This window comes from Brienomyrus brachyistius, unplaced genomic scaffold (genome assembly GCF_023856365.1).
Source record: "Brienomyrus brachyistius isolate T26 unplaced genomic scaffold, BBRACH_0.4 scaffold78, whole genome shotgun sequence".
Lineage (NCBI taxonomy): Eukaryota > Metazoa > Chordata > Actinopteri > Osteoglossiformes > Mormyridae > Brienomyrus > Brienomyrus brachyistius.
Window position 1 is genome coordinate 301,248 of NW_026042353.1, and position 144,179 is coordinate 445,426.

The 144,179-nt window shown below is 43.7% G+C and overlaps 1 long non-coding RNA gene across 2 annotated transcripts; it reads left to right on the forward strand.

Moving 5' to 3' along the window:
- The first annotated feature begins 80,864 nt into the window (after positions 1–80,864).
- Positions 80,865–82,164, forward strand: LOC125726844 (uncharacterized). 2 transcript variants are annotated; one of them, XR_007388445.1, is made up of 4 exons: positions 80,865–80,938; positions 81,381–81,480; positions 81,625–81,963; positions 82,055–82,164. It is a non-coding gene; the product is annotated as an uncharacterized LOC125726844 (long non-coding RNA). The 2 variants fall into 2 exon arrangements; XR_007388444.1 differs by having other exon boundaries at positions 80,879–81,480.
- Positions 82,165–144,179: the final 62,015 nt, after the last annotated feature.

A 144,179-nucleotide genomic window follows, 5' to 3' on the forward strand; every position in this document is an offset into this window, starting at 1 on the left:
CAAATAGGGTGAAGATGGTTTTAGTTTACAATTACTCTGGAAGGTGACCAGATTAAAAAAAACTAAATACCATGCCTACGTGTATGTAATCTCCATCACAGTCCCCATTTTCCCCATAATCCTCGTTTTGATAGTGCCAATTTGTGTAATGTGAGTTTTTTTTTTTTTTTAAAAACTGTTATAGAAGAACATACTGGATGCCACATGTGTACAATTACCCCTTTCTAATTAGTGGGGTCCGTTGTGTCAGCTACAGCCTTTACTAACATACACATAAGTATACAGTCTTACAGCACTTTTGTTTTCCTTTTGTATTTAATGGTTTTCCACTACGGGCATGTAAATGGAGAACGAAATTATAGTTATACCGAATCTCCTACACACAATACCAAGGTTACCAACTTTGGTCAGCTGACCGGAGTGAGACGTTCAATTCCCGTAAGATTTCTTTGCGCCAGCCTGAGAGTCTGAAAACACGTCACACCAGATGCATGAGAGATGGAAACCTGGGATATTCAGTCGAATCAGATCAAATATGATGCTAAGTTAGTACTAAGTTAAAATATGTTCCGGACTTGTAACATGCACCCATGATTTGGAACAGTCAGCAGGCTGTCTCTGGCCACGCCCCCTACACTCGGTCCGGCCCCTGGCTTTTCCTGAATTCTGATTCCTTTAGATAAACATTGACTTCATTGATATTGTTATTGATTTATCGACAGACCATCATACGTTTTAGACGTTATAATAACAACACTCTATTGATCCCCAAAGAGAGAAATTCTCTCCTTGCCTGCCCCCTCTTACTGTCCATGACACACAAGCACATATGTAGAAAAACGTCAGCTTGGAAGCCAAGGCTGGACTTAACCTACTCCTTAGGGTTCAACTGGAAACTGCCCCATGGCCGAGCGGTCTAAAGCCTCCTGCGCAGCGAAAATGGCCTTTCAAAGTAAGGGGTATTCTGTTCTCCGAAGTAAGGCGTGGGTTCGAATCCAACTTCCGACAAAAGTTCTTCAATCGCTACAGCAGAATTTGAGCCACTGATCGGCTTTAATTGCTTATGTTTTATTTTTGCGTTTCAGGCAAAACTACATAACACTTAAAGACACTACGGGCATGTAAATGGAGAACGAAATTATAGTTATACCGAATCTCCTACACACAATACCAAGGTTACCAACTTTGGTCAGCTGACCGGAGTGAGACGTTCAATTCCCGTAAGATTTCTTTGCGCCAGCCTGAGAGTCTGAAAACACGTCACACCAGATGCATGTGAGATGGAAACCTGGGATATTCAGTCGAATCAGATCAAATATGATGCTAAGTTAGTACTAAGTTAAAATATGTTCCGGACTTGTAACATGCACCCATGATTTGGAACAGTCAGCAGGCTGTCTCTGGCCACGCCCCCTACACTCGGTCCGGCCCCTGGCTTTTCCTGAATTCTGATTCCTTTAGATAAACATTGACTTCATTGATATTGTTATTGATTTATCGACAGACCATCATACGTTTTAGACGTTATAATAACAACACTCTATTGATCCCCAAAGAGAGAAATTCTCTCCTTGCCTGCCCCCTCTTACTGTCCATGATACACAAGCACATATGTAGAAAAACGTCAGCTTGGAAGCCAAGGCTGGACTTAACCTACTCCTTAGGGTTCACCTGGAAACTGCCCCATGGCCGAGCGGTCTAAAGCCTCCTGCGCAGCGAAAATGGCCTTTCAAAGTAAGGGGTATTCTGTTCTCCGAAGTAAGGCGTGGGTTCGAATCCAACTTCCGACAAAAGTTCTTCAATCGCTACAGCAGAATTTGAGCCACTGATCGGCTTTAATTGCTTTGTTTTATTTTTGCGTTTCAGGCAAAACTACATAACACTTAAAGACACTACGGGCATGTAAATGGAGAACGAAATTATAGTTATACCGAATCTCCTACACACAATACCAAGGTTACCAACTTTGGTCAGCTGACCGGAGTGAGACGTTCAATTCCCGTAAGATTTCTTTGCGCCAGCCTGAGAGTCTGAAAACACGTCACACCAGATGCATGAGAGATGGAAACCTGGGATATTCAGTCGAATCAGATCAAATATGATGCTAAGTTAGTACTAAGTTAAAATATGTTCCGGACTTGTAACATGCACCCATGATTTGGAACAGTCAGCAGGCTGTCTCTGGCCACGCCCCCTACACTCGGTCCGGCCCCTGGCTTTTCCTGAATTCTGATTCCTTTAGATAAACATTGACTTCATTGATATTGTTATTGATTTATCGACAGACCATCATACGTTTTAGACGTTATAATAACAACACTCTATTGATCCCCAAAGAGAGAAATTCTCTCCTTGCCTGCCCCCTCTTACTGTCCATGACACACAAGCACATATGTAGAAAAACGTCAGCTTGGAAGCCAAGGCTGGACTTAACCTACTCCTTAGGGTTCAACTGGAAACTGCCCCATGGCCGAGCGGTCTAAAGCCTCCTGCGCAGCGAAAATGGCCTTTCAAAGTAAGGGGTATTCTGTTCTCCGAAGTAAGGCGTGGGTTCGAATCCAACTTCCGACAAAAGTTCTTCAATCGCTACAGCAGAATTTGAGCCACTGATCGGCTTTAATTGCTTTGTTTTATTTTTGCGTTTCAGGCAAAACTACATAACACTTAAGAGGTGCAGGATGATCTGTCTTGCTCTCGCGAGGTTTTTGTACGACGTGACATGGTGACATAATGCAGCGGACGATAAAAATCTAACCACAATGCATTGCGTCAGGACCAGAATGTATTGCTTTAAGCCAGCGCTGTATGTGGGTACATGAAGTGGAAAGCACCCAATAACAAACATAACATTTAAAAAAAATCTACAAACTAGTGGGAATATAAAATAAAATAAATGTGTCTGGGCAAATTGGTAAGTTAAATTAAATCGTTTTAAGCAGTGTTAAGCAGTGTGTGGTTTTAAACACGAGTAGCATGTACCGTGTTGACGGCGCATGAACGTATCTTGGCAGCACATGTAAAACTTAGATTTGCAAGCGGGATGTGAAACAGCATTTAGGTGTTTAAAACAGCAATAGAGTGCGTGTTTGTTCACGCAGTTACAATGTTTAGTTGTTATTTCTGTGGAACATCAGTGCAAACCCTTAGGGAACATGTTTTACATGTCAAACTTCACCGTCATGAACCACGATGCGTGTTCAAGTGTGGCGCTACAGATTGCCACAATACGTTTCGTTCATATGGGGAATTTAAGGCTCATTTTTACCGTAAACATAACACAGATTCATATATTGATACTACAAATGCCCTTACGGTGTTTACGTGTAATATGTCTATGTGCCAGCGCCAATGTCGCGATGTCAGATCACTAACAGCTCACTTAAAGGAACATATAGCCGAAGGACGTGTTGTGACATGTCCGGTGACAGGATGCGACCATACGTTCACTGTGAGATCGTCGTTTACAGCCTACATGTCCAGGAAACACAGACAATGTTCTGTGGACAGTATAAGAGATCTTTATAAGGAGACAGTTTCTCAGTTTCTTGAAACTGAACCGTTAGTTACAGGCCCTACAGAGAGATTTAGTGAGACTGATGAAGGTGAAGTCCATCTTACAGAAAATTTCAGTGACCTTTTTCTTAGAAATATTTCTCTTTTCTACTTGAAATTACATGGGCAGTTTCTTCTGCCAGCATCAACTATACAAAATATTATTGAAGAGATGCTAAGCATACATGAACTAGGACAGACATATACTTTGAATAAATTAAGTGCATTCCTGAAAAGTGACTTAACTGAATTAACAGATGAGGTTATTGGTAGTATATGTGATGTTGTGAAGGAATCTGACCTTTTCACCATTAGTCATGAAGGACCAATGAGGACCAATTTTTCAAGAACTAGGGCTTTTAAACAGATGTTTAGATACACAGAACCTGTAAAGTTGTACTTAGGAAGGGATGAAACAAGGTCACAGAGGTTTGCCTACTATGTTCCATTGAAAGACACTTTGAGACATTTACTGGAGTCAGACTTATGGCAGAATTGTGCTGCACAGGGTACATACGTACCATACACTGATGTGCTTTGTGATGTCAGTGATGGTCAGGTATATAAAAACAATGAGTTCTTTTCTCAAAACCCATCATGTCTAAAACTAATTCTATATCAAGATTCTTTTGAGGCGGTGAACCCATTAGGTTCAGCAAAAAGCAGCACAAAGTAGTAGCTGTATATTTGTCTCTGGCTAATTTACCACCTCATCAAGTACAGACCACATGTCACTTGTAATGCTGTGTCAGGAAAAAGACTTCAAACACTTTGGCCATGACAAAGTTTTCTCAAGGCTCATTGCAGACTTAAAAGACCTGGAAGACAATGGAATAACGGTGGCAGAGGAAAAAGTTAAAGGGACTGTTTTGTGCATTGCAGGGGACAATTTGGGGTCTCATAATATCGGTGGATTTACAGAAAATTTTAGTTTTTCTGAATATTTCTGCAGGTATTGCCGGACAACCCGAACAGATTTTCAAACAGATCCAAATGCATTTTACAGTCTGAGGAACAACAAAACGTTGAAGGTATAATATCTGAGTTTTAATTCATTGAATTACTTCGATGTTTGTATGCCTGGCCTGCCACCTTGTTTAGGCCATGACATTTTTGAGGGTATCCTTTCCTATGATTTAGCCCTTTACCTGAAGTACTTCATCAAGCAGAAAAAGTGGTTCACTTATTCAATTCTGAATAGACGCATTAAGAAATTTAAGTACAGTGGCTCTGATGTGTTGAGTAAGCCATGTGCAGTAAACTCCAATGGAGTAAAGCTTTATGGTCAGGCTGTTCAGAACTGGAATTTTCTAAGACTTCTTCCTGTGATCATGTGTGACAAGGTGAAAGAGCCCACAGATGATGATTGGCAGTTGACCCTTCAGCTAAAAGACATTGTGGAGCTGATTTGTGCACAGAAAATTTTATTGCCAGAGGTTGCATACCTTGACGTTCTTATCCAAGAATATCTTGCTTGTAGATTTTCTTTCTTTCCAGGACATAGGTTAAAGCCTAAGCATCACTACTTGCGACACTACCCTGCACTGATTTTAAAGTTTGGTCCTTTGATCAGGTTGTGGACAATGCGATTTGAAAGTAAATAAGGCACCATGGCAACAACAGTCAGAACAGCATCCAGTTCACAGCTAGTTTTAAAAATTGCTTTAACACAGAGTGATTACAGGAAATAGGTGTACTGCTTAATATTAATGAAATTATTAAAATGTGCTAATAATAGACATATTTGTCAGTCAGACATTGTGCTTTTTAAAGAGCAGAAGGGATACATTAAATTACGATTATATTGTCCTTACTGTATATATTTTTACATTTTTCCCCTCAATGATATAAATATTTTCCCCCCTGACATATAATCAGTGTAAGCACACAAACACATTGGCCGGTTATCCTATTCATTCAGTTCCACGGACAGTGACCTGTGTTACTGTGCTGTGACATCTGGTTCCTTCATTGGCTCTGTATATTTCTATAAATGACTAAATGGCTCTGTTGTAGAAATTTCCAGCCAGAGACTTGGTTCCTATATAACGAGAAGATTTTATTTTTACTCGGACTGAGAAGCTACAGAAAATCATCTCTGCATGTGATCTCCCCTTTACTGCTCAAGCAGAGCACACGCACATCAGCAAGTGTCAAGGCAGCAAGTGCATACAAACAACTTCTCAGGACAGTTATAGGGCCTTCAGGAGGAACCAAACTGCTGCCTCATTCAGAGATACCATTGTCTAAGACTTGCACTAAAACATTCTGAGCACTTGGGCATATTTAAACAAAGTAGTATGGCACCTGTGTCAGAATCCATCCCTGCCTTGTCCTGTTCACATGTCACTGGCCATCCTATTCTCTCCTCTGTCTTGTACCCCTTAGCCCATAGTGTGTTTGCCTGCTCATAAGGCCACCATGTGGCTTAACGGGTCAAGTGGTTCCTGACTCCCCTTTTAGTTGTGGGTTTTGAGGATATCACAGGGTCTGTGTTTTCATGATTGTCCCCCAGGCCACCATGCAGCTCAGCCCAGGATTCTCCACCCATTCTACCTTTACTCCTTCAGCCGCATACACGAGTCAGGCCTAGGTTATTCAAATTTCGTCCTGCCAAATTTACTGGACAGGAAGTGTACACTGCAAATGAATATGTGAATACTCCAATACCTACATCTTTACAAGTTACATTAAGGGGTTTGGTACAGTAAATGGTTGTGAGGTGGGATTTCTTCTTGATGTCTGTTTGTAGCCCGTCCACCAGCAGCTGCTGCTGTATTTATCACACCAAGCAGGGAACGTATATTGCTAAGTTTTTCTTAGTTCAATTACACTTGACTAAGCTAATTAAGCTGGCTATGTTGTTTACATTCAGAAGGATGCCGCCATATTGGGTTATACACAGATGCCACAATAGCTCACACTCACATTCCCTCTTCATTATTTTTCTAAATACACTCTATCCTGCCTTGTCACCTGCAACAAGATCTCACTCCCTGTATCGAGTAAAGTCTTTCTAATGGTTGAGCAGATTTCTGCTTCTCTCCTAACCATGGACATCCAAAGTAAGATGAAGCAAAATGTTAGGGAATTTGACAACACATGGTTACTCTTTTGGTAACAGTGACTTTGGTTTTATTTTGATAGATGTAAACCACATAATATGGTCTTAACCTTGTTTTCTGTCCTAAAAGCAAACTTTTGTGTTACAGGAGAAAAGTGCACAGCTGCTCGGATCAACCCCAGCTAATCAGCGCATATGGGAATCTTTTCAAAATACCATGTGAGTCTAAATACCATCTAAAGTAATATAAGCTCTTTAGATGACGCTCAAATAATCAATTCCCATCAACTTGGTGTCAGAACACAAACTCGGTGGCAAAAAAGTGAAGCACAACAGACTAAGTTGTGAAAATGAAATCTGCATGTGATGAAAGGGCATGTGACAGTATCTCGATGATTATAATATCAGATCAAACGGAGTTGGCGGTATGGCCACACTGCTGGTCCCATGTCAGTAGGGTATAGCACACCCCTGGGCCCGGATACCACTAGGATGTCACTGGTGTACCACTGTGCCGTCAGAGTGTGGTGTGTCACTCCACAGTGTTGGCAGGATTGCTCTTCTCCCTGCGGCGCCACCATACGCACACGACGGTCATCTGTGGTACTGCAGAACTGAGATGTATCGCTGAACATGGTAGGACGCCAGTCGTCATCAGTCCATGCCTCCCAGTGACTACACCACTCCAAACGCAACCGTTTCTGTGCTATTGTGAACGGCAGCCTATGCATGGGACGGTGAACCCGTAGTCCAGCTGATGCCAGTCATCGCGACACGATGATATAGGGTGTTGTAGAGAGTCCAGTAGCTGTGTCCATATATCAGGCGCAGGTGTCATGGGGATCTGTGATGCTTGGAGCACAATCCAACGATCCTTCCTTGGCGTGGTCTGTCTTGGATGACCAGAAACTTCACGACGTGTGTGGATGCCTCACGTGCCCATTGGTTTCAATATCAGGCGACTGATATCCGCATGGCCCACATGCAGTTGCACCATATGACCACCTGGCTTCATGCAAACCCGCAATGCATCCCTATCAAACTCCGTCAAGTGCTGTTAACTGGCTAATGTGACTACGAGGCATCCTGTGTCTGGTAATTAAACATGCCAACTCCTTGCAATTCTAATCATTTACATATCCATCACTGGTCTGCACGTGTACCAAATTACATCTAAATTGGATAGTTCTGGGTTTTCAACTTTTTTTTCCCTGAGTGTATATGCCCTTCACTGATGAGAAATTCATCAACATCTAAGTCCTACATTCATGTACAATGCATATTAAATGAATATTTTGTCACTATTAGTCTTGATGTATCATTCTTTGAATGCACTCAATTGAATCATGGACAGTGGTTCCACATGGTAAAAAAATGAATATTCTGAAAAGGAAACATCCTTCTTCGGTTGATACATTCACTTTGTATTCTGAGAAGGTTTTTCCCTTGATTGCCTTGTACAGTATGTCTAGTGTGTTTTTTGGTATGAATGTGGCCTTAATCATACAATGAAAAAAACACTGACTTGTAGTGAACATGTAAAACAAAAACATGCAGTGTCATCTATCCATTTTTCAAACCGCTTATCCTATTGGGTCACGGGGGGTCCGGAGGCAGGGAACAACCCAGGATGGGGGGCCAGCCCATCACAGGGCTCACTCACACATGCACACCTATGGTTAATTTAGCGACTCCAATTAGTCTCAGCATGTTTTTGGACTGTGGGGGGAAACCGGAGTACCTGGAGGAAACCCCACGACGACATGGGGAGAACATGCAAACTCCGCACACATGTGATCCAGGCGGAGACACGAACCCGGGTCACAGAGGTGTGAGGCAACAGTGCTAACCACTACACCACCATGCCGCCCCCATGCAGTGTCATATATAACTGAAATAAGAAATGCTGGATTGCCTGAGTTGCATGCGTGTGTGTTTTTTAATATGGGCAACATGGTTCCCTGAGATGCCTCAGTGTTGCTCACCTCCATCTCTAACACACAGCCTCAGAAATGATTTTAAAACTACTGAAAGAAATAATTGGCTACACTGCAGCTCCACTGTTTTGTTTGGCACCCCTGCATGTCCTGCATTGTGTGGGGAAAAAAGTTGAAGGCTGTGTTACATACTGTAACACAGCTAGAATGCAAAAACACTTTATACTTCACATAAGATGGTGGACCTTATTGACAAAGGCAAATTTGTGTTGACCCCAGCAAGGCAGCTAGCGTACTTTGCATTTCTCACTTACCCGGATGTGACAATAAAGCGCTCCACTACAGTAAACCCTGCAGACAGCATTCCCCTGGAGGATGAGGGGCAGCCACATGAGTGTGTGGCAGAGTCTTTGGTTTACACTAAACTGAGAGCAGACTTGGAGAGCTCTCCCACTGAAAATAGCGAGATGGTTTTGTTTGTGGATGGCTCATGTTGGAGAGATGGGGATGCCTTGAAGGCTGGGTTTGCTGTAGTCCAGGCACAGGGTGATGATTTTCACACTCTCGTTTCAGAGCCAGTGGCACAACCCTGTTCCGCTCAATTAGTGGAGATAAAGGCTTTGACTACAGCGTGCCGGCGAGGACAACATAAGACAGTTACTATCTACACAGACTCTGCATACGCACACGGTGTATGCCATCTCTTTGGAGCAGTCTGGAAGCAAAGGGGCTTTCGCAAAAGTGACGGCTCCCCCATTCAGCATTATAATCAGATTTTGGAGTTGCTACACACAATGATGCGTCCCAAGCGTTTGGCTATTGTTAAGTGTCAGGCCCACCGCAAAGGTCGTGATTTTGTTATTCAAGGAAATGCAGCCTCTGATGCGGCAGCCAGGGCGGCTGCGCAGGTGAGTACTGCTGATCTTTTACCTATGGTGACTACAGAGCAGGTTTCTGATCTGGTGGCCCTGCAGGAGCGGGCGGGCCCCTATGAGGCCTCAGTGTGGCTAAAAAGGGGGGCCTCTAAGGATGCTAATGGTCTGTATCGCAACTATGAGGGACTTTTGGCTGCACCTCTGTCTCTGGTGAATATTTTGATAACGGATGCGCATGGTCTTGACCATTGCGCACGGGGGGAGGAGTTAAGGAAAATTACACAACAAGCTGCAAGCAATGATGGATGCAAGGTTGTCAGAATGTGAATATGAGGTGTGCATTAAGAACAATGTACGCAAAGCAATCACGGCCCCAGTAGGGCACATTCCAGTGCCTGAGGGACCGTTCAGACACTTGTGGTGGACTATGTGGACATGGGAAAAACAGCATATGGAAAGCGATATATGCTTGTGATTGTGGACAGGTTCAGCAGATGGGTGGAGACAATACCGTCCAAGGACATGGGGGCGATGACAGTGGTGAAATTCCTGATCAGAGAGTCCGAGGTTTGGGATCCCAACTGAAATAAGCTCTGATAATGGAGCTGCCTTTGTGGGGAAAGTTAAAAGTTAGTGGTTTAACAGCTGAGAATAAAACAAAAGTTGGCATGTGTGTATCACCCTCAGTTGCAGGGTATGGTGGAGAGAGTGAATGGAACACTTAAGCAGAAGCTGAATAAGATTTGCACCACCATGAAAATGAACTGGGTGGATGCCCTGTCAACAGCCTTGATGGCATATCGGATGGAAACGCACAGGTGATGCATTTGTCTCCGCATGAAATGCTGACTGGGAGACCTATGCCTGGATCGACTTGAGGGGGCGTATAAGGGACCCAGCCTAGATCAGCTGGGGGATGAATTAAAGTTGTACATGAGGACTTTAACCAAAATACACAAAACTATTTCCAAACAGGAAAAGGAGAAAGCACAGAAAGAAGACACAGACCAGGAGGAGCCAGTCATCTTTCCCGGAGATAAAGTCTACCTGCGAGTGTTCCGGTGAAAGTGGCACGAGCCCCGACGAAAGGGACCCTTCAAGGTGACACGAGCCACAGCAACAGCGGTGCAGGTAGAAGGGAGTAATACGTGGTACCATTTGAACCACTGCACTAGAGTACCGCACGAAAGACAGAGTCACTGAAAACTACACAGAGGATGCAGCTGCCCTTGACTCAGATGGCCCTGATGGAGCTCCCAGAGGAGCTTGGGGTGGAGTCAGTTTCAGGATCAGAGCAGAGTGAGGGCCAAGAGGGAGCATCGCAAGCAGACCAGCCACTCCAGACAGGACACGAAGCTGTGGGTTCTGGTACGGCTGACAGCAACGATGTTAGTGATGCTAATGATTTATCAGGCCCTTCAGGTCTGGGTGCACAGCAGGACCACAGGTCAGGTGAGCACAGGACAACTGACTTCACTGACTCAGCCTGGTCCTTTGATGCTGAATAACCTCTCAGATTACAGTGAGCGAAAGCGGAGAGAAATGGGGGGAGATATGGGAGTGAGGAGAGTGAGCAAATTTTAGAAGGATGCCCAGGATGAAGTAGACCTGGATGGGTTAGCAAAACGTACACTTGGAAATTGGTGGTATAAATGGGCTAAGTATACCGCCACTTCATTAGGGCAGGAGGGGTGTGTGTTGTGTGCAAGTCCTGACCCTTCAGTTAGGGTTGTCCCGTTCCCATACACTAATAAACAGTGTGAAGAATGGGAAATGGAGAGGAGTATGAGATTCTGGAAGAGTCTGTGTCAGGAGGGGCAGGCCCCTAAGAAAGTGCAGGCCCACATCTAACCAGACGGAGCGCATACCGTACTGCCCATATCAGCGTCTGATATATCAGGGAAATACTAAATATGCATAGAGGGTGGAAAAGCATTGTGGGCAGTTTAAGCCCTGGGAAGGAGGTCAGCAAGATATTATGGCGAACAAATTGAGTTTTTTTACAGCAAATTTTCCTCTCTTCATGTTGTCCCTACTGCGCAGATTAATCGTCCCATGTGCCTGCCAGCAAATATTGCTCCTTTACCTGCCGAATGCTGCCTAATTTTAATGCTGCAATTGAAAGGCTTCAAACATGATATGGGTGTGTGGGTTCTTACTAAAAAGTTATAATTCAAGTAGCCTCAATAACAGTCCATTTTGATGGCAGGTACCTGAAAGTACAACTCTGGAGGACCTTGAGAAGTGAAAGACACCTCTGCTTGACTTCATGGCCAATGCAGGTTGTCTGAGGCCTATCCGGTCAATAAGAGATGGGAATCTGCTGGAACATGACATTGTCACGTTTCAGGTCATCCACAGGGGTCAGGGTCCATTTCAGAGGTATTCTGTGTTCTGTTTACATGTACGTTAGTTAGGATCAGAATTTTATCCTTTGACCAACATGGATCAAGTTGCTATTATTTCTTTGAATATAAACTAATAAAGTAACCAGTAACACATTGATAATTAATAAGTGAGTTATAAACACTGTCTACATTCTGCGCCACCTGTTCTGCTTTGAGCCAATCACAATTACTGCTGACCAGATGGAAGATCTTTTCAGCATTCATCTGTCTCCAGAAGGTAGCAACAAGAGAGTTGCTGAGGAAATAGACTCTCCAGAAGGTAATGACCATCTCCAGGATGCAGAAGGTATTTTAATTGACCGTATAGTGTAGAAGTAAATGTTGTTTTTGTAAAACAAAATATACCTGTATAACAAAAAACACTGTAGCTAAAGTTAAATCCTCTTACTGGACAATCACCTATTTTAAATCGCTCTTCAGTTTTATCCGTTTTCCAAACCTCTTATCCTTCTGGGTCACGGGGGTCGGGAGCCCATCCCAGAAGCAATGGGCACGAGGCAGGACACAACCCTGAATGGGGTCAAGCCCATTGCAGGGCACACTCACACACCATTCACTCACACATGCACACTTATGGGCAATTTAGCAACTCCAATTAGTCTCAGCATGTTTTTAGACTGTGGGGGAGAACCGGAAAACCCAGAGGAAACCGCACGATAACATGGGGAGAACATGCAAACTCCACACACATCTGACCCCGGCGGAGACTTGAACCCGGGTCGCAGAGGTGTGAGGCAACAGTGCTAACCACTGCACCAGCATGTCGCCCCATCCTATTAAGCTTATTGTTCAGAATTAAAAATGGGGTTATTAAGAAAGAGTAGCCTCCTATAAAATAGCCCAGCACTCCTCCCTCCAGGCCAAGAATATTTTCTTTATGGTCCAGTTCAAAATAATATCAACTGCAGAAATACGGAGCACATGTAATTTATCTGTATTTTAGATGGTAGACGAGTGGCTGGGTGACGTCGTGGCTGGATGACTTGCAGTGTAGCTTGTTATCTGTGCGTTCTGGACAGGCTGCTGACTTCTGATTACTTTTGCCATTTGGTTCGATGTTACGTCATTTCCAGGTGTGTCGGTGCCCAGTATGAAGCTAATCGCCGCATTATAGTTATGAAAAGAAGACAGAATAGCAAAGAAATTGAGGCAGAATTAATTCAACAAAGTATTAAAAATATTACTCAAGTAGATGAATCGCTTCTTGAGACTGAAGGCGACTGTATTTGCACGAACGAGCGTCGAAAAGAAATGCATTATTGTCGCGTTTAAATGAAATAGTAGTAAGTGTCACATTTGCGACGTATTACAGGAGGATGTTAATCTTAACTTTGACTGTAAAATATCATAATAAACAAGAAATGTGAGTTTTTAGTCTGCTTAAACAAGACTACCGATGTTACAGCGAGCGGACGCTGCTGCCGCGCAGGAGAAGCGAAGCGACATTGCCTTTAAAATGAGAGATTACATTCCGTGGCAGGGGGACAGTTTACAGCACGACACCGGCATTAGGCAGCAGGATGGGTGGGTTAGGTGATCTCCCAGACTGAAAGGGATTCTGGGGACTCAGGGGACAGTGTCGCCCTGAGGGACTGAGGGCCACGTCAGAGGGGGCCTGATGTAGAGGGGCCCAGACAAGGGATGGCTGATGTAGAGGAGCCAGGTGTGGAGGTGCCACATATTGAGGAACCCTGGTGATCACACTACAGGGGGCCAAATGTTGGTGGGCCAAGAGGAAGTGGCTGGGGAGTAGAAAGCATAGATGTCTTGGAGGTGGGTAGACTACAGAGATTTATGCACCCCGGGATTCCCTCAAGTGCCTCTCAGATCTAGGATGGCCAATACTCGGTCCTCCCCAGGAGTGAGAGGATGCAGACTGGCTCCCCCCAGCCCTCCTCACCGGCTCCCTCCAAAGAGCTGTAGCCCTCCTTTTGGTGATGCCGACATCGTCCCTGCACTTCCCCCTCACACCCTCTGCCATGCGGCAGCAGCCATGGCCCACAGAATGTATCTTTTTCTTTGATCTCTTGCTATTTTCCTGGCATATTTTTGTGTTTTGCTAACATGCATCATGGTACAGGAAACGTACCCCAGAGCAGGACTGTAGACTAAACCATTTTCAGGAAGGGTAGGTGTGCTTGGGGTGAAAAATAACTTTAAATTAATTGATGAGATATATTAATTTTATCTGTATTATTTTGAATAAATACAGCCCCCCCGCATATTTATGACTGACCCACAAACTCACACACTGTCCACGGATGAGAACAGCGCAGACCCTGCACAGTGAAGGTTGGCAACTCCTTCCAATTTTATAGCCCAAACCACAAGTAAAAGATACCCAAAATCAGACCCTTCATAAACTTTTCTATCTCCAAAAATACTCCATAATGCTGCTTAAAATTAAGCAATGCACGCACAAGTTAAAGCTCTTTTCTTTGTAATGAATGAGGAAAGAAATAGTTTTGGATAAAGAAATGAATTAGTCTTTTTTTTCATGTGAGCATCCTCCTGCAGCATTTAAATATGGAAAAGTGGCTGATGGATGGACCTGTATTAAATTTGGGTGGGCCTGAGTGAAGCTCATTACCCTACATTTTCTTATATAGGCTTAGATATTTACAACATGGTGACTGCAACAATAATACACCCACGACTGTGGTGTTCTACCTAAAGAGCACCACTAGAGGGAGCTCACACATTCTGTCGTACTTGCCACAGTAACAGCAGTGATGTGCAGGAACAGAGTTAGAAGCCGGTAATACATATAAAAAATGTAATTTCATTAATCTGAATGGGTGGGCCCAGCAGAGCTCACCCAGGCCTATCTATAGCTCTGCCTCTGCATCAGTCCATCTCTTTGCAGTCCAAATTGTACATCTACCAAACTGGACAGAAAATTTACAACCATTCTGTTTGGTGGTCAGATTTAAGGAATGTCACATTAGTAAATTCACGTTCTACATGAACATCTGAAATTGCCAGAGACAAAATCGGCAGTACAGGCAGACCAATGTCTTTGAAACTCCTTTTTCCTTCAGCACCCTCATACTGCAAAACCTCAGTCCAAAATTCTCCATGTTGGTCTTCTCTTTGAAACTGCAACAGGAGAGCTCTCTCCACTGGTTTTATAATTCACGAAGGGAACAGGAAAGGCCCTCTTTTGGTAGGCTGCCTACTGCAGGCTCTCTTACCCGGGGATGAGGCATCTCCAGCTTACTCAAGTGACTCTGGAAATTGCATATGATACTGTGTCTGGAAGCAGTCCATGCTGCGCTTAGGAATGACGTCTGTTTTGGTGTAGAATTGAATGTGGAATTTACTGTAAATACCTAGCAAAAAAAAAAAGCTGCCAGAAAGGTATTGCAAAATTGCTGTTAATCACTGTAAAACCCCCAGCTCCATGGGTGTCCCTACAGGTGGCTGCCCTTTGCTGCCAGGTTTGCTGTTACCTTTGTCTGTGCCCGTGTGTCAAGTAGAGCAAGATGGGGTAGGTGAAAAGAGAATTTCCCCAAGGGGAGTAACAAAGCATCTTCATTTCATTTAGAAAATAATTACAAAATGTCTTTTACAGGTTTTGTCCTATGTAAATTACAGCAATTGTCTTTTTTAAACAGAAAAATAACAATTAACTGTAATCTAGTTTAAAATATTATCTTGTATTCTATTCAAAATATAGAAGTTACCTAGCAACTGGAATTGGCAATAAATGCTATTAATACTCCACAATACTGAATGTTGTTGTAGAATGCTTTCCAAGTTAATTTTTGTATTTTACATTTGCAGCTATGCAATCTATGCATATTGTTAAGTGGTTTAAATGAGACTAAGACGAAAATGACAGCCTGAGACAGAGACCCACACAGAGCAAACTCACATTAACTGGAATGACATTAACTTGAAAATTTCAGGATAATCTTAAGAACATAAGAACATAAGAACTATACAAACGAGAGGAGGCCATTCGGCCCATCAAGCTCGCTTGGGGAGAACTAAACTAATAGCTCAGAGTTGTTAAAATCTTATCTAGCTCTGATTTAAAGGAACCCAAGGATTCAGCTTGCACTACATTATCAGGAAGGCTATTCCATACTCTGACTACACGCTGTGTAAAGAAGTGCTTCCTTAAATCCAGCTTGAAATGTTCTCCCGCTAATTTCCACCTATGGCCACGAGTTCGTGTATTTAAACTAATGCTGAAGTAACTGTTTGGTTGAACAGCATCCAAACCTGTTAGAATCTTATATACCTGGATCATGTCCCCCCTCAGTCTCCTTTGCTTGAGACTGAACAGATTTAGCTCAAGTAACCGTTCCTCGTATGACATTCCTCTAAGACCAGGAATCATTTTTGTGGCCCTACGCTGCACCTTTTCTAAGGCCACAATGTCCTTTTTAAGATATGGTGACCAAACCTGCACACAATATTCTAGGTGAGGTCTCACCAAGGAATTGTATAATCTTAGCATTACCTCCCTTGACTTAAACTCCACACACCTGGAGATATACCCCAACATCCTATTGGCCTTTTTTATTGCTTCCTCACACTGGCGAGAATGGGACATGGAAGCATCAACATACACACCAAGGTCTTTCTCATGATCAGCTACCTTTATTTCAGTGACACCCATGAAATACCTGTACTTTATATTTCTGCTCCCTAGATGGAGTACCTTACATTTATCTTCACACCCGTTAACCACTTGATGGAATTCAACTTAGTCAGAGTTGCAACAAAGTCAAGTATTTTATGAATAACTATGAATAAAATGACAGCCTGAGACAGAGACCCACACAGAACAAACTCACATTAACAGGAAAGATGACATTAACATGAAAATGAGTTGCAACAAAGTCAAGTGTTTTTAAAACTGACCATATTCTAGGCTTAAAGGCCCAATTTGAAATCAGGACTGGACATAGAAATCTATTCAGAACAACATTACATTAATGTTAGAATAATGTTATATTTTTTGCTGGTCTGTGTTAATGTAATACAACAACTCTGTTCTAATAGCTCCCTGTTACTTTAATGCTGCATGTGTGTGTAATTTATAGCAAGTTAGGCAAGCTACAGATTCAACCATTAAACTGCATTTTCATTCCACATTTTTTGACAGTTCTGTCCAAAAACATATTCCACCAAATCAGCCGTAACAAATTCCAATAACTTCAACCTTCAAATGTATTAAAGTTGATCTTTTTCAGTGTGTTCCTAAATCTTACGGTATAAGCAAAAGGTATAAATAAAAGATTAAGAACAATTTCCATTCGAATAGTGGAGAAGAGTCCTCATCTTTTGTACATGTGTCATGCTCAGAGTCCATCAATCGCCTGAGGAGAGAGGAGATGTGAGGATTGACTGAGTTGTTCTTCTCAGGCATCGTCCCACTTCTTTGGTTTACAGTCTTCATGCTGCTGCTTGGATTGATTCCAATGAAACAGTTGAAACCGCAAAATCACATGAATAAAACTTACGCTGACCCTCACTGAAGCAGCCTGGTATCTGTTTCATACCTCACTTTACAACACACAGGACTTTTTTTTTAACAATTTAAAGGCACAAGTTATTTTACTTCATGGCCAACCCATGTTTGCTAGTTTAATGGCAGAAAAATAGTCAAAGCCAGGCGCCTGGTCCACAAGGGTTGTACTCAGTCACTGGTGTATTTAGGGTGTAAACATGCTATAAACTAATTTTTTCAAACAATTTCTTTAAGAGCTACATGCGCTTGCACCTTGGTGAATTGCTATTATAATGGTGGACTTGCCAGGTAGAAGAAAAGAATAGAGGTCTGCATTCCCGTGGAACCGATGGCAATAAAGTGCTATCAAAAGTTTCATTTTTGAATGTGGGAGCATGGGGGGGGGACAAGTGATATGTTTACAGGAAAAAAGAATTAAAACAAATGTATTTTTTTGTTATCAAACAATTATTTATTTGCATGAGTGAATAGAAAATTACATTAACTCCCTATAACGCCACATGTATCATATTTAAGACCTCTACGTCAGTAATACGATTATCCCTTTCCTCAAAAACCTGGTGTATATAATGATATACCTGTATTCTGCCCTCTGGTGGATGACCTATGTAGTTCAGATGGAAAACGTCTTTTTTTTTTCAAGAATCACTGACGGCTGCAAACACGTTGTAGCCGGCAGGATTTTCATGGGATAAGAAGTCCTATTTTGGGAACAGTTACAGTAAGCGCAATGTAGCGAAAATTAATTATATTTCAAAATGAGTCTTTATTAGTGTGAACTAACTAATAATAACTTAATATATCATGAAATATTTTATAGAAAAACGTGCTGAAAATGTGTGTATCAAATATGATACTACGGGTATGAAAATGTATTATATTTGTCAGTGCATCAGGTGTTGTTTTAGTCAATTTCTTGATTAAATTTTATACCATAATACAAACAACAATTAATATATAACCGGTACGAGTAGCGACCATATAGCTGAAAAGGGGACCTTTATTTTGATACCCCGAGGGGATTTTTATGATGATATGGGGCGCGGTATTCCATCAGATTTATACCCGCATAATCTCGCGATTCGAATCGAAGTACTGTTTGGTCTTGGAGGTTTCTTGGGAAGAGGGAGTGCGGCAAGTAGCCTAGTCTTCCTCTGGATAAGGCGGACCACTCTTCGTGAAGTTTTGGGGCATTGATGGTGAGGGACGAACGCATTTGCCCAAAGGCACAAGGGGGTGAAGTCGTGTATCCAGAACAAGATTGTTTGCAAAGACAAGGTATGGGTTTTATCTTTTTCCTAACATAGTTAATTGCTATTGAGTCGGACATAGTTTTAATTATTGACTGACGCGATGGTAATATATAAAAGAGCGACCGGAGGTGAAAACCTGATCGGCTGGTGTGAGTGCGGGTCCTCTGGAGGTAGATAAACGCTTTTGCTGTGTGGGATACATGTTGGTTTTATGTTTATTATGAGGAATGGAGTGTGGGTTTTGTAATTTCTGTTTTGGCATTTGCAGGAAACCGCAACCTTTGGGGAAAGTTGTACCCACTGTTTCTCTTCCCCTCTTTTAGGGCGCAACGTATATACTGCCTTTGTAAAATTATCTGCGAACGATACACATGTATAACTCCGCTGAGACCGTGGACTTTCTCGGGTGACTCTGTCCGTACCCTCTAGCAGGCTGTCCCTGGGCTTATTAGTTGGAGCCTGGGACCAGTGCTCTGACGACCCCAGTGTGCGTATTGGAGTGGATTTGCTGTGCGCTGTCGGTATTGGTTTTTATTTTGTTCTGCAGTGAGGACTATTTTGTTGTTTTGAGTATATGGTATTTTGATTTGTTTAAACCAGGGGTGCTAATCGAGCAATAGGGTCCCAGCCTGCTGTGAGGATATCTCTGGCTGCCCAGTGGCGCGGGCCGGGGTTTTAAACTACCTACTGGGGGATATACTTCACCAGTGGAAACATCAACCAGGTCACCGGGAGTTATTGAACCCTCCCCTTTTTGTTGCGATTGTTAATAAAACCAATAAATACTTTTATGATCCAGCCCTAATCTCTCCTGTGTGCTCGCTTTGGATACCGCTTGATTAGGGGGGTACTCGCTCAAGGTCACAAATATAATACTCAATTTTAAGCTTGATTATTTCTTCCAGTATTCGTTTTGAGAATTTGACGTTTATGCTGTTTTGTCTTGTTTGTCTGTTTTGTCCATGCGGGGCGACGGAACACCAGCGACGTCCATTGTGTCCGTGTGATTCACTTTTACTCTCGCACCATGTTTTGTCTTGTTTATAAAGAATTACGGCAGGATAGCTGTGCAGAATCTTTATTGAATGACACGGAGTTTATGTTGTACTCCGTACAGGCAGGTAGAACTACTCCGACTGAGTCTCAGCGAGTATGCATAAACAGATCACGTGTGCATTAACCAATCAACATAAAGCTTCTATTTAACACGTACACATCATTTAAATAATCAATTCTGTGTCTAACAAATTATGCAATATTTTCTGCACGAATATTACACACTCTATGCAGGATTTTGTATTGTATTAACTGTAAACTGGAATTTCTAATCAGTTTATAGGTTTTTAAACATATCTTAGACCAGAAATTGTGGTCCCAGCTGACTGATAGATCTTCCACCCATGTTGCAATGAGTCATCCATTTTAGAAAGTGTCCTGTATATTTTAGACAGTAATTTGGGGGGTTTCAGATTAAGGAATTCTGCCACACTTTGCGGTATTTGTAATTTGATTTGATTAGACCTTATTTTTTTTTTTACTATAGATTTAACTTGTTGATATTCTAAAAATCTATTCTTGCTAATCCCATATTGTTTAATATGTCAAAGGGAATAAAGTCTATTCCTTCAAATATATGTTCCAAGTATTTAATACCTTTACAACTCCAATCTGGGAAGTTTATCAATTATTGTTTAGTAGTACATCAGGGTTGTTCCAGATGGGAGTACGCTTGCATGGGATTAATGAAGACTCAGTCATTTTTAGAAACTCCCAGCACGCTGTCAGAAAAGAGCTGATACTGATGCTTTTGAAGCATTCCTGTCGTTTTGATGTTTGAGCTAATGAATGGTAAATCCGAAATCTCTATCTTATTGCATAGTGCCTGTTCTACGTCTGGCCAAGGCTCATCTAAGAGGGTATGTTTTAACCACCCTGAGATGTTTTGGAGCCTGTTGGCAAAGAAATAGTGGTGAAAGTTAGGCCGATCTAGTCCTCCTTTATCCTTAGTCCTTTGCAGTGTTTCTAAGCTAATACGTGGGGGTTCATCTGAATTCCTCTGGAAAGATAGCGGAGTCCAGAGATCTAAACCAGTCAGGTGATGTTTTGCTCGGGATCATTGCAAATAAATAATTAGTTCTTGGCAAAACCATCATTTTTATTGAGGCATCCCTTCCCATAAGTGATATGGGTAGGGACTTCCACCTAACCAGATCATCCGCTACTTTCTTTAAAAGTGGGAAATGGTCTAGTTTAGTTGAATCTGCCAGCCTAGGTGTAACATTAATTCCTAAATATTTAATATCTCCAGACTACAGTGGAGAGGAAGAATTATTCTGGAAGGAGCAATTAATTGGAAGAACTGTAGATTTTAACCAGTTTATCGAATAACCTGAGACTCTTGAGAAAGAGTTTATTAATGTAATTACCTCAGAAAGAGTGGTTTGTGAATGCTGGAGAAAAAGTAACACATCATCCGCATAAAGTCTTACCTTATGTTCTACATTCCTGCATTTAATGCCTTTAATCACTGTAGCCTGTCTAATTGCTGCTGCTGCTAGTGGTTCAATAAAAATCGCAAACAATGAGGGGGATAGAGGACATCCGTGGCTGGTGCCCCTCTTGAGACAGAAACTGGAGGATGTTTAGTCATTCGTCCTGACGCATGCTGTTGGTGAACTATATAATATTTTTAACCAGTTTATGAAAGAGTTTCTGAAACCAAATTTGCATAAAGCTGCAAATAAAAAATTCCAGTTACTGTAACTCTATCGAATGCTTTTTCTGCATTTAGAGACAGTATTGTAATTTGAAGGTTTTTATTGCATGAATAGTCTATGTCTAGATTAAGTAATCTACGTGTATTTGTTGATGAGTGCCTCCCTTATGAAACCAGTTTGGTCAGGATGAATTATGAAAGGGGTTAACTTCTCTATTCTTTTTGAGAGAGCTTTGCAGATTATTTTAAGGTCAACGTTTATAAGGGATATTGGACGATAGCTGGTAGATACTGTAGGATCTTTGCCTGGTTTTAGCAAGAGACTAATGTTTGCAGAATTCATATTTGGTGGTAGCCGACCATTTTCCCTGGTTTCTTGCAACATTCTGCAGAATGTTGATGCCAGAATTGTCCAGAATTCTTTATAGAATTCTGCTGGAAATCCATCTGGACCTGGAGCCGTTTTATTGGGCATACCGTTCAGGGCTTCCTGGAGTTCACCTGGTGTCAGCGGAGAATCCAGTGCCATCGCTTGATTGTCTGATAATTTCGGAAGGGTTATACTATCAAGAAACTGATCAATTTCGTCTTTAGATGGGTTTATCTGTGGTGAATATAAAGATTTGTAAAAGTCCCTGAAAGTGCTGTTTTTTCTGTCAGGGTCATATACTGTATCCCCATTTCAGTCTTTAACAGCACATATAGTTGTTTTTTTCCATATTTATTTTTAACTGATCGTATCTAGCCTCGCTTGTCTCCCGTGTCTCCCTTTCCCGAATAAACCCCGATTACCCCGATCCTGCTCGTCAGCCTGGTTTTCTGAACCACCGCCCGCACGATCGCCTGTCCACCCGAACCTTCCCGTGACACATGGTTTCTTCTAAGTCCTGGATACACTTGTTTTCTCTTCTTTTTATGTGATGAGAATGAGATTATTTTACCTCTCATCACAGCTTTGCCTGCTTCCCAGAGAACAGATGCTGATGTTCCAGGCAGGTCATTATAGTCTAAATATAAAGCCCACTCTTTTTTTAAAATAGTTAATAAAATCTCCATCTTTAAGCAATGATGTATTAAATCTCCAGTTTCTACTTGGTGGAATGGCCTTCTTATTTATTAGGGTTAAAGATACAGGAGCATGATCGCTGACAGCTATAGGGTGTATCTCTGTGTCTGAAATGTCACTCAGCAGAGAGCTACTGACTAGGAAATAATCCAGATGAGAGTAAGAGTGATGGACATGTGAGAAGAAAGTATATTCCCTACGGGTGGGGTGAAGAGAACGCCATGCATCGCAAAGTCCATAGTCGCTCATGTGCTGTTTAACTATGTTTGTGGATTCCCAATTGCGCTGAGCAGCTGTACTGAGCCTGTCCATTTCTTTATTTAGTCCAAAGTTGAGGTCGCCCACAAGAACAAGTGCGCAGTCCTGGTGTTCAGAGAGTGCGGTAAAGAAAACGTGGAAGAATGAGGGGTTATCAACATTTGGACCATATATATTAACAATACATAACTTTTTGTTAAGTATAGATAATTTAATGATTATAAATCTACCCTGTGGATCTATAATTGTGTTGAGTACTGTGAAATTGACATTTTTATGTATTAGAATGGGGAGGCATGGTGATGCAGTGGTTAGCACTGTTGCTCCGGACCCCCTGCGGCCCAGTAGGATTAGCAGTTTGGAAAATGGATGGATGGATGGATATTTTTATTAATTTAATTTTGAGTATTATGGTGTTCCATGGGGGCGGCATGGTGGTGCAGTGGTTAGCACTGTTGCCTCACACCTGGGTGACCCAGGTTCGAGTCTCCGCCTGGGTCACGTGTGTGAAGTTTGAATGTTCTCCCCATGTCATCGTGGGGTTTCCTCCGGGTACTCCGGTTTCCCCCCAGTGTCCAAAAACATGCTGAGGCTAATTGGAGTTGCTAAATTGCCCTTAGGTGTGCGTGTGAGAGTGAATAGTGTGTGAGTGTGCCCTGCGATGGGCTGGCCCCCCATCCTGGGTTGTTCTCTGCCACTTGCCCATTGCTTCTGGGACAGGCTACGGACCCCCCACGACCCAGTAGGATAAGCGCTTTGAAAAATGGATGGGTGGATAGATGTATTAGAATTGCTACCCCTCTTTATTATAATAATAATAATAATAATAATAATAATAATAAATAAATAAATAACTTAATTTCCCTACAGGGGATCAATAATCTTTACGCCTCCTCAACTTGCTCTTTGTGGAGTAAGTTGACCACGAAGGGCTGCCACTCATAGTGGCGCCCAGGGAGCTGGGGGTTAAGGGTCTTGCTCAAGGAGCCGCAGACGTGCTGAGGCTGGGTTCGAACCTGCGACCTTCTGATTACAAGGATACAGGCTTAGCCCACTGAGCCACACGCTGCCCCCTAGTGCCCACTTTGCCTAGAGTTATAGCAGGCTGAGAACACATTGGGAAACTCGGGTGTTTTAAGTTCATCCTTTGGCAGGTCTATGAGTCTCTTGTAATAAAACGTCTGCCTGTAGTTTAAGCTGGCTACCAGGGAGTGGTACTGGGGTCGCCGTACAGCTGCCCATCCACGTAGAGCTGGTCTACGGCGATGAGAGCTCGGGAACCCTTCTAAATAAAGTTGCGTCGGATTGGGAACAGAACTTTGCGTCGCTCCAGGATCTCTTTGGGGAACTGGTCGTTTACGACAAAGTCTGTTCCTTTCAGCTCCCAGCCGCGGCTCTTCACCTGCTCCTTCTGCTTAAAATATCCAAATTTAACCACAATAGGATACGGTCTCAGTGCACCAGGCCTCTTGGCTCCCAGCCGATGGACTCTCTCAAAGCAGATGTTTTTCAGTGTCCTCTGAAAGCTTCAGGTGGTTCTTGATAAAGGTTTTGACGGTAATTCTGGGATGCCTGAAAACACCAGGTTATTTCTCATGCTACAGGCCTGTAGATCGACGACAGTCTCTTTTATTTTTTTATTTTCTTCATTTAGATGGGTCACATTTTCAGTTAGAGACTTAACCGAGTCCCATAGTGAGGTGTTTTCAGCAGCGAGTGTTTCCACCTGCTGCTGGTTGAATTCCAAAGATTCCCTCGGGGATTTGAATTCCTGATGTAGAATCTCGACGAGAGCCAACCTCTCGTCGAAGCTGGACAATCGTTTGTCGATTGAATCCAGGATGTCGGCAAAGTCTTTACCAGTCGGCGATGCTGTGCCAGGGGAGTCTGCCGGGCAACTTCTTTTGGAGGACGGTGTCTCGCTTTTGGCTGGAGAAGATGCATCTGCGTTCTTCTTCATGACTATAATGTTGAAGTACCAGTCGATATATTCCACAAGAGATTCCAAATTCCCCTCGCTGTTCATTCAGATTTTCCGCCAAGTCTCCGGCGTCTGACGTCACCTACAGCATTTCCGCCTCTGACGTGCCCTCCAACGTACTCATACTTGTACTTGCAAGATCTCAATTCTGTATTACAGTAGCGTACATTGTCCTGGAGGATATGGGTGTGAGGCAAGGAACAACCCAGCATGGGCCACCAGCATATCGCAGGGCACAGATACCAGTCACACCTACAGGCAATTTGGTAACTCCAATTAGCCTCAGTATGTTTTTGGACTGGGGGGGGGGGGAAACCAGAGAACCTGGAGGAAACCCCACAACAACACAGGAAGAACATGCAAACTTTACACACATGGTGTTATGGCCGTGACTCAAACCCAGCTCCCAGAAGTGTGAGGCAATAGTGCTAACCATTGCACCACCATGCTGGACCATAAGTGGAAATCCAACAAGTGAAACTGATTTATTAGGGTTAAGCTAACAGACACCCAGAAAAATTAAAATGTAAATCACTGCAGTGCCGTGCAAACCTGTGTGAACAGCCAATCAGATCAGCCTGCTCTGTAGCATGTACCTCCCTGTTTCCGGTCCCTTTGTCAGTTTCTCACTGGCTGATTCAAAACAAGTGGAACCACTATGATGTTCAAACCCTTTGCTCTTCTCATTTTCATTAGTAAGCTCCTGATCACCGTAACCAGTCTGCATTTAAGACATTTTTCCCACACCCCATTCTCACAATAAGCTGATAATAATACTAATAATACTACTGTAATAATAGTATTACAGTAGACTTACTCAGCCAGATGGCAGTGGTCACATACTGATGAATGGTTGGGTAGCCAAGTGCTAGAAAGCTAGAAAGCAAATAAACTGATTCACCATTTACTCTCATGTACATCAATTAAAACTGTTTGCTCCAAGATAAAAGATGAAAAATACAAAAGTCATTTTTTCCGTCTAACCTCTGATTACTGCATGACATTTCTGATAATTGATGAGTAGAAGTCTGTTGTCAAATGTCTGTTGCTTGGTGGTAAGATGTTTCCAAAAGGAGAACCACAAAGAGCACAGTCATTTTCAAGGTTATTTCTCACTGGTCAGTGTGAAAGGCTGCAAAAAAAATATTATGTGGTACCTTGGGCGGAGCTTAATTCTCCGCTTCTGACGTCATAAGAGGAAGTGGCTTATCCTTGATGCTGATTGGTCGAGGGTTTATGCCCATATATGGTATTAATACATGCTTATGCCACGTTTTGCCGATAGGGGGCGATATGGTTTTGGGAGATTGCCGTTATGTCCATATATGGTATCAATACATGCTTATGCCACGTGTTGCCGTTAGGGGGTTTGGGAGATTAAACTTTAATAGAATAAAAATACATTACATGTATTTTATCAATGTGCGTTTTTAAGGAATAATAAAACATAGAGCAGGATAATGGCAAGCTAGCGCATACACGTTCAGCGGGGGCGTCCGTCCGGCCCTGTGTTGTTAGTAAGCACCGCGGCGTATTTTAAAAGAAAGCGCCCAAATGTTTTAAAAGAAGAAAGCACCAAGTGTGTTAAAGAAGAAAACCCTTAGGGTTATTTTAAAAGAAAAAGCAGGGTGAATTTAAACAAACATGCCCGAAAGAAGCAGCAGAACAGCAAATTTAAACAAGCGAAAACAACAAACAAGCCCGTCGTTTTAAAAGAAGCGATCACTCATTACATTTAACCAACACGAAAGACTTTAGTTATATTTACCAGGTTGGAGAAAGCATGCAAGCGGCAAACTTTTAGAAGAAATAGGACGAAACGATCCTGGAGCTCCTACACATGCGACTTGTGTGTTTGAACAACGCGGGGCGGAATGGCCGATCGCTAGTCCGGCGCTTGGCGCATGCGCACCCACGCTGACGCCCCTTTAAAAATGGCTACGCCGGCGGAGCGCCTGTTTTAGCAAATAAAACCCCTATAACCGTAATGTTTTAAGTAATGAATCACATTTCTGTCAATATGAATAATAAAGTAAAGCGCTCTGAGCATTTTCGATAGCAATAATCGGTGAATAACGCGGTTAATTCTTGTTTAAACGGATGCATGCTCTCACTCTCGTGTGGCGCCCGCGCGTAGATCCACACAGCATTTCCTTTATTGAGCCAGCTCGTTGCGTGAAGCAGCGGTCAAATGGCTACCAGCGGAAATTGTTGTCGTGATGCGAACCGTTGGCCTGGATTGTGAGAAGCATGCTGCCATTCTGGCAGAATGCACACTAATTCTATATTTTATATGCTTATTTGTAAATAGTGTAAAATAATCTATTTCTAATTTAAATAAAAGTCGATCTCTAACACAACACCCCCGGATTGCTTAGCTACATTTAGCTAAATTTATCTACGTATGGTTAATAAAAAGGTATAAACAGAACTTGAAAAGATGTATGACAACACATGCTGATCTTTTATTTCAAATAAGCCTCTTTAACCTCATCGTTTTTAAGCAATGAAACTCTTTTCGGCTAATGTGTTATTTAAAATAAAACATCTTAAGCATTTCGACAACAAGAATCAAGGAATAACGCTGGCGATCCTTGTTAAAATAACTCTCCATGTCGCGCTTGTGCGTGCAGCCACGATACCCACACACCACTGTCTTTTATTGAAAACAGTTGAGGCAAGTCGTTTTCGGAACTTTAAAGTGTGTATACAATAAGTAAACGTGTGTAAAATAAGTATAAAATGTGTTATAAAGCACATAGCCAACATTAATTAATAAAGAATTTAAGCATAATAGCCCAGACGTACCACGGCCTATAAGCCGGCAGAAAGAGAGCTATCCTATGGCCTACAAGATAAAAGTATATGGCACCAAATTGGAATCAGTAGTCGTTAAAAGAATAAAATACATTATATGAATTTATCAATGCGACATTTTAAATACGTTTTAAGGGGTCATCGGACGCGTCGAGCTTTTCTAGCTAGAAAAGAAAGAGAGTCGGGCAGTTTTGAATGGTAAAAGCAGTAGTTGTGTATTGTTAACGGTTTATTTTTAACAAAATGTCCTATTTTATAACCGTAAAAACACAGCAATCCTGTTTTTAGGGAGGATTTATGCGTATTGCATGTCTAGACATGTCGATCAGCTAATGTCCGCGGCAGTGGGAAACGGGTCGTAAGCGCGAGAGCTTATGGAGCCGTGAGTGATACGCCTATGAGAAGGAAGCGTCAATTGACAAATTGACAAATTGTTACAGAGTGCGTGTAACTTCTCGTTTAACCGCTGGTCCTGAGTGTGACAAGCAGACAGACAGCATTCACGCCCCGGCAGAATGCACATTACGTCTATTTGTTAATCTGTTTTATTCGTAAATAGTATAAAATAATATATGTCTAATGGAAATAAAAGTCGATGTCTAACACCACAGCTCTGGGACTCTAGCATAGCCCCGGGCGCCCTGCTGCGGGCCTGTGGGGCTGGATGAAGGATCTAACTTCAATTGCTTAATCAGCAGGGTAAAGTGCCGTAACTTAAACGGGGGTATGACAAATTAGTATAAAGTTTTAAGCCAATAAGATTTAATTAATAAAATAATTTAGTTGTATTTTGTTAGTTTTATTTTCAATAAAACACACCCAGCGCATTATTAATTTAATAGATGCAGGAACTAGTGAGCGGTATTTAGCTACGTACTTCAAAAACATTTTAAAAACTTTGTTAGACTAATACCTTAGTTATTTTAATAATTTAAGGGATAAAAACATTTGTTGTGTTTGTCAATGTGTTATTTTAAGTAAATGCGTTATTTTCCAACGCCAAAAGCCCTGTCATGTTTTAAGTGAGAAATGATATGGACTAGCAACTCTCTCTGGGGGGAGCAACCCCGGTTAGGTACTATTAAGCAGCATTTAGTGACATGCATCAAAACACATTTTTAAAAACTTTGAAAGAATAAAGTCTTAGTTATTTTAATAAATACGTTTTTCAGTAAATGTTTATTCACGCGCATGCACACAAGCACACACACACACCCCGGAGGTCGGGGGGCTTTAGAGTTTAACTTTAGGTTGCTGATCGCAATGTGTGACCAAACCCCAAAGCACCCTAACTTAGTCGTTTACTAACTTATCGCGAAAAACAGACAGAAATAGACTTGTAAATTCTAAAGAAAAGACATTAACTGTTTTTTGTTAATGTTTAAAGGTATACAAACTACAGTTGTATCGGACACGCACACAAAAACACTAAAAGAGTTTTGCTCAGTCAAAAAAAAAACACCAAACATATATTGTTCACGCTTTTTATTAAAATGTATAAGGATTGTTTTGTTATAGGGAAATTTTAAATTAATATGAGTGGGATATAAGTCATTTAGGCAACAAGATTTGAGGAAGAACCTAAATAGTGGCTGGAAATGACCAACCAGGCAGGCAGAAGTGTGCTTTCCTTATCTCACAAGTCATGGAAGGGTGGGGTGGGGGACACATAAGTGGGGGGTAGGAACTGTGGAATCAGGCAAGAGTGTAAGAATTTAGGATATAGTCTTGTTATTTTAAAGAAGGTGTACATGATTATTTAATTACTTTTAATAGGAACCAGTAAGATGCATTTAGCACCATGTTGCAAATACACATTAAAAACTTTAAAGAATAAGGTCATAGTTATTTTAATAAAGACATCCTACAAGGTGCCCACGGCCCTAACGTACATAATCTACAAGCTTGATCCGAGATGCTTGCTGGAGTACAATGCTAAGTTGACATCGGTAACGGAGCTGCAGCCTGTTTGATAGTTAATGAAACATAGTTCAAATTCAACAGTGTCAGCAGTCATCCACGATGCAGGGAGACTACAGATTGACTATAACGACCCCGTTTATCAGCTGGCATTATTAATTTTTTTTTGACAGAATAAAGCCTTGGTTATTTTAATAAATATGTTTTTCAGTAAATGTATACTCATGCTCATGTGCACAAACACACACACACACACACACACACACACACACACACACACCGGTGGTCAGGAGCTTTAGAGTTTAACTTTAGGTCTGTGAAAGTTTAGGACTGCAATGTGTATACAGACCCCAAAGCACCCTAACTTAGTCGTTTACTAACTTATCGCGAAAAAACAGACAGAAATAGACTTGTAAATTTTAAAGAAAAGACATGAACTGTTTTTGTTAATGTTTAAAGGTATACAAACTACAGTTGTATTGGACACGCACACAAAAACACTAAAAGAGTTTTGCTCAGTCAAAAAAAACACCAAACATATATTGTTCACGTTTTTTTTTTTATTAAAATCTATAAGGATTGTTTTGTTATAGTGAAATTTTAAATTAATATGAGTGTGATATAAGTCATTTAGGCAACAAGATTTGAGGAAGAACCTAAATAGCGGCTAGAAATGACCGACCAGGCAGGCAGAAGTGTGCTTTCCTTATCTCACAAGTCATGGAAGGCTGGGATGGGGGGCACATAAGTGGGGGGGGGGGGGGGGGGGTAGGAACTGTGGAATCAGGCAAGGGTGTAAGAATTTAGGATATAGTCTTGTTATTTTAAAGAAGGTGTACATGATTATTTTAATTGCATTTAATAGGAACCAGTAAGCTGCATTTAGCACCATGCTGCAAATACACATTAAAAACTTTAAAGAATAAGGTCTTAGTTTTTAAATAAAGACATCCTACAAGGTGCCCACGGCCCCAGCTTATATAATCTACAAGCTTGATCTGAGATGCTTGCTGGAGTACAATGCTAAGTTGACAACGGTAACGGTGCTGCAGCCTACTTAGCCTACTTTCATTGCAGGGGTCATCCCATCGAGTACTTAAACAGCATCAGTCTCCTATAGTGTAAGAACCTGGTCTTTGATAAACCTCAGGACAGGGCCTCCAAGTCTTATGAAAGGTCTTTAAGGACCATCCAATTCTGGTGGCCGTTTGGGCAATGAGGAAACAACTTTTGCACAAAGTGTCTGCTTTGAAATAAATGAAAGAGATATTTCTTTGGCATGTTATGCTTGCCTGCTAGGATTGTGACTGTTGCAAACACCCCCTCCTCATATAAACTAATAGTGTTGAGCCAATTTTTCTGGCCATTTAAGAAAAGCAGCTAAAGTTTTTATACATTTCAACATTAACAAAAGCTGTTAATGTCTTTTCTTTAAAATTTACAAGTCTATTTTGTCGGTTTTTCACAATAAGACTCATGAACGACTAAGTTAATATGTTTTGGGGTCTGAATACACATAACGATCCTATACTTTCACTGACCTAAAGTTAAACTCTAAAGCCCCTGGCCACCGGTGTGTGTGTGTGTTTGTGCACATGAGTATGAACAACCATGTACTGGAAAAAAACGTATTTATTAAAATAACTAAGGCTTTATTCTGTCAAAATTCTTAAAAAATAAGGACCAACGGTTAAATGGGGTACTATAGTCACTCTCTAGTCTCCCTGCATGCAGGCTGCATCTCAGTTACCATTGTCAACTTAACATGGTACTCCATCTAGCCTCTCAAATCATGATAGTAGACGCTATAAGCTTGGGCCGTGGTGTACCTTGTAGGATGTCTTTATTAAAATAACTATAACTGATTCCACAGTTCCTACACCCACCTACACTTCCATGACTTGCGAGATAAGAAAAGCAGACTTCTGTCTGCCTGGTCGATCACTTGTAGCCGCTACTTAGGTTCTTCCTCAAATCTTGTTGCCTAAATGACTTATATCACAATCATACTAATTTAAAATTGCGCTCTAACAGAGCGATCCTTACACATTTTAATAAAAAACGTAAACTATATGGGTCTGATGTTTTTTTGATTGAGCAAACTCTAAAAGCCCACCTATGGTTGTGTGCTTGTGCACATTCTTGGGGCTTTGCTGTGTGTGTGTGTGTGTGTGTCTGTCTGTGTTTGTAGGTTGTTCATCTTGCGTCCAAAGTTAAGGTTATATTTTATACTACTTTAAAATAACACATTTTTGTTTGACTGTTTAACAACTACATCTAAAGTTTTTATACATTTAAACATTAACAAAAGCAGTTAATGTCTTTTCTTTAAAATTTACATGTCCATTTTGCGTGGTTTTTCACAATAAGACTCATGAACGACTAAGTTAATGTGTTTTGGGGCCTGTATACACATCGCGGTCCTATACTTTCACAGACCTAAAGTTAAACTCTAAAGCCCCTGACCACCGATGTGTGTGTGTGTCTGTTTGTGCACATGAGCATGAATATACATTTACTGAAAAAACATATTTATTAAAATAACTAAGGCTTTATTCTGTCAAAAAAAATAAATAAATAATGACAGCAGATAAACGGGTCGTTATAGTCAATCTGTAGTCTCCCTGCATAGTGGATGACTACTGACACTGTTGAATTTGAACTGTGTTTCATTAAGTATCAAACAGGCTGCAGCACCGTTACCGTTGTCAACTTAGCATTGTACTCCAGCAAGCATCTCAGATCAAGCTTGTAGATTATATAAGCTGGGGCCGTGGGCACCTTGTAGGATGTCTTTATTTAAAAACTAAGACCTTATTCTTTAAAGTTTTTAATGTGTATTTGCAGCATGGTGCTAAATGCAGCTTACTGGTTCCTATTAAATGCAATTAAAATAATCATGTACACCTTCTTTAAAATAACAAGACTATATCCTAAATTCTTACACCCTTGCCTGATTCCACAGTTCCTACCCCCCCCCCCCCCCCCCACTTATGTGCCCCCCATCCCAGCCTTCCATGACTTGTGAGATAAGGAAAGCACACTTCTGCCTGCCTGGTCGGTCATTTCTAGCCGCTATTTAGGTTCTTCCTCAAATCTTGTTGCCTAAATGACTTATATCACACTCATATTAATTTAAAATTTCACTATAACAAAACAATCCTTATAGATTTTAATAAAAAAAAAAACGTGAACAATATATGTTTGGTGTTTTTTTTGACTGAGCAAAACTCTTTTAGTGTTTTTGTGTGCGTGTCCAATACAACTGTAGTTTGTATACCTTTAAACATTAACAAAAACAGTTCATGTCTTTTCTTTAAAATTTACAAGTCTATTTCTGTCTGTTTTTTCGCGATAAGTTAGTAAACGACTAAGTTAGGGTGCTTTGGGGTCTGTATACACATTGCAGTCCTAAACTTTCACAGACCTAAAGTTAAACTCTAAAGCTCCTGACCACCGGTGTGTGTGTGTGTGTGTGTGTGTGTGTGTGTGTGTGTGTGTTTGTGCACATGAGCATGAGTATACATTTACTGAAAAACATATTTATTAAAATAACCAAGGCTTTATTCTGTCAAAAAAAAATTAATAATGCCAGCTGATAAACGGGGTCGTTATAGTCAATCTGTAGTCTCCCTGCATCGTGGATGACTGCTGACACTGTTGAATTTGAACTATGTTTCATTAACTATCAAACAGGCTGCAGCTCCGTTACCGATGTCAACTTAGCATTGTACTCCAGCAAGCATCTCGGATCAAGCTTGTAGATTATGTACGTTAGGGCCGTGGGCACCTTGTAGGATGTCTTTATTAAAATAACTATGACCTTATTCTTTAAAGTTTTTAATGTGTATTTGCAACATGGTGCTAAATGCATCTTACTGGTTCCTATTAAAAGTAATTAAATAATCATGTACACCTTCTTTAAAATAACAAGACTATATCCTAAATTCTTACACTCTTGCCTGATTCCACAGTTCCTACCCCCCACTTATGTGTCCCCCCACCCCACCCTTCCATGACTTGTGAGATAAGGAAAGCACACTTCTGCCTGCCTGGTTGGTCATTTCCAGCCACTATTTAGGTTCTTCCTCAAATCTTGTTGCCTAAATGACTTATATCCCACTCATATTAATTTAAAATTTCCCTATAACAAAACAATCCTTATACATTTTAATAAAAAGCGTGAACAATATATGTTTGGTGTTTTTTTTTTTGACTGAGCAAAACTCTTTTAGTGTTTTTGTGTGCGTGTCCGATACAACTGTAGTTTGTATACCTTTAAACATTAACAAAAAACAGTTAATGTCTTTTCTTTAGAATTTACAAGTCTATTTCTGTCTGTTTTTCGCGATAAGTTAGTAAACGACTAAGTTAGGGTGCTTTGGGGTTTGGTCACACATTGCGATCAGCAACCTAAAGTTAAACTCTAAAGCCCCCCGACCTCCGGGGTGTGTGTGTGTGCTTGTGTGCATGCGCGTGAATAAACATTTACTGAAAAACGTATTTATTAAAATAACTAAGACTTTATTCTTTCAAAGTTTTTAAAAATGTGTTTTGATGCATGTCACTAAATGCTGCTTAATAGTACCTAACCGGGGTTGCTCCCCCCAGAGAGAGTTGCTAGTCCATATCATTTCTCACTTAAAACATGACAGGGCTTTTGGCGTTGGAAAATAACGCATTTACTTAAAATAACACATTGACAAACACAACAAATGTTTTTATCCCTTAAATTATTAAAATAACTAAGGTATTAGTCTAACAAAGTTTTTAAAATGTTTTTGAAGTACGTAGCTAAATACCGCTCACTAGTTCCTGCATCTATTAAATTAATAATGCGCTGGGTGTGTTTTATTGAAAATAAAACTAACAAAATACAACTAAATTATTTTATTAATTAAATCTTATTGGCTTAAAACTTTATACTAATTTGTCATACCCCCGTTTAAGTTACGGCACTTTACCCTGCTGATTAAGCAATTGAAGTTAGATCCTTCATCCAGCCCCACAGGCCCGCAGCAGGGCGCCCGGGGCTATGCTAGAGTCCCAGAGCTGTGGTGTTAGACATCGACTTTTATTTCCATTAGACATATATTATTTTATACTATTTACGAATAAAACAGATTAACAAATAGACGTAATGTGCATTCTGCCGGGGCGTGAATGCTGTCTGTCTGCTTGTCACACTCAGGACCAGCGGTTAAACGAGAAGTTACACGCACTCTGTAACAATTTGTCAATTTGTCAATTGACGCTTCCTTCTCATAGGCGTATCACTCACGGCTCCATAAGCTCTCGCGCTTACGACCCGTTTCCCACTGCCGCGGACATTAGCTGATCGACATGTCTAGACATGCAATACGCATAAATCCTCCCTAAAAACAGGATTGCTGTGTTTTTTACGGTTATAAAATAGGACATTTTGTTAAAAATAAACCGTTAACAATACACAACTACTGCTTTTACCATTCAAAACTGCCCGACTCTCTTTCTTTTCTAGCTAGAAAAGCTCGACGCGTCCGATGACCCCTTAAAACGTATTTAAAATGTCGCATTGATAAATTCATATAATGTATTTTATTCTTTTAACGACTACTGATTCCAATTTGGTGCCATATACTTTTATCTTGTAGGCCGTAGGATAGCTCTCTTTCTGCCGGCTTATAGGCCGTGGTACGTCTGGGCTATTATGCTTAAATTCTTTATTAATTAATGTTGGCTATGTGCTTTATAACACATTTTATACTTATTTTACACACGTTTACTTATTGTATACACACTTTAAAGTTCCGAAAACGACTTGCCTCAACTGTTTTCAATAAAAGACAGTGGTGTGTGGGTATCGTGGCTGCACGCACAAGCGCGACATGGAGAGTTATTTTAACAAGGATCGCCAGCGTTATTCCTTGATTCTTGTTGTCGAAATGCTTAAGATGTTTTATTTTAAATAACACATTAGCCGAAAAGAGTTTCATTGCTTAAAAACGATGAGGTTAAAGAGGCTTATTTGAAATAAAAGATCAGCATGTGTTGTCATACATCTTTTCAAGTTCTGTTTATACCTTTTTATTAACCATACGTAGATAAATTTAGCTAAATGTAGCTAAGCAATCCGGGGGTGTTGTGTTAGAGATCGACTTTTATTTAAATTAGAAATAGATTATTTTACACTATTTACAAATAAGCATATAAAATATAGAATTAGTGTGCATTCTGCCAGAATGGCAGCATGCTTCTCACAATCCAGGCCAACGGTTCGCATCACGACAACAATTTCCGCTGGTAGCCATTTGACCGCTGCTTCACGCAACGAGCTGGCTCAATAAAGGAAATGCTGTGTGGATCTACGCGCGGGCGCCACACGAGAGTGAGAGCATGCATCCGTTTAAACAAGAATTAACCGCGTTATTCACCGATTATTGCTATCGAAAATGCTCAGAGCGCTTTACTTTATTATTCATATTGACAGAAATGTGATTCATTACTTAAAACATTACGGTTATAGGGGTTTTATTTGCTAAAACAGGCGCTCCGCCGGCGTAGCCATTTTTAAAGGGGCGTCAGCGTGGGTGCGCATGCGCCAAGCGCCGGACTAGCGATCGGCCATTCCGCCCCGCGTTGTTCAAACACACAAGTCGCATGTGTAGGAGCTCCAGGATCGTTTCGTCCTATTTCTTCTAAAAGTTTGCCGCTTGCATGCTTTCTCCAACCTGGTAAATATAACTAAAGTCTTTCGTGTTGGTTAAATGTAATGAGTGATCGCTTCTTTTAAAACGACGGGCTTGTTTGTTGTTTTCGCTTGTTTAAATTTGCTGTTCTGCTGCTTCTTTCGGGCATGTTTGTTTAAATTCACCCTGCTTTTTCTTTTAAAATAACCCTAAGGGTTTTCTTCTTTAACACACTTGGTGCTTTCTTCTTTTAAAACATTTGGGCGCTTTCTTTTAAAATACGCCGCGGTGCTTACTAACAACACAGGGCCGGACGGACGCCCCCGCTGAACGTGTATGCGCTAGCTTGCCATTATCCTGCTCTATGTTTTATTATTCCTTAAAAACGCACATTGATAAAATACATGTAATGTATTTTTATTCTATTAAAGTTTAATCTCCCAAACCCCCTAACGGCAACACGTGGCATAAGCATGTATTGATACCATATATGGACATAACGGCAATCTCCCAAAACCATATCGCCCCCTATCGGCAAAACGTGGCATAAGCATGTATTAATACCATATATGGGCATAAACCCTCGACCAATCAGCATCAAGGATAAGCCACTTCCTCTTATGACGTCAGAAGCGGAGAATTAAGCTCCGCCCAAGGTACCACATAATATTTTTTGCTGCATCATTACTATAACGCCGGGCTCAGCACAGTGACTGCACCTGCGCTGCACTGTAGACCACAAGCCAGGCTGCAGACCATCAGCCCTGAAAGTTAAAACAGGACTCGTATGTGTGTCATGTGTTGTTTAATAAAAATTTACAGGACAGAACATAGTGGATTCAGTTTCCTTTGCTCTTACACTCCCAGTCCAAAGTGTGGCCACAACTGCTGTCAATGCATCTGTTTCTTTTTTCACTGTGTTATTCACCTTAATATCAAAAGGCTCCAAAGCAGTACAGTAATGCAGAACAAATAATGTAACTAACAAGGAAGTGGGGAGGTAATGGACAGAAGTGTTGGTTTTTGGTAACTCCACTCCTCTGACCTCCACTGTAATTTTAGGTTCCTTGGAACAATATTGTAAACCAGTCATCACACACCTAGGGGTTAAAGTCGACACCAACCTTAAGTTTGACACGCAGATAAGATCAGTTGTCAAGTCAAGCTTTTTACAATTGAGGCAGTTGGCCAAAATAAAGCCAATTCTTTCTAGGCAGCACTTTGAGACAGTAATCCACTCTTTTGTCGGTACTAGTTTGGACCACTGTAACGCCCTCTATGTTGGGGTTAGAGGCTCCACTATTGTTCACCTCCAGAAGGTTCAAAATACTGCCGCACATGGAAATATGAGCATGTCTCCCCCATTTTAGACTCACTCCACTGGCTGCCCGTACATTTTAGGATTCATTTTAAAATTCTGTTATTTGCTTTTAAAGCCCTCAAGGGTCTTGCTCCACCTGACCTCTGTGAGCTGCTTCACCCTTACACCCCCACCTGCTCTCTCAGGTCAGCTGATCAGCTGCTCCTGATGGTTCCTAAGACTCAGCGTGAGCTTAGAGGGGATCGAGCTTTTGCATTCGCAGCTCCTAAAATGTGGAATGATTTGCCTTTTCACATTAGAGAGGCCTCTTCTCTTTAAATCTTTAAATCTCTTTTTAAAACTCATCTCTTCTCCTTGGACACCTTGTGAGATATTAACTTTAATAGTAAATTTTATTTCAATCTTAGCCTTTTCTTTATTAATATAAATTTTTATATATTCATAAATAATTATTAATATAATATATTTATTTTATTAATGGCCATTTACTTACATTTAATGTTTTGGTTTTTATTAAATTTATTTTAATTCGTTTTTAAGTTTGTGAATATTTTTATTTATTCCTTTGTGCAGCACTTTGGTCGATAAGGTTGTTTAAAGTGCTTTTTAAATAAAGCTGGATTGGATTAGATTGGAAGATGGCTCAACAAATCTCTCTCCCAGTATGTAAAATTCGATAGAGGGGCGCAAGGTGACATTCTGTCAGGGGCCCAGAATTTTTAGCTACACCTCTGTGCTACTGTGTTTTTATTTTTACTCTAGCCATCAACAACTCTGGAGCTGCTATATTGCCACCTGGTGGTGAAGAGATCAGACAAAATATGTACACATGTAACCAACAGTGGGGCGGCATGGTGGTGCAGCGGTTAGCACTGTTGCCTCACACTTCTGGGACCCCGGTTTGAGTCTCTGCCTGGGTCACATGTGTGTGGAGTTTGCATGTTCTCTCTTGCTAAATTGGCCGTAGGAGTGCATGTGTGTGTGAATGGTGTGTGAATGGTGTGTGAATGTGCCCTCCGATGGGCTGGCCCCCATCCTGGGTTGTTCCCTGCCTTGTGCCCATTGTTTGCAGGATAGGCTCCGGACCCCCCGCGACCCAGTAGGATAAACGGTTTGGACAATGGATGGATGGATGTATGAGGGTGAGTCACAATGACAACAGCTGCTCTGTTGACTTGGTCCCAGGAGTCGTCAGCGTTGGTCTGCCGGGGCCCCCGTCCTGTCTGTGGAAGCACCCCTCTTGTTGGCTGTTCTCTCTGCCTGGGCCCCCTCTCCTGCTGCCTCACCTTTGGGTTGAAGTGGCTCCCCATTGCCTCTGTAAAGCTCTTTGTGTATCTTAGAAAAGGGCTGTATACATGTAACATTCATTCATTTATTCGAGGTCCCAGCCAGAAGAGTGCAGTCCCACAGGATTAAGGATTATAGGATTAAGACACTTCCTGCATTAGGCCATTTACCCTCAGTGTATTTCCACATACCCTGACAGGATGGATGACAATACTGTGGCCCTAATTTTCAATACACAGTTTTCACAGGAGTCTCACCCTCATCCACATTCTCTGCATTCCTTATCTCATGCTTTTTTGCCACCCGCATCTCCTCTGCCTGCTTTGTCTCATTTTCCCACAATTGAAACACCTTCCAATTTGTCTCCGTTTTAGTTCTACCACATTAATACCTGAGCAACCAGTCTGATCCTGTTCCTCTAATTTCAAACGCATCTGGCTTATCTGATTGGGACTGAAGCTGCTGTTTCTAGGAAAACCACATTCGTCCCACTGGGGCAGGTCTGACGCCGCGTCCTTCCCATATTTCTCCCATAATTGTTGTAGAGAATTTCAGCTGGAGATCTTTCCCAGAAGCAAGTCACTTCACTTTAGCACCTGTTATCAGTAAAAGTCAAGTCAAGTAGGTCTTTAATGTTATTTTTAACTTTACACAGTTGAGTATAGTACAGTTACAAAAGAAACTGTTTCCCTCGGACCAAGGTGCTACTTAAATTAACACAAGACTAACACATACCAACCTAGCAACATACTGTATGGTGCATAATGAGCAAAAACTGTGCAAACATTGCAGGACAGTGCAAAAAGAGAGGACAACTGACACCAACGAGCACAAACAGCACAGTAAACCCAATACTGATAAGGTGCAGTTTGGTTGTGCAATGAGGTAGCAATAAAAATAAATAAAAGTAACTGTAAACATGGCTACAATAAGATAAAAAAATAGTAGTTAAATAATAAAGTGTGTTAATGAGTGTATGTGTGTGTGGTATCAGATTAGTCCCTGAGAGTTCAGTAGTCTGACGGCATGGGGGATAAAGCTGTTTGAGTCTGGCTGTAAAGGCCCGAATGCTCCGGGACCTATTTCCAGAAGGCAGGAGGGTGAAACGATAATGTGAGGGGTGGGTGGGGTCATCCACAATGGTGGTGGCTTTGCGGATGCAGTGTGTGGTGTGAATATCCGTGATGGAGGGGAGAGATATGTTAGGGTTATCTTCTTCTGAAGATGCGCTGGAAACAAACCAGTCTCTGAACACAGAACAACACAGACAGCTGTGATGACGTTTTACTTGCTGCAAGGTGTAGGGAATCCACTTGCAGAGTCTCCGCAGTTTCAGCAAAATGATGGTTTATTGAACAGCAAAAATAATACAATGTAATACAGTGTAGAGACACACCGGGTACTGAAAGGCAGCTCAGACACAAATTGAAGACAGTTCTTCACCCCCCTTTATACCCAAAAAGGCCCTCCCCACCAAGGTGTTGTGTGTAGGTGTTGTGAGTGAATTTACATATAAAGAGTGACCCCCTGGAGTGTGAGGATCCTGAGACGGGGACAGGACAGAACAGGGTAGAGACTTTTATGATCATTGTAATTAAATTCTTATCACCTTATCTTATCCTTATCACCCTAGTGGTGCCAACTGGAACGCCCATTCTCTCCCTGGCTTCCCCCATGATCATAAATTCCTAACATTGTCTGCATTCAAATGATCAACCAAGAACCTTGGGGCATTTTTACCACTTTTCCTTACAAAGGGAAGCCCGGTCCTGACCTCGAGGTGTCAGCCTCTCAGTCGAACTCGGCCAACTTCGAAAAAGGAACTCCCCTCGCAGTGTCTTTTATTGAGGTACACAAACAGGATATGCAACTGACATTGAACATTGTTTGTCACCATATATGGGGTGGAAATATTCAAGCGACAGTTCTTGAGACGTGTTATTGCTCAATTAAGATCAAGCTGCGGCAGGGTGTTGTTTCCAAGCGTCTAGCAAAATGATAATAAAAAAAGTACATATTTCTCTAACAAGATACTCCAATGATTTTCTCACCTGTCATCACTATCTGTTGTAGGGACTTGCGATCTGAGGCGACATAGTTCCCAAAGCAGACTGTGATGCAGCTGCTCAGGGTGCTTTCAACAGTTCCCCAATAGAGTGTGAGGATGGGAGATGGGCTTTTCTGAGCTTCCGTGGAGAGTAGAGGTGCTGCTGTGCTTTCCTTACTATGGAGCTGATGTTGAAGGACCTGGTGAGATTCTCCGCCAGATGGACAACAAGGAATCTGGTACTCTCTACGATCTCCACAGATGAGCCATCGATGTGCAGCAGAGAGTGGTCACTCTGTGCTTTGTGTTCTTCTAAAGTCAACAACCATTTCTTTGGTCAACATTCAGAGACAGGTTGTTGGCTCTGCAGCAGTCCGATAGTCATCACACTTCCTCTTTGTATGCTGAGTCACCGTTTTTATTGACGAGACCCACAGTCTTGTCATCAGCCTGATGTTGATGATGTGATTCGAAATGTGCATTGCTGCTCAGTTGTGAGTCATCGGAGTTAACAGCAGTGGGCTGAGCATAAAGTCCTGGGTTCCTGCTACAGCGTCTGAGCAGCCGCCTTCGTCGCCCGTAGCTCCTGCGCAGCCCGAGCAGCCGCCTCCGCTGCCCCCTGCGGCCCTAGAACCCGAGGCGCTCCCTCTGCCTCAAATGACTGTGCCCCCTGGGGCTCTTGTTCCTGGCCCCACTCCTGTCCCTGACCCAGCTCCAGACTTTCCTGCCCTAGTCCCCGAGGAGGTCCCGGACAGTCCGACCACCGTGTGTGCCACGCCCCCTGATTATCCACGTGTGCTTCCCTGATCGTACCCAGCTGTGTCCGATTATTTTCAATCAGTCCTGTCTATTTGAGTCCATGTCTTACTAGAGTTCAGTGTCCGTCATTGAAGTCCGTCTGCGTGAGATGTTTCCTGCACCCCGTGTTCCTAATAAATCCCCGTATTTCCCCGTATCCTGCCTGCCTTGCCTGTTTCCTGCCCGTCCGCCGCTCCCGTTAAACGGCGATCGTGACACAAGGCACACGCACATCAACAAGTACCAATGCAGCAAATACAGATGAACAATTTAGGAGGAATACTAGTCAAAGGAAGGAAGAAAAGCAGCCCACCCTATCTCATGGTCACGGACACAAACATCAGGGAGTGTTATGAAGAAGACACCACACTTAGCACCATTGGTTTTACGCAGTGAATTACACCAGAGAGAGTTTTTACATTCTAGCTGTGTTACATAACATTCCTCAGCCTTCAGGTTTTTTCCACACAATGCAGGACACGCAGGGGTGCCAAACAAAACAGCGGAACTGCAGTGTAGCCAATTATTTGTTTCAGTAGTTTTAAGAAAACTAGAACATAAAATGTTTGTTTTACTTAGGTAAAAGTCCAGTTGAAACAGACTTTATTTTTAAAAAGTTAGATTGGCTTTAAGTGATGAAACATGTTACTTGTGTTAATATTGCTTAATGAAGTGTAGGTGACATAGAAGCATGCAGTTTGATGTTTGGGGGCTGTAGTTTTTAATGGGACTATTTGAATATGGAGTACTAGTGTTGTACTTTTTAAGGGTACAGCACACGAAAAAAATACAGAGTATTAAAAGTGCCTCTCTTTAAAGGAACTGAGTTATCTTAGTGTATTTTACATCACATACACTCTCGGTCCGCTGGGGGAGTCCATCCCGCTGTAGTTGGAGAATGCTGCCATCAGTCGCTCGGTGTAGCACTCGCAGGATTTACCAGGCTCCTGTTTAAACTGATGCATCATGCCCCAGTCCATGCGCAGGAGGACCAGTCTCTGAAGGGCTGTCGCATGGTGAGGTCTGTTCTGCCTGGGATCCAGCAGGTCACTGGCAATGTCCTTCAACTCCTTCATCTACAGTGTCAGATGAGCAAACCTCATCTCCCCCTTGAGGATTTGGACAAACCAACATAGGGGCAAGAATTTCTGCTACCTCGTCCTGCTGCCTGAGTGTTTCGCCACGGCACTTCATCACCGAGAAGGAGGTAGAGTCGGGTGCTGAATGGTTATGATCCTCGTCTGCAGGGGGGAGAGGGGAAGGGGCAGGGGAACCACTTGCTACTCCTCCCTCGGCGGCATAAGGAGGAAGCTGCTGTTTGGGCAGCAATGCTTGGGCAGGAGCCACACAGTTTATTTCTGGGTATCTAATTAGCGGACACCATTAGGTCCCTTCAGGGGCTCCACAGACAAACTCATTGACATAATAGAATTGTCACAGAAAAATTCTTTGTCACATTCTCAGTCGACATAGACTGTGTGCTGTTTACATATTTTTGGCACAAACGAAATCTCATATGCATATTGACATATCTTTGGCACAAGTGGACCTCCATCACTTTAAAGAGGGTAAACTCTGGTCAGGAAATTTACGACGTCAGAATAAACTGATTTTTAACAGAAGTAACTGACATGCCCTAATAAGGAAATGCATACAATCAGAATACAATATCTGTGGTTTTTAACAGTGGTAACAATCTGATAATGAAAGGAATCAGATCAACATTTCTATAGCATGTAACAGAGCTTGCTCCCCTCCAGAACTCATTGTTCCAGTAGTTATCTGAAATCATCTGCAGGAGCTATTCTTTTATTTGTATATTAAGCGTAATTATTCATGAATATTATTGATGATGTTTATTTGTTCAATGTTTTTATTTATTCGTATTTATTGTTTATAATATAATGTTATATATATATATATATATATATATATATATATATATATATATATAGTATTGTAATAGGGGTGGCATGGTGGTGCAGTGGTTAGCACTGTTGCCTCACACCTCTGGGACCTGGGTTCGAGTCTCCGCCTGGGTCACATGTGTGTGGAGTTTGCATGTTCTCCCCGTGTCGTCGTGGGGTTTCCTCCGGGTACTCCGGTTTCCCCCCACAGTCCAAAAACATGCTGAGGCTAATTGGAATCACTGAATTGCCCATAGGTGTGCATGTGTGAGTGAATGGTGTGTGAGTGTGCCCTGCGATGGGCTGGCCCCCCATCCTGGGTTGTTCCCTGCCTCGTGCCCATTGCTTCCGGGATAGGCTCCGGACCCCCCGCGACCCAGTAGGATAAGCGGTTTGGAAAATGGATGGATGGATGGATGGATAGTATTGTAATACTTGAAACGAGAGGTACTGCCTGCCTTAGTGATCTTTACTATTGTGTAAGTGTATTCCCACCTGTAGGGGGCAGCAATGGTTGTTATTAGAGGTGCTGAGATTACGCGGCTCAGGGCTGAAGGTGCAAAGTGAAACAGTCATTGACCGTATTTGCCGTGTGTGATGGTGTCTGCATATCGACCCTTTCGAGCCAAACAAACCAGTTCAAAGTACTGTGCGTTAATATATCATATGAATAAATCCACTCAAGAACTAAACTCAATATCGTATCCTCATCATTCAACGCGTCCGACTTTTCCACCTCTTACCACAAGGCAGTGGATTACATGGGGAAATTACAAACAAGGAGAATTTAATCTGTTTTTCCTCTACATTGTCGTTATTCAGAATATTACAGACTATGAACAAAAACGGACAATGTAAGAAAATAAAAAAATGTGTATGAAAGCTAGAGTATTTTTGCAGTGGTGAACACTAGCTGGTTTATGTACTAGCTCACACTCAAGAAACAGCATAAATGCTACTCATACACAGTTGGGGGGCAGGGGTCAGTCCTTGTGCCTGTAATGAGAAGGTCACCAGTTGAAACTAACCCAGCCACAGCACGTCTGTGGGTCCTTGAGCAAGGCCCTTAACCCCCAGCTCCCTGGGCGCCCCAACAGGCAGCTGCACTTCGCGGACAATTTACTCCACAAAGAGTAAGTTGAGGGAGACATAAAAAACAATTTCCCCACAGGGATTAATAAAGTCCATCCATCTATGGAATATTATTTAGCACTATCTAACGTAGAATATAAGAATTATGATTTTATAAAAAGTATGCCAAATATCCATGATATAATCATTACAATGTAAACATTGTAATGTAATCAACACAATGGAACCAACTGAGTATGTATTTGCACCTTTTGTTAGTCTAAGTTTCTGTTAGCTACTTTATGTTAGTCATGAATCTATGAATATTCACTTTTATTAGCGTATATTTCATCATTATGTAAAAGGACAAATATATTATCAACCTTTTAGTGAGACAATGTGTTAACGGCTGAAAATACCAAGGTTTACTACTGAAGGAAGGGATTCACCTGAGTTCACCAGAAGTTCATGGCTGAGTATTTTTAAAAAACCAAGTGGAGCTGCTCGCACCACTATTATGTTCAACCGAGAGACCAAACGGTAAAAGAAATGACTATCAAACTTATCACCTAGAGGTGAACATAAATCTATACAAATATCACCTGCATGCACATTACTTCTTTTACAATAACCAACTCCTGATCCATACTGTTAGTCGTGAAAAAAATAACTATTGTGTACATAGAGGCCCTGTGTAAAAAGATAACTGCCAAGGAAAAGATCAAAAACATTTATTTCAAGGATTCAAAGTTTTTATGGTCATGTACAGTGTACAGTGCAGTTCTTATTTGATTAACTTGAATGTCTTCACAGACAAGACGATTAAACAAATAAAGCAGCGCAACATTACAGTAACTAACAACAAACAAACAAAGTTCACGAGTACTATTACAGTATTCATATCATTTATTTAAATTTAATTTTACCAAGTAAATTAATTGAAAAGCAGTTACCACTGCTTTACCTGCTTCTCGGGAGAAATAGCAGATATACAAACGTCATGTATGTAACTAAAATCTTAAGCCAATAAGGGCAAAGTTGTGTCGTAATGCCCACGCTCGCCTCTCCTGCTCCTGTTTCTCTCCCTCTTTTCTCCACTTTCCCCGTTGTAACACCCTCGCTTTCACTAGCTCGCGTCCTGCCTCGTCTTTCAGGCCGCTATGCTCCTTTACCTTACGCCATAAAAGTGCTCCTAATGATTGCCTATCCTCCGGTTTGTATCCTGCACATTTCACTGCAATCCCCATACGCTTCCACGCATCTGCCGTCTCTCTCTCTCGGCCCTTTTCCTGAGCTGTTTTTCCCACTGCTATTTTTAACAGCTGTATCTGTTCACACAGAGGCTTCCACCGCCCGCGCACTGGTGGACCCCAGCCCCCGTCATCCAATTCTCTATCAAATTCGTGATCCATGTTTTAGCTTATCTGACCTACACTTCTCCTGATCCAACAACCCCTGTGCCTCAGGGGATGGATTTATCCACCCACACTTAGTACACCTCTTAGTTGTCTCTGAGTGCCCCACTAACAAACACCACCAAAACCTAAACCCACACTCACACACAATCACCGAACCACGCAAAACAGTAAATAGTAAATGGTAAACCCACTCACACTGGAATAGTAAACACGCACTTACACACGCGAAATAGTAAATAGCGCTGTGTACACTTTTTGGTACCTTGGGACCCCACGTCTCGGGACTTTTTAGCCCGATGCTTTGAGTACTCTAATCTCGGGACTTTAACCCAATACTTTGAGGACTTTCACCTCGGGACTTCAACCCGTTTTAAGGAGGATGAACCTTACTCCTCCGACCAATTTAGCTGTTCGGGGGTCCTGAATTTCCCGGGACGCTCAATCCCAGCTGTCCTACTGCTCATCAGCAGTAGGTGGGTTGCCAAACCAAGGACACGACAGTGGACTTAAATCCTCCGCCAATAGGTTCTACTACGGGGTCCCGTACCCTCTGTTCACAGGCCGTCAGAGCTACGCACAACAGGCCCTCGCCACAATATTGGTCGACAGATCCTGAGACACTTCCAGCCACTTTATTTAGCAATCGCCAATATGCAGAATTCGATAAAACAGGCTCTGCTCACCTAATTGCTGGGCGCCCGTGGCTCTCTGCGTCCCCAAGACCTCGTCTCCGGTTCCAATCCAAACAACCTTCTCCTCATCCCGGACGAGCCCCCAAATTGTTGGAGTTAGACTCCACCGAGTCCGTTGATGAGGAAAAGATGCATTCGTGAGGCAAAGGATGGTTGTAAGTCAGCTCTCTTTATTTGTTGTACAGATCGATCCGGGGGCCACTCTCAGATGCACAAAAGTACACACCAAGGGAAGCTCAGCTCCCTGTTGTCTGTGTCTAACTTTTATACCCCGTTTAGGGCGTCTACTGTTCTTGTTGGTATCTTTCCAGTTGACGTAACATATAACTATTGTTTGGACATTGCTGGCGTTAGTCCCCACACCCGTTCCCTTTGATCTTATCTTGTTATGTTGCAATTTAGCAGCGTCAGCGACCCCCTCCCTTGTTATGTCCCCGCAGGTCAAGCGTAAGCTTAATGTCACCACGAGCCTGTCAATGTACCTTCTGCTTTCCGGAATTTACTTACACAACGAGGAGGGCTGGAGCCCCCCTTCTCTTCCTGCCTGTGTTCCAGTTTGTTCCCCTTTCTCAGTGTGACAAAGTTTAGCACGCAACCTAGCCCCCCTTCATTCGCCATTTATATTTTCCGCCGGGCACCCGAAATGCTGCCACACAAAAGATTTAAAAGTGTCTGGGGTATCTACTATAGTAATTTAGTCAGATGCCAACATATTCACAGCAGCTAATTTGCAGCGCATTCGTGAAACCGCTTTTCGCTCCAACGAGAAACTCATGTTGTAATATCGCGAGATCTCGTGACACGCGTTTCACTCCCACTTCTTAGTAACAGTCATGATTTGATAAAGTGACAACCTGCGTAATAATTGGTAATACATAGAGTTTGCTATTGTTCAGGCTAGCAGACTGTTATGGCTTGAGGTTAATGGTGCCTGTTACTTGTGAATTTTCACATTTGCAGGGATCTTCTGCCTCGTGAACGTGAAACGGATAATTATGCTAAAAGAAGAAAAAAGCAGAACTGCAATGTGTGTAAGGCTGGTGCTGATTTTTCAGTCTGAACACAGTAAAATTTATACAAATTACCTGTATTCAAACTTGTATTCTTTATATAGTTTGGTTAATTACTATTTAAAAGTTTTATCTGCGCTCCATTGTATAACTTGTACTGGAGATTTGTATGTACTTTTTGATTGGAAATGGTTAGTTGTATATACATTGAATATTTTTATGATTAATTTCTTTGTTTATTTAATTTGGCAACAGATTTGCACTTTTAGAAGTATTGCTGTTCATTTTTGTGAAAGTTGTTACTAAAAAAAACAAAAGAAGCAGACTTGTGTAAATCCTATATTGGCCGTGTATTCTTCCTGTAGCGTAGTGACAGCTTTTTGTACGGAAGCCGTGAACGGCTGTGCTTGCAAATATATTTTCTTCTGAATAATTAGAAGGATAAGCATATTTTGTCGCCGCCGCGAGATAGTCATGCCATACACAGCTCTGCTCGTTTTTGTACTGTTACTGTGTTACTTAATTTGCGCATCCATGAATTTAACGTTGACATTAAGTCAACATTGACATTGACAACGTTGACATTAAGTGTTGCACCTATCTAGTGTTTTACTGTGAAGGGCATGTTATATCTCGTCTCTAAGTCGCACTATGGTCCAGGGGAATGCTATGTCATATCAGAACATGTGTCGATTATGTGGCAATATAAATATTTTATATTACTGTCAGTTTTAGTTTCAGAAATCCATCATTTGAGAAAAAAGGCCAGTCACGACAAATATATATGGAATATAACAACAGAGTTTAGGCAGCTGTATTTGTTTAAGTGTAAAGATGCACATAGAAACATGCATGAGCTCATCTGAGAATAAACTGAATGCAATGAAGATTTGTGACTCCTGCTGGAAAATGCGAATAGTGGCAGGGTCTTCAAGTAGTACATTTGTCTGAGAGTCAATTAATATTAGGAAAGGCACAGTTTTTTTTCAATGGCGCTAATTATCAAGAAGGAAATGGAGTACCCCAGCACCTGGTTTACGGGCACTGGAAGCTCCAGTATCAGTCAGACTTTCATGTAAGTATATGTGTGTTTAATGACTTAGCAGTTGGTTAAAAAGTAGACTTGTGCATGTTTCATCTTTACCAGGGGCAGAGGGGAAACTCAATAAATAGCCTTCTCTCACACTTCCAGACCTGCAGAACTGAGCATGTCCCCTGGTTTTGTGCATATGTCTGTAGGCTTTGAGTTTTTCCTATGGGGGCTTCAATTTCCTCCCAGAGTACAAATACGTGCAGATCAGTTGCATTGGGGAGTCCATACTGTGATGCTGAGTGGGTGTAGGAGGAGATTGAGAGATGAAACTCCGGATGATTTACTCCCTCGGCTAACTAACCAGAACAGGATCGTACCAATACCAAAATGATAAGTTTATAAATGTTTTTCACTACCCTGATTCATTCAGTTATTTATGTTTGTTAATTCCACCTCCCAAGCAAATACATAAATAAACAAACAAACAAATATTCAGGGGGAATGTGTCATAGGTGATAGAATCAGTGGATGAATCTAAAGAAAAAAAGTTATGATTTCTTTCTCTCCAAAACACAATGCAAAAAACTCTTAAGTTAGGTAAGACATTGAAATTTTATGACAGTAGCATGATGCAGAGGAACAACAGAAGGAAAAATCTAACTAAACCTGAGTCAACTAGGACTAATTACACTAAATTAAGTGGAACACACAAAATACCTAAAACCACTTAATAAACAAGCAAGAAATATTACATTTGATTAACTATACTGATGCCTGAGGGAAGTTCTTGTGCTTAATGCAGCAAGTATGTACAGCTGCAGAGACACTACACATAGTGCAAATAAATTAAAAAGTATACAGTACACACACTGATTCCTGAAAAATCAAAATACCATGGAATACTAATGAAATACTTATCAGGATGATGATGACGATGATGATGATAATAATAGAAATAATAATGAATTAGTTTAGGGTATTATGCAATTGACATGTACAATTAAAAAAGAAATTGCACCAGACATTTCCTGTGGCAAAGAAGGGTTGCTTTGTGCCACGTTACTCAAGTCAATTCACTTTATTTTGTATAGTGCATTTTCACAGCCTTACATAGTCTCAAAGCACTTTACTTTGTCCCTGCCCAATTGTCCCAGTGAGCAATATCAAGCCTGAAAAATTATAAAGCCACATTGGCAAGGATAAACTCAGTCATAGTAAGAAACCTTTGGAGGAACCAGAGTGAAAGGGGGAGCCCATCCTCCACAGGGCAGAAGTCAGGTTAACAAAGTCCTGATCTATATGGTTCAATTAGTTAAGTCCGGATGTAAATACAGAATAACTGGCAGCAGGGCACACAGGAAAGACGTCACAGGCAGGAGGGCAGGCAGGAGGGTGGCACAGGCAGGACGTAATGGGCAGGAGGGCGGGCAGGCAGGGCAGCACAGGCAGAAGGGCTGGCGGGTAGCCAGAACTGTTTTGCCACTGCAGTCTGTTTTACAGTTTCATCTGCATTTGTTCCCACAAGGAATAACAACAGCTAATTTATGAACATGCTGCTTTTCAGAAAAGAAGTTTAATTTCTAGGAACATGACCAGTGCAAACATTTAGTGTTGACGGTTCTTTGTAAAATGGATGTTCTGTACTTTTATTGATCTGTCCGTCCATCCATCCATCCATCCATCCATCCATCCATCCATCCATTTTCTAACTACTTCTGATGAAGTTCCGGGTTATGAGGTATCCTGAAGCCCAGGCAATATGGGACACACACACACACATAGGGTATACCTATCTTTATGGGGCCCGCTCATTCACTTCTATGGGATAAATGCTAACGCTAACTATGACAAGCTTAACCCCCACCCTGCCCTAACCATAACCATAAGTAACCCAGCAAAATACAAGAGGTTTTGCATTTTTAGTTTTTCCATAGCAGTCACAGATTTTTATAAAATAGAGTTTTCCTGGTTTTCGGTTTCGTGGTCCCCATAAGGGAAAAAAAACAGGTATTTATCACGTTATGGGGTAGGATAGGTATACCCGCTCGCACACACACACACACACACACACACATGCACACAAATGGATAGATCAACACAGTTACTATGGATGTCGATCCTGCAATAATGAGACAGAACTATCATACTTAATAGGATCATATCCCTAGTTCTACATATGCATAATTATATTTTAAAAAGATCCCACGCACCCAGCACATGAGATGTTTGAACTTCTGCCCTCTGGTAAACGTTACCGCAGTATGCATTGCAGAACAACCAGATTTAATAAGACCTTCTACCCCCAAAGCCATCAGAATACTAAATGCTAATGAACATAAGTTTATGTGAAACCCTACTCTCTCTTCCTCTCTGTGCACTTTATTACCACAACTGGTACTTGGTAAGTTTACTTTTTATTTATACAGTATAGTGCAATAATATAATCACGAATGGTGTGTGAGTGTGCCCTGTGATGGGCTGGCCCCCCATCCTGGGTTGTTCCCTGCCTCGTGCCCATTCCACATTCCGGGATAGGCTCCGGACCACCCGCGACCCAGTAGGATAAGCAGTTTGGAAAATGGATGGATGGATATAACTAACATAAGACAGACATTACACCTAACAAACAATAAACACGAAATAAAGGAGTGGACACAAAAAAAAATGTAATGCAATGACCAGATTTAACACCTGGATTATGTCCCCCCTTAGTCTCCTTTGCTCGAGGCTAAACAGATTCAGCTCAGCTAACCTCTCCTCATTAGACATTCCTCTAAGACCAGGAATCATTCTCCCAGCTAAGCAAGCCAGAGTCCGGCTTCCACTCCCCCGATTCCCAGCAATGTTAACTTGGAAGGGCGTGTTCTGTATGCACAACTGAGACAACCCAGGTGGAGCTCAGCTTATCGGCTGGCAAAATTGCCTTCAGGTATCACCCACCCTAGTGAGAGTCCAAGCTAGGGCCGTTCTCAGAACTCACCCTAAACAAGGTCCTGCTCAAAAGTTGTAATGACCGCCTGAGGTACCTGTGAGCCTTGCCCGTAATGAGTCAGTGGGTGTAGCCGAGCTGACACGCTTTTGGGCGTCCAATTGCTGAGAACTCCCCTTCGGTTTTGACAAACTGTACGATCGCAAGCAGTGACAGCAGAGCCACAGACAAGCTCAACCAGCAGAGAGCGAATGGTAAGCACCCAGCACCCGAAGGGCTCAACTGATCACATCCAAACGACTTCCTGATGGGATTGTGTACGTAACTGGTTTACTGTTGTTAATAGTGGTTGAACTTCTATGCAAGTCCCCTTGTTGGGGGAGAGGGAATGAATGAAAGCATAAGGTGAAATAAAACCTAAAATAAATCAAAAAGGTTAAACAGAAATCAAACCAAATGAATTGTGTTTCTTCTTCAATTGTAAACATAAATTAGTTATGCAACAATAACCTAATTGGATGTTAATGTATTGTGATCAAATTGATTTAGTCCATGAAGTTAATTCCTGCTTTCAGGCAAGAACCTGTGTGTCCAATTATGCGTGTTGTATCACCGCAGTTGACCACCAGAGACCCAACTCAGATGTTGTTAACCTACTATGGCGGACCACTAGAGGTGCAATTTCAATGGAGTGGCACTGCTATGGCTTGCCACTAGAAGCGCAATTTCAAAATTGAGTGCTAGTTCTATGCCTGACCACTAGAAGCGCAATTTCGAAATGGAGTGGTAGTTCTATGCCTGACCATCAGGGGAGCAATATCGAAATGGGGTCGTAGTTCTATGCCTGACCACTGGAGGCGCGATTTCGAAATGGAGTGGTAGTTCTATGCCTGACCACTAGAGGCGCAATTTCAAAATTGAGTGGTAGTTCTATGCCTGACCACTAGGGGCGCAATATCGAAATGGAGTGGTAGTTCTATGCCTGACCACCGGGGGCGCAATATCGAAATGGAGTGGTAGTTCTATGCCTGACCACTAGAGGCGCGATTTCGAAATGGAGTGGTAGTTCTATGCCTGACCACCGGGGGCGCAACATCGAAATGGAGTGGTAGTTCTATGCCTGACCACCGGGGGCGCAATATCGAAATGGAGTGGTAGTTCTTATGATATTATAGGAATAACTGAAACGTGGTTGAGTGAAAAGGATGGACAAGAATATAATATGGATGGTTACACGTTGTTCCGTAAGGATCGTATAGGAAAAAAGGGAGGTGGTGTTGCAGTATATGTAAAGGAAAACTTGCAGGCAAGGGAACTTACTGATATAAATAAAACTACGGAAGCAATATGGGTAAAATTAGATGCTAAAAACTCAAATAGCCTAATTGTCGGTGTTTGTTACAGAACACCTAATATAGCTGCTGAGGAAAGCAGATTGTTATACAGTGAGATTAGGACTATGAGCAATAAAAATGATGTGGTAGTTATGGGTGATTTTAATCTACCAGGAATGCAGTGGGACATTGTCACTGGCTCTTCAGAAAATGAACTGGAAATGGTGGAATTAGTACAGGATTGTTTTTTTACTCAGTTTGTTAACACCCCTACCAGGGGAGATGCCATTCTTGATCTTGTTCTCTCTAATAACCAGGACAGGATTGGTAAATTAGACGTTTTAGAACCACTTGACAGTAGCGATCATAACATGGTCAAATTTGAGGTTAAGTTTAGTGTTCGAAGAGCTAAGTCCAAATCAAAAATATATAATGTTAGGAAGGCTGACTGTAAGTGTATGAGACTAAAACTAGAAACTGTGAACTGGATGGAGTTAAATAACAAAACTGTTGAAGAGGCCTGGGAATTTTTTAAAAGCACATTATTGCAAGTGCAAGAGGACTTCATACCTGTTTCCAGCAAGAATAAATCTAGGAAATTGCAACCTAGGTGGTTTACTAGGGAAATAAAGCATAAAGTAAGGAGGAAAAGGGCTTTGTTCCAGCAATGGAAAATAACTGATGATGACAGAATTAAGCAGGAATATCTAAGTCTACAGGCTGAGTTAAAAAATGATATTAGACGAGCTAAAAGAAATGTCGAAAGGATGGTTGCATTGGAAGCTAAGGATGACGTTAAAAGTTTCTTCCAGTATTTTAACTCTAAAAGAGCTCTAAAACCTGAAATTACTAATCTGCAGGATAGTAAGGGTCTTATAATAGTAAACGACATTGATATAGCAAATGAGTTCAATGATAGTTTTGCACGGGTATTCACTGTTGAGGACCTTAGTAATTTACCAGTTATTACCTATCCAGCATTGTCTATAGCTAATATATATATAACTGAAGCAGATGTTTTGCAAAGCCTAGCTAAGCTCAAAATAAATAAATCACAGGGCCCTGATGGCATCTTACCTATAGTGTTAAAAGAGATGAGGGATATTATTTGCCGACCCTTAACTTTACTGTTTCAAAAATCCTTATCTGAAGGTGTGGTACCTTCTGATTGGAAGCACGCCTTCATAACGCCTATTTTCAAAAAAGGGGATAGAAGTAATTTGTCTAACTATAGGCCAATCAGTCTAACTTGTATAACTGGTAAAGTTATGGAGGCTTTAATCAAAGAGAAAATGATAGATTACCTGGACTCCAATAACATTTTGCGGGATAGCCAGCATGGATTTAGGAGAGGTAGATCCTGTTTAACAAATCTGTTGGAGTTTTTTGAGGAAGCTACTCAGGAAGTTGATGATAAGAAGGCCTATGATGTCATCTACTTAGATTTCCAAAAGGCTTTTGATGTTGTCCCCCACAAGAGGCTCCTACTTAAACTCAAAGCGACTGGTATTTTAGGTACCGTAGCGACCTGGATTGATAACTGGTTAACAGATAGGAAACAGCGAGTAGTTATAAGAGGCACAATGTCACAGTGGGCTTGCGTTCATAGTGGGGTACCGCAGGGTTCGATTTTAGGACCACTATTGTTCCTAATTTACATAAATGATATGGATACCAATATATACAGTAAACTGGTGAAATTTGCAGATGACACCAAGGTGGGTGGTGTAGCAGATACTGAATTAGTGGCTCAGCAGCTACAGCGGGATCTTGATTTAATTAGTAACTGGGCCTATACCTGGCAGATGAAATTTAACGTCGATAAATGTAAGGTACTCCATCTAGGGAGCAGAAATATAAAGTACAGGTATTTCATGGGTGTCACTGAAATAAAGGTAGCTGATCATGAGAAAGACCTTGGTGTGTATGTTGATGCTTCCATGTCCCATTCTCGCCAGTGTGGGGAAGCAATAAAAAAGGCCAATAGGATGTTGGGGTATATCTCCAGGTGTGTGGAGTTTAAGTCAAGGGAGGTAATGCTAAGATTATACAATTCCTTGGTGAGACCTCACCTAGAATATTGTGTGCAGGTTTGGTCACCATATCTTAAAAAGGACATTGTGGCCTTAGAAAAGGTGCAGCGTAGGGCCACAAAAATGATTCCTGGTCTTAGAGGAATGTCATACGAGGAACGGTTACTTGAGCTAAATCTGTTCAGTCTCAAGCAAAGGAGATTGAGGGGGGACATGATCCAGGTATATAAGATTCTAACAGGTTTGGATGCTGTTCAACCAAATAGTTACTTCAGCATTAGTTTAAATACACGAACTCGTGGCCATAGGTGGAAATTAGCGGGAGAACATTTCAAGCTGGATTTAAGGAAGCACTTCTTTACGCAGCGTGTAGTCAGAGTATGGAATAGCCTTCCTGATAATGTAGTGCAAGCTGAATCCTTGGGTTCCTTTAAATCAGAGCTAGATAAGATTTTAACGACTCTGAGCTATTAGTTTAGTTCTCCCCAAGCGAGCTTGATGGGCCGAATGGCCTCCTCTCGTTTGTATAGTTCTTATGTTCTTATGTTCTTATGTTCTTATGTTCTATGCCTGGCCACTGGAGGCGCAATTTCGAAATGGAGTGGAAGTTCTATGCCTGACCACTAGAGGTAACCAAACGGTTGCCGACGCAAGATGAGTGACACACACATTTAATGCATGCGCATGCCGCTTGCGGCCTTCTTCTGTGCCTTGCACAGTATAAACCCCCTTAAAACAATTACTGAAGCGAGACGGCGCTCGCGTTACGGCGACGGATTTAAATTGAGTGCACTATAATTTGTCGCAAATGGTGCTTAACCACGGTGGGTCTCAAGCACAGGAGACTCCCAATTTCTAAATGACACACTCACAGCGCAAAGTTGTGTTAAACTTGCTTTGTCTACAGCAGGCACACACATACGAGTATGATCCTGATAGGTAACTAAGCTATCGGTCTTATGTCCAAGCGCAACATAATTTAGGTTAGAACCTCGTAACAAGTATTCCCGTTTGCTAATAGAGAGATCTCTCCCAGGATATATAGAAACGGAGAAACTCCGAATCGAACCTGGAAACAGAGCGCTACATCTGAGAATTTCGTCAGACATATGGTTAAGGTTCACTGCAGTTTAATACGAAAGAACTACAATGAAATAACCGAAAATAAAACAAAATAATATAACTACTAATAATAGAAATAAAAATAACTATAATAAGCCCGTATGATCCCACTTAAATGCCTTCAGATTGCCATGAGTGCGACTTTGGCAACCAGTTCACAGTAGCGCTTCTTCACTGCACGTTCGGTCATAAAAAATTTAAATTGTGTGCTCAGAATAAGTTTAAACCTTCTGCCTTGTGATTATTAACCAATTGTTATGCCGAATGGTCGGCTCCTCCAAACTCAATTGCGAAACACTGTGAGTCTGTTAATGTGTGACTTAAATGGAACTCATTAATAACCAGTATCGCGTAATAACCTGGGTTAGAATAGAAGGCTCATCCAACAAGCTGCGTCACCAGGTAATGTAAACGATCGGTAGCGAAGCTCCCCTCACGGCCAACGAGAGAGAGTCTCGCGATATTTCAGGCGAATTTGAGGTTTCAGAGCGTAGATCGCACAGGCAGGGATTCTTGTGAGCACTCAATGAACAGAGGCTGAAGTTGTGTAAAAGACATGCATTTATTCCTATAACTAACATAAGACAGACATTACACCTAACAAACAATAAACACGAAATAACGGAGTGGACACAAACAATGTAATCATGAAAATGCAATGACCAGATTTAAAATGAGTAACCTTAAAAGGGAAAATACTGTTCTGCAATGCAAGCAATTTTGCAAAAAATCTTATCTAGCTCTGATTTAAAAGAACCCAGGGTTTTAGCTTGTGTTACAATAACAGGAAGACTATTCCATACTCTAACTACACGCTGTGTACAGAAATGCTTCATCAAATTCGTTTTAAAATGTTCTCCAGCTAATTTCCACTTATGGCCACGAGTTCTGGTATTTAAACTAACATTGAAATAGTCATTTGGCTGAACAGCATCCAGACCTGTTAGAATCTTAAACACCTGGATTATGTCCCCCCTTAGTCTCCTTTGCTCGAGGCTAAACAGATTCAGCTCAGCTAACCTCTCCTCATTAGACATTCCTCTAAGACCAGGAATCATTCTCGTTGCCCTACGTTGCACCTTTTCCAAGGCAGCAATGTCCTTCTTAAGGTATGGTAACCAAACCCGCACACAATATTCTAGGTGGGGTCTTACCAAGGAATTATGTTATCGTAGCATCACTTGCCTTGTCTTAAACTCCACACACCTAGAGATGCAATGTGCCTTCTCGCGTGGTGTTTCTGCAGAGGGAGTCTGTGAGTGCTGGAGATTGGGGGAGGGGGCAGTGTGGCTATGTCTGCTCTGTGTTCCTCCAGACGAGCAAAGAAGCTGTTTAGCTCCTTTGCTAAAAGGGCGTTGCTGTTAACAGTGACGGTGTTGTTGCCTTTGAAGTTTGTAATGTGTTGTATTCCCTGCCACACCCACTGTGGGTTGTTGTATGTGAAGTAGACCTCTATTTTCTGTTTCTCTGCCTGCCTGGCAACCTTGATGCCCCTATTCAGGTCAGCTCTGGCTGCACTCTATGTTCTTGACTGCGCTGTCTTGTCCTGTAGTATTGTATTGTTGCTCTTGTGTTTATCTTGCACTTTCTCCCTCTGTTTGTGCTCCTTTCACTCTGTATAGTTCTATCTTGCCCGCACTTGTGTCATCTTGTGTTGTTTCTGTTTTTCTTCTTTGTCTTGCACCGTGGTCCAGGAGGAACAATGTTTCCTTTCACTGTGTACTGTGTATATTGCTGAAATAACAATAAACCCACTTGACCACCTGCCTCGATTCATCCTGAAGAGTTTTCCAATGTTGTTCAAAGGTCTGTTTGTTTCGGGCGAAGGACACGCCCCTGGACGTGCTGGATAAGGGGACCACAGATCAGTGTCCTCAGTCCTGCTTCTCCCTTCAAAGCTGAGAGGAAGATGACCCGCCTGCTGGTTCTGGTTTTGGCTTATGGAGCTCTGCTTATCTCCACAGAGGCCCAGCAAGATTACCACAGTCTCCCTGCACTCACAAGACGGCCATTAAACTCGCAGTCGAAAATGCTCATCAAGGAACCCGTCAGCACATGAATTTCTATAACATCCAGGGCCGTCCGAAGGTAACTGCTGAGAAAGTGTTTACAAAAGTGTGAAACTTTCATCATCTGCAAGCTGAACTAATGAGTATCACATTGATTTTGATGTTTTCATTTCAATGCATATGATGCTTAATGTCTCTTCACAATGAAAGTGATGGTTGTATATCTCAGCCCTGGTCAATTTTACCTTCTCACAGTTTCTCTCTGAATGTGCTGCAGTCAAGTCTGTGACAGTTTGCCATTTTTTGGGTGATTATTGTTTGTTATATTGCCTTTAAAACAGTTGTAGGCAATTTTGTATATAACGTGTTTATGTGATTTAGATCAGCAGTGAATACATTGACATTGAGATTCTCTTGAGAGCAACAAAATGTCCAAAGTCAACTGCAACAGACCATCGGGCTGACTGTATTTTCATGGACAAGAGGGTAAGTAAAGAGTCACTGTGACTGTGAGCATTGGACATATCAGTTAGCAAATTAATTTAGGTTCATGTTAACTTTTTTGATGCCCTGCGGAGGAAAGTTAGCCAACAATAAAGTAACAAATAGATAGGTGGCCTCAAACAGCCAGTTCCATCACCTTATTCTCAAATTTTAGTAGGTTTACAGGCTTAAAGGCTGGATTACCAGGCAGTTGAAATCAGCCTTAAATGGCAGTGTGGTGTTTTGTGGTGAAAGGGCAATTAAATCTGGTCAGAGCAGGGTAGATGCGCAGTGTGAATTACCCTTTAAATTTACCTCTTTAAATAGTGAACTACAGGACCACTTAGCTTGATCGGAGGACAGTATTTTAATACAGAGCAGTGTTCAGTTAAACGGGATTTGTTGTTCATACTTTTAGATGAACTTGCTTTGTATAATATAGCCTTAAGGTGACCCTGCTTTGGAAGCTCTTTCCTCTAAAATTGTTCTGTGTCATTAAACCCTGCAGTCCAGCAGCTCTGCCTTAAATCTTTAGATATATCTTTACTACACCTTCTCTCACTGTATTTATTGCCCACCACTCTTTAAATACTGTTTTTGTGTGTCTGTGTGTTTTTGCAGCCATTCATTAACTGTAGAGTTTGCAGCAGACGGTCTGGTAATAATCTTACACATCCATCAATTGACTGTGTACCAAACAAGAAAGTGGATGAAGTAAGTGTAGAGAGTCTTAGCATTATGGAAATGTAACAGGTGTGTGAATTGTGTCTAAACATGTGGTTAAACTTTGATTGTGTTTGTACATGCAAAAATTTGATCAGAGTACTGTTTATTAATGACAATGTTACTTTTAATCTGAACAACAGTGGCAGCACCAAGGAAAAGCTTGGGGGGGGGGGCTCTAGCTCCTCCTCCAATGACCATAGTACCCCCACAGCACCCCCAAAATATTGGTTTCATTTTTTCTTTAACTATCTGTAAAATCTGTATATTGTGTAAGACATTTTTGCGGTTTTTATAGCATACTTGTAGTGTATTTTTTCTTCAAAGTACACATAGAGGCTCTGTGAGCTAGACGTTAGAATTTCATATTTTATCATATTTTATCCATGCTGTAGCTTATCGTGCTGTGTGCTTCTATACAGCATCTACATAAGCTGAAAAGCTAAAGCACCCGGTCTAAATAATCTCACTCCCCTATAGCACCTGTAGCATTAAGTCACTGGCGCTGCCACTGCTGAATAAACGACTCCAATCTGACTAAACCGCTTAACTTTTCCTCCCCATGTTACATTTCAGGACAAACGACGTAATATGTGTCCTTCTGATAAACCTCCTCTCAGATCTAAAACTGCCTTGGCTTCCAAGGACACTAAAGAAGCTGAAGGAGACTGTCTGGGCTGTTTCTGATGGCTGATGGTCCTGCAATGTGGACCAGAGGAGGAAACTGGAAGGGAAAATGCTTTGCTTTATATCATGCCCACCCAAAGCCCCCAGTGAGTAAGCCATAGGCGCCGATAGCATGGAAAAACTCCCAAGAAGGAAGAAACCTTGGGAGGGACCAAACTCAAAGGGGGAGCCCATCCTCCTGGGGCCGGCAAAGTGTAGGTGCAGGATCACAAAAAACTTAACGAGAGAATTCGACTGTCCCTCACAAAAACTGTAAAGTTTTAGTGGCTAAATTGCTTTTTCTATGCCTTTTCAAACAGGAGGAGATTTGTTTGGCTATATGTAGAAATTTTCTATACAATTTAGACAGCACAGAATCATTAACCTACTTTAATGAATTTATTTATACAACCACATATTTCACACATTTTGACATCAGTCATGCAGTGAAGATACAGTCTCTTTATTTCTTGACGCCAACCCTCCCCATTAATCCGGGCTTGGGACCGACACCTAGTTGAGCTGGCTTGCTCCCTTAAGTGGCTGGGTTAGGCTAAACTATGTACATATTTATAAAGACTACAATAAATTTATAAAGACCTCCCTAAATATGTAGTCTAACAAAACGCAGTTTAAAGAAGGTAGCCTACCTGGTAAACAAAGAAATTAAAAGGCCCACAGCATATAATCGGGCTATATTCCAAGCAGTTTTTAAGAACGTAACCTACATGGCGAAATTGAATTACTTTCTGGACCAACAAACGCAACCAGGCATGAACATTATGCACCTTCCTAGTCTTGATGTAAGTCGTCCTACAGATGAGGACGTTAGGCAGCCTTTAGATCCGACCCATCATGTACTGCAGTTTTTTGCAAATTCCTCAGACGGAAAACCATTAAATACCTGTTCTATTACCTTATATTACCTTATATTCATGTAATAAATATACAAATATCAATTAGTTGGAAATCAGCCAGACAGACGTAATTACTACAAATGGTTTCCACTGTATTTGTGACTCTGAGTGCCGCAGGCTTGGATGCAGTGCCGCACCATTTTGTAAGGCATGCACTGGCCAATCATGTAGCACTTCTCTCAGAAATATTAATGAGACATCACCTACCACCCTGCAAAAAAGAAATTTGCCGCTTGTCCCCCTGCACATGAGCCAACTTGGCTGCGTCAACCAGCGGAGCTCCGGAGCCTCTGGAGAAACACGCGGCAAAAAAGGCTCGCATACGGTCTTCCAAAGTTTGGGAATACTTCAGTCATGACACCTTTTCTGCGCCTCTACTGTAGCTGGCGTTAATGATGCTGTTTCAGCCATTTTATATTTTCTGTTTACTTATTCTGTCATGTAAGACTGAGACAAATTATCGTTTACGACAATTCTTACACACTGTAGCCTGACTTGCTGACTTAAGTAAGTTTAACTATAAGCTACCTTTGCTAGTGTTTGTGAATAACATGTTTCTCTAGTTATGAAATTATTCCATGTTTTAGCATCTGTTTCAACATTAAAGTCAAATTGGTATACTGAAATATATAAAAACTATTGAACTATTAACTTAAGTCTAACATAGAAAATCCTACTGAATCTCTTAAGATTTTCCTTTTTTGTTAATGCACTAATGTTTAAGAAGTGTCTTAATAAATTGAATTTCAGATTTGTGTGTGGGTGGGAGTGGGTGAATTGTATTAAATTCATACATTCATTCTTTTGGCTCAGACATTACTGACCTAAAACAAATTGAGGCATTGGGTAAGTGCTTAAATTAGCTACTAAATGGCAAAAAATATTCTAAATATCACATTTTCCATTCTTCGGTATAATTTTAACGAATCACCTATGCTGCCAAACATTAACGCATAGATTGTCACAACACTCTATGTTTTAGTTCTTCTTTATGTGTATAGGACGGTGTGATGGTTCTGGTGGTGGGTGTGGCCGACGCTGCTCGCGATGTTTGGCTATGCTGCAGTCCCAGGGACCAAGTTGGAACACATTTCCACCTTCAAGCTTAGGTGGAAAAACGGCACCGAGACCCAGCAGCAGGACAACTTCACTTGTCCAGACAACCAGCCCTGCTTCATCATTGAAGTAAGCCCTGTGAACAGGAGCGAGATGTACTTCTGCAGTGGATGTTATAGCGGAAAGAACATCCCCATCCTCACGTCTGAGTGCCCCCTCAAGTGGGTGTGTGACTTAACTCGATGGATGAATTGGACAGAATGTACTGTTACTAGAGGTCGACCGATATGGGTTTTTCAATAGCCGATGCCGATGAGTCAGGGTCAGGCGATGGCCGATATATGCTGCTGATTTTTTTTGGCCGATAATTGGACGTTTTCCCCTCTATTTGCATGGTAAAATATCACACTAATAATAACAAACGATACACAAAATTTCTCAATTTAGCATTTATTGAATACTCAACTTGGAAACAATAACACATTTATAAACAATAAAAATAGCAGCATCAGAATCTCTGTTAGTGCACAATATAGCAGCAAACTCCTCATGTTTGACGGAAGGAAATTTGTAAACAATACAAAAAGGAATAAGCATGTTATCTTCAGTTGTAATCCCACTTCCAGTCCCTGAGTCTTACTCACCACACTCATACTTCACAGCAATCAGACAGCAGTTAATTAACCAGAAGAGAAAAATGCAAAAACACAACAGAACTTGTAAATAATAACAAACTAATAGACAATAAAAATAGCAGCATCAGAATCTCTATTAGTGCCAAATATAGCAGCAAACTCCTCATGTCTGACGGAAGGAAAATTTGTAAATACACAAAGGAATGAGCACATCTTCAGTTTTAATCCCATTTCCAGTCCCTGAGTCTTCCTCATCCCTCATCCCACAAGCAGGCAAGGCATGTCACCCCGGTTGTGTGACACTTATTTTATATAATAAAATAAGTGCCCCCTGCGGCCCCAGAGCCCGAGCAGCCGTCTCCGCTGCCTGCAGCTACCGCGCCCACGTCCGAGGCGCTTTCCCTGCCTGCAGCTCCCGGGCAGGCGCCCCCTCTGCAGCCTGCAGCTCCAGTCCCTGGCCCCACTCCAGTCCCTTCTCCCCCTGTGACTCTGGTACCCTCACCCCGACGAGCCCGACCCCGGCCACGGGTCCTTATGTCTGTGTCCCATAAGGGGAGAGGACACAGACGCACGGCTGGGGTCCCACCCGCCCAGCCCCCTGACTCGCCCTCCCTCGCCGGCGCTAGGGCTTGGTCGGCGCCTGCGGGTCCTGGTCCTCCGGGTCGGCTGTCGTCTGCGGGTCCCCCTCCGCGGCCTCGTCGCCCTGCCTCGGTCCCTCCTCCGGCGTCTTATCGGTTGCCTGCGGGCCCCCCGACGGCGGCTCCTCATTCGCCTGCTGATCCTCCCGCTCTGGCGTGTCGGAGGACGTCGCCGTCTGCTGCGGCTCCCCCTCTCTCCTTGCCCTCGCCAGGGTCCCTTCCAGCTCCTTCGTCCCCTTCCCTGGTCTCCCCTCCGACTCCCTCCTTCGTCCCTGCGTCTGTCCCTCGCCCCGTCTCCTCGGCCCCTCCGGCTCCGGCCTCCCGGCCGCCTGCAGCCCTTCCGGCTGCCTCCCGTCGCCCGCTGGGTCTCCCTCGGGCTCCCCTTGGTTCCCCCTCCTTCTCTCCCTGGCCTCCCGTCTTTGTCCCTCCTGCCTCTGCTCCCCCTTGCTTTGTTCCTCCTGTCTCTGTCCCTCCTCTCTTTGTCCCTCGTCCCTCTGGCTTCTGCTCCTCTTTCTCCGATGTTCCCTTCGTTCACTCCCGGTCCTTTTGTCCTGCCTGTTCCCTCCGTGTCCCCCTTTCTGATCTGTTTCTCTGCCTTTCCTGTCTTATGTCAAGTCTTGTCCTGGCTCCTTCCCCTGTGCCAGTTCTGTCTGTCCGTTCTGTTCCCTGTCCCTCATTAATGAGGTTTTATATAGATATACATATATGCCCGGCTTGTCCGCTCCTCGTGTGTGCCACGCCCCCTGATTACCCACGTGTGCTTCCCTGATCGTCTCCTGCTTTGCCCGATTACTTTGATTAGTCATGACCTATTTTAAGTCCTGGTCTTACCTGTTTGCCCTGTCCGTCATTGTAGTTTGTCAATGCCTGCGTTCCGTCCTGCTCTACCCGCTCCGTTTCCCCGATTAAAGACCCGTTTTCACAAACACAAAAAAAAACTATGTATATATATATATATATATATATATATATATATATATATATATATATATATATACACATATATATATATATGGGTGTATCGAGACTAGATGGTCAGTATGGATAACTAAGGTGCACTAAAATTGGGTGAGCAGGCAAGGCATGTCACCCCAGTTGTGTGACAATTATTTTATATATATGTATATATATATTCCCTCCACCACCCCTCCTCTACGGAGGACTGCTTTATTTTTAATATCCATTGCGAAAAAAAAACACAAAAAAAAGAAAAAATATCTATATATATACATATATATTTATGGGTGTATCGAGACTAGATGGTCATTATGGATAACTAAGGTGCACTAAAATTGGGTGAGCAGGCAAGGCATGTCACCCGGGTTGTGTGACAATTATTTTATATAAATGTATATATATATATTCCATCCACCATCCCTCCTTTATGGAGAACTACGTTATTTTTATTGTCTATTGCAAAAAAAAAAAACACAAAAAAAACTATATATATATAAATACATATATATTTATGGGTGAATCGAGACTAGATGGTCATTATGGATAACTATCCATCTATCCATTTTCCAAACCACTTATCCTACTGGGTCGCGGGAGGTCCGGAGCCTATCCCGGAAGCAATGGGCACGAGGCTGGGAACAACCCAGGATGGGGGGCCAGCCCATCGCAGGGCACACTCACACACCATGCACTCTCATATGGATAACTAAGGTGCACTAAAACTGGGTGAGCAGGCAAGGCATGTCACCCGGGTTGTGTGACAATTATTTTATATATATGTATATATATATTCCATCCACCATCCCTCCTTTACGGAGAACTGCGTTATTTTTATTGTTCACTACGAAAAAAAAAAGACTATATATATATATATATATATATATATATACATATATATTTATGGGTGTATCGAGACTAGATGGTCATTATGGATAACTAAGGTGCACTAAAATTGGGTGAGCAGGCAAGGCATGTCACCCCAGTTGTGTGACAATTATTTTATATATATGTATATATATATTCCATCCACCATCCCTCCTTTACGGAGAACTGCGTTATTTTTATTGTTCACTACGAAAAAAAAAAAGACTATATATATATATATATATATATATACATATATATTTATGGGTGTATAGAGACTAGATGGTCAGTATGGATAACTAAGGTGCACTAAAATTGGGTGAGCAGGCAAGGCATGTCACCCCAGTTGTGTGACAATTATTTTATATATATGTATATATATATTCCCTCCACCACCCCTCCTCTACGGAGGACTGCTTTATTTTTAATATCCATTGCGAAAAAAAAACACAAGAAAAAGAAAAAATATCTATATATATACATATATATTTATGGGTGTATCGAGACTAGATGGTCATTATGGATAACTAAGGTGCACTAAAATTGGGTGAGCAGGCAAGGCATGTCACCCCAGTTGTGTGACAATTATTTTATATATATGTATATATATATTCCCTCCACCACCCCTCCTCTACGGAGGACTGCTTTATTTTTAATATCCATTGCGAAAAAAAAAAACAAGAAAAAATATCTATATATATACATATATATTTATGGGTGTATCGAGACTAGATGGTCATTATGGATAACTAAGGTGCACTAAAATTGGGTGAGCAGCCAAGGCATGTCACCCGGGTTGTGTGACAATTATTTTATATAAATGTATATATATATATTCCATCCACCATCCCTCCTTTACGGAGAACTACGTTATTTTTATTGTCTATTGCAAAAAAAAAAAACACAAAAAAAATATATATATAAATACATATATATTTATGGGTGAATCGAGACTAGATGGTCATTATGGATAACTATCCATCTATCCATTTTCCAAACCGCTTATCCTACTGGGTCGCGGGAGGTCCGGAGCCTATCCCGGAAGCAATGGGCACGAGGCTGGGAACAACCCAGGATGGGGGGCCAGCCCATCGCAGGGCACACTCACACACCATGCACTCTCATATGGATAACTAAGGTGCACTAAAACTGGGTGAGCAGGCAAGGCATGTCACCCGGGTTGTGTGACAATTATTTTATATATATGTATATATATATTCCATCCACCATCCCTCCTTTACGGAGAACTGCGTTATTTTTATTGTTCACTACGAAAAAAAAAAAGACTATATATATATATATATATATATATATATATATATATATATATATATATATATATATACATATATATTTATGGGTGTATCGAGACTAGATGGTCATTATGGATAACTAAGGTGCACTAAAATTGGGTGAGCAGGCAAGGCATGTCACCCCAGTTGTGTGACAATTATTTTATATATATGTATATATATATTCCCTCCACCACCCCTCCTCTACGGAGGACTGCTTTATTTTTAATATCCATTGCGAAAAAAAAAAACAAGAAAAAATATCTATATATATACATATATATTTATGGGTGTATCGAGACTAGATGGTCATTATGGATAACTAAGGTGCACTAAAATTGGGTGAGCAGGCAAGGCATGTCACCCGGGTTGTGTGACAATTATTTTATATAAATGTATATATATATATTCCATCCACCATCCCTCCTTTACGGAGAACTACGTTATTTTTATTGTCTATTGCAAAAAAAAAAAACACAAAAAAACTATATATATATAAATACATATATATTTATGGGTGAATCGAGACTAGATGGTCATTATGGATAACTATCCATCTATCCATTTTCCAAACCGCTTATCCTACTGGGTCGCGGGAGGTCCGGAGCCTATCCCGGAAGCAATGGGCACGAGGCTGGGAACAACCCAGGATGGGGGGCCAGCCCATCGCAGGGCACACTCACACACCATGCACTCTCATATGGATAACTAAGGTGCACTAAAACTGGGTGAGCAGGCAAGGCATGTCACCCGGGTTGTGTGACAATTATTTTATATATATGTATATATATATTCCATCCACCATCCCTCCTTTACGGAGAACCGCGTTATTTTTATTGTCCATTACGAAAAAAAAAAAACTATATATATATATATATATATATATATATATATATATATATATATATATATATATATATATATATATATATGGGTGTATCGAGACTAGATGGTCAGTATGGATAACTAAGGTGCACTAAAATTGGGTGAGCAGGCAAGGCATGTCACCCCACTTGTGTGACAATTATTTTATATATATGTATATATATATTCCCTCCACCACCCCTCCTCTACGGAGGACTGCTTTATTTTTAATATCCATTGCGAAAAAAAAACACAAGAAAAAGAAAAAATATCTATATATATACATATATATTTATGGGTGTATCGAGACTAGATGGTCATTATGGATAACTAAGGTGCACTAAAATTGGGTGAGCAGGCAAGGCATGTCACCCAGGTTGTGTGACAATTATTTTATATATATATGTATATATATATTCCATCCACCATCCCTCCTTTATGGAGAACTACGTTATTTTTATTGTCTATTGCAAAAAAAAAAACACAAAAAAAACTATATATATATATATACATATATATTTATGGGTGTATCGAGACTAGATGGTCATTATGGATAACTAAGGTGCACTAAAATTGGGTGAGCAGGCAAGGCATGTCACCCAGGTTGTGTGACAATTATTTTATATATATGTATATATATATTCCCTCCACCACCCCTCCTCTACGGAGGACTGCTTTATTTTTAATATCCATTGCGAAAAAAAAACACAAGAAAAAGAAAAAATATCTATATATAAACATATATATTTATGGGTGTATCGAGACTAGATGGTCATTATGGATAACTAAGGTGCACTAAAATTGGGTGAGCAGGCAAGGCATGTCACCCCAGTTGTGTGACAATTATTTTATATATATGTATATATATATTCCCTCCACCACCCCTCCTCTACGGAGGACTGCTTTATTTTTATTTCCATTGCAAAAATAAAAAAATGTAAAACACAAAAAAAAACAAAACGAAAATAATAATAATAAAAATAATGTGTTTGAATGTGTGTGAACTATATATAGATGTATATATCTATATATATATATCTATATATACACATACATATACAGATACACACACACACACACACTCACATAAACACATACACACACTGTGTACAGTCTTATGCAAAAGTTTGGCACCCCTTGACAAATAACATCTTTTCAATTACAAAAGCAACAATATCAGTTAATACAGTCTCTTTAGGAACTGGGGGAAAAATACACAATATTTTCAGCAAACATTGATGAATAGTTACTTTTTATGCCATAAATTGAACAAAATTACAAAATAAAAACATTATTATGGCACTCTGCAAAAGTTTGGGCACCCTACGTAATCAGTACTTAGTAACACCTCCTCTGGCAAATATCACAGCTTACAAGCGCTTCTTATAGCCAGCTGAAAGGCTTTCAGTTCTTGTACTTGGGATTTTCTCCCATTCTTCCTTGCTAAAGGCTTCTAGTTCTGTAATATTCTAATATACCAAGGGCTGTATTGTCAAATAGGAGATCGCCAGCATTCTCCCACCTGAGAAAACTGTACTACAATGCCCTTGATAGTGTGTAGAAACACACTCGTCAGTTCTAGTCCTCCTGTAACAACGCAAAAGGACTGGCAACCCTCAGGTATTTATGCGTGCGATTGTATGATAAATTCACCCTGACAGTCTCACACTTCTCTTAGCACCAACAGGTCTCATGGAATATATAAAAGGCAACTGCAACAATTATACTCGGCACTAAACATCGAGGCACGGAAATGCAGCAGAGCTTGTGTATTTCTCAGGATGCATTCTAGTAAAATGCCCGGAAAATGAGCTAAAGACATATTTCAAGGGGCACTATATAAAACCGATGGAAATTTTACTGATTAAATAAAAGGAAAAGCATCGTTTGAAAAATGTTTCTAAGATTCAATGCATCGCTTTTTGACCACATCATAGCGATGAACACATCATTGTTCCTGACAATGCCCTAATACAGAAATAAAACTTTATGTTGGTAAACTCAAAAAGCCTTCACCTGTCACACTGGCTAACGATCTCAAACGATTATAAAGCAGCATTTTGAAAAGCGCTGTTTTAAAATAACAGGTACAACACTTACCTTGTCTTCTGGCCAAATGCTGTTCACGGCTTGGCACTCCAACGGTGCTGAAACGAAATTTGTATTTCCTCCCACTTCGTTGGCCCTTCAGTTCTTCTTTTCTCCCTTTGGATGTTTTTTTTACTTTGCATGTTTTTCCTTCTTCGGATATTATTTTTTTTGCTTATTTTTTTAGACGATGTTTTTTTCGTCTTCTTTAAAAATTGATTTTTTTCGTCTTCTTTAAAAATTGATTTTTTTCGTCTTCTTTAAATATTGTTTTTTTCCATCCTTTTGATGTTGTTTTACGGAACAAGAGCCGTACAGCGTTACTTTATCAGGAGGTAGCGCCAACTGAACGCCTTGAAGCAGTACCCAGCTCTTTTATAGGGAGCGTCAACCCGAAGTCAAGTTCTAGAACGTTGCACTCACTTTTCATTGGTTTCCCAGCTATGCTGTCAGAATAATGTTTGCTGATTGGTCGAAAATGTTAAAACGTACCCGAGTACTGTAAAAAAAACTCAAGATCTTGCTACCCTACGGAGCACCCATAAGGTGATTTTTTTTTTTTTTTATACGTTATATGCAGCTATTTGTAGCAGGCCGTAATTAGACTAATCCACCCTTTGTCAATAAAGCCAACAAGAGAACAGGTTGCCCAAAGTTTGCTCAGGTACACGCCACAGCACAACCTTAAAAACACATCCAGCACAAATCACACTAGTGAATGACACAGCAAATCACAGCAATAAAAAAGACCCCTATGGGCAATCCAGCACCCAGACTACAGGTGCCAAAAGGCCCAGCCTGCCTAATAATGAACCCAAAATATACATACAACAAAGAAAAAGACACAAACAAAAAAGAAAATAAAACTAGCCAGCTGCTCCCACTAAACCCCGCTCCAGAGGCCACTAAGCCGGCTGGCTTGATAATACACGATACAACCTCAGATAAAACATATTAAAGCAACACCAGGGAGGTTTACATCCAGATCCTTAAAATTATCGACCCGTAATTCCACCTTGAAAACCCCTAAAGAACAATAGTTTACCCCATAACTCACTGCCCCATTCAAACAAAAAAAAAAAACAGGTTTTTGGGGTAACCTTTAGGTCAGCTCTTCAAAACCAGGTATGAGGACTCTTCAGCTAATCAGTCCTCTAATTAGAAATCTAATTAGGGAGTTGCAGCGAAAACCTGCATACACACCGGCCCTTTGCGGATAAGATTAGTCACCCCTGAAACAAGCAAACAGAAAGGCTGCTACACTGCAAATTCAATATGCCCGCCGATGCTCCACCAAATCTATCAGGACCCTGCCTGTCTTTCCCGTGCCTGCTCCTTTGCCAATATGCCCTACCATCGGAACATGCACAGCCATCTCGCCCCGGCTATGCCTCCAGTCCTAACTGCAGTTCCTATACCTGCCTATAATTGCCTGGCTACAATCCATCCCCCAAAATGAAATTGATGACCCAACGATCACAGCTAAGAATTCTATCCTCAAACCACTGGTCTTCCTCCCCAACCGAACGATCATTCACTGACCGTGGTAACTTATAAGGGTTGGTATGATGACCAGTGGTGGACCACACCGAACGTTTAACTGGTCTCTACACCTCGGGGGGGACATAACCTCCTCCATTATATGAGGCCTACTTGTGGATGCTCTATTGCGACCCCTCCCACCTGCCCTGTCCCCGTAAAATCACAGAGTCCTCATCCGATTCCATTTCTGTTGCCCCTGTGGGCAACCCAGACTCAGGAGGCATTACCAGAACATCTTCCCCTGACATAACAACCCCCTGTGGTACTGGACGCAACTCTGTTCGGTGAACTTGACGGACAACCCCGTCCCCCTCCATTGGAGTTGCAGAGTAAACTGCACCCTGATCTTGGGGACACCGAACTACCATATACAAACAGGCATCCCAATGATCCTGTATTTTACCTCGAACATGGTTCCGCAAACACACCAGCTGACCTTCATCAAACCCCTAATCATTAACCAACTCATTGTGTTTCCGATTTCGTGGTGTGGCTTGTTCCTCCAACTAAGCCTTCACATACTCTTGAAGCACCTGCAAACTTTCCTGATGGTTTTGTACCCATTCCTCCAAAGGTCCACCATCCTGACTGATCCCGGCAGGAGCCTGAAGATAGTGTACCGGTAATCGAGGTTCACAGCCAGACCTTAAATAAAAAGGCATCATCCAGTCATTTGGTGGGGTGTAGTATTGTAAGCTTCTCTGCTGGAGGAAGTGTGCGAAGCAAATTGTGCAAAAAAAATATTAAAGCAACACCAGGGAGGTTTACATCTAGATCCTTAAAATGATCGACCTGCAATTCCACCTTGAAAATCCAATTACCATATAAAGGATACAAGATGTAAAGATGACAAATGACATGGCACACATTTGTTGTTTAGACTGTTGTGTCAGGTTAATTGAAAGCTGAAGGATCTTAGTGTTTACTAGTCTAAGTAACAGAATGTCTAAACACTGTGCTTGCCTTTATGGGTTTTTAAGCAGAACACATAGGTATAGAAACATATTAACATTACGTTTCACGATTCACTGACTGGAGAATAGGAGAATATACACATCAATATTACTACTTAAGTTAACTAACCCTAATCCCAACCCCTATTGGCACGGAGCCCGCCAGGGTTCAGGTGAGATATAAATCTGTAATCTGTATCAACGGTTTTGCTATCCATACCCACCCTATTAATGTTATCTTCCCAGGGTTTCTTGTTAGACAAGCTCTGTGTCTCTCTATACCCCCATTTACTGCGCGACTGATTGTCCATTTATAAAGAATCAAATAGGGTGAAGATGGTTTTAGTTTACAATTACTCTGGAAGGTGACCAGATTTGAAAAAAACTAAATACCATGCCTACGTGTATGTAATCTCCATCACAGTCCCCATTTTCTCCATAATCCTCGTTTTGATAGTGCCAATTTGTGTAATGTGAGTTGTTTTTTTTGAAAAAACTGTTATAGAAGAACATACTGGATGCCACATGTGTACAATTACCCCTTTCTAATTAGTGGGGTCCGTTGTGTCAGCTACAGCCTTTACAAACATACAGATGAGTATACAGTCTTACAGCACTTTTGTTTTCCTTTTGTATTTAATGGTTTTCCATTTAGGGGGCAGCATGGTGGTGCAGTGGTTAGCACTATTGCCTCACACCTCTAGGGCCTGGGTTCAAGTCTCCACCTGGGTCACATGTGTGTGGAGTTTGTATGTTCTACCCATGCCATCGTGGGGTTTCCTCCGGGTACTCTGGTTTCCCCCAGAGTCCAAAAACATGCTGAGGCTAATTGGAGTTGCTAAATTGCCCATAGGAGTGTATGCGTGAGTGAAGGGTGTGTGAGTGTGCCCTGCGATGGGCTGGCCCCCCATCCTGGGTTGTTCCCTGCCTCGTACTCATTGCTTCTGGGATAGGCTCTGGACCCCCCGCGATCCAGTAGGATAAGCGGTTTGGAAAATGGATGGATGGATGGATAGTTTTCCATTTGAGGAATTTGCAAAAAACTGCAGTGCATGATGGGTAGGATCTAAAGGCTGCCTAACGTCCTTAATTTGTTTGCAATTTCGCCAGGTAGGCTACCTTCTTTAAACTGCGTTTTGTTAGACTACACATTTCGAGATGTTTTATTGTAGCCTTGGTAAATATATATATAGTTTAGCCTAACCCAGCCACTTAAGGGAGCAAGCCAGCTCAGGTAGGTGCCAGTCCCAAGCCCGGATTAATAGAGAGGGTTGGCGTCAAGAAATAAAGAGAAATAAAGACAACTAATACTCCTAGTTTGCGAGATCTGACTGCAATGGCAGCACTGCTACAAGGGCGTGGATAAATCTATACAAATATCACCTGCATGCACATTACTTCTTTTACAATAACCAACTCCCGATCCATACTGTTAGTCGTGAAAAAAAAACTATCGTGTACATAGAGGCCCTGTGTAAAAAGATAACTGCCAAGGAAAAGATCAAAAACATTTATTTCAAGGATTCAAAGTTTTTATGGTCATGTACAGTGTACAATGCAATTCTTATTTGATTAACTTGAATGTCTCCACAGACTAGACGATTAAACAAATAAAGCAGCGCAACATTACAGTAACTAATAACAAATAAACAAAGCTCACGAGTACTATTACAGTATTTATATCATTTATTTAAACTTAATTTTACCAGGTAAATTAACTGCAAAGCAGTTACCACTGCTTTACCTGCTTCTCAGGAGAAATAGCAGATATACAAACGTCATGTATGTGACTAAATTCTTAAGCCAATAAGGGCAAAGTTGTGTCGTCATGAAGACGGATCCAGTTTGTGCAGCCGGTTAAGAGGTGCAGCGTGATCTGTCTTGCTCTCGCGAGGTTTTTGTACGACGTGACATGGTGACATAATGCAGCGGATGATAAAAATCTAACCACAATGCATTGCGTCAGGACCAGAATGTATTGCTTTAAGCCAGCGCTGTATATGGGTACATGAAGTGGAAAGCACCCAATAACAAACATAACATTTAAAAAAAATCTACAAACTAGTGGGAATATAAAATAAAATAAATGTGTCTGGGCAAATTGGTAAGTTAAATTAAATCGTTTTAAGCAGTGTTAAGCAGTGTGTGGTTTTAAACACGAGTAGCATGTACCGTGTTGACGGCGCATGAACGTATCTTGGCAGCACATGTAAAACTTAGATTTGCAAGCGGGATGTGAAACAGCATTTAGGTGTTTAAAACAGCAATAGAGTGCGTGTTTGTTCACGCAGTTACAATGTTTGGTTGTTATTTCTGTGGAACATCAGTGCAAACCCTTAGGGAACATGTTTTACATGTCAAACTTCACCGTAATGAACCACGATGCGTGTTCAAGTGTGGCGCTACAGATTGCCACAATACGTTTCGTTCATATGGGGCATTTAAAAGGAACATATAGCCGAAGGACGTGTTGTGACATGTCCGGTGACAGGATGCGACCATACGTTCACTGTAAGGTCGTCGTTTACAGCCTACATGTCCAGGAAACACAGACAATGTTCTGTGGACAGTATAAGATATCTTTATAAGGAGACAGTTTCTCAGTTTCTTGAAACTGAACCGTTAGTTACAGGCCCTACAGAGAGATTTCGTGAGACTGATGAAGGTGAAGTCCATCTTACAGAAAATTTCAGTGACCTTTTTCTTAGAAATATTTCTCTTTTCTACTTGAAATTACATGGGCAGTTTCTTCTGCCAGCATCAACTATACAAAATATTATTGAAGAGATGCTAAGCATACATGAACTAGGACAGACATATACTTTGAATAAATTAAGTGCATTCCTGAAAAGTGACTTAACTGAATTAACAGATGAGGTTATTGGTAGTATATGTGATGTTGTGAAGGAATCTGACCTTTTCACCATTAGTCATGAAGGACCAATGAGAACCAATTTTTCAAGAACTAGGGCTTTTAAACAGATGTTTAGATACACAGAACCTGTAAAGTTGTACTTAGGAAGGGATGAAACAAGGTCACAGAGGTTTGCCTACTATGTTCCATTGAAAGACACTTTGAGACATTTACTGGAGTCAGACTTATGGCAGAATTGTGCTGCACAGGGTACATACGTACCATACACTGATGTGCTTTGTGATGTCAGTGATGGTCAGGTATATAAAAACAATGAGTTCTTTTCTCAAAACCCATCATGTCTAAAACTAATTCTATATCAAGATTCTTTTGAGGCGGTGAACCCATTAGGTTCAGCAAAAAGCAGCACAAAGTAGTAGCTGTATATTTGTCTCTGGCTAATTTACCACCTCATATTAGATCAAGTACAGACCACATGTCACTTGAAATGCTGTGTCAAGAAAAAGACTTCAAACACTTTGGCCATGACAAAAGTTTGAAGACCTGGAAGACAATGGAATAACGGTGGCAGAGGAAAAAGTTAAAGGGACTGTTTTGTGCATTGCAGGGGACAATTTGGGGTCTCATAATATCGGTGGATTTACAGAAAGTTTGAGTTTTTCTGAATATTTCTGCAGGTATTGCCGGACAACCCGAACAGATTTTCAAACAGATCCAAATGCATGTGGACCTCAGCGCACTCCTGAGCACTACAAATCTGCAGTAGACATTTTACAGTCTGAGGAACAACAAAACATTGAAGGTATAATATCTGAGTCCATTTTTAATTCATTGAATTACTTCGATGTTTGTATGCCTGGCCTGCCACCTTGTTTAGGCCATGACATTTTTGAGGGTATCCTTTCCTATGATTTAGCCCTTTACCTGAAGTACTTCATCAAGCAGAAAAAGTGGTTCACTTATTCAATTCTGAATAGACGCATTAAGAAATTTAAGTACAGTGGCTCTGATGCGTTGAGTAAGCCATGTGCAGTAAACTCCAATGGAGTAAAGCTTTCTGGTCAGGCTGTTCAGAACTGGAATTTTCTAAGACTTCTTCCTGTGATCATGTGTGACAAGGTGAAAGAGCCCACAGATGATGTTTGGCAGTTGACCCTTCAGCTAAAAGACATTGTGGAGCTGATTTGTGCACAGAAAATTTCATTGCCAGAGGTTGCATACCTTGACGTTCTTATCCAAGAATATCTTGCTTGTAGATTTTCTCTCTTTCCAGGACATAGGTTAGAGCCTAAGCATCACTACTTGCGACACTACCCTGCACTGATTTTAAAGTTTGGTCCTTTGATCAGGTTGTGGACAATGCGATTTGAAAGTAAATAAGGCACCAGGGCAACAACAGTCAGAACAGCATCCATTTCACAGCTAGTTTTAAAAATTGCTTTAACGCAGAGTGATTACAGGAAATAGGTGAACTGCTTAATATTAATTAAATTATCAAAATGTGCTAATAATAGACATATTTGTCAGTCAGACATTGTGCTTTTTAAAGAGCAGAAGGGATACATTAAATCACGATTATATTGACCTTACTGTATATATTTAAAAATTTTTCCCCTCAATGATATAAATATTTTCCCCCCTGACACATAATTAGTGTAAGCACACAAACACGTTGGCTGGTTATCCTATTCATTCAGTTCCACGGACAGTGACCTGTGTTACTGTGCTGTGACATCTGGTTCCTTCATTGGCTCTGTATATTTCTATAAATGACTAAATGGCTCTGTTGTAGAAATTTCCAGCCAGAGACTTGGTTCTTATATAACGAGAAGATTTTATTTTTACTCGGACTGAGAAGCTACAGAAAATCAGCTCTGCATGTGATCTCCCCTTTACTGCTCAAGCAGAGCACACGCACATCAGCAAGTCCATACAAACAACTTCTCAGGACAGTTATAGGGCCTTCAGGAAGAGTCAAACTGCAGTGCCATTCAGAGGTACCATTGTCTAAGACTTGCACTAAAACATTCTATGCACTTGGGCATATTTAAACAAAGTAGTATGGCACCTGTGTCAAAATCCATCCCTGCCTTGTCCTGTTCACATGTCACTGGCCATCCTATTCTCTCCTCTGTCTTGTACCCCTTAGCCCATAGTGTGTTTGCCTGCTCATCGGGTCGCCATGTGGCTTAACGGGCCAAGTGGTTGGCCACCGTTCCTGACTCCCCTTTTGGTTGTGGGTTTTGAGGATATCAGAGGGTCTGTGTTTTCATGATTGTCCCCCAGGCCACCATGCAGCTCAGCCCTTGATTCCAACTACAGTAGAAATCAGGTGGTTCTCAGTCTACTAGGACTGTATAACAGGATTCTCCACCCATTCTACCTTTACTCCTTCAGCCGCATACATGAGTCAGACCTATAGGTTATTCAAATGTCGTCCTGCCAAATTTACTGGACAGGAAGTGGACACTGCAAATGAATCTGTGAATACTCCAATACCTACATCTTTACAAGTTACCTGAAGTGGTTTGGTAAATGATTGTTAGGTTGGAAGTCCTTCTTGATGTCTGTTTGCAGCTCATCCACCAGCAGCTGCACGAGTTGTCGCTCCCAGAGGGAATCCCACTCTCGGTCCGCTGGAGGGTCCATCTCACTGTAGCTGGAGTATGTTGCCATCAGTCACTTGGCGTGGGGCTCACAGAATTTACCAGGCTCCTGTTTAATCTGATGCACCTTAGTCCAGTCCATGCATCTGGGGAACTTCTCTGATAATCTCTGGCAGATTCTTTGCAGCTATGCTTGATATTGGGTACTTGCCGCAACTAAGTAATGGGTTGTTGAATCAAAGTCCCCTTCCATGTCAACAATAACCCCATTTTAGGGTTTTGTTATGCAGAGGTTCTGCATGGAAGGCCCAGTCTCTGAAGGTCTGTAGCATAGCGAGGCCTGTTCTGCCTGGAATCCGGCAGGTCACTGGCAACATCCCCCAACTCCTTCATCTATAAGGTCGGGAAACCAGAACGTTTACTCTCCCTTGTGGATAAGGACATACCAACGTTGGGGCGAGAAGTTCTGCTTCCTCCTCCTGCTGCCTGAGTCTTCAACCAAGTCCAAAACAAAAGTATACAATGTTAGGAAGGGTAATTCAATGGTATGAGACTGAAACTAGAAACTGTAAATCGGATGGAGTTAAATAGCAATACTGTGGAAGAGGCATGGAAATTTTTTAAAAGCACATTGTTGCAAGTGCAAAAGGACTTCAAACCCGTTTCCAGAAAAACTAAATCTAGGAAACTGCAACCAAGCTGGTGTCATGACCTGCTTGTACGATCCTCGTGTGTGCCACGCCCCCTCATTAACCATGTGTGCTGCCCCGATTGTAACCAGCTGTTTTCTGTCAGTTTGAGTAGTCCTGTGTATTTAGTCCACGTTCAAGTCTGTTTCCCCAGTCCTGTCATTGAAATCTCTCGCTGTTGGTACCTGTTTTCATCAATAAGGTGGGATTTCTTCTTGATGTCTGTTTGTAGCCCGTCCACTAGCAGTGGCTGCTGTATTTATCATACCAAGTAGGGAACGTATATTGCTAAATTTTCCTTAGTTCAATTACGCTTGACTAAGCTAATTAAGCTGGCTATGTTGTTTACATTCAGAAGGATGCCGCCATATTGGGTTATACACAGATGCCACGATAGCTCACACTCACATTCCCTCTTCATTATTTTTCTAAATACACTCTATCCTGCCTTGTCTCCTGCAACAAGATGTCACTCCCTGTATCAAGTAAAGTCTTTCTTATGATTGAGCAGATTTCTGCTTCTCTCCTAACCATGGACATCCAAAGTAAGATGAAGCAAAATGTTAGGAAATTTGATAACACATGGTTACTCTTTTGGTAACAGTGACTTTGGTTTTATTTTGATAGATGTAAACCACATAATATGGTCTTAACCTTGTTAATCTGTCCTAAAAACAAACTTTTGTGTTACGGGAGAAAAGTGCACAGCTGCTCGGATCAACCCCAGCTAAGCAGCGCATATGGGAATCTTTTCAAAATACCATGTGAGTCTTATGCAATTTACCCAAGTAATATAAGCTCTTTAGATGACGCTCAAATAATCAATTCCCATCAACTTAGTGTCAAAACACAAACTCAGTGGCAAAAAAGTGAAGCATAACAGACTAAGTTGTGAAAATGAAATCTGCATGTGATGAAAGGGCATGTGACAGTATCTCGATGATTATAATATCAGATCAAACGGAGTTGGCGGTATGGCCACACTGCTGGTCCCATGTCAGTAGGGTATAGCACACCCCTGGGCCCGGATACCACTAGGATGTCACTGGTGTACCACTGTGCCGTCAGAGTGTGGTGTGTCACTCCACAGCGTTGGCAGGATTGCTCTTCTCCCTGCGGCGCCACCATACGCACACGACGGTCATCTGTGGTACTGCAGAACTGAGATGTATCGCTGAACATGGTAGGACGCCAGTCATCATCAGTCCATCAGTCCATGCCTCCCAGTGACTACACCACTCCAAATGCAACCGTTTCTGTGCTATTGTGAACGGCAGCCTATGCATGGGACGGTGAACCCGTAGTCCAGCTGATGCCAGTCATCGCGACACGATGATATAGGGTGTTGTAGAGAGTCCAGTAGTTGTTTTCCAGTGAGTTTCCTGTGTGTAAAGCCAGTTTTGGGGTCAATGTGGAGCCTGGTCCAGTCATGAGCTGGGGAGACGTGACCAAGGACTCATTCACAGGCTGCACTGTTACTCTTGTGTCTTTTCATTCAAAACTCTTTCTTTTTTTATTTCCCCACAGTGTCCATCATCTTGAGCAGCACCGGCTGTCATTTAGCACGAAAGATGCCTGTTCAGTTTTCCATCTGAACAAGGGCCCTCTGGACCCAGGTGTGCACTACATGAGCACTTTGTTCCTGACTCCTTATCAGTGTTTCCATTTACACTCTCAGCCAGTCTTTAATCTGCAAAGTTCCGCTTGGTGAGATTTATACAGACACGAGTAAAGAGGATCTTTTCACTTTTCCCAAATTCCCTCTGAGTCTGTATTTTCACCTCTTGAATGCTGGGATTTGTAGGCCCAGCTCTTCACCATGTATAACAACATCACCCTCAACGCTAGAGAAACCAAGGAGCTGATCCTGGACTTTCGCAAAAACGGGTGACTCCCCAAAGTCCTATCTACATCGCAGAGGATGCTGTAGAGGCTTCAACAGCTTCCAGTTCCTCGGGCACACAGCTTCTGGCGGTCAAAGGCATCGTCTTCAGGTGCTGCCTCAGAAAAGCAAGCAGCACCTTGAGAGACTCTAGCCACCCAGCACTGTCACTTTTCACCTTCCATCCATCCATCTGCACAAGCATTTCCAGATTTAGAGACAAGTTTCCTCCCCATTGCTGTTAACCAGCCAGTGACGCTGACATTTCCTCACACTGCCACTGTTACCTCATTCTGTACTGTTACTGTGTCTGTCTATGCTGGTGCCATTACTTTAATTTTATTTATATAGTATTATCACTGATTATACTGTTGAGGTGCAACTACAGACAATTTTTCTTTGAATTAATCTAGCGAATATTTTCCCAAGCTGTTGATTCATCAAAACTGTTATTTTTCCTCCAGAAAATCAGATTGACCGTTTAAGTTAATATTATTTTAAGAACAACACAAACTACGTCATTGCGGGGTTTTAGATAATGGACACTATACAGATATTTTTTTCGCCCACCATTCAATAAGCAGATAAGTAACTTGTCTAAAATATTTAGATTTGTATTGTGATCCCCAAAAGTTAGTAATCTGTATAAAATCAGTGTATCTTTATTTTTTAAATTTGGTTCTGTAAATCAATGTAGAATAAGCCCAGATTTTAACCTAAAAATTTTCCTCAAATGTTTATTCAGTGGAGATAAGTACAACCTCTACAGATAGGCCTACACCCGTTTTGGCAGTGTCTCCGGATCCCATGACAAATAATGCCTTCAGTACATCCTCCTCAACCCACACTGAAAGCAGAAGTGCTATGGGCTTTGCAAAAGGTTTGCGGACATCACGTCATATACGTCCAATGATGACATTCACACCGTCTCCAGGGCGATGTTCCCTGACTCGCAGGGTCACTTGTGCTAGGGATAAAACCGCTTTTCTTGCGCGATTTGGACTCGCTCCATATATTAAAAGGGAGCTTCGTTGTCATGTTTGACGTAAGTATGAACAGGACCATCAAAAGAAAACAACTGGATGTGCATGTCAAGTATTGGGTAAATGACGAGAATGGCTCTCGAGTGCAGTCCTGGTTCTGGGATCACAGTACATGAGCCACTCCACCGCTGAAGACTTACTGGAGAAGTTTAAGGTAAGCCATTCAATAACATTTAAACTCATTAACGAACCCGTGATTTTTAAATATCCATGGTTTATCTTTCCATGTGTTTAAATGGGAGAACCATATTTATTGGTAAGCATATTTTAAAGATTTTATTGCTGCTTCATGGCTTTTCTTGCAAAAAAATAGTTCATTGAGGAAATAGAATGTTTAAGTGTTGTGTAGCAACATGTACAGCTGGTCCTGCATCACTCTGTCGGGGCTTATTCCACGAGAATGACCGCCTCACTGAACAATATCCCTTACATACGATTGTTTCATTAGCAAGTCTTCTGTACTAGTGTATGCTTATGTCCTTGCACTCCTTATGTTGCGTGAACTTAATATATGAAAACTATTTGACTGCAATATCTCAGTATAGTGCTATAAATATCTAACTGTTTTTACAATTTTTTTTCTCCAGTAATTTTAGGAGTGTACAAAGGAGCTCAATGTAAAAAATTTGCTCCCCTTGTCGGTGGATGGACCTGCAGTCATTTGGATGTTCGTAGAGCTCTTGCAAAAAGACCATGGTGAGCAACTTGCTGGGACCCAGTGGGTAATTGTAGGAAGCTGTGGCCTGCATACCCTTCACAACTCATTCAAGACTGGTTTTGAAGTGTGGATGGTGGAGAAAGTTCTCAAAGCCCTACATTTTATTTTCCACTCTGCACCAGCCAGAAGAGAGGACTTCACAGCTGCAACATCATCCTCAAGATTCCTTCTACCTTTCTGTGGGCAACGGTGGCTCGAACATTTGCCAGCTGTCGAACGAGCATTGGAAGTCTGGCCCTCTGTTGTGAAGTATGTGGACCTGGTGAAGTCAGAAAAGGTGAAAAACCCAGGGACATCTTCTTTTGACTGCATTTCTGAAGCCCGAATGGATCCCCTTCTTCTGGCCAAACTACATGTTTTTCATGGCCCTATCACAAGCATTTCAACCATTTCTGGCTAAATACCAGACAGGTGTTCCCATGATGCCCTTCCTTTGGAAGGACTTGGCAGAATTGATCCAGGTAAATATTCACCACCACAGTAACAACAGCAATAAATGAACATGCAAAGACGCACATGTGAACTTAACCCTAATTTTAATTTTATTTTCAGACTCTCCTTCAGCGCTTCATCAAACGAGATCCCCTGCCTCTCACTCCATATAAGCTGGTCAGACTTGATGTCAGTGATCAAAAACTCTGGCTCAGTCCAAAGGAGGTGGATATAGGAATGGCTGCAGCAGCTGTCATCAAGGTGGGACTTATGTGAATTCACTGGTATCTTTACATACAAATGTATCAAACAATTGTGAAGTAAAAAATATGTGAATAACATGGAGTTTGAGCTGGTTTGACATGTACAGCTGAGGTAGTGTTAACCTTGGGCTGAGTGTGCAGAAAGATTCTGGAAATTTGACAAACCATCTTTTTGTCAGAGACAGTCAGGAGCCAAAGGCAGTGGAAGTGACCTTGGTGTCCTTCAGATAAAAAAAAACTGCCAGATTGTGCTCTCGAAAATCTGCAAAAAGGCCTTGGATAAATGCCCTCTGAAGTACTCGATTGTACATGAGATGACGTGCTTGGACCCAAACAAAATGCACACAAGCCAGATAACTGCCAGCAGAAAAGGAGAAATCTCATGCAGAAGTTTGCGCAGGAGAATCGGTTGGCAGGCAGGATATCTGCTGGTAAATCATAGGAATAAGAATAGGATAGTTCAGAATATTATTGTTAAATTATGCTTTTCTTTTTTCACATCTAACTGAATCAGGGACGGATTACAAACTGGACCAGCGGGGCCGCTGCCCAGGGGCCCTTGGGGTGCAGGGGGCCCGTGGGCCCCAAGCCCAAAACAATTTGCAACGCTTATCAACAATGTATTTTCGTTTGTCTATTTTAGAGGGCCTATATTCTTTGATCCTCTGCCTACAAGGGCCCCTGACCCTATAGGGAGGGTGTTTGGCTGCCAAGGGCCCTTGACTTATGGTGGTTGTGGTGGTGGTGCGGTGGTGGTGGTGGGGGGGGGCCCTCGCGAACGTTTTACCCAGGGGCCCACACAACCCATAATCCGTCCCTGAACCGTATAGTGTTAACACATAGATTTTAGCAGTATTTAGAAGACCGACTCTTGGTGTTTGAAAAGAAGCATCAGCCCAGTTAACATATTTTCTTTGATGAGCCTAGAGATATCTCAAGATTAAATTAAAATGATTGCACATTTATGGTATCATAGGAAAATTGGGTTATAAATCACTTTCCTATTCTACATGTGATTCTGTGTATTGACATTGTTGATCTGCATCTAATCTACTGTAATTACAGGTGATGCAATATCCCAGCAGTCTGATATTCACCTGCACAATGAGGCAAAAGGCTTGGATTTTATATCCTTCATTCCTTCAGCACCATCCAAAGTTGATGTCTTTTTCCATCAAAAAGTTAGTGGGCCTTATCCTGACCTCTGGATGTTCTGCAAGAACTTGCTGCTACTGTCCTATGGGCAAGCCGAAGTGGAACGAATAGAGGTGGAGACCTGCAACTTATCAGAGGAAACAGTTGTTGCACAGAGACTTATATGCGACCATGTCAGAGTGTGTGGGGGAGCAACCAAAGCGCCTCTGACCAAAGGTGAAAGATGAGCAAAAAGCAAAAAAGAAAACTTGAGGAACTCAAGAGGAAGAGAGTCTCACTGGAAAGTGTATGTGAGAGTTTACAAAAGGATGCTGAGCACATGGCAGAGGAAGCAGAGAGTGCTGCTGGAACCAAAAGGGCAACATTACTTACCAAGTCCAATACTCTGAGGCGACGAGCGAAGGAGGAGAAAGAGCAGTTTGTGGTCTTAAAGGCAGATACTGAAGAGTGGGCTACTGCACTGCGACTCCTAACACATCAAGAGTGAATCGGTGGAAACAAAAATATTTAGGTTCTTTGCATTTTTGGAGTATTTTACTTTCTGTGCTTGTTTGTACATTGTTCACAGCCACAATATTTTATAATTACAAGGTAGTTTTATGTTAGAGCTCTTGCTCCAATAAATATGTGCCTTGTAATTAACTAAATTCTAGGCTATTCAGTTTTTTTTGCCCTCGTGATGGTCGTGGGCTGTGAAAAAAGCCTTCTTGTTAGGGGTACCGCTGGGGCCAGCCGGGCGTATGTCGTGGCTTCAGTGAGTACTTATGTTTGTCATGCTGCCTGTGTACTTTATAGCGGCACAACATATTTCTGCAAATTGCATGCATCAAATTGTCAGTCTCTCTTAAAAAATATGAAGTGTCACCAAAATTTTAGACAGGGGGAATCGATCTCAATGAAAAATATTCGTCAAGTATTGTTGGTAACGTTTCTAAATAATAAAGACATACTAATAATTATATATTAATAAATCGGATGAACGATGCATCCCAAATTGTATCCGCCGCGCACTTCTTAATCAGGGCAATCGCATCGTGGACGTTTATGCAGACGCCCAAAAAGACTTACTTAAGAAAACTGTTGCATGATAATTTGTACCATTTTCAAGGGTGGGGGGCGTGCAGTAGATGCCCCCTTTTTTGTGCTTCTGCCGTTCAAACCGAGCAGCACTGAGTTTGTCAACTGACGCCAAATCTACTGCTTAGCTGCTACAGACAGAACTATCTTCAAATCACCACTAGGGGGTGTCAATGCTGCAGCTTCGTTCTATGGTTGATCTTTTTCAAAGACAGTTTTTTTTCTCTCTCTCCACATAATCAACTTAACTGATTAGCGTTCTTTCATAGTAATGGTTTTTAATCCGTGTTAATCTTCTGAACAATGACTAGTAAAGGTTCTATGAGGTTGTCCTACTTACTATGGATTTTAAGTTTTTTATCAAGGTGCTAAAACGTACCACAGTTGCCAGTCCTGTGTTTTATGTCTAGCAATTTGTACAGTTTCTTCAGTATAAACACATGCCATCATCTGTGAGAATCTCCTCCAGAACTCTGCATTTCCTCAATATCTTTTTGTAATATTGCATCATGGCACTGCTCAGAACAACACAGATGGTGCATAACAACACAAGGGAGTACAAGACAACATGGTGCAGAAACAGTGCGATACAAAGCAGGACAAAATTGGATGATATGTGGTCAGTGGTGGATAAAGTGCAGAAACAGCTGTACAGTGCAGCTGCCGTGGAAATGACTGTTACAGGGGATGAAAAAGCTGCAGGTTTGAATTGTTTGGCGAATGAAGCTGTTCATGAATCTGCTAGTCAGTGTTTGTGGATGGTGGTCAGAGTCCTGGATTATAGACTGAACCTTGTTACTGTGGCAGTTAAAGTACAGCTGGTCAATGGAGGGCAGTTCAGTGCGAATGATGTTCTTAACAGACTTCGCAATGTACTGCCTTCCTGTCATGTGGCTCCACCATACCATAGTACTACTGTTAGAACCAGGGATGTAACGATACATTCAACTCACCATTTGATACGATTCACGATTCTGAGTTCACGATACGATTTTCTCATTTTTTGCAGAATGAGCTGCAGACAAATATATTCAAAAATATTCTTATATTTATCTTTCTGAACTGTTGACACTGTTGTGAACAGTGCAACTGAATTTGAATAAAATACTGTTGAAAAAATCCCAAATCAAAATAAGTAAATAAAAAAATAAAAAATCAAATAAATAAGCTAACGTTTGCATGGCAGCTTTTTAGCGTGCTTTGCCCTTTTAATAATCTTCACTCAGCTCACGGTGGTGCCAGTGGACCTGTTTGTGTATGTTATCAGTCTTTTACAATGTTTGCATGCAGTTTATGTCTTGTCTGTGCTTTTCTCGCCGTTTCCTCGTTGTTTGTGATTACCGGAAAGCTAATATGCTGCCGGAGCCCCCGGTGAAAATGGGGAGAGCATGCGAACTCCACACAGAAAGGGCCCTGGACCGAAGCCAGGACCGAAGCCAGCACTAACCACTGTGCCGTCCTCCGTTTCAAATTCATTCGCCATCTCGCGCTTGGTCAAAACCAAAAACTGACGTACGATGTTGACGTGATACGCAGTGACATCTGACGTCAAACTCACATTGTGAAATCAAATGTAATATTACACCAGTTTTTCTGTTAAAGTACTGTGAAGTACTCCTACAATAGTGATTCATTTTCCACATCAGCCGGTTTAAATCTTCATGCATTTGCACCGATTTTTAACTGATTTGTGATTCATCGTTACATGCCAGGGCCAGCAGCTCTGCATGGCTCGACCCTCATAAACATTCTCCACACATGCTGTTCAGGCAGTGGCCACAGAAATTCCCCCAGTGAACTTTATGCTTTCTGTCGGAGAGTATTCTGTGTTCTGGCCTTAAACCCTGCATACTACTTTGCAGACTTTGATCCTCTTAACAACAATTGGCATTTCTGGTGGCTGAATATCCATCCATCCGTCATCCAACTGCCTGCTTAAAAGCTGTGAATAATAGTAATAATTCTTAAAATTGCAACTATCTAGAATTTCAGCCTAGTTACTCAGCTAAATCACTATTTAAACCTAAAATAATTTCTATATGTGTGATAGAATCAAAAAATATTTTGTTTTACATATAAATCTTCACAAGGTGTATTACACATGGTATTCCCCAGACACCGCCACCCCAACAGATGCTTTGTTTGTTAAGACAATAGCTCAGAAAGTGGTTGATCGATCTTTTGCAGCTTTTACCAAGGTTTGTACAAGCCAAAATTAAATTTTGAAACGGATCCCTGCCACACCCTGCCCTCCTGAACCTCCCGTTTCCTCCCTAGTGTGGTATAACGTGCCATGCCTGTTCCGCGTTTGTTTTACCTCTCCTTCCTGCCCTTGTGTTACTCATTTCAGGTGCCTCTAGTTTGCTCCCTGCTTAGCCTTGTATAAATGTGCTTCTCAGTCCTGCCATTAATGTTGCTGCTGCTGTTTGCCTGTGTGTTCTTCCCTGCTTATGATTCCCCCGTGATCCAGTTGTCTTCATATAGATAATGTAACTCTACTGCCTCAGTCCAGTATTATCTCTGACCATCATCTTATTGCGTTCAATATTTCCCTTGCTCAAAATATTAGCCCCCCGACTCGCTTCTATATGCCAAACGTACAATCACGTCAAATACAGCGAGTAACTTTATCGATAATCTCCCTGAGCTATCGTTTTCAACCAAACTAATGTCGAATTCTGCTGAACTTGATAGCATTACGGATTATTTAGCATCTATGCTTAATTCTACTAGAGAAAATTGCTCCGTTAAAAATAAAAAAAAAACAGCGTAAATAAAACTGCTCCTTGGTATAATGACCACTTGCGTACTTTAAAACTGGAGACACGGAAATTAGAACTGTAGGGAGCCGCCCACTGGCCCAATGGCGGAATCCAATGGCGCAGCCGAAGGCTGTGAATGCGTGTTGGTCCTTCCAAGCGCTCCTAGGAATTACTTACCCTTTTTAATATGCAAAATATTCTTTTAGACACATATCTGACTCCATTTTACCCCTGACGAAGGAGTCCGCCAGATTCGCCTCGGCCGACAGGGCGACCCGTGGGCTTGTTCCACAGGGTTTGTCTTAAAGGTACGGAAATTGCCACCATTTAAGACAATGTCAGCCTCTGATTATTCGGGTCCCTCGACCTATATAATTTCCCAAAGGCTCAGTGTCTACCAATTACTGAGCATGTGGGTGCCTCAGAGATTAAGCCGATGTTTACCCAAACCTCACGTACGTCCACCTCAGAGGCTCAGCCGGGGGCAGCCCGTATCATAACGTGTGTCAACCTCAGCGGCTGTGAAGGCGCACTTTCTGTTGTGGTAGTTTGTACGAGGTTTACTTTTGGCTCGTCTCCGGGACTCCGCCGATGCCGCCCATTGTCTTACCATGTGAGAGTCTCAGGGACTATGCCCGGTGCCTAGGAACATAGTGTGTACGCCCCTCAGAGGGTAGACCTGTACCTTTCATCAGCATGTGTTGACCTCAGAGGTTACGTCGGCCCGTAACTGAGCGTGTGCGAACTCCAGAGGTGTAGTTTTGGTATCCACCTAACTTAACTTGGGCAGTCGAGTTTGGGACCCGGATAAATAAATGGGATTTAACCCAGAGGCTGCAAGATAGTATTTACCACCATAGTCCTAATAAGGATAGAAGTCCAATCTGGAAAGTTTATGAAGAAGTTAGCAAATCAGACAGTCATAAAGTAATCAAAACAACATTTATTAAACATACTACAATATACAATTATTGACATGTGGACACATACTTGTAAATACATTTGAACAAATACAATATTAAACAATCACATTCCTCAGCTGAGAGTGAACAAAGTTCTGTGGAAAGTATCTGAACTACAGATGGACTTTCGCCCAGTTCTCTGCGGGAGCTCTGTTTACAGAGTGACTCCCCGACTACTTCTGAAGCCCTTCCTTAAGTATCCAGACCAGGTGATGGCATGTCTCTGAAGACTGACCAATTTCGGTCAATGGTTAATTTTAGGGGCTTTGCTGACCTTGGTTCTCAAGTCCCCAGCCAATCAGATCACTTTAGGGGGTGGTCGTAATTCCCTTGTTCTACCATGTGAGAGGCTCTCTCAGTTTGGTGGGTTGAGCCGAAGTTTCTGTATTTCTCTTAGGAAAAGCTATACTGCCTTAAATCTGAGAGTATAATACTCCTCGTCTCATGCCTATTCAAACGAGACCAAACATGCGTGTATTTGTCCCTAACATCTATGTGTGCTGAGTTATCCTGTTTATAGTGGAAAAGGTGTCTGTGTCTGGAGGCTGACAGCTGTTGTTGCTGTGGATTGACTGTGGAACTCTGGTCACTCCGGGGGTGAAAGGTCTTGCTTTTTCTGTGTTGCTCCAGTTATTCCTATCCAGTCTCTCAGGAGCCGGCAGGCCTTTGCCTTCCTTAAAAGGGGTGGTTTGACGAGTTGAGTCCAGTCTTGCCTGGGCCAGCGGAGCTCTGAAATAGACTGATGCAGGCTGATCAGAGTTGGGGCCTGCAGAACCTATAAGCTTTATGTCCTTACAGAATGTAAGTGACATCATACTAAACTAGTGGTGTTCGAACTAGCATGGAAAGAGGCTATGGGTAGCTAGAAAAAGGCTCTTAGTGCCGCCAAATCATCTAGTATCTATCAGAACTAATTGAAATAAACAAAAATAATCCTAGATTCCTATTTACTATGGTGTCCAAGCTGACTAATAACCAGACCACTGGTTATTTTCCAGTGACGACTTTATGAAATTTTTTGACCAAAAATATGCTCAATTAGACAGAACATTTTGAATATTCCAATAACTACATTCTCTGGCCTTGACACGGCATGTGCTAATGCTGCAATCGCCCTATTTGAAGCATTTACCAGGGTTAACCAGTCAGAACTGATGTACTTAATTTTATCTTCAAATTCATCTACTTGTATGCTAGACCCTGTTCCATCAAAATTATTCAGAGATGCTCCCAGCATTGATTGAACCGCTACTAGCAATAGTTAAACTAAAACATATGATCATATTACCCCAATTTTATCTTCACTGCACTGGCTGCCAGTTAGATTTCGTGTTGACTACAAAACACTGCTCTTAACCTATAAAGCTGTAAATGGTCTTGCACCGCAGTATGTGAGTGACCTCATTTGCGTTACGAATCATACACTTAGATGACGAGATGGAGGTATTCTATCCGTACCCAGAATAAAGAACGTTACCTTTGGGGGAAGAGCATTTGCTCATAAAGCACCACAGCTATGGAATAAACTTCCTATTAGTGTTCGGAACTCAGACACAATCTCTGCTTTTAAGTCAAGGCTTAAGAAGTACCTCTTTAGCCAGTCTTTTGGATAGTTAAATCTTCTTTTCTAAGGTGAATGGGAAATCTGGAGGTTCATAGTTATTTGAGATTAAAGGGGAAAGGGGGGATTGGTGCTGTCGTCCTGCCACTCTCGCCGATCACTTAAGCTGTGGATGGGAGGTGGCTTGACGCCAAAACCCCTGTAAACCCTCATGCCTGTGCTTCCTTCCAGGTCTCTCTTTTAGCCAGGCTGTCATAGTTGCTTTAGTCCTGCCGGTTAGGTGTAGGGCAATAACTCTTCTCCATCTTCTCTTTTTCGAGCTGATACCGAGCCGACTACACCGTGTGAACCCGCACCTGGACTCCTGGATATAACTACATGAAACCAACTGGGACTTTATAACTATATGAACTCTAATGAATGTCAATGTAAATGCAGTTTCATGCTCCCTGGTCGCCCAGAGGAGGATGGGGTCCCCTTCTGAGTCTAGGTTCCACTCAAGGTTTCTTCCTGCTAGAGGGAGTTTCCTTGCCACTGTCGCCTCAGGCTTGCTTGGTGGGGTTCTGGCCGGTTAAATGTAAAGTGCTTTGTGACAATGCATGTTGTTAAAAGCGCTATATAAATAAAATTGAATTAAATTGAAGTGCTTCCTCAGATTCATTTTAAAATGTTCTCCAGCTAATTTCCACTACGGCCACGAATTCTAGTATTTTAAATTAATATTGAAATGGTCATTTGGCTGAACAGCATCCCGACCTGTTAGAATCTTATATACCTAGATCATGTCCCCCCTTAGTCTCCTTTTGCTTGAGGCTAAACAGATTCAGCTCAGCTAACCTCTCCTCATAAGACATTCCTCTAAGAGCAGGAATCATTCTCGTCATCCTACGTTGCACCTTTTCCAAGGCAGCAATGTCCTTCTGAAGGTATGGTGACCAAACCTGCACACAGTATTCTAGGTGGGATCTTACCAAGGAATTATATAATCGTATCACTTCCCTTGACTTACATCTCTAGGTGTGTGGAGTTTAATCCAACATCCTATTGGCTTTTTTTAATGCTTCCCCACACTGGCAAGAGTGGGACATGGAAGCATCAACAAACACACCGAGATCTTTCTCGTAATCAGCTACCTTTATTTCAGTGGAACCCATAAAATATCTGTACTTTATATTTCTGCTCCCTGTATGGATTACCTTACATTTATCTATGTTAAATTTCATCTGCCACATATGAGCCCAGTCGCTAATTAAATCCAGATCCTGTTGTAGCCTCTCTGGACATGAGACATGATCTAACATCAATCAGAAGATACCACACCAGCAGATAATGATTTCTGGAATAGTAAAGTTAAAGGTTGGCTAATAATACCCCTCATCTCTTTTAAAACTATAGATAAGATGCCATCAGGGCCTTGCGATTTATTTATTTTGAGCTTAGCTAGGCTTTGTACCACATCAGCCTCAGTTATACATATATTGGTCATAGACATCGTTGTATTTGTACTAAATGGTGGTAAGCTATTCTACTGTGAACAGCCGTTGTAAAATAATCATTAAACTCATTTATATCAATTTCATTTTCAATTATAAGGCCCTTACTATCCTGCAAATGAGTGATTTTCAGCTTTTAGAGCTCTTTCGGTGTTAAAATATTGGAAGAAACTTTTAACGTCATCCTCATAACTGTTATTAACTAAACCTGTAGACTTAGATACTCCTGCTTTATTTTGAAATCATTAGTTAATTTCCATTTGTGGAAGAAAGCCCTTTTGCTCCTGACTTTATTCTTAATTTTCGTAGTAAACCACCTGTGACATCGCGTGCTGGAAGAACAGGCAGGGAGCGAGGAATCAAGGATCCGGGAAACGGAGACTCGGGAATGAGGGTTTATTGATGAAAACAGGTAGAGAGCGAGAACAGCGAGAGATTTCAATGACAGGACTGGGGAAACAGACTTGAACATGGACTAAATACACAGGACTACTCAAACTGACAGAAAACAGCTGGTTACAATCGGGGCAGCACACATGGTTAATGAGGGGGCGTGGCACACACGAGGATCGTACAAGCAGGTCATGACACCAGCTTGGTTGCAGTTTCCTAGATTTAGTTTTTCTGGAAACGGGTATGAAGTCCTTTTGCACTTGCAACAATGTGCTTTTAAAAAATTTCCATGCCTCTTCCACAGTATTGCTATTTAACTCCATCCGATTTACAGTTTCTAGTTTCAGTCTCATACCATTGAATTACCCTTCCTAACATTGTATACTTTTGTTTTGGACTTGGTTGAAGACTCAGGCAGCAGGAGGAGGCAGCAGAACTTCTCGCCCCAACGTTGGTATGTCCTTATCCACAAGGGAGAGTAAACGTTCTGGTTTCCCGACCTTATAGATGAAGGAGTTGGGGGATGCTGCCAGTGACCTGCTGGATTCCAGGCAGAACAGGCCTCGCTATGCCACAGCCCTTCAGAGACTGGGCCTTCCATGCAGAACCTCTGCATCCAAATTAGACCAGTTGTTTAACAAAACCCTAAAATGGGGTTATTGTTGACATGGAAGGGGACTTTGATTCAACAACCCATTACTTAGTTGCGGCAAGTACCCAATATCAAGCATAGCTGCAAAGAATCTGCCAGAGATTATCAGAGAAGTTCCCCAGATGCATGGACTGGACTAAGGTGCATCAGATTAAACAGGAGCCTGGTAAATTCTGTGAGCCCCACGCCAAGTGACTGATGGAAACATGACATGGACCCTCCAGCGGACCGAGAGTGGGATTCCCTCTGGGAGCGACAACTCCTGCAGTTGCTGGTGGATGAGCTGCAAACAGACATCAAGAAGGACTTCCAACCTAACAATCATCTACCAAACCACTTCAGGTAACTTGTAAAGATGTAGATATTGGAGTATTCACACATTCATTTGCAGTGTCCACCTCCTGTCCGGTAAATTTGGCAGGACGAAATTTGAATAACCTATAGGCCTGACTCATGTATGCGGCTGAAGGAGTAAAGGTAGAATGGGTGGAGAATCCTGTTATATAGTCCTAGTAGACTGAGAACCAACAGATTGCAACTGTAGTTGGAATCAAGGGCTGAGCAGCATGGTGGCCTGGGGGACAATTATGAAAACACAGACCCTCTGATATCCTTAAAACCCACAATCAAAAGAGGAGTCAGGATGGCCAGTGACATGTGCTGGCTAAATGGGGACAACAAAGAGAGAACAGGACAAGGCAGGGAGGGATTCTGACACAGGTGCCATGCTACTTTGTTTAAATATACTGGAATGTTTTAGTGCAAGCCTTAGACAATGGAATCTCTGAATGACGCCACAGTCTGGCTCTTTCTGAAGGTCCTATACTGTAACCGTCCTGAGAAGTTGTTTGTATGCACTTGCTGCCTTGACACTTGTTGATGTGCGTGTGCCCTGCTCGAGCAGTAAAGGGGAGATCACATGCAGAGCTGATTTTCTGTAGTTCCTTAGAATAAAAATAGAATATTCTCTTCAAATAGGAACACATGCTGCGTTCGATTATTTCACTCCAACTCGGACAAAAATGTCACGAAAAACATCACTTCCCATTGGAAACGCCTCTTTTATGACGTTAATGTCTGACAGAATCTTCTTGTCCGAGTTGCCCCTGTGACGTAATTTCAACATGGCGGCTTACACACTCAACATTAATTCTATTTTACAAATCCTTAAAAATGTTTATTTTGTTAAATTTATTATTATCCCATCCATCCATTTTCCAAACCGCTTATCCTACTGGGTCACGGGGGGTCCGGAGCCTATCCCGGAAGCAATGGGCACGAGGCTGGGAACAACCCAGGATGGGGGGCCAGCCCATCGCAGGGCACACTCACATACCATGCACTCTCACATGCATTCCTACGGGCAATTTAGCAAGTCCAATTAGCCTCAGCATGTTTTTGGACTGTGGGGGGGAACCGGAGTACCCGGAGGAAACCCCACGACGACATGGGGAGAACATGCAAACTCCACGCACATGTGAACCAGGCGGAGATTCGAACCTGTGTCCCAGAGGTGTGAGGCAACAGTGCTAACCACTGCACCACCATGCCGCCCATTTAATATTATTATTATTTATAATTATTAGTAATTATTAATGTAATTGCACGTGTTCGATTTAGAGAATACCATATTGTGACCGTAAACAGTATCCTAACATGCAATATCAGATTTTTACCAGATTGTTAGTGTTTTTGGTTTGTTTGTAGTTTGTTTGCCTCTCGAAAAAAGAATATCGCTATGAATGTACTAAAATACTTTATAAAGCTTTTAATGTGGTTTGACTTGTTTGTTTGTCTGAAATAATAATCTTACTCCATAACTACTAAAATATAAAGCAACAACACAGCAGCGTATTCATGCAGGCAGCCATGTTTGTTCCGAGTTGTGCTAGCTCGAACGGGAGATTGTCGGATGTGATGTCACCCAACTCGGAATTTCCAAGTTCCGAGAGAAAAACGAATGCACCACAAGACTCTGGCTGGAAATTTCTACAATAGAGCCATTTAGTTATTTCTAGAAAAATATTTAGAGCCAATGACCTGATATCATTGTAACACAGGTCACTGTCCGTGGTGCTGAATTCTCTACTTGATGGGCTGGTGCTGAATGAATATGACAGCTGGCCAACATGTCTGTGTGCTTCCACTGACTGGCACCCAGACATATAATGACTTTTAACAATGAGAAGGGAAACGTCCAGACAGGAAATTAGTCAACAGTAATTAGTAATCACATATAGTTCTCATTTATCATGATGTAAAATTCAAAAACCTATTTTTTATTATTAAGGGATAAATGTAATTGAGTTTTAATGTATCCTTTCCGCTCTTAAAATCGCAAATTATTTCTGACTATTAATCTGCACATTTTAATAATTTCATTAATATTACCTAATTGGTTTGTCTTTTTTATTAAATTTTAAAACTAGCTGTACAATTGTTGATGTTGTTGCTGTTCTGAATGTCATTGGCCTGCTGCCTTACGTCTGTCTAAACATGAGTGAGGGGATGGATGCACTATTCTATGGGGGCCTCTGTAGAGAATAAATGATCCTAATTTTATATTGAGAGAAAGTTAATTCCTTTTTCATCCATACTGCGTTCAGAGCCCCTGTTCTGCCGTTGATCACTGCTGCATATCATCCCCAAACCAATGGCCTGGATGAGAAAACGAATGATGACATAAAACGGTAAGTCTGTTTTTGAGGTTGTTTTAGAACTGTGTGAGACAGGCTCTATTCTTTTAACATTACATCAGGAATTACTGATATTATTGACAATCAATCCCTTAATATACAGTATCTCACAAAAAAAATTTGGTAATTATTTACGGCTTATGTTATGGCTGCCTATTTACAGTCTATACTGAAGTCTGACTTCTTTCGAGTCACCTTTAATATAGATTGGACACTCTCTATGCAATGTGCAATACTTACATAGATGGTAAATGTTTGCCTGCTTGCACAGATGGATGATTAGGTAATTAGTGTAAGTGTGTGTGTGTGTGTGTTCAATCGCAGGTATGTCCAAGGTCCATAGTAAATAATATACACTGATCAAGAGATGCCCGAAAGTGGATAAAATAGGACATTAGTGGGTGTATCACTTAGTGTAACGCGTACAGGAAAATGAGCAGGACTGCAAGCCATATAATGACCCTTGTCTAGCTCTTAATACAGTATGCATACAGTGATGTATATACAATGGACAGCTACTATGAGCAGATAGCACAGTACAGGTGCTTAATCTGTATGCTATTTCCATCCATCCATCCATCCATCTATCCATCCATTGTCCAAACCGCTTATCCTACTGGGTCGCGGGGGGGTCTGGAGCCTATCCCGGAAGCAATGGGCACGAGGCAGGGAACAACCCAGGATGGGGAGCCAGCCCATCACAGGGCACACTCACACACCATTCACCATTCACACTCGGCTCTTTTTCTGGTGTGTGTGTTTAAATAAAAAAAATAATAAATTTCTGCACTTTCTTAACGGAGTTTTCAGACAGATGGTATTCATAGCCTGGGTCCTTATTGAGCTAGCATCGGAAATTCATCGCAGAGTCTCAAAGCACTTATGTAAGTCGCTCTGGCTAAGGGCATCTGCCAAATACTGTAAATGTAAATGTAAATTCACTCACACATGCATACCTACGGGCAATTTAGTAACTCCAATTAGCCTCAGCATATTTTTGGACTGCGGGAGGAAACCCCACGATGACATGGGGAGAACATGCAAACTCCACACCCATGTGGCCCAGGCAGAGACTCGAACCCGGGTCCCAGAGGTGTGAAGCAACAGTGCTAACCACTGCACCACCATGCCGCCCCCTGTATGCTATTTCATTCTATAAAAAGAAACTTACTGTACTGTACAATAAAGTATTTCACCACTGCTTCTTCCTCAGCTCCCACTGTTTGCTAGCACATGCATCTTTTGATTTCTTAGTGCAATCTGTGCTTTATTTTTTTGTGAAATGTAAGTGCAGTATCTGTTTATTAAGTGCTGTGGTTTAAAATGTACATTATTATTTCAGTACTGTGTATACTGTCCTTAATGTCTTGCCTCTCTCGTATAACTTGAGATACGCCCAAATTGACTTGCAACAAGTGGTCCTGGTTCCAAATGCGGAAGGCGATGGATACCTGTATTTTATATGCTGTAGTGTGCTGGGTGTCAGACATTGCAATGCACCTTGCTTTGATCTTGACCCGTTAGATCAGAGGGAGGTAATCTTATCCAGAAGACTGTGTATGATGGTTTTCACTGCAACTCTCTGAACAGCGAACCTAACGGTTATCCCAATACCTTGATCTTGCTAGCATATTTAAATGTGTACCTATTCAGGAATAGAGTGGTGAAGGCATTCAGAGGGGGACTGATGATTATCAGAGGGAACAAAGGGGCTGGGTACTTATCAGTATCCAGTAGAACCACCAGACTCCTACACTGAATGGTTCTGGATGTGGCACAGACGTTAATCCCTCTGTATTAGGGGATCTGTCTCCAGTTTGTACTCTTCTAGTTAATAGGTAGATTATCAGGCAGATTTTCACCCTAGTCCAGTACTCATTGACAGCCTAATACACCGTGTTTCAGTTTGTCTTGATAGTCAATACATGTCACAGGATGTACATTACTCTAATGGGCAGACCCTCTTACATATGATGGAAAAGCAGCTTTTAGATGTTAATTCTCCATTAAAATAATTTGACTTGGTCCAATGTATTTTTAATACAAACAACTACCACACAAAGCTGCTAGTAGACCGTGGGAAAATAATTTTTCTATTTTCTTGCTGCCATCTCGTGGCCAAAAGTAGGTATTGCAATTTCGGCAAGAAATCATTTGTTTTCAAACTGCAGTACCTACTTTTAGCCACGAGATGGCAGCAAGAAAATAGAAAAATTATTTTCCCACTGCAATTGTTTTCAAATTGCAGTGCCTACTTTTGGCCACGAGATGGCAGCAAGAAAATAGAAAAATTATTTTCCCACGGTCTACTAGCAGCTTTTAGATGTTAATTCTCCATTAAAATAATTTGACTTGATCCAATGTATTTTTAATACAAACAACTACCACACAAAGCTGCTAGTAGACCGTGGGAAAATAATTTTTCTATTTTCTTGCTGCCATCTCGTGGCCAAAAGTAGGTATTGCATTTTCGGCAAGAAATCATTTGTTTTCAAACTGTAGTACCTACTTTTGGCCACGAGATGGCAGCAAGAAAATAGAAAAATTATTTTCCCACGGTCTACTAGCAGCTTTTAGATGTTAATTCTCCATTAAAATAATTTGACTTAATCCAATGTATTTTTAATACAAACAATTACCACACAAAGCTGCTAGTAGAGCTGCTCCGGTTTCCCCCCACAGTCCAAAAACATGCTGAGGCTAATTGGAGTTGCTAAATTGACCGTAGGTGTGCATGTGTGAGTGAATGGTGTGTGAGTGTGAGCTGTGATGGGCTGGCCCCCCATCCTGGGTTCTTCCCTGCCTCGTGCCCATTGATTCCGAGATAGGCTCCGGACCCCCTGTGACCCAGTAGCATAAGCGGTTTGGACAATGGATGGATGGAAATAGCATACAGATTAAGCACCTGTACTGTGCTATCTGCTTATAGTAGCTGTCCATTGTAGATACATCACTGTATGCATACTGTATTAAGAGCTAGATAAGGACAGTGGGCCATTATATGGCTTGCAGTCCTGCTCATTTTCCTGCACCCGTTACACTAAGTGATACCCCCACTAATGTCCTCTTTCATCCACTTTCAGGCATCTCTTGATCAGTGTATATTACTTACTATGGACCTTGGACATACATGCGATTGGACACACACACACACACACACACACACACACTTACACTAATTACCTAATCAACCATCTGTGCAAGCAAGTAAACATGTACCATCTATATAAGTATTGCACATTGCATAGAGAGTGTCCAATCTATATTAAAGGTGACTCGAAAGAAGTCAGACTTTAGTAAAGACTGTAAATTTCTCAGCCATAACATAAGCCGTAAATAATTACCAAATGAGTCATCCCCTTTCGGAAACATTTATTGATATTCTTTCATAACACACAGACATGAGTTTTTTTTCAACTGTCAGCATCCGATCCAAATGGGATTCCCATTTCCTTTCTGTGGGATCCAACAGAACACGGGCTGACCATCAGTCAACATGTCTTCAACCGTGGTGCAGGACAGGACCCAGTCCAGGCCAAACCTCACAGTGCTGGTGTTAATAAAAAAATGTAAGGAACATGCAGCTGCAGCTCACACACAAACACAGTCCACAGCATCCAGAAAAAGGTCAGGCCTTTTTCTTCTTTAGCTGACTCCGCCCAGACCTCGCCCCCTTTCTGGGCGCCTCGCACTATGCCTTTGAACTGGCCCTGCAGCTTGGCCCGTTTCCTGTTTCCAAATGCAAGTCATAAGATTCACCCGTAAATGATATTTTGAATCGGAACGATATTTATTACTATTGTTTAGATTAAATATATAACGGTTTAATGATTGAATATAACTTGATATTGTTGTTTGTGTTGTTTAGTTTGAGGTTCTAGTTTCTGTCTTTATCCGCTTTCGTTTCAGTAGGCAGCTGGTTCATCCCAGGCTCAGGGTCTCTCTGCTCTTCATCAAACCCACACCCCCAGTTTGGGAGCACCCTCTCCTTCTCCTCCCCCCATGGCTGTGACCGTTACTCCTCCTTGAGGAGTAACCGCTTTGCACCCTATCCCAGCCCCTATACCCACAGGAGTGCATCACCCAGTGACCAGCCGCCCTGCCTGTCCCCTCACACAAGCACACACTGAAATCATGGTCCTAAGCTCTCTGTGTGGGTCACCATGATAGTACAGCACACCGACGATTACCCTCTGACTGAATCAGAATCAGCTTTATTTGGCCAAGTATGTTCACACATATTGGGAATAGTCAGACATTTAATCAAAATAATTAAGACAAGACATAAACATACAGTTCTGTTGATATGTGACGCATATAACCTCTGCATTCACAGCACTGCTTCAGTTATCGAAGAGCAAATTTCCAAAACTCACTCAGTCCGATAACCTAAAGTAATAAGTCATAATCCTCTTCATACGATGCAGTAATGGGAATGAAATCTCACTCAGTGTTTATGTAATGGAGCGATGGAATTTCGTGAAATTTCCAAAAGTCCACAGAAATATTCAGAAAAACATTCCTGCAGACTGAGTTTTTGATATTTGCTTTTCAATTAACACAATTTTCTTCAGTCTGAGGTTTAACAGAATTCAGCCATATGCTGTTAAAAAAAAAACTACACAGAACAAAAACAGAAAGGACTTTACATCTGTCTGAAAGGAAAGTTGACACAGGCTGCAGCAGTGAACAAATCAATCAATGTATTAAAGTTAGGCATTAAGTAACTGGAGGCAGTATATACATAACATGATAACATGCCTTTTCTGTATTGACCATATTAAGGACGCTGTAACACTGCCCACCACATACCTGCTTCATTTATTGTTTTATACTTGCAGCTGCTTATTCAGACAGCTCGTCTACCTGTCTGTCCATGTTGCCCTCCCATGACAACTGGTCCAGCCTACAGGTGCCGTCCCATTCCGGCATGTTACCCATGAGTCATAGCGGCACCTCCGGGAGCAGCTCCAGGTGAGCCCGTGTCTCCCCTCCCCCACCTGCCCCCATGCTGAGTCTCGGGCCCCCGTCTTCCCTCTTGTTCTCGCCTATACCCACATCCTGGCCTGTGTCTGCATCGTCTCACCTCGTTAACAGGTCTTTCGCCTTCTTCTGTCCTGATCCATTCAGGCCCATCACTGCATTCTGGGACATGCTTTGATTTATTTCGCCATAGTTACTCTTTGTTTTCCTTTGTACTTTGCACTCTACAAGTAAAATGAATAAAAAATAGGCATTATTTTGATATTGTTTTAGTACAGTGACACTGTAGTATATTTGTTGTTGTTTCCAGGCAACACTGCATGCTGATTTAACGTCTTTCCTTAATCTCCACCCCATTGCTCACACACAGCCAGTATCCCAGTTTGTGGTCAATGAGCTCCTCCTCACTCACCCCAGTCTCCCAGTCCAGTGGAATGTCCAACAGCTTGAGCTCTCAGTTCCTGCGCAGCTCTACAACTCATTACCCAGGGCTCTCGCACCCGGCCACAGTGCCCCTCTCAGGTTCCCCGCTGTATGACAGCACTGCCCCATCGGAAGTTCATGAAGCCTCACAGTACTACGCCCCTCCCCACGCGCGCTTAGCCACCACCGGGACTCCCATCACTCCTCCTTCCCTGTAGGGCGGCGCACTTCCATTATTATTGCAGTTTCTACTGTCACTCTGTTGCTTTTCCTGGTGCTGGACTTTTGACAGATAAATACATTATTTGTTGCATTCAGTGACAAAAGATTGGTCTGTTTAACACCCTCAGTCTCCACCCTATGAGCCCCTTGTTGGCGGCAGAATCAGGAAGATGTCGGAGAAAGCAGAGGTAAAGTGAATAGTCACCTAGACAAAAATGTGGAAACCGCTTATGGTGATCATGCCTGTGTGGGTGAAATGGATCACCGCAGTATAAGCGGATGATGATTATAGACGATTTTTCCCTTTTTCTTTATGTCTGTTTACCATCAAATAGGCATTTTTTTTCTTTGGGATGCGTCTAGGTCAGATACGACCAAAATATTTTTCTCATTTCAGAAGTGAAAAAAAAATATTGCTCTCAGATTCTGTTCAGTTGTAGTTTTTTAAAATAATGTACCTTGATTTGTGTTTGTTTAAAATGCCATTACCTGCTGCTTACTGGGCCGCTGAAAATGTCTGGCCCAGCTAAATTTCTTGGTTTAAAAATCTGGCCCAACTACTTTCCAGACCTGGACTAGCCCTACTGAATCATCCACTAATGTTATTCTGTTATGTGGGCTGTTGTGATAGGGAGATTTGCAGGATGCTGCACGACGGGTGGTATCCCTGCTGCAGAATGCCCTGTCTGAAGCAGCACCTAGAGACAGTGAGGGTTGTTGTTATCACCTTAATATTGTATATACGCAATCTGTTATTTCTTAACTAATATAATTGTAATGTATTCTTCTGATATATTGTGCACAGCCAACAAAAAAGAGAAAAATGCAAAACCAAAGGAAGGCTTTCTTTTCTCTTAAAAGTCTTTTTTCTAAACCAACTGAGAGTCAGTTAGAGGGGTGTTCATTATCAGTATTGTTGCTGGCATTTCTGAAAATGTGCCAATTTTAGTCAAGTGGCTACTTTTCAAATGCAGTCCCTGGCCAAGATGAAGAAAGTTCATGAAGACTACATGATAATATTAAGCACTGACATAACAAACAACATTTTTTACATGCAAAATATACAGGAAATATACACTGCAACAGGCTAGGATAGACAAATAACCAAATACACTTGCAAGCCTGACCACTTTAGACCCCAGATTAGAAAATTGGTGAATGAGCATATATTTTTTCCAAGTTTTGTTTTGCTTTCAAGTTCTCACAAATAAAAAAAAAAAAAACATTTTCCCACTATAGCTGTGACGCCCGCTCCGTCCGCTCCTCGTGTGTGCCACGCCCCCTAATTACCCACGTGTGATTTCCTGATCGTGCCCAGTCGTGTCTTGTTTCCTGCTGCCTTGTTTCATGTATTTAAGTTCCTGATTTGTACTAACCGGTGTCTGTCATTGATGTTAGTCGGCGTGCCATGTTCCCGAGTCCTCGTCCCTCTAATAAATCCTCGTTTGCCCTGATTCTGCCTGCTCGCCTGCTTCCTGCCCGCTCGCCCCGTCCGTGCGCCTCACCCGCAGACGCCGAGCGTGACAGAATGACAGACCACAAACAAGCAGCTTCCGTAACTGTGGAGGACTACCGCAGTTACGTCGATCAGCTGCTATTTTGGATCGCCCAGCCCGGCATCCGGGAAGATCCCCCGGCCTGGGATCTCATCAGCCAGAGCTGGGACATCCTGGACCGGCTGTCCCTGGAAAGGGACGCGCACCTCGCGGAGGAGGTGCGCGATAACTTCCAGCGGGTGGCCGAGCTCCGTAAAGAGCGGTGGGTTGCGCCACGCGAACCGGGGACCATCCTCCCGCCGTCCGCTTTCTCGGACAGTGCGCAGCCTACCCCCCTGACGGTGACGCGGAGAAGGAGGAAGAAGCAGACGGTCGCCCGGACGATCGTCCTAGGGGCGTGCGCTCTCGTCCCCGCCTCCTTCCCAGCTGGTGAGCCTGAGGAGCTCCCTCTGCTCTTGCCGCCCACGCAGCCGCCGCCCTCGGACTTTGCTCCCACGCGGCCGCCTACGCCGTTCGCGCGGCTGCCTACGCCGCTCGCGCAGCCGCATGCGCAGCCGCCTGCGCCGCTCGCGCAGCCGCTCCCGTCTTCGCCTGCTGCAGCCGCTCCTGAGGCACCCCCGTTGCAGTCCCCTGCAGTTCCCGGGCGAGCGCCCCCACGACGACGGTCTGCAGTTCCCGGGCGAGCTCCCCCACAGCACTTGCCTGCAGTCCCTGCTCAGGCCGAGCAGGCAACCCCTGTGCCTGCAGTCCCTGCTCAGGCCGAGCAGGCAACCCCTGTGCCTGCAGCCCCTGTTCAGCCCGAGCAGCCGCCTTCGCAGTCGCCGCTGCCTCCCCCATGCGCTGCGTCCCAGTTGGAGGTCCCGAGTGAGCCCCTGGCCATCGCCAATCGGTTCTTTGCCCTCCAGGGGCTGTACTGGAGGATGATGGAGGAACCTGCCACACGGGGCTTCCCGGAGGGGGAACAACTTGCCGTGCACCTGGGGCAGGCTTTCGCCGCGTTCTCCCCTACCTCGCCTCTGAGTGACCTTGAGAGGTTGGCCGGGGATCTCCGGAGGCTGATCTCTCTCCGGAGACCAGTTCCTGCAGAGGCGCCCCCACTGCAGCCGCCTGCTGCAGCTCCCGGGCAGGCGCCCCCACTGCAGCCGCCTGCTGCAGCTCCCGGGCAGGCGCCCCCTTTGCAGCCGCCTGCTGCAGCTCCCGGGCAGGCGCCCCCACTGCAGCCAGCTCCTGTTCCTGACCGCGCTCCAGTTCCTGACCGCGCTCCAGTTCCTGCAGAGGCGCCCCCTCTGCAGCCGCCTGCTGCAGCTCCCGGGCAGGCGCCCCCTCTGCAGCCGCCTGCTGCAGCTCCCGGGCAGGCGCCCCCACTGCAGCCACCTGCTGCAGCTCCCGGGCAGGCGCCCTCACTGCAGCCAGCTCCTGTTCCTGACCGCGCTCTAGTTCCTGCAGAGGCGCCCCCTCTGCAGCCGCCTGCTGCAGCTCCCGGGCAGGCGCCCCCTCTGCAGCCGCCTGCTGCAGCTCCCGGGCAGGCGCCCCCACTGCAGCCGCCTGCTGCAGCTCCCGGGCAGGCGCCCCCACTGCAACCGCCTGCTGCAGCTCCCGGGCAGGCGCCCCCACTGCAGCCAGCCCCTGTTCCTGACCGCGCCCCTGTTCCTGACCGCGCCCCTGTTCCTGACCGCGCCCCTGTTCCTGCACAGGCGCCCCCACTGCAGCCGCCTGCTGCAGCTCCCGGGCAGGCGCCCCCACTGCAGCCGCCTGCAGCTCCTGTCCCTGACTGCGCTCCTGTCCCTGACTGCGCTCCTGTCCCTGACCGCCCTGCTGCAGCAGCTCCAGAGGCGCCCCCTCCGCCTGCAGCAGCTCCAGAGGCGCCCCCTCCGCCTGCAGCAGCTCCAGAGGCGCCCCCTCCGCCTGCAGCCGCTCCTGAGGCACCCCCGTTGCAGTCCCCTGCAGTTCCCGGGCGAGCGCCCCCACGACGACGGTCTGCAGTTCCCGGGCGAGCTCCCCCACAGCACTTGCCTGCAGTCCCTGCTCAGGCCGAGCAGGCAACCCCTGTGCCTGCAGTCCCTGCTCAGGCCGAGCAGGCAACCCCTGTGCCTGCAGCCCCTGTTCAGCCCGAGCAGCCGCCTTCGCAATCGCCGCTGCCTCCCCCATGCGCTGCGTCCCAGTTGGAGGTCCCGAGTGAGCCCCTGGCCATCGCCAATCGGTTCTTTGCCCTCCAGGGGCTGTACTGGAGGATGATGGAGGAACCTGCCACACGGGGCTTCCCGGAGGGGGAACAACTTGCCGTGCACCTGGGGCAGGCTTTCGCCGCGTTCTCCCCTACCTCGCCTCTGAGTGACCTTGAGAGGTTGGCCGGGGATCTCCGGAGGCTGATCTCTCTCCGGAGACCAGTTCCTGCAGAGGCGCCCCCACTGCAGCCGCCTGCTGCAGCTCCCGGGCAGGCGCCCCCACTGCAGCCGCCTGCTGCAGCTCCCGGGCAGGCGCCCCCACTGCAGCCAGCTCCTGTTCCTGACCGCGCTCCAGTTCCTGACCGCGCTCCAGTTCCTGCAGAGGCGCCCCCTCTGCAGCCGCCTGCTGCAGCTCCCGGGCAGGCGCCCCCTCTGCAGCCGCCTGCTGCAGCTCCCGGGCAGGCGCCCCCACTGCAGCCACCTGCTGCAGCTCCCGGGCAGGCGCCCTCACTGCAGCCAGCTCCTGTTCCTGACCGCGCTCCAGTTCCTGCAGAGGCGCCCCCTCTGCAGCCGCCTGCTGCAGCTCCCGGGCAGGCGCCCCCTCTGCAGCCGCCTGCTGCAGCTCCCGGGCAGGCGCCCCCACTGCAGCCACCTGCTGCAGCTCCCGGGCAGGCGCCCTCACTGCAGCCAGCTCCTGTTCCTGACCGCGCTCTAGTTCCTGCAGAGGCGCCCCCTCTGCAGCCGCCTGCTGCAGCTCCCGGGCAGGCGCCCCCTCTGCAGCCGCCTGCTGCAGCTCCCGGGCAGGCGCCCCCACTGCAGCCGCCTGCTGCAGCTCCCGGGCAGGCGCCCCCACTGCAGCCGCCTGCTGCAGCTCCCGGGCAGGCGCCCCCACTGCAGCCAGCCCCTGTTCCTGACCGCGCCCCTGTTCCTGACCGCGCCCCTGTTCCTGACCGCGCCCCTGTTCCTGCACAGGCGCCCCCACTGCAGCCGCCTGCTGCAGCTCCCGGGCAGGCGCCCCCACTGCAGCCGCCTGCAGCTCCTGTCCCTGACTGCGCTCCTGTCCCTGACTGCGCTCCTGTCCCTGACCGCCCTGCTGCAGCAGCTCCAGAGGCGCCCCCTCCGCCTGCAGCAGCTCCAGAGGCGCCCCCTCCGCCTGCAGCAGCTCCAGAGGCGCCCCCTCCGCCTGCAGCCGCTCCTGAGGCACCCCCGTTGCAGTCCCCTGCAGTTCCCGGGCGAGCGCCCCCCACGACGACGGTCTGCAGTTCCCGGGCGAGCTCCCCCACAGCACTTGCCTGCAGTCCCTGCTCAGGCCGAGCAGGCAACCCCTGTGCCTGCAGTCCCTGCTCAGGCCGAGCAGGCAACCCCTGTGCCTGCAGCCCCTGTTCAGCCCGAGCAGCCGCCTTCGCAATCGCCGCTGCCTCCCCCATGCGCTGCGTCCCAGTTGGAGGTCCCGAGTGAGCCCCTGGCCATCGCCAATCGGTTCTTTGCCCTCCAGGGGCTGTACTGGAGGATGATGGAGGAACCTGCCACACGGGGCTTCCCGGAGGGGGAACAACTTGCCGTGCACCTGGGGCAGGCTTTCGCCGCGTTCTCCCCTACCTCGCCTCTGAGTGACCTTGAGAGGTTGGCCGGGGATCTCCGGAGGCTGATCTCTCTCCGGAGACCAGTTCCTGCAGAGGCGCCCCCACTGCAGCCGCCTGCTGCAGCTCCCGGGCAGGCGCCCCCACTGCAGCCGCCTGCTGCAGCTCCCGGGCAGGCGCCCCCACTGCAGCCAGCTCCTGTTCCTGACCGCGCTCCAGTTCCTGACCGCGCTCCAGTTCCTGCAGAGGCGCCCCCTCTGCAGCCGCCTGCTGCAGCTCCCGGGCAGGCGCTCCCTCTGCAGCCGCCTGCTGCAGCTCCCGGGCAGGCGCCCCCACTGCAGCCACCTGCTGCAGCTCCCGGGCAGGCGCCCTCACTGCAGCCAGCTCCTGTTCCTGACCGCGCTCTAGTTCCTGCAGAGGCGCCCCCTCTGCAGCCGCCTGCTGCAGCTCCTGGGCAGGCGCCCCCACTGCAGCCGCCTGCTGCAGCTCCTGGGCAGGCGCCCCCACTGCAGCCGCCTGCTGCAGCTCCCAGGCAGGCGCCCCCACTGCAGCCGCCTGCTGCAGCTCCCGGGCAGGCGCCCCCCACTGCAGCCAGCCCCTGTTCCTGGCCGCGCCCCTGTTCCTGACCGCGCCCCTGTTCCTGACCGCGCCCCTGTTCCTGCACAGGCGCCCCTACTGCAGCCGCCTGCTGCAGCTCCCGGGCAGGCGCCCCCACTGCAGCCGCCTGCAGCTCCTGTCCCTGACTGCGCTCCTGTCCCTGACTGCGCTCCTGTCCCTGACCGCCCTGCTGCAGCAGCTCCAGAGGCGCCCCCTCCGCCTGCAGCAGCTCCAGAGGCGCCCCCTCCGCCTGCAGCAGCTCCAGAGGCGCCCCCTCCGCCTGCAGCCGCTCCTGAGGCACCCCCGTTGCAGTCCCCTGCAGTTCCCGGGCGAGCGCCCCCACGACGACGGTCTGCAGTTCCCGGGCGAGCTCCCCCACAGCACTTGCCTGCAGTCCCTGCTCAGGCCGAGCAGGCAACCCCTGTGCCTGCAGTCCCTGCTCAGGCCGAGCAGGCAACCCCTGTGCCTGCAGCCCCTGTTCAGCCCGAGCAGCCGCCTTCGCAGTCGCCGCTGCCTCCCCCATGCGCTGCGTCCCAGTTGGAGGTCCCGAGTGAGCCCCTGGCCATTGCCAATCGGTTCTTTGCCCTCCAGGGGCTGTACTGGAGGATGATGGAGGAACCTGCCACACGGGGCTTCCCGGAGGGGGAACAACTTGCCGTGCACCTGGGGCAGGCTTTCGCCGCGTTCTCCCCTACCTCGCCTCTGAGTGACCTTGAGAGGTTGGCCGGGGATCACCGGAGGCTGATCTCTCTCCGGAGACCAGTTCCTGCAGAGGCGCCCCCACTGCAGCCGCCTGCTGCAGCTCCCGGGCAGGCGCCCCCACTGCAGCCGCCTGCTGCAGCTCCCGGGCAGGCGCCCCCTCTGCAGCCGCCTGCTGCAGCTCCCGGGCAGGCGCCCCCACTGCAGCCAGCTCCTGTTCCTGACCGCGCTCCAGTTCCTGACCGCGCTCCAGTTCCTGCAGAGGCGCCCCCTCTGCAGCCGCCTGCTGCAGCTCCCGGGCAGGCGCCCCCTCTGCAGCCGCCTGCTGCAGCTCCCGGGCAGGCGCCCCCACTGCAGCCACCTGCTGCAGCTCCCGGGCAGGCGCCCTCACTGCAGCCAGCTCCTGTTCCTGACCGCGCTCTAGTTCCTGCAGAGGCGCCCCCTCTGCAGCCGCCTGCTGCAGCTCTTGGGCAGGCGCCCCCACTGCAGCCGCCTGCTGCAGCTCCCGGGCAGGCGCCCCCACTGCAGCCGCCTGCTGCAGCTCCCAGGCAGGCGCCCCCACTGCAGCCGCCTGCTGCAGCTCCCAGGCAGGCGCCCCCACTGCAGCCAGCCCCTGTTCCTGGCCGCGCCCCTGTTCCTGACCGCGCCCCTGTTCCTGACCGCGCCCCTGTTCCTGCACAGGCGCCCCCACTGCAGCCGCCTGCTGCAGCTCCCGGGCAGGCGCCCCCACTGCAGCCGCCTGCAGCTCCTGTCCCTGACTGCGCTCCTGTCCCTGACTGCGCTCCTGTCCCTGACCGCCCTGCTGCAGCAGCTCCAGAGGCGCCCCCTCCGCCTGCAGCAGCTCCAGAGGCGCCCCCTCCGCCTGCAGCAGCTCCAGAGGCGCCCCCTCCCCCTGCTGCAGCTCCAAGTCCTGTCGCCCTAGTCCCTGAGGTGGTCCCAGAGGACTCCATCGTGGCTCCTCCCTCTTCAGAGGTGGAGGAGCTTGAATGGGACCCCTCGGGGACCGCACTAGTGACTCCTTCACCCTCACCCCGGCGACATCGACCCCGACCGGGGGTCGGTATGTCTGTGTCCCGCAGGGGGAGGGGGCACAGACGTCGGACTGGGGTCCCTCCCGCCCTGCCCCCTGGCTCGCCCTCCCTCGCCTGTGCTCTGGCTCGGTTGGCGCCTGCGGGTCCTGGCCCTCCGGGTCGGCTGTCGCCTGCGGGTTCCCCTCCAGTACCTCGTCGCCCCGCCTCGCTCCCCCCTCCGGTGCCTGGTCGGCCGCCTGCGGGCTCCCCGACGGCGGCTCCTCGGTTGCCTGCGGGGCCCCTACCTCCGGCCCTCCACCGGACGTCGCCGCCTGCTGCGGCTCCCCCCTCCTCCGGGCCTTCACCGTGGGCCCCTCCTGCTCCCTCGTCCCCTTCCCCGGTGCTCCCTCCTGCTTCCTCCCTGGCCCCTCCGCGGGTCCCTCGCCCTGCCTCCTCGGCCCCTCCGAGGTCCCCTCCGGCTCCGGCCTCCCGGCCACCTGCGGCCCTTCCGGCTGCCTCCCGTCGCCCGCTGGGGCTCCCTCGGGCTCCCCTTCCTTCCTCCTCCTTCTCTCCCTTCTTTCCTGTCTCTGTCCCGCCTGTCTTTGTTCCTCCTCCTGCCTTTGTTCTGCCCCGCTCTGTTCCTGGTTTCCCGTCGTTCCCTCCCGTCACTCCCGCTCCTTTTGTTCCACCTGTTCCCTCTGTTTCTCCCTTCCTGGTCTGTCTGTCCGCTTTTCCTGTCCTGTGTAGTGTCCTGTCTTGGCTTCTGCCTCTGTGTCAGTTTTGCCTGTCTGTCTTGTTCCCTGTTCCCCATTGATTTTTTTTTGCTCTTGTCTTTCAGGTCCTGTTCTGCCTCGTCCCGTCCATCGCCCCCTTCCTTGGCGCGCCCGGTGTAGCGCGCCTTTGGGGGGGGGTTCTGTGACGTCCGCTCCTCGTGTGTGCCACGCCCCCTAATTACCCACGTGTGATTTCCTGATCGTGCCCAGTCGTGTCTTGTTTCCTGCTGCCTTGTTTCATGTATTTAAGTTCCTGATTTGTACTAACCGGTGTCTGTCATTGATGTTAGTCGGCGTGCCATGTTCCCGAGTCCTCGTCCCTCTAATAAATCCCCGTTTGCCCTGATTCTGCCTGCTTCCTGCCCGCTCGCCCCGTCCGTGCGCCTCACCCGCAGACGCCGAGCGTGACAATAGCCAGATCCAGTTTCTGTGGGGGGGGGTGACAATTTGTAGTAATATCTATTTCCTGCTGAAAAACACTGGTAAACTATCCACATGTCTCTGAATATCTGTGAGTCCCGAGACCTCCATGACAGATAGATATAAGTTGCTAGTGTTGATCGGCAGGAAATCTATTCCAAAGCCCCACCACCACCTCACACCAATCCACCCAGGGTTTACTTCAAATAAATTTGCTGGTAATACAAACCGGATCAACTTGTGGTTTGTGTCCACGTGTACGAGAGTCAAAGGCCCTGGTACATTCTGCGTACAACACAGCCAAGACTTGACAACCTTGATATGATGCGCATGGAATCAACCCTATGCATGGAGGCTGCAACTCTTCTCCACCGAACCCTGTAGCCCATTGACTGCAGCCTCCCTCTGACCATCCTGTAGCCTGCATTTGGTAGATCATTCTTGACAGAAGAAACCAAATTGTCATGTTCCTCATCACTGATGGAATTATATGTGTCCCTAACACAGAGCTCATACTCTTTCATTCTTCTTAAGATTGTTCTTCTTGAAACACCCATCAGTGTGGCTATGCAAGGCACAGGAAGTTGAGTATGGAACATTTCTTTCAAACGTTGTTCTTCAATCAAAATCTTGGGTCGTCTATTGGTGGCAGCGACTTCCTGTGTGACACATGGGACTGGACGTTCCAGATGTGCCCTCACAAGGTCAAAGAGCTCTTGCAAAGCCAGGGTGATAGCAGGAGGTACTTCAATGTGATTATACAGGGCCTGCAGAAGATACAGCTCCTGATGACAAAGGAACTCCAGGTAACCCAAATTTAGTGGAGTCGCGCTGAATCCCATTTCTATTTTATGCAGAAGACTTTCGAGAAGGTGGTATCTGAGCTGTTCACAGAACAAATTATAATTATTGAGGTGTCAAGATCTGGTCTCTGATCCACACACTAGGCCTACCATTCAAAAGTTTTAATTATGAAAATGAAATGTTTTTTTTTTGTGAGGTGCTTGTTCATGTATGATGATGTAGTGGCTGCTCTGTTTGACCGTGGTAAACCTTTTCACAAACAATATAAGTGAATAAGTATGACATTAGATCTAAGGACCAGAGTCAAATAAAGTTAAATAAAATCCATAAAAAACACTTACTCAGTGGAGATTCCAATGTAGCAGGCAGACAGCTTTATGGCTTTAATAATGAGTGTATTTAGCAGCTACAAGGACAAAAGATATTAAAAACCTCTCCATTCTAATGCTAATTTAATAAACATTAACAGATAGCACTTGAGGTGGTTTCGCCTATAGTCTGCTAACACTAACCCGAGAACTAATATCTGACAGGCGCTCTTCCCAGGATTTGAATTTATTAAATTGGCTGTGTGATGTTGTATTAAGAAATGTTATTCACAATGCAATTTATCGTACATTGGCCCATTCTTTTATATATGGTAAGGCGAAGTGGGAAATTCGAGCGAGCGAGTGCTGTGCAGACGCGAGCGCGTAGAGGGGATGGGTTTTCAGCACTGGAGCACACACACGCGCGTGGTTCTACTTTGGCACTAATTTAACGCCGAGCGAGTGAGTGAGTGCTGTGCAATCGCGAGCGCGTAGAGAGCATGGATTTTCTGTTTTTATGCGCACGACTTTTGGCACTAATTTAACGCCATAGAAATGTTTGTTTAAAAGGGGAGGAGATCGGGTTGCAGCGCTGGTGTGAGCGGTTTCTCCGGGCAGTTCGCTCGAGGCTAACGTGGCTTGGGGAACGTGGTGTACCCGTCACCCATGCCAGGGAAGAAATCAAAACCGAAATGCTAGGAATATGGACTTCATCTTACGGCAAGCGTTTTCCCCTCCATTGACGCCCATAAAGAAAAGGTTTAAAGTCCATATTCGTAGCATTTCGGTTTTGATTTCTTGTCAGGTAAGTCTTTATGGCCAGATACATTCGCGAGAAATTTGGTGATTTGTGGTGGCTGTTTTGATACATTAAGTTGCGTTACGCATTTTCACATTAAGCGCTTTAGAATGTCCCGTGGCAGGTATCCCCTTCTATTGCCCTAGGGAGGGTTGTAACCCTCGTCTGTATATTAATAAAGAATAATCCTTCTATTCCTGTGTCGTGTATCTGTCCCTCCCCAGCAATTTAACGAAATTTGGTGGCAGCGGTTACAAGTGAACCCGTTTAAGTTTAGCGCTCATACTTCCGTCCATATGTTTAAGACCCACCTTGGCTGACTTAGCTGACATGTCCTGATTTCATAATCTTCAGATTTGTAATCTTTTCTCCTTCATCTAACTCCATGTTTTTAACGTCATTTTCTTGCCGTTTGACTCATAGAAAATTATCAGACTTAAATGACACGTCAGACTGTGCAGACAGCGATTTCAATGTTTTAATAAATTGGCCAGCAGGTGGGAGCAGTGCTCAATTTCATCAATGCTATTCAGAAAACTTTCAGGCTTTATGTCTTAATGAACATCCTAGAAAAGGACAAAGCATTATATTACTGATGCATACAGCAGATCCCCAACTCAGGCAGTGTTGCATATTCTTAACAGTGCTACAGTATGTTCACACAGCCAGTACAAACAAACTTGCAAGATCTAGACCAGGGGTCACCAACCTTTTTAAAACGGAGAGCTACTTCACAGGTACTGAGCCATACGAAGTTTGATATCAGTTTGAAACGCCCTCCTAAACATACCTAACTTCATGTATGATAAACATGTTTTAAATGCTTTTTTATATTCAATTTCAAATCTATATAAATGCAAATGTGATAGATTAGAAACAGGATAAAATTAAATTTTAGATGATGTTCGCTGGTGAGTTGTGCTATTTTATAGAACAGGTCCACGGGCAACTCATGTGGTCATTGGGGGCATCCTTGGGGCACCATGTTGGTGACCCCTTATCTAGACCTACCACATCAGGTAGGAAGGTGCCTATTTCTACCAACTATTCAGACCATCAGACCCAAACCATACATTCAGTCATGCACAGGCACTCCACCAGAGGGCTCTACATTCTGTCTTACATCTGCTCACCTGTTAGACCCACACTCAGTCTCCATTCTGATTTCTACCTACTACTCGGACTATCTCACCCAAACCAGTCCTGTGGCCTGTTCTATGAAGCGGGGTTACTGATCGGGGTAACTTGTCGGATTTCTTGATCGGGACCTCCAACTGCTCTGCCATAGAGAGCATCCTAACATACGGCCTTACGGTGTGGTATGCGGGCTGCTGGTGGCCTCCTACCGCTCTGCCATAGAGAGCATCCTAACATACAGCCTTACGGTGTGGTATGCGGGCTGCTGGTGGCCTCCTACTGCTCTGCCATAGAGAGCATGCTAACATACAGCCTTACGGTGTGGTATGCGGGCTGCTGTGGCCTCCTACCGCTCTGCCATAGAGAGCATCCTAACATACGGCCTTACGGTGTGGTATGCCGGCTGCTGGTGGCCTCCTACTGCTCTGCCATAGAGAGCATCCTAACATACGGCCTTACGGTGTGGTATGCGGGCTGCTGGTGGCCTCCTACTGCTCTGCCATAGAGAGCATCCTAACATACGGCCTTACGGTGTGGTATGCGGACTGCTGTGGCCTCCTACCGCTCTGCCATAGAGAGCATCCTAACATACGGCCTTACGGTGTGGTATGCGGGCTGCTGGTGGCCTCCTACTGCTCTGCCATAGAGAGCATCCTAACATATGGCCTTACGGTGTGGTATGCGGGCTGCTGGTGGCCTCCTACCGCTCTGCCATAGAGAGCATCCTAACATACGGCCTTACGGGTTGGTATGCGGGCTGCTGGTGGCCTCTATGACTTTTTTGTAGACAGTCTATCTGTGTGGTGCTGTTTGCACGAATTGTTTTGGGAAATGCACTTACAGTTTTGCAGATGTTAAGGGTGATTCCAGAAATGCATCAAAGCAACTGAGGAACTGCAATGTCGCTGTACAGTTTCTTATAATGGGTGCCAATGTAATGTGTAGAGTGGCAAATAAACTGATTCACTATTTACTATCATGTACATCACTTAAAATGCTTGTTTTTAAATGCAAATGTGTGAATGTAAATGTAAGCAGTAAAGCTACAATCTGCTGCTGTTTATCTAATTGTTCTCATTTTAACTTTATGTTAAGGAGTAAATTAATAAACGTCATGTAAGTGCACATTAGAATGCTTTTTCACTGTTACTTAAGTTCCCATGTGAACAGCCAATCAGATCAGCCTGATGTGTGTCTCTCTGTTTCCTCTCTTTTTCCTGCCCTTTCATCCCGACCACGACCATGATCTCTCACTTAGCAGCAGAGCAGTTTATTCTAAACAGTTGAAGCACAAAGATGTTCAGAAATTCTCAAATACGTATCCTAAAATTCAGGATTTTGAATACGTATATGAACTTGAATTTCAGTTCATTTTGTTAATCTGAATTACATTTGAATTGTGGTTGAAAACAGGTTGTGGCATTGAAATTTATATTTGAATTTAAAGAAGAAGAACGAAAAAGGGTTTGGATTCAAATTTAAGTTCATATACGTACTGTAGGTGTAGCTTTTAACTAAAATATGAACTTTAATTTAAATATGAATTATACATAAACACATTAACATTGTTATACATCATTGTTATAAAAATGTCGTTTTGTTCAGAATGAAATAATGCAACATTTGAAGTGTCACCTAAAACAATAATTATACTGTCATTTTGTGCACCATGGTGGATCTGCTCATAGGAAGAGCTGAGTGTCTCTCCTTAGAAGTCAGTGTTGGCTGCAGTGACTGCAGTTTCTAACCTAAGAAACGTCCCAAACACTTTTCCTGCATCAAAAGTCAAACTAGTCCCTATTCCTGCCATGAAAGCTTCACATAATGTCACCGATACCTGAGCCAACCATGTTTATCAGAGGATGCCAACCCTTTGGCTGCAGCTTTCTCTGCACATGCTGAGAGAGTCTTCAGTGTAGCAGGAAAAGATTTCAGGCCAGAAGATATTGAAGATATTATGCTGAATAAATGTAATAATAATGAAAAATTAGCAATGTGTATTGGAATAAAGCATAATTGCATTTGCCATGACGTTTTGCTTTTCGCTGTAGTGCTATGGTTGAATGGAAAAACTTACTTTTGTGCGCATAAGAAAATAAATAGGAGCAACTATGAAACCAAATAATTCCTTTTACTATGTATACTTTTTCTTTAATGTTAAAAGATAGACAAACTAGTAATGGGCAAACAGCTCTTCGGCTCTTTAATTAAATCATGCAGGTACTACAGCAAAATGCTCAAAAATACCAAAACACATCAAGAGCTAAATATGCAAAAACAATAAATACCTTCCTGTGGAAAAGGGGCAACATAAACCAAATGTAAAGTCACGAAAATCATGAAAATATAAAGTACACTTTACACACTTCATTTCTTTGAATTGAAATTAATTATATTCATCTACCTTCATACATTAATACAAGACATTATATGATTATAATGTTTTTTATTATCATATAATTTTTATTTAGGTATTATGTAGGTGCAGTTAATGTATAGTGTTACCGGATATATACTAATAAGCAGTAATACAATAAAAAGAGAGAAGAATGTCAGCTGTTCTCCAAGAAGTTACTGATTTCTTGGATGGCTAGAAGAACATCGATTCAGTTCCCAAAAATCTGTAAGAACAATTTTTGAGGATCTGTATTTTCCCTTGTTATTCTCAAAGCGCTGTCATCATGACTATTTTGCTTTTCAGGTAAAGACTCCAACAGCAGGACTGTGGTACAGCAGCCTGTGTCTGACACATTGCAGCCAGGAGACTCTGTGAGCCTGCAGTGTACGATAGAGACTGGGAGCTGTGCAGGAGAACACAGTGTTTACTGGTTCAGACATGGATCAGGAGAATCCCTTCCAGGAGTCATTTACAGCCACGGAAACAGCAGTGATGAGTGTGAGAAGAGCCCTGAGGCTGGATCTCCTACACGGAGCTGCGTCTACAGCCTCCCCAAAGGGAACCTCAGCCTCTCCGATGCTGGGACTTACTACTGCGCCGTGGCCATGTGTGGGGAGATGCTGTTTGGGAACGGCACACAGCTGGATATAGATGGTAACACCCAGTGTGGGGAGATGCTGTTTGGGAACGGCACACAGCTGGATATAGATGGTAACACCCAGTGAGGGGAGATGCTGTTTGGGAACGGCACACAGCTGGATATAGATGGTAACACCCAGTGTGGGGAGATGCTGTTTGGGAACGGCACACAGCTGGATATAGATGGTAACACCCAGTGTGGGGAGATGCTGTTTGGGAACGGCACACAGCTGGATATAGATGGTAACACCCAGTGTGGGGAGATGCTGTTTGGGAACGGCACACAGCTGGATATAGATGGTAACACCCAGTGTGGGGAGATGCTGTTTGGGAACGGCACACAGCTGGATATAGATGGTAACACCCAGTGAGGGGAGATGCTGTTTGGGAACGGAACACAGCTGGATATAGATGGTAACACCCAGTATGGAGAATATATCTGCTTCAAAGTTTTATTTAGCTTATTCTGCTATTAAGACATTTATTTCTTATTTTAATGTAATGAATTTTCTCATTTAAGTGCTTAAATGTAATTACACAGATGTTAATTTAATAATTATTTCAAATATTAATAGAAATTGTTAAAATGCAAAATACTAGAAGTTTATGTTAAAAATGGACTATTTACAAAACAACTGCTGTAATGTGTTATAGATTTGATCTTTAACTAATGTAATGTAAGCAAATGGGAAATGTGTCTCTATATCATTATGCTGGAATCTATCTCTTTGTTACAGGCTTTCAGAAGCTGCTGGATCCTCTTCACTCTGGCTTGCTGATAGTTTTATCTTGTAGCATTATTCTGCACGTTGCTCTCATTTGTATAAGATGTAAACTGACCTGTACACACTGTGCAGGTACACTGCCCGGCTTTATGCACTCAGAAGAAGGACAAAATGTAGTTTTTAACAAATTATAGAAATATAAAATTGTTTTATGATAGATATAATTTTCATATTAAAACCACTCTTGCAGGTAACCCAGTTTAAAAATCCATTATTAAATCTCACCTTATTTATATAAACCTTTTTGTACTGTAAGATTTACATTTTTGTATTATATGTTTCATATTTTGCAAAATCTATTGAAATATGTATGTTGCAATAAGTTGCATATCAATAACTTTTATTACCAAGATCTCCTTTATAGCAATTTTATTACATATGATATCTGAGAACAAATAACACATATCCAAACATGCACACTTAAATTGACAGAAGTCATTTTTACTTTCATTTTTGAGACAAAAAGGATGTTGATTGCTTGAAAATTCGGAACGTTATCTGACCACTGTATGATACCGTGCGAAATTAAATAATATATTGATGTGTTATATATTTTAAACAGATGAAAAGAACAGTGATATATCAAAAGTGGAATGGTCACGCAAGCAAGTATGTAATAAATATTTCAAATTACAAATCGTCAGTAAAACAAATGAACCTCAGACTGATTTCCATCCTGGGATCAGCATTTTAAGTGCTATTTGTGAAAATAAGTAATAGCAAACCAATTTGATCCATCCAATTCTGCCATCTTTGTCTCCACAGTGCCATGACGAGGACACACTGAATTACGCTGCCCTGAACCTTAAGAAGCCAAAACCCAGGAGACAGAAGAAAGACGGGAATAATGACACTCTGTATTCTGACCTCCGCTACAGAGATTATGAATAAAGATGCTTCTCATTCATGTCAGTCACACAGAGTGTTCAGGGTGTAGCTTTAATAATGTTCAGAAGGAGGGCAGGGGAGCCAGTGCTTCTGAGACTGAATCACAGGATTTTACGGAGTTTGGTGTCAGTGTGTTTGGGGCGCATTTTTACTGGAAGTGCAAATGTTCAAGCCAGACTGGGGGCTGAGGGAGGGGGAGAGGGGAGCCACAGAGATTATTTCTTCATGGCATGGGGGGGGGAATAAGCAGCTTTAATGTTGTGGAAAGGCTGAGTTGCTGCAATCAGTTCTTTGATGTGACACATGCTTACTTGTCTCCCTTGTGTACCATGCTGAATGGTTTGGGGCAAACGCACAGGGACTGATCGATTATATTAAACAGATGAAAGAAACTGAATGAAAATTTCAAGTGTTCTTAAATTACGTTTTTCATTTAATGTTGTGTACTGTATGTATTTTTGAGTATATACATGTACCTGTATATGTACCTGTATATATACCTGTGTCGTTAATAACGATGTGGATAATTAAGAAAGAGGAGTTTTGTTTCTTGCTCCCTGTCCTGTTACTTGGCTCACAAACATACACACACAAACACACACATGCACACACACACAAACACACACAAACACACATGCACACACACACACACACACACTGCTACGGCTCTGTAAGAACACTACCATGCTCTTTTGTGTGAGTGGGGTGGGGGGTGTTAAATAAGATGAAAATGACAATGGCTGTACTTTTGTTATGTCAGTTGTGTTTCTATAGTCATTGTATCATATTCCACGAGCTTTTTATTCTACAGGATGTAGAAGCCAGTCAGTGTATTCAGTGGGGTGTTCAGGAGTCATTAGGTTCTGAAAAATGTGTTGCATTTAAAACATAATGTACTTTTGAATACTTAAGTATTTTTAGATCCAAATACTCCAGTACTTTAACTGAAGTAAAAAATTAACTGAAAAGCTTTGAGTATTATTTGACGAGGAGTATCTATACTTAACTCAAGTAGTGAAGTTGTGTACTTTGTCCACCTCTGTCCAAAAGTGACATACAGCTGTAAGCTGTTTTGGTTTGTTTGTCTGCTGAGTGCTTCTCTGCAGTGCTGCAGATGTTTCCACTGGTTAGATGCAGCTCAGGAAGACTGACCCACTGACTGCACTGTGCTGGGCTCACTTTGCAAAGAGTAAAAACCACACAGAGAGAACAATACCTGCTGCTTGTATGACCCTGTTTCCTCTCTACCTCACCCAGGTCACGCTTTCAGGTATTCAGCCTAAGTTATTTTATCCAAACAAGCCACCATTATTATTCATACAGCTGGACATTTGACTGTGGCACATGATTGCTACATATCACTACCCTGTACATGGAACAGAATGTACAGCTTTCACAACAGAACTTTAGAAAAGCAAAATTCTCATCAGTCCACATCTCTAACCACCACACATCCTAGGGTTCCCATTTATAATGGTACATTTTTGTTTTATTCACATTCTTTTTCATCACACAGATAAACACCATCCATTAATCTTACAGCATGTATCCTGGTCAGGGTGATGGGGACGACACCACCTATATCGAGTGTGATTTAAGGCCAAGACCTTAAAAGGGAGAGTCAAGACTGAGGCTTGTTACAAGAGCAGTGGGGCACAAAACAACAAACAACATCATTATGAATGTAAAAGAAATGTATGTATTTATAAATATAGGGTAATAATAGAAACAAAAAATAAGAATATATTACATATAGAGGAATATTATAGGAATATTAAAATTAACTTATACACAATCCTTAACTTATACACAATCCTATTGCATGTAACATTATTGCTCATGTGCCAGATATTAGCCTCCCAAAGGAAGCTGCCACACAGGGAATAATGCACTGGCTCAAAGCAACACTGCACATCAGTGAATAAGGAGGAACAATATTGCAGATCAGCAGCAGATAGAAACTGTATCAGAAGACAGTGAACAGGGGAAAAGTTCAATGAGCAGAGTGCAGATTCTAAAGCCTGACTGCTGTGGGGCCCAATGACCTGCGGTACCGTTCTGTCACACGCTGGGTGTCTGAGTCTCTTACTGAAGGAGCTGCCCCGGGCCTCCATAGTCTGCTGGGGGGGGTGAGAGGAGTCACATAAAATTGATGACAGCCTTGTTATCTCATCCATCTACTCTACAGTGCCAAGGGACACTCCTCCCTGAGGATGAGAGGAGTCTAAGCATGTGGACATTTGGGATAATGTGAGTTCAGAACTGGATGGTCAGCTGTACGACTTCCAGTCTGTAGGCAGACTCATCGCCTTCAGTTATGATGGCAAACGCAGTAGTATCACCTGCAAAATTCAGGATCTTCACTGGAGCAGCAGTGATTTGTGTAGAGACTGAAGAGAAGGGGGAGAGCACAGAGCCTGGAGGAGCTCAGTGCTGAGGGTCAGCGTGTCTGATGTGTGTTGTAAGCATACAGATGTCCTGCATTTGTGGAACATTTTGTTTGTGCTGCTGTTTAAATGTGTTGTTGACGCTGCAGTCAGTAATTTTCCACTAGCAGTCTCACCTCTGCATTTTACAGGAAGACTGACCGACTGAGAACAGGGTGTTTGTGTCTCTCGTCTCAGTGAGCGAAAACCACACAACCGTCAGGTTCTCAGCTCAGACCCTCTGCTTCACTAGAAAAACCACAAAGGGTATTTTTATCTAAAAGTGGGTGAGCAACTGAGATGTTATTGACAGCATGAATTTGTCTACTAACATTTTAAATTCAAAGCAGTATGTCCAGGATGTCAGTAATTACATTTAGTCAGTATGAACAATTTGGGTGCAATAATACAGAATAATGTAGAATTTTGCATAATTCAGTTAATACCAGTAAGATACCGATCATTAACACTATAAGGTCATGTTGCTGAATCTCATTGTTAAAGTTAAATGAATCTACGCATTTTTATACACGCAAGACTGTGCTTAGTTCATCTTTCAGTCAAAATCACACAGTGAGGCAAATCTGAGCATCTTAATTGTGTTTGTTTGTGTGGAATGGCATCCCATGAGGGACTGTGCTCTGTGCTTCCTGGGACAGGTCCCACCCTCTCCAGAGCCCGACGAGAAGTAGTAGTCGCTGGATAAAAGATTGACAAAAGATAAAAATACAAAATTCATTCTTGCTGTCTAACCTCTGATTACTGCATGACATTTCTGATTTCTGATAACTGATAAGTAGAAAATATGTTTAGTCTGTTGCTTGGAGGTAAGAAAAAAGGAGAACCACAAAGAGCACAGTCATTTTCAAGGTTATTTCTTACTGGTCAGTGTGAAAGGTTGCATCATTACTATAACGCCGGGCTCAGCACAGTGACTGCACCTGCGCTGCACTGTAGACCACAAGCCAGGCTGCAGACCATCAGCCCTGAAAGTTAAAACAGGACTCGTATGTGTGTCATGTGTTGTTTAATAAAAATTTACAGGACAGAACATAGTGGATTCAGTTTCCTTTGCTCTTACACTCCCAGTCCAAAGTGTGGCCACAACTGCTGTCAATGCATCTGTCTCTTTTTTCACTGTATTATTCACCTTAATATCAAAAGGCTCCAAAGCAGTACAGTAATGCAGAACAAATATTGTAACTAACAAGGAAGTGGGGAGGTAATGGACAGAAGTGTTGGTTTTTGGTAACTCCACTCCTCTGACCTCCACTGTAATTTTAGGTTCCTTGGAACAATTTTGTAAACCAGTCATCACACACCTAGGGGTTAAAGTCGACACCAACCTTAAGTTTGACACTCAGATAAGATTAGTTGTCAAGTCAAGCTTTTTACAATTGAGGCAGTTGGCCAAAATAAAGCCAATTCTTTCTAGGCAGCACTTTGAGACAGTAATCCACTCTTTTGTCACTACTAGTTTGGACCACTGTAACGCCCTCTATGTTGGGGTTAGAGGCTCCACTATTGCTCACCTCCAGAAGGTTCAAAATACTGCCGCACATGAAAATATGAGCATGTCTCCCCCATTTTAGCCTCACTCCTCTGGCTGCCCGTACATTTTAGGATTCATTTTAAAATTCTGTTATTTGCTTTTAAAGCCCTCAAGGGTCTTGCTCCACCTGACCTCTGTGAGCTGCTTCACCCTTACACCCCCACCCGCTCTCTCAGGTCAGCTGATCAGCTGCTCCTGACGGTTCCTAAGACTCAGCGTGAGCTTAGAGGGGATCGAGCTTTTGCAGTCGCAGCTCCTAAAATGTGGAATGAGTTGCCTTTTCACATTAGAGAGGCCTCTTCTCTGTCCGTTTTTAAATCTCTTCTAATCTCTTCTCCTTCACCTTTGACACGTTGTGAGATGTTAATTTTAATAGTAAATTTTATTTTAATCTTAGCCTTTTCGTTATTAATTAATTGATTTTTTTAAAATTTTATTAATGGCCTTTTACTCACATTTAATGTTTTGGTTTTTATTAAATTTCTTTTACTTCGTTTTTAAGTGTGTGAATGTTTTTATTTATTCCTTTGTGCAGCACTTTGGTCCATAAGGTTGTTTAAAGTGCTTTTCAAATAAAGAGCTGGATTGGATTACATTGGATTGGAAGATGGCTCAACAAATCTCTTTCACAGTATGTAACATTCGACAGAGGGGCGCAAGGTGACATTCTGTCAGGGGCCCAGAATTTTTAGCTACACCTCTGTGTTACTGTGTTTTTTTTTTGTTCTAGCCATCAACAACTCTGGAGTTGCTATATCGCCACCTGGTGGTGAAAAGATCAGACAAAAATATGTACACATGTTACCAACAGTTTGAAATTGAAGTGCAGAGTTAGCAGATTTAATTAATCGTCCCCACGGATGCCAGTCATGAAATTTGAGAATTGCAAAATAAAACACAGGAAAAAATCAGGAACACTACAAGATAAAATATTTACCAAACACTCAATGTGCATCCAGGGTGACAAGGGACAACTGTGACAATCTGACAGTGACATTCACAGCACTTTATATGTTGCCAAAAACAGAAAAGGGCATTAAAATCAAAAATCTGAAATCGTGTATGAGGGTGGGGCTGCTTGGTGGTGCAGTGATTAGCACTGTTACCTCCCACCACTGTGACTCAGGTTCGAGTCTCCGCCTGGGTCACATGTGTGTGGAGTTTGCATGTTCTATCTTGCTAAATTGGCCGTAGGAGTGCATGTGTGTGTGAATGGTGTGTGAATGTGCCTTGCAATGAGCTGGCCCCCCCGTCCTGGGTTGATCCCTACCTCGTGCCCATATCCTTCCAGGATAGGCTCCGGACCCCCCATGACCCAGTAGGATAAGCGGTTTGGACAATGGATAGATGGATGTATGAGGGTGAGTCACAATGACGACAGCTGCTCTGTTGACTTGGTCCCAGGAGTCGTCAGCGTTGGTCTGCCGGGGCCCCCGTCCTGTCTGTGGAAGCACCCCTCTTGTTGGCTGTTCTCTCTGCCTGGGCCCCCTCTCCTGCTGCCTCACCTTTGGGTTGAAGTGGCTCCCCAGTGCTTCTGTAAAGCGCTTTGTGTATCTTAGAAAAGGGCTGTATAAATGTAACATTCATTCATTTATTCAAGGTCCCAGCCAGAAGAGTGCAGTCCCACACTGTCCCCCACAGCCTGAATCAGCTGGATGTTATAGGATTAAGACACTTCCTGCATTAGGCCATTTACCCTCAGTGTATTTCCACATACCCTGACAGGATGGATGACAATACTGTGGCCCTAATTTTCAATACACAGTTTTCACAGGAGTCTCACCCTCATCCACATTCTCTGCATTCCTTATCTCATGCTTCTTTGCCACCCGCATCTCCTCTGCCTGCTTTGTCTCATTTTCCCACAATTGAAACACCGTCCAATTTGTCTCTGTTTTAGTTCTACCACATTAGTCTCTGAGCAACCAGTCTGATCCCGTTCCTCTAATTTCAAACGCATCTGGCTTATCTGATTGGGACTGAAGCTGCTGTTTCTAGGAAAACCACATTCGTCCCACTGGGGCAGGTCTGACGCCGCGTCCTTCCCATATTTCTCCCATAATTGTTGTAGAGAATTTCAGCTGGAGATCTTTCCCAGAAGCAAGTCATTTCACTTTAGCACCTGTTACCAGTAAAAGTCAAGTCAAGTAGGTCTTTAATGTTATTTTTAACTTTACACCGTTGAGTATAGTACAGAGTTACAAAAGAAACTGTTTCCCTCGGACCAAGGTGCTACTTAAAGTAACACAAGACTAACACATAACAGCCTAACAACATACTGTATGGTGCATAATGAGCAAAAACTGTGCAAACATTGCAGGAGAGTGCAAAAAGAGAGGACAACTGACACCAACGAGCACAAACAGCACAGCAAACCCAATACTGATAAGGTGCAGTTTGGTTGTGCAATGAGGTAGCAATAAAAATAAATAAAAGTAACTGTAAACATGGCTACAATGAAAAAACAGTAGTTAAAAAATAAAAAAACGATAAAAAATAGTAGTTAAATAATAAAGTGTTAATGAGTGTATGTGTGTGTGGTATCAGATTAGTCCCTGAGAGTTCAGTAGTCTGACGGCATGGGGGATAAAGCTGTTTGAGTCTGGCTGTAAAGGCCTGAATGCTCCGGGACCTATTTCCAGAAGGCAGGAGGGTGAAACGATGATGTGAGGGGTGGGTGGGGTCATCCACAATGGTGGTGGCTTTGCGGATGCAGTGTGTGGTGTGAATATCCGTGATGGAGGGGAGAGATACTCCAGTGATCTTCTGAACTGTCATCACTATCTTTTGTAGGGACTTGCGATCTGAGGCGACACAGTTCCCAAAGCAGACCGTGAGGCAGCTGCTCAGGGTGCTTTCAACAGTTCCCTGATAGAATGTGAGGATGGGAGATGGGCTTTTCTGTGCTTCTGTAGAAAGTAGAGGTGCTGCTGTGCTTTACATACTATGGAGCTGATGTTGAAGGACCTGGTGAGATTCTCCGCCACAGTGCACACAGTGAGTACATTGCGCCTGCCGGTCCATGTTACATCACAGGAATGACCTGAGCAAGCTTAGGCATCTTGGGTGTGAACTGGATCATTAGCACCTAATAGCTGTGCTTTTATTATAGATGCTCTACATTTTATTTACATAAATATTTCTCCTCTTTCCATATTTAGCAGTGAGGTCTGCAATGCCACTCGTTTTGTGTCACACTGTTGGGTGTTAGCAGGAGCCAGCTGACTTTCTATATAGTTCTCTCACCTCGTCTCAGTGACCTCCCATCATCAGCAAGGAAAGGGAGCTATAGTCTACTTCTTATGTTCCTCTTCTCTTCAGGTAATGAGCAGCTCCCTTTTTGAAGCTTGAAACTTGGCAGACTGTACTTCCTGAGGAGCAGACTGTACTTCCTGAGGAGGCTGCGGTCCTTCAACATCTGCAGGAAGCTCCTGTGGATGTTCTACCAGTCTGAGGTTGCCAGTGTGCTCTTTTACGCTGTTGTGTGCTGGGGGAGCAGCACAGCAAAGAGGGACTTATCCAGGCTGGAAAAACTAGTCAGGAGGGCCGGCTCGGTAGTCGGCATGAAGCTGGGCTCTCTGTTGACAGTGGCTGAGAAGAGAACTCTCAACAAACTGCTGTCCATTATGGACAATGTTAGGCACCCTCTGCACACTGTCATAAACAAACAGAGGAGCCTGTTCAGTGACAGGATGCTTCTCCCCAAGTCGAGAACCAACAGACTTAAAAACTCCTTTGTCCCACATGCCATCAAACTGTTCAACTCCTCACTGAGGGGGAGGAGGAGGAGGGGAAACAGGAGGTCAGAGTAGGACGGGGAGAAACAGGAACAATAAATTGCACCAGACAATCGAACATTCGGACTGTGCAATGGACCACATAACTGTGCAATCTCATGTGCAATACCGCAATATCTATTCTCTACATAACTGCTGCTAAATCCCTCTATTTCCCTTTTATTGTGAATAGTTTTTCCTTTTCCCCCCTCCCTACTCGTATCCTTATCTGTATGTTGGCTCTTACTTTAGTACGTGTATTTTAAATTCTCTTATATTGTATTTTTTATTGTATTTTTATAACTTGTAATATGCTGGTGTACTGCTGCTGGAAACTAGAATTTCCCAGAGGAACCTTCCCGAGGGATTAATAAAGTTCTATCTATCTATCTATCTATCTATCTTGGTTAACCTGTTGTTTGACTAAAGTGTTTTTAACTTCCACAGAACTGGCCAGGGATGGTGAACTTCCTGTGCAGGGTCACAGGGGGTCTGGAGCCTATGCAGGATGATATGGGCACAAAGCAGGGAATAACCCAGGACCAGGTGCCAACCTGTTACAGGGCACACACACCACTCAGACATGGGCAATTTGGCAGCTCCAATTAATCTTGGCATATTTTTGGACTGTTGGGGGAAACAGAAGAAACCCCATGACACCTGGAGAACATGCAAGATCGACAGACGTGACTTGAACCTTCCTCCCAGATGTGTCAGGCAACAGGCCTAACCACTGTGCAGCTCCTACGTACAAACAGTGAAATTAAACGATGTTGCTGATGTAGTTATGAAGACTGTAAAAATTAACAATGGCAAAAGTAATCAAGCAGATATTCAGATTCCTTCCTGAATGTTTTTATGCATAAAAAGGAGAAAGAATAGGAATATCTCATCACAACTTTTATTTTGAACAGCTTTATTACAGGACATCATGTGGTTCACCTAAAACAGCTGAATAAAGGTCATTCTAACTGATTCAAGATTTATTGTCATTAAGTACAGGATGTACCAAAATACAATGAAATTTGTACTTGTGTTTAATCCAAGACTGATGCCTTATTTGATAATACATACAAGTATCAGGTAGCAGAAATGAAAATGTACATAAACATGATGTCACGCCTGGCTCGTACGACCCTCGTGTGTGCCACGCCCCCCTGATTATCCACGTGTGCTTCCCCGATCGTACCCAGCTGCACCCTGTTGTTTTGCTCTGTCTTGTCTATTTAGTCCATGTCTTGCCTTAGTTTCTTGTCCGTCATTGATGTTTGTTAATGTCAATACCAGTGTTCCGTCCTGCCCTGCTCTTTCCCTTGAATAAATCCCCGTTTTCCCCGTACTTTGCCTGCTTGCCTGCTCCTTGCCCACTGCTCTGCCCGCACGCTCACCTGTTTTACCAGCGCAAATCCTGACACATGACATAAATACACACATAAAATATATTCACTTAAAAGTGTCAGCAGTATGACATGTAGATGCTATTGGGTACGGAATAGGATGAAATAAATAATGATGTCAACTAGGGCTGCTGCTGAAAATCTGTCAACATCAATATTTTAAATCAACATATCAGTTTATGTATTAAAATAATTTAATTTTTAATTTCAAGTTATTTTGAATTATTTTAACAAAAAGATGGTTTTACACTGTGTAAAGTTTCGATGGCAAACCACACAGCACTAGTGCTATAACAAGGGAAAACATACAGGCACTATTCTGGATGATGGACCACCAGAATAGGCAAAACTCCACCGTATGTGTTGTCTATTAATGGTTATTAAAATACCATTAATACAGAAAGCTTTGTGTTATCCATCCATCCATCCATTTTCCAAACCGCTTATTCTATTGGGTCGCGGGGGGTCTGGAGCCTATCCCAGAAGCAATGGGCACGAGGCAGGGAACAACCCAGGATGGAGGGCCAGCCCATCGCAGGGCACACTCACACACCATTCACTCGAACCCGGGTCCCTGAGGTGTGAGGCTAACCACTGCACCACCATGGCACCCCCAATAAGAACTCTATGTGATTACTAATTACTGTTACCTAATTTCCTGTCTGGACTTTTCCCCGCTCATTATTAAGTCATTATATGTCTGGGTGCCAGTTAGTGGAAGCACACAGACACGTTGGCCAGCTGTCCTATTCATTCAGCACCAACCCATCAAGTAGAGAATTCAGCACCACGGACAGTGACCTGTGTTACTATGACATCAGGTCCCTTCATTGGCTCTAAATATTTTTCTAGAAATAACTAAATGGTTCTTTTTGTAGAAATTTCCAGCCAGAGACTTGGTTCCTATATGAAGAGAACATTTTATTTTTATTCAGACAAAGAAACTAGCTCTGAATTTGATCTCCCCTTTACTCCTTAAGCAGGGCACACGCACATCAACAAGTACCAATGCAGCAAATACAGATGAACAATTTCACAGCTTCAGAAGAAGTCAGATTTCTGTGTAATTCAGAGATTGTCTAAGACTTCTGCTAGAACATTTTCTGCACTAATTTCAAGATAAATGGCACTTGAGTCTATTAAAACAAGGTGATGCTGTCTGACCCTCCAACCAGGACTGGGGAAGAAATGGAGGAACACTAGTCAAAGAAGGAAGAAAAGCAGGCCACCCTATCTCATGGTTACAGATACAAAAGTCAGGGAGTGTTATGAAGAAGACACCACACTTAACACCATTGGTTTTACGCAGTGAATTACACCAGAGAGAGTTTTTACATTCTAGCTGTGTTACGTAACATTCCTCAGCCTTCAGGTTTTTCCACACAATGCAGGACATGCAGGGGTGCCAAACAAAACAGCGGAACTGCAGTGTAGCCAATTATTTGTGTCAGTAGTTTTAAGAAAACTAGAACATAAGATGTTTGTTTTACTTAGGTAAAAGTCCAGTTGAAACAGATTTTATTTTTAAAAAGTTAGATTGGCTTTAAGTGATGAAACATGTTGCTTGTGTTAATATTGCTTTATGAAGTGTAGGTGAAATAGAAGCATGCAGTTCGATGTTTGGGGGCTGTAGTTTTTAATGGGACAATTTGAATATGGAGTACTGGTGTTGTACTTTTAAGGGTACAGCACACGAAAACTAATACAGAGTATTAAAAGTGCCTCTCTTTAAAGGAACTGAGCTATCTTAGTGTATTTTACATCACATACACTCTCGGTCCGCTGGGGGAGTCCATCCCGCTGTAGTTGGAGAATGCTGCCATCAGTCGCTCGGTGTAGCACTCGCAGGATTTACCAGGCTCCTGTTTAAACTGATGCATCATGCCCCAGTCCATGCGCAGGAGGACCAGTCTCTGAAGGGCTGTCGCATGGTGAGGTCTGTTCTGCCTGGGATCCAGCAGGTCACTGGCAATGTCCTTCAACTCCTTCATCTACAGTGTCAGATGAGCAAACCTCATCTCCCCCTTGAGGATTTGGACAAACCAACATAGGGGCAAGAATTTCTGCTACCTCGTCCTGCTGCCTGAGTGTTTCGCCACGGCACTTCATCACCGAGAAGGAGGTAGAGTCGGGTGCTGAATGGTTATGATCCTCGTCTGCAGGGGGGAGAGGGGAAGGGGCAGGGGAACCACTTGCTACTCCTCCCTCGGCGGCATAAGGAGGAAGCTGCTGTTTGGGCAGCAATGCTTGGGCAGGAGCCACACAGTTTATTTCTGGGTATCTAATTAGCGGACACCATTAGGTCCCTTCAGGGGCTCCACAGACAAACTCATTGACATAATAGAATTGTCACAGAAAAATTCTTTGTCACATTCTCAGTCGACATAGACTGTGTGCTGTTTACATATTTTTGGCACAAACGAAATCTCATATGCATATTGACATATCTTTGGCACAAGTGGACCTCCATCACTTTAAAGAGGGTAAACTCTGGTCAGGAAATTTACGACGTCAGAATAAACTGATTTTTAACAGAAGTAACTGACATGCCCTAATAAGGAAATGCATACAATCAGAATACAATATCTGTGGTTTTTAACAGTGGTAACAATCTGATAATGAAAGGAATCAGATCAACATTTCTATAGCATGTAACAGAGCTTGCTCCCCTCCAGAACTCATTGTTCCAGTAGTTATCTGAAATCATCTGCAGGAGCTATTCTTTTATTTGTATATTAAGCGTAATTATTCATGAATATTATTGATGATGTTTATTTGTTCAATGTTTTTATTTATTCGTATTTATTGTTTATAATATAATGTTATATATATATATATATATATATATATATATATATATATATATATATATATATATATATATATATATATATATATATATATATATATAGTATTGTAATAGGGGTGGCATGGTGGTGCAGTGGTTAGCACTGTTGCCTCACACCTCTGGGACCTGGGTTCGAGTCTCCGCCTGGGTCACATGTGTGTGGAGTTTGCATGTTCTCCCCGTGTCGTCGTGGGGTTTCCTCCGGGTACTCCGGTTTCCCCCCACAGTCCAAAAACATGCTGAGGCTAATTGGAATCACTGAATTGCCCATAGGTGTGCATGTGTGAGTGAATGGTGTGTGAGTGTGCCCTGCGATGGGCTGGCCCCCCATCCTGGGTTGTTCCCTGCCTCGTGCCCATTGCTTCCGGGACAGGCTCCGGACCCCCCGCGACCCAGTAGGATAAGCGGTTTGGAAAATGGATGGATGGATGGATGGATAGTATTGTAATACTTGAAACGAGAGGTACTGCCTGCCTTAGTGATCTTTACTATTGTGTAAGTGTATTCCCACCTGTAGGGGGCAGCAATGGTTGTTATTAGAGGTGCTGAGATTACGCGGCTCAGGGCTGAAGGTGCAAAGAAAAACAGTCATTGACCATATTTGCCGTGTGTGATGGTGTCTGCATATCGGCTCTTTCGCACCAAACAAACCAGTTCAAAGCACTGTGTGTTAAAATATCATATGAATAAATCCACTCAAGAACTAAACTCAATATCGTATCCTCATCATTCAACGCGTCCGACTTTTCCACCTCTTACCACAAGGCAGTGGATTACATGGGGAAATTACAAACAAGGAGAATTTCCTGTTTTTCCTCTACATTGTCGTTATTCAGAATATTACAGACTATGAACAAAAACGGACAATGTAAGAAAATAAAAAAATGTGTATGACAGAAAGCTATAGAGTATTTTTGCAACGGTGAGCACTAGCTGGTTTATGTACTAGCTCACATTAAAGAAACAGCATAAATGCTACTCATACACAGTTGGGGGGCAGGGGTCAGTCCTTGTGCCTGTAATGAGAAGGTCACCAGTTAAAACTAACCCAGCCTCAGCATGTCTGTGGGTCCTTGAGCAAGGCCCTTAACCCCCAGCTCCCTGGGCGCCCCAACAGGCAGCTGCACTTTGCGGACAACTTACTCCACAAAGAGTAAGCTGAGGGAGACATAAAACACACAATTTCCCCACGGGGATTAATAAAGTCCATCCATCTATCATCTCCCGTTTGATCCCAGGTCAGGTCGCAGGGGCAGCAGGCTCAGCAGGGAGGCCCAGACATCCCTCTCCCCAGCCACTTCATCCAGCTCCTCCGGGGGAATCCCAAGGCATTCCCAGGCCAGCCGAGAAACATAGTCCCTCCATCGTGTCCTGGGTCATCCCCAGGGTCTCCTCCCAATGGAACATGCCGAGAACACTTTATTAACCACTGCATCACCATGCGATTAATAAAGTATTGATTATTATTATTATTAGAAGTTGTAGACAGTGAATTCCAGACGAATGCCGTTAATTGGGACATTGTTGAATCTAAAGTGGACAAATTATTAGTGGAACCTCAACATAAATGATCTAGAAGCAGGCAGTGTGAAGGTGTCCACATGAAATGGGAATGTGGTGAAGGTGCCCCTGCAAACAACGTATGGGAAACAGAAGAAAGGAAAGAACCAGCAAAATTAGACCCCACTGCCAACCACAAGAGCCGGTGGCTGAAGCTGAACATCCTTCTCATTCTCTTATTTGAATTTGTCAAATTGTTTTTAATCATTGTGGGATTAACCCCATTGAACCCTTCACATACATACTTACAGCATCTATAAAATACTTAAAATTGTAAACATGTTTCTTCTCTACATCCATTTATTTTTTACCTACTATGCAATGTAAGGGGAACCTACTAATAATAACGAATACTAATAATAATGCTAATAATAAGTAAGGAATAATTGACGACGGGCCGTTGAATTATTAGAAAATAATGCTTCGCGTCGTGGCCGCATTACCACCTCGGGTGTGCATTATTTTCTAATAATTCAACGGTCCGGAGTCAATTATTCCGCTTATACTACGGTTGCCACACCTCAAGACATCGATCAGATGATATATTTCAAGGGATTCGTCCGGTTTTTCTACTTAAATCGCTATTGTGAGTAGGATTATTTCTTCCGCATCTCATCCAACGACTCTTTTGCTAGTTCCAAAACGTCATTTTAAAGCTGGCAATGGAGGCTTGAGCCGTTGATAGCAGACTAATGCAGTTAATAATGAAGTTATTAGAAAGAGAGCGAGAGAGACAGAGACACAGGGAAAGAGAAACAGAGAGAGAGAGAGAGCTTGTATGAATTAGGCTACCTCTGTGTGTCCCTCAACAGTGTTCTGAAGCACCGTCTCTAAACTGTAAGTCTGCTTTAAGATGCAGCGCTGTTATTACCTCGCTAGTGAGAAATGTCATGTGTAGCCTTTAATTTGGTACACTAGGCTAACTAATACTGCTGCAGCCCAGTTGTTGAAAGTTTCATATTCACCGTAAATATTAAAATTTACTTTCGGAAAATCGTCTGTCATGTTGTTGTTTTTGTTAGTCCTGTGTGCTGTATAGGTACTGTATGCTAATTCCCGTTATTACAGTTAACTATGCGAAGTGATATGGAACTGTAATGCAGTCAAGAGAGCTACCTGGAACTACGTTCGCCGTGCGGTTATCTGAAAATAATTGCACACCTCTGAACGTTCGTCAGCCAATCAGATTAAAGCATTCAACGGTCCCGTAGTATAACGAGTAATAATGTAGCTGTGTTTTCCTTATCTTGGAAGTCCTGGGTTAAGGAGAAGGAGTTTTTGTGTGTGTGTGTGTGTGTGAGAGTGCCTGTGTACCTGCCTGCATGCATTTATGCCTGTGCGCTTGTCTCCCTGCGTGTGCACTTGCCAGTGTCTGTGTGTGCCTGCCTATCTGCGTGCGTGCCTACTGTTCCTGCATGCTTGTGTGTGTCTGGGTCTCTGTGCATGTGTGCACCTGTGTGCTTGCGTGCCTGTCTGTGTATGTGCATAAATGCCTGCCTGTGTGCGTGCGTTTCTTTGTGGGTGCATGACTGTATTTGTGCCTGTGTGCTTGTGTGCCTGTGTTTGTACGTGCGTAAGTGCCTGCCTGTGTGCGTGCGTTTCTTTGTGGGTGCATGACTGTATTTGTGCCTGTGTGCTTGTGTGCCTGTGTGTGTACGTGCGTAAGTGCCTGCCTGTGTGCTTGTGTGCGTGTGTGTCTTTGTGTGTGCATGACTATTTGTGCCTGTGTGCTTCCGTGCCTGTGTGCATGCTTGTCAGTGTGCGTGAGTGCGTCTCTACCTGTGTCAGTCCGTTCATATGTGCATGCGTGCCTGTGTATGTGGGTGCGTTTCTGTGTCTGTGCCTGCCTGTGCGTGTTGCTGCCTCTGTACATGTGTGTATGCCTGTGTACATACCTTCATCTGTGCCTGCCTGCCGCTGTTCATGTGTGCCTGTGTCTCTGCTTGCCTGTATGTCTGCCTGCCTGCCTGTGTGCACCATTCACACCTTTGGTCAGAGTGGTAACTCCAATTAACCTCAGTATGTTCCCAGAGGCAGGTGGCACGGTGATGCAGTGGTTAGCACTGTCGCATCACACCTCTGGGACCTGGGTTTGAGTTCCATGTGTGGAGTTTGCTTTCTACCTGTCTGTTACTGCTCTAGTGTAGATTCTGTTTCCTTCCTTCTGTCACTCTTAGTTTTTCCCCTCCCAGTTCCCTGAGTTAATCAGTTCCACCTGTTGCCTCTTCTTCTGCCTGCGCTTGTGTGTTTCCCTGGTTGCTCGTTGTCCTGCACCTTCCCCTATTGGTTAATTGTCTGTCTCACTCCTGCTGTCTCGTTACCCAGTTCAGTTATCCTATTTAAGCTCTTGCCTGAGTTGAGTTTTCCCAGTGGTTCATTGTTTGTTGTAGTTTTGCTGTAAGTCCTGCCTGCGCCGTTTTGTACTTAGTCTTTGTTAGTAGATCATTTGGTTTTGTTAGTTATTTTATAGGCAGGTGTGACATATCTCTGTCAGTGCTGAGATACAGACATATGCAATACAGTGACTGAAATGACTAGTTCAAAGTCCTGTGTTTCAAACAGAATGGGCTTTTACAGGGGTTGGACAAGGAAACTGAAACACTAGCCAATAGCCAGTATTAGTGCCTGGCTATTAGTGCCTTAGCCACTAGTCAGTAAGAGCAGAGCGTGAAGGTCGAGTTCACAGAGCAACAGCACAACAGGCAGCAGGTTGAGAGCTGACCTTTCCCGGCTGTCACCCTGGGAAACCAGTATGGAGAGGGAGGAAGTGTCAGTGTCAGATTTCTTTCAAAGCGCTATACAAACCCAACCCCCTAAATCTATACATCACTTACCATTTTCAGCTGTAGCTGCCAATTCCTTCCATTAATCTGCCTGACCACAGATGCAGTGAAACAGACCCTATCCAGAGTTAACCCGCACAAAGCTGCTGGCCCCGACAACATCCCGGGACGAGTGCTGAGGGAGTGCGCAGACCAGCTGGCAGACACTCTTGCGGACATTTCTAACACTTCCCTGAAACAGGCTGTTGTTCCAGTATGTTTCAAAACCAGTATAATCGTCCCAGTTCCGAAGAAATCAGCGGTGTCCTGCCTGAATGACTACCGTCCCGTGGCCCTAGCACCGATCATCATGAAGTGCTTCGAGAGACTAGTCATGGGCCACATCAAAGCCAAACTTCCCATCTCTCTCGACCCCCTCCAGTTTGCCTACCGTCAAAACCGGTCGACTGACGATGCCATATCCACCGCACTTCACCTGTCACTGACCCACTTGGAAAAGAAAGACTCTCATGTGAGGATGCTGTTCATTGATTTTAGCTTTAACACCATCATCCCTCCGAAACGGTCACCTAAACTGAGTGGGTTGGGCCTAAACACCCCGTTAGTGAACTGGATCCTTCACTTCCTGATTGACAGGCCACAGTCTGTCCGGATCGGCACCAACACCTCCAACACCATCACACTGAGCTCAGCCCATTGCTCTTCACGCTATTCACTCACGAAGGCACAGCAGAGCTCAGCTCAAACCACATCATTAAATTTGCAGATGACATGACTGTGTTGGGCCTCATCAAAAACAATGACATCTCAACATACAGAGGAGGTGGGAAGAGTGGCAGACTGGTGCAAGAACAACAACCTCTCATTAAATATGGACAAAAAAAAAGAAATAATCATCACCTTCAGGAGATCCAGCACTGTGCATCCACCTCTAACCATCGACGGCGCTGTTGTCGGCATGGTGCAGGTGCACCAAGTTCCTGGGTGTCTATATCACGGACGACCTCTCATGGTCCCTCAACTCCTCCTCTAAAGCTAAGAGGGCTCATCAGTGGCTGCACTTTCCGCGAAGACTAAAAAGAGTGCGCCTCCCACCACAGATCCTCAAGACATCCTACACCGGCACCATCGAAAGCCTCCTCTCCAGCTGCATCACTGTCTGGTACGGGAACTGCAAGACTTCGGACCAGAACTATCTGCAGCGGATAGTGACAGCAGCTGAGAAGGTTCTCGGTGTGCCCCTACCTCACTTAAAAGACATTTTCAAGACCCGCTGCTACAACAGAGCCAGAAACATAGTGAAGGATCACTACCATCCATTACATGGACTTTTTTCACTCCTACCATCTGTCAAATGGTATCGTAGCTGCCGTTCTGCCTCCACCAGACTGTGTGACAGCTTGGTTCCACAAGCCATCAGGGCTCTGAACGCACTTTAAGTTTAGATCATAGCTCTTCTGAAATACCTCATACCCGCATTTTCATGTTTACTCTGTACAATATAGTAACCAGTGCAATAGTACCGTGCAATACAACATAATATAATAACCATGTGCGATTTAAGAACATAAGAACATAAGAACTATACAAACGAGAGGAGGCCATTCGGCCCATCAAGCTCGCTTGGGGAGAACTAAACTAATAGCTCAGAGTCGTTAAAATCTTATCTAGCTCTGATTTAAAGGAACCCAAGGATTCAGCTTGCACTACATTATCAGGAAGGCTATTCCATACTCTGACTACACGCTGTGTAAAGAAGTGCTTCCTTAAATCCAGCTTGAAATGTTCTCCCGCTAATTTCCACCTATGGCCACGAGTTCGTGTATTTAAACTAATGCTGAAGTAACTATTTGCTTGAACAGCATCCAAACCTGTTAGAATCTTATATACCTGGATCATGTCCCCCCTCAATCTCCTTTGCTTGAGACTGAACAGATTTAGCTCAAGTAACCGTTCCTCGTATGACATTCCTCTAAGACCAGGAATCATTTTTGTGGCCCTACGCTGCACCTTTTCTAAGGCCACAATGTCCTTTTTAAAATATGGTGACCAAACCTGCACACAATATTCTAGGTGAGGTCTCACCAAGGAATTGTATAATCTTAGCATTACCTCCCTTGACTTAAACTCCACACACCTGGAGATATACCCCAATTTCAGTAACTAAGGCTCCCCAATTAAATAATACTGAAGTGTTGTGTACTGTTCTGGCCATTCATTGTTCAGTCTGTTCATTGTAAATTGTTGTGCACTGTAATGTGATCGCACCCTTTGCACTTTATTGTGTTGCCTGTTTGTACCTTTTTGCCCAGTTGTGTGTGATGTTCAGTGTTACTAGATGTTGCACCGGGGCCATGGGGAAACCTTGTCTCATCACACTTTGTACATGTATAAAGCTGTTGGTGACAATAAAAGTAACCTAAAAGTAACCATAACCAAAGTTGACTGTGTATAAGGTTGGTTTGCACAACTCCTGATAAAGTTAGCGAGAGAACCTTACGCCTCCTGTTCCTGGTCCTGAACCCATGCAGCTCAGATGCACTCTCCTGAGTCAGGAGGAGAAGCAGCGCAGGTGACAGCAACAATTGTGAATGTATTGCAGCGAAACCTTTGAGTTCATATAAACCTCAGAACCTTTGTCTCCCCACCAGCTGTAAGCTGTCTCCTAGATTTATTAGTCCTTTCCAAGCACTCCGGCAGCCATAACTCATCAGTTACAATTCCCTACTGTATATCGCATCTCCCACACTTTCCACAATTACATGTAGTGCAGCCGATGCCACGGGTCCACCACCTCCCATCCACCTGGAAGACGGTGAAGCCTTAGCAGTCTCTGCCATGGTTGACTCCCACTGCAGTCGCCTGCAGTACTTGGGTGACTGGGAGGGCTATGGCCTGGAAGGAATGGTCCTGGGTGCCTGCAGCTGCTCAATGCCTGCGCAACACCCCTCCAAACAGGGACACTGAGGCAAACAGGGCAGAGCCAGCACACCTGAGCTAAGCATGACAATGGCCTCTCCTGGACCAGAAGCCTGCGATCTGGGCATAGCAGCCCTCTCTGGGACAGAAGTGGACATAGCCTCTACTGCACTGGATGCCTGGAACGTGGGCAAAGTGGCTCTCTCCAATAGGGTGTCCACACTGGAGGGGCGACCTGCATGCCAGGAAACTCCCTGAAGTCTCTGCCTCTTGCTAATTTTGAGGCCATCTGTTGAGTCTTGGCATTCTGCTGTGAAGAGGGGCTTTTAGAATACAAACATCCTTCTGCAAGTTCCAGAGTAGGCTGGCTGTGTACAAACCAAACTAAGCATAATAGCCTATTTATATTTGGTGAAAATTTTAATGTAATTTTTTATTCACTCATGCAAATAAATAATTGTTTGATACCAAAAAAACACTTGTTTAATTCTTTTTCCCTGCGAACATATCAGTCACTTCCGTCGTGCTCCAGCATTCAAAAATGAAAGTTTGTCCTGCACTGCACTTTATTGCCATGGGTTCCACGGGAATGCAGACCTCTACTTCGGTGGAATTCTGCTGTTGTTGTAGATGGTCTGCTCGCACGCTTTCACATTGTGCACAAGCAGATCTGTTTCTGTATCTCTGCAGAGAAGCATTCTTTTCTTCTACCTGGCAAATCCATAATTATAATAGCAATCCACCAAGGTGCAAGCGCATGTAGCTCATAAAGAAAATTGAAGATATTATAAAAAGTTCGTTTATAGGATTTGTTACGCTCCAAACACACCAGTGACTTAGTACAACCCCTGTGGACCAGGTGCCTGGCTTTGACTATTTTTCTGCCATTAAACTAGCAAAGGTGGGTCGGCCATGATGTAAAATAACTGGTGCCGTATGCTTCAGACTTTAGATTGTTAAAATAAAATCCTGTGTGTTGTAAAGTGAGGCATGAAACAGTCACCAGACCACCTCGGTGAGGGTCAGTGTAAGTTCTATTCATGTGATTTTGTGGTTTCAGATGCTTCAATGGAATCCATCAAACTAGCAGCACCAAGACTGCAAATCTATTCAGCCAAAGAAGTGTGACGATGCCTGAGAAGAACAACTCAGGTGATCCTCATGTCTCCTATCTCCTTAGGCGATCGATGCACTTTGAATGGCTCTGAGCATGAGATGTGTATAAAAGATTCTTCACCACTATGCAAATGGAAATTGTTCTTAATATTAATTTTCTTAATTTGTCTGTACTGCCGATTTTGTCTCTGCCCATTTCAAATGCTCATGTAGAACGTGAATTTTCTCATGTAACCTTCCATAAACATAAAGATGACCACTGAAACAAAACAGCTGTAAAATTGCTGTCCAGTTTGGTAGATGTATAACTTGGAATGCAAAGAGATGGACTGACGCAGGGTTGAGCTACGGATAGGTCTGGGTGGGATTGACAGCTGGCCCCACCCATTCAGATTAATGAACTTAATTTTTTTGTATATTACTATTCTGCCCTTCTCTTGTTGCTTTATTGAGTTTCTTTGGGTGGTGCATTTCTCAGTTTTCCCACTAGGGGGGAGTATTACCCTTTGAGTTTTGTAGTTTCTTCTTTAGTTATTTTTTGTGTGCGAAAATGCCGGGAGGAGCAAACAAGCTTCACAACTTTAAGCCTAGTTTACATTGTTGGGGAGTTCATTGAGCCATAATCTGTAAGTAATCAATGTGTAGCTTTATTTTCTGTAAGATTTGTTACTTTCTTATTACTTATGAGGTTATTTGAATTTATAAGAAAAAATGTTTATGGTGAATGTAAAGCGGATGAAAGTCTACGTTGCTAACTACTGTTTTTGGGTACAAAATAAGTCGATGCTGATGCTTATGTATTATTTTACTGTATGTTCACAGTCTTACAAATTAAAAGAGGAGAAACGGTCTTCAGTTAGAGACACAAAGACAAAGCGACGTGTCCTGTCGTTCCTGGAACCATCTCCTTTATGTTTAGCTCGCTGCATAGGTTGAATAGCCATACATTTAACTGAGGGCAGCAGAGTAAGAAGATTGTCTACCTAGCAAGCACCCAAGATGTCTCTGCTTGAAGCTTCACCGCCTCTCTCCCAGATGGTAGTACGGTCAGAGTGCCCCTCACGCTCGTCACGCTCGTCACGCTCTTTGCGTTCTTCGCGTCGCTCATCCACCAGTCAAGCGGCAGCCCGAGCCAGAGCGAAAGCAGAAGCCGCCCGCACCAGAGCACAGTACGCTAAACGCCAGATCGACATGGAGGTTGAGAAGGCACGCATCGAGGCAACACTGAACGCTCTGAAGGAGGAGGGTGAGGCTGAAGCAGCACTCGCCGCAGCTCATGTCCTGGAAGCGGCAGCAGATGAGGAGCATGACGCCGTCGACCTCACAGAACAAGGAGTCTCTTCTATCACGCCTCCTTCCATCAGACGCGCTTGCGATTATGTGAACGCTCACTTTGCCAACTGCAGCTTGGAAGTTAACGAAGACAGAAAGCCTGATACAGGACACCTGGTCAGTAGTTATGACGCTCAGCATCTACAACAGCGTCAACCACCAGTTGCCTCCTCTCCAGGTGAACATCTCACTGATTTTGTAGAGCAGGAGCAACCAAAATCCCCTCCTACACGCAGGAAAACCGACATTTCAACCCAGCCTAAACCTTCAATGCCTCCACAGACTGAACTCTCAGATTTTACAGCCTACCTAGCACGCCGTGACCTGTTGACAGCGGGATTCAAGGTCTTCGACAACCGTCCTGAATCTTACTTGTCCTGGAGGTCCATCTTCCGCAACGCCATAGAAGGCCTCAACCTCAAGTCCAGCGAAGAGCTCGACCTCCTCACCAAGTGGCTCAGCGGGGAGTCACTCCAATATGCTCTGAGGATCAGGGCGGTCCATGTGAACAACCCACAATCAGGTCTTCAACGTTTGTGGCAACGTCTAGACAAAAGTTTTGGTTCTCCAGAGGTAGTCGAAGCATCACTTTTCCAACGCTTACAGTCTTTTCCAAAAGTATCTAATAAGGACACTCACTTATTGCAGGAACTTGCAGATCTCCTGTTGGAGCTAGAATATGCACAAAGTGAAAATTATCTACCAGGCCTTAGCTTTCTGGACACCCCAAGGGGAATAAACCCGATAGTTGAAAAGCTCCCCTACGGACTCCAGGAGTCCTGGGTGAAACAAGGGACAAAATACAAAAGGGACAATGGTGCAGTTTACCCACCTTTCTCATATTTTGTTCAGTTTATAAATGATTATGCAGAAATGAAAACAGATCCTAGCTTTATGTTACACAGTTCAAACATAGTAGCTCCAAAACCTGATAAGCCATTGGTGAAACCAACTAAATACAGAGTTCCAGTTGCAGTGAACAGAACAGATATTAGTCAAACAAGCGTCACAGCTCAAACATCTGTTCTCAACCCAGACAAACAATGTCCTATTCACCGCAAGCCCCATTCACTTGTCAAATGCAGGGGTTTTAGGTCAAAAACATTAGATGAAAGAAAAAGCATCCTCGAAGAACATGCTATTTGTTATAAGTGTTGTTCTTCTACAGGTCACCGAGCTAAAGATTGCAAGGCCATTATCCAATGCTCAGAATGTAATAGTGATGCTCACGTGGCTGCCATGCATGCTGGTCCACCTCCGTGGACAACCAAGGACCCTAATCTCTTGCCTCAAAGCCAAGGCGGGGAAGCCGATACTACAAGCTCTGTAACCACAACTACTTGCACAGAAGTGTGTGGCCCAGGCCTAAAGCGTAAATCCTGCTCTAAGATTTGTTTAGTCGACGTGTATCCCTGCACAAACCCTGAAGAGAAAAGGAGGATGTACGCCATGTTGGATGATCAAAGCAATTCATCCTTAGCCAGGTCTGCTTTTTTCGACATGTTTAATGTGAATGGCACTATGCTCCCATACACCATGAAAACATGTGCAGGTTTATCAGAGGCTGGAGGACGCAGAGCAACTGATTTTGTTATTCAGGACGTAAATGGGAAAGTATCCATGTTGCTGCCCACACTGACAGAATGCGACCACATTCCAGATAATAGAGATGAGATACCCACCTCTGAGGCTGCGTTGGCTCACCCTCATCTACAGGCACTGGCTTCACAGATCCCTCCTCTGGACCCAGCCGCGGACATTCTCCTCCTCTTGGGCCGGGACATCATCCAAGCTCACAAGGTTCGCAGTCAGGTAAATGGTCCAAACAGTGCACCTTATGCCCAACGCCTCGATTTGGGATGGGTGGTTGTAGGCGATGTCTGCCTCTCAGGTGCCCACAAATCCACAGTAAACTCCTTTAAGACAGACATTCTTAATAACGGGCGTCCGACCTTCCTTAACCCCTGTGAAAACAAAATCTATATCAAAGACAAATACACAGAAAGCCGTTCTACATTTGAGAAGACACAAGCGGAATTAGGCAGACACATTTTCCAGCAAACAGTGGATGATGACAAAGCGGCTCTTTCAGTAGAAGATGCTTTGTTCCTGGAAATTATGCACAGAGACTTCACTAAAGATGAGGCGAACAATTGGGTAGCTCCGCTCCCATTCCGCTCCCCCAGACAGCGTTTACCCAACAATAGGGACCAAGCCCTCAGTTGCTTAATGTCACTCCGCAAAACGCTAAAAAAGAAATCGGAAATGAAGGAGCATTACATTGAGTTTTTGGACAAAACTTTCAATAAGGGCCACGCGGAACCAGCTCCAGCTCTAGCTCCAGAACAAGAATGTTGGTATCTCCCTAGTTTTGGAATTTACCACCCTCAAAAGCCAAGGAAAATTAGGGTGGTTTTTGATTCGAGTGCGAAATATAACAATGTTTCTCTCAATGATGTGCTACTAAAAGGGCCCAATCTCAATAATACTCTTGTGGGAGTGCTGATACGTTTCAGGTCCGACCCTTACGCAGTCATGGCCGACGTGGAGCAGATGTTTTACAATTTCGTTGTCAGAGAAGACCACCGCAATTACCTTCGTTTCTTGTGGTTTAAAAACCATGATCTGGATGGAGAAGTACAGGAATTCAGGATGAGAGTCCATGTATTCGGGAACTGCCCCTCCCCATCAGTGGCTATTTATGGACTGAAACGAACAGCGATGGAGGGAGAAAAAGAACACGGTAATGATGTAAGAGAGTTCATTGAACGCCACTTTTATGTAGACGATGGACTAAAATCATTCCCTTCCGCTGATGAGGCCATTAACATTCTCTGTAGGTCTCAGGAGATGCTGGCTCAGTGTAACATACGCCTGCATAAAATCTCTTCCAACTGTCCCACCATCACAAACACTTTTCCAAGTGGGGATCTTGCAGCTGACATGCAGGGCCTTGACCTTGGCCAGACTACCCCACCCATGCAGAGAAGCTTGGGCTTGGGCTGGGACCTGTCTAGAGACTTATTCAAGTTCCAGATAACTGTCAATGAGAAGCCCTTCACTAAGCGTGGAGTATTGTCAGTCGTTAATAGTGTGTATGACCCACTTGGCTTTGCTGTCCCTGTCATTGTAGAGGGCAGAGTCATACTCAGAGACATTTCCACTGACATTTGTGAATGGGACACTGAACTTCCTAAACACAAATTACAACAGTGGCAACAGTGGAAACACTCCCTCAAACATCTACAACAACTGGAGATCCCCAGAATGTTCACGTCAATACCACTGTCTGCAGCAGTAACCAAGGAAATCCATGTTTTCTGTGATGCCTCTACCAAGGCAGTGGGCACCGTTGCCTACCTTAAACTCACAGACAGAGATGGTCATAATGAAGTGGGCTTCCTTCTCGGCAAGGCACGGCTTGCCCCAAGACCAGACATCACCATACCCAGACTTGAGCTCTGTGCAGCGGTCCTGGCTGTCGAGATGGCAGAGTTAGTCATGGACGAGCTGGACATCGCAGTTGATCAGGTGAGCTTCTATTCAGACTCCAAAGCAGTCCTCGGTTACATTTTCAACACAAAGAGACGTTTTCACATCTATGTGCACAACAGAGTGGAACGCATTAGGCGATCTACACAAGCCCACCAGTGGCATTATGTGCCCACTCACTTAAATCCTGCTGATCAAGCCACTTTCTACTTCCACATGGCTCAGTGGACCCGCTTTTCTTTCCAAGTCAGAAATAGGTCAATTTCAGACAGAGTCGTTTGATCTTGTAGATCCGGAGACTGACAATGAACTGCGTCATGAGGTAACTACTTGTGCTACCACTCTTGCAAAGGATGTTCTCAGTAGTGCCAGATTCGAAAGGTTTTCAAGTTGGAACGTGCTACTGAAAGCTATGTCCAAACTCCGACACATCGTTCAGTCTTTTAAGCAGAACATAGAAGGCTCCTGTCAGGGCTGGCACAGTTGTAGGGAGCATTTAACAGAGGAGCAGCTTGGTCAAGCTAACACCATTATCATTCGCACTGCCCAAAGAGAAGTCTATGCAAAGGACATAAGACAGCTTGAAAAGAGTATGCCCCTCAAATGTTCAAGCCCACTTAGCAAACTGAACCCATTTCTTGACACAAATGGAATCCTCAGAGTGGGTGGGAGACTAAGACGAGCACAGTTGACTTCAGATGAAGCAAATCCTATCCTCATCCCTGCAAAACACCACCTTGCCCAGCTCATTATAAGACACTTTCAGGTGAAAGTATGCCATCAGGGCAGACATTTTACTGAAGGGGCAGTCAGAGCTGCAGGCTTTTGGATTGTGGGAGGGAAAAGAGCAATAAGCAAAATGATATTCAACTGCGTGACTTGTCGAAAGCTAAGAGGCAGACAGCAGGAACAGATTATGTCTGAGCTACCAGAGGACAGGCTGTCCACTGACCCTCCTTTTATACATGCAGGGCTTGATGTGTTCGGGCCTTGGCCTGTCACTGTCAGAAAAACACGTGGTGGACAGGCGGATGCAAAGCGATGGGCAGTCATATTCACGTGCATGAGCACAAGGGCCATTAACATTGAAGTTGTAGAATCAATGGACACGTCGTCATTCATCAATGCCCTGCGTCGGTTTTTTGCCATTAGAGGTGCAGTCAAACTTCTTAGGTCGGATTGTGGGTCAAATTTTGCGAGTGCCTGCAAAGAGCTGAAAATAGACAAACAAGGCTGCTACAACAGCAAGCTAAACAGCTTTCTTGAAGATTCTGGCTGCAAATGGATTTTCAACCCCCCTCATGCGTCGCATATGGCTGGCTCCTGGGAGCGCATGATTGGGGTCACGCGTAAAATCCTTGATGCGATGCTCCTAGAACACAGGAATGCAAAGCTTACCCATGAAATACTGGTGACGTTAATTGCTGAAGTCACTGCAATAGTGAATGCTCGTACGTTAACAGCAGTTTCTGCAGATCCAGATAACCCAGTCATCCTTACCCCTGCCATGTTGCTCACGCAAAAGGTTGCGACTCCACCAATTCCACCAGGTCAGTTTGACAACAGTGATCTGTTCAAAGCCCAATGGAGGCGCGTGCAATACCTTGCTGATGTCTTCTGGAGACGATGTAAAAAAGAATATATCTCAGGACTTCAGGACCGCCGCAAATGGAAAACAGTAAAGCCTAACCTACAAACAGGAGACATTGTTCTTTTAAAAGAGGCACTCGACCATAGGAACAACTGGCCACTTGGACTCATCACCAAAACCTTTCCCAGTGAGGATGGGCTTGTGAGGAAAATAGAGGTGAAGATTTTCCGCAAGGGTGTACACAGGTGTTACATAAGGCCTATAAGTGAGGTTGTGTTATTGGTGTCTAATGATTGTACTTAAAAGCAGAAAC